The sequence below is a fragment of the Magnolia sinica genome, chromosome 10 (assembly GCF_029962835.1).
Source record: "Magnolia sinica isolate HGM2019 chromosome 10, MsV1, whole genome shotgun sequence".
NCBI lineage: Eukaryota > Viridiplantae > Streptophyta > Magnoliopsida > Magnoliales > Magnoliaceae > Magnolia > Magnolia sinica.
The window spans coordinates 17,834,161-17,946,670 of NC_080582.1; the positions used below are offsets into that span (position 1 = coordinate 17,834,161).

A 112,510-nucleotide genomic window follows, 5' to 3' on the forward strand; every position below is an offset into this window, starting at 1 on the left:
TATGTAAAAAAATATAATAAAATATTTAATATAGTTTAAAGTAGGGTATTGTGACAACTATCCAAAAATCACTTGTTGGACAGCTGCTGCTTCTAGAATTTTTAGAATTTTTCTACATCACGAAATCTCATGAAATTTGGTGGAGACTGGGTAAACTTGATGATGAACTACAAAAAAAATAATTAAAATAATATAATAACTAAAAGTTCCAAAATGGGGCATAGAATGGCCCTAGGATCGTATTTTACCATAATTAGGGTAGAATTTGGTTAAGTACTAAACTGAATACTCAGTAGAATTAGCTTGAACCACTTTAAATATGAACTACAAGACCCAAAATGAGTAGGACCACTAATGCCACGTTACCTAGAAACCTATGATTCAACTCTAAACCCAGTTGCTCTCGGAGTACTTTGAAACTTCGTATTGGATCTGGACCGCACGTCGAAAGTCCGATAGCGATGATCTTAGACATTTATGGTCACCTTGTTGGGCTTGGCTATCACCTCAAAAATCAAGTTCAGATGATGTCCTGGGTCGATTTATTTGAGTACGGAGTGAAGAGTGTGAGAACGGTGAGAAATTAAATATGATTTTATGAAATCTGAGTCGTGTCGCTTGCGCGACAATTTTAAGCAATCTGACCGTTGGATTCTGACCCAATTTCACCCTCGGATCAGGGAAGATGGCCCAGGCATGTCATAATGCTTGTGGACCTGATCGAGTTTCGGTGACCGTTGAATTTAGATTGGTCCGTCATGGCTGATCTGTAAATTCGATCGGTACAAAAACTCAGTCTGACCTAGATCCATGGTCAGTGAGCTTAAGTCCGACCGCACGTGGAAAAAAGACCACCGGAAGCGCTCCGTTGGATCGAGAGAGACCCGATTTGGTTATAACCTAAGTATACCTTGGCTTGGGGCTATTTTCATCAGTGTTAGGCCTATATAAAGACCTTAAAACCCTCACTCTCTATTCTATACGAATTTCCTAAACCCTAGCTAAGAGAGAGAGAAGAAAAGAGAGAGTAAGTGAGAGAGAAGTTGGTGAATCATTTGGGATTCTTTCTTATTACTCTGCATCCTTAAACCGTCACTTCTGAATCGTTATTCCGGCAATTCTAAGTTCATCCTTGGGTAAGTTAATCAAACCCTAATCTATTTTAGAGCTTAGAAGAGTCTATGTGTTGATGTAGCTCATTTTCTATTCATGCCTTAGGTTACCTACTCGCCGTTGACGAAGACATATCGTCTAAATCAGTTCGGTGCGTTCTTTCTGATTTAAGGTGCGGACTATATTCGTATAGGTTATGATTTTTAAGGCTTTCAATGTCAGATAATGGTTTATTCTTGTTGTGGGTGCAATTTCACATGCCAAACGCTATGTTTATATTGCGTTCCTGATATATATGAGTTAGATTGAGATTTGTGTATTCCTTGTGTATGTAGAAAGTATCGTATACGTCTGAAATACGAGCATGTGTTTGCCATGATTAATTGTCGTGTATTTGTGTTAGTTGTATGTGTAGCAACTCCTTGATGAAAGGAATTGTCCAAATGTGTGTTACCACCAACATACGTCATGTATGTTGGAATATGTAGTCTAAGTATTTGTAGAAATGTCTGAATGATCAAGTGTGTTATATATGGTACTTTTTGTGGGTGTTGAGAAGAGATTCTCAACTATCTTGTTGGTGTGAATGATTTTCTACATGCAATTTACATTCCTTGTTGTTTAAATTCAGGCACTACTTATGTGTATATCCATGTTAAGTTGATATTCATCAAATGCTCATATACTGTATGATTAGAATTGTTGATCCATTATTGTTCTAAATTGATGGTATGAATATCTGTTATACTTGAATGTATTTGGGACTATGAAATAGTCCAGGGAATCGGTAACAGACCTTGAGTTCGTGGTCGAAGTTGTTTTCGCCACGTAGGACGTATTTGACGAACCCGAGTTGTATTAGGGTTGTCGGCAGTGGTTTGGCCACACAGAGTGTTTGCGCACTCTAAGTCATTTAACTTTTACTGTATAGTTCCACTGAGTTGATCACTCACTCCCACGTTCCGGGACGGTGTTGTACACACCAACCAGACTCTGTCTTAGCTGCAGGTAATGGCGATGATTCTGAGGCAGAGCCGGACTATTACGATGATGAGGAGGCGTTCTCCTTTATGCAGTTCTCAGGCGGGTTCATGTGAGCCGTGTCCTGATCGACGAGGATTCTGGGTTTTCTTTTGGGAATAGATGAATTTCATTTTGATACTTGTATTTTGAGACAAACACTTGTATTATGACCTAGCAGAGCATACATATCACAGGGACTTACACATGTACACATATATTTCTTTAAGTCTTCCGCTTGCGTTTTTCACTTATCCCTGGATTATGTTTGCAGTTTGGCTTAATCTATTCCATGTTTTATGCACTTATACAGACAACATACATTCATCATTACATATGTTGCATAAGTGATATTTTGAAACTCGGGAGCTAAGTTATGCTCGACCCCCAAATTTCAGGGTGTTACAACAATAGACTTGACAGACTGGATGTATTCAAACATAGGTGTAGCACCCATTTTAACAGTGTACAACTATACTTGAGTTGTTGTACGCGAGCTCGGAAGGACGATGCAAAGATCCTCTCCAGAGCATACTACACATCACGAGATGTGGTGAGGCCGACAACATGGGCCATGATCGGTTCAGTGAGGGAGGAGATGAGCCAGCAGAGGAGCATTTGGTCCATTTTGATCCATCTGGTGTAGTTAGGATTGAGGATAGGCAAGGTATCCTTCTCTATTGGAGGGAGGAAATGGTCTAGACATGAAGAGGTGCCATCGATAAGGCCTTCAAGATCATAGAGTTTTAGTATGAGAAGGAACTGGGAATGTCATACCAATAAATTTCCTTTGTCAAGTTTGATGTTGAGGAAGTGAGTGATGTTAGAAACAGATGGCGACAAGGAGGAAGATGAAATGCTTGACATGGTGGATGAACTCGTAATAGCTCTGATACTAAGATAGATTGAGATGTAATCCGATGCACCTCATGGAGGTGCACGGTTTCTATTAATAACTTGAGAGGAGAACAATCAGCCACTGATTACAAGATATACACGGTAGCTAAATATTGTGAGGCTAATTATAACTATGTACAATTGGAGCACGATTATCTAAGGACACCAGGATATCTCATGGATCACGAGTTGCCTTACGAAGTGGATTCATAAGATATTTTCCAGACACCAGGATATCTCATGGATCATGAGTTGCCTTACGGGGTGGATCCATGAGATATTTTTCAGGCATGCCATCTACTCTAACACACCCCACTGTCAGTTCAATCTTCACTGTTAGCTACCCTCACTACGAATCTATACCAAGATCTAAGTGTTGAAACTAGGTATCTTTCACTTAGTCTACCACTTGAGCTATGGATCAGGGTGTAACCGCCCCAGACCTGATCAGTCATATTTACGCAGCCTACTTTGATGGTAAAAAGATGTGATGCCTAACAGCATTAGGAAGGCAAAATGAATATGTTGGTAGAAGACGCATGGTATAAAGGTTAAAGAAAATAAAATAAAAGCAAACAGCGGTGATGCCTGACAACATTCGTAAGACAAAAAGAAAATGCGTGTAGAAGAAGCGTGGCATAAAGAAAAGCAAAGAAAAAAAAGAAAAGCGAACGGTAGGACGCTTGGTATAAAGATCGAGGGATTTTCACAAATTAGTACCTCATTAGTACAGTATTTACATCTCAGTGTCTTTTTTTAAATTACCTCATTAATCAAGTTACCGTGAAAGTTACCTCCTGTTAGTTTTTGTTAACTTTCCTGATCATTTTTCTTAAATTGACAAAAATACCCATCGATTAATAATCTGCATAAGAAAATTCAAAATGTAACTAGATGTAATTATCATTAATGAAGTGTAATTATCATTAATGAAGTATAATTATCAAGAAAATTCTGATTTTTCCAGCCCAATTGCATTGGGACGTGCCAACCAGTTAGTTTTCGAGATCATTTTAAGGCATGAGCCAAAAAATATGACAGATCCAAATCTCTGTACCACACTGTTGGAAATAGTGGTGATTGAACCCCCACCATTAAAAACTTCCCAGGGCCCACCGTGATGTTTATTTTTCATCTAATCTATGAATTAAGTTTTATAGACTTAGGTACATCTTCTTCCAAAACTTTTGTAGCCTGATAAGCTTTTAATAGTGGTAGTAGAATCAGCACTATTTCTTATAGTATGATCTACTTAAGATTTAAATCTGCATCATATACATCTCATGCCATAAGATGATGGGCAAAATAGATGGGTGGGGTGGATAAAACACATACATCTTAGACAGGTGCACAAAGCACACCACATTTAAGTTCAAGGCTTTGCTGCAACAGCATATTAAGAGAGACGATTGCATGTGACCCTGGTCACAGAGATATCTCCGTGACCGGGGCTGTGTGGGCCCATAGAAATGTTCGTTCTAAATTCACTCGGTACATCTGTTTTCAAAAGACCACAGCAGGGGAGGATTCTTAAAATCATGGAGATATAAGACTCAGGTGGGCCATACAACAGTGAAACAGAAGTTTTGTATCAGGATGATATTTATTTGGATGGCATATAAGCATCATAGTCAGCTCCAAGAAGCTTTTAACGTGGGTGTTGCTGTTCCCACTGTTTTGCTGGTGTGGCGGACCTTTTGTTTTTATTTCTAATTTATTATTAATTTTTTATCTACATGATTTTTAGAATCCTATCTTATCATCGTCTTTCAAAATAGTGGATATGACATACATTTCTGTGGATCCCACACAGCCCTGTCACAGATATATCTCTATGACGGGGTCGCAGCAATCTGCTCCTGCACGTTAGAGGCAATCCACTTGTGAGAAATCCACCCCATTCATTCATTCATCCATTCATTTTGCGAGCTCATTTTTTGACATTAGACTAAAGTGAGGTAGAGGCAATCCACTGCAGTGGTATATGAGTTTTATCCATGTTGTCTATCTATTTTGCTGGACCATTTTAAGATATAAGCTCAAAATGAGTAAGTTAAAAGGCTTATGTAGACCAGACATTAGGAATTAAACATTTATCATTGAAACTCATTTATTTATTTTATTATTTTGTGGTGAAATTTGTTATATTATTATTATTATTATTGTTTTCCTTCGTTCATGGCTACCTGACCTTGTGAACAAGTGGGATGAAAAATAAACATCACAGCGGTACATAAAAACTTTTTCAACAGTGAGTGTTGTTATCACCATTGCCTCATGTTGTGTGGTCCACTTAGCTTTGGATCTTTCCTCATTTCGGGGCACATGTCCTGAAACAACCTGTAAAAATGGATGGATAACATGGATAAAACCCATATATCATGGGCTCCACACAGTGGACGAATTATCATTCAGTGAGGACGCAATTCGTTGAAGGTACCTCTCTACATATATATATATATATATATAAAACTAATGAAGGTACCTCTCTGCATTAACTTAATTAAGGAAGTATGCTAATGAAAATTTAATTTAAAAGGCACTGGGATGTAAAAACTTTATTACGGAGGTACTAATTTGTTAAAACTCCAAAGATAAGCAAAGCAAAGGGGACGCGGATTGGGCAATGCCCCCACCCAAATGTAGATTTTATCCATTTACTTTTCCACTCATTTTAGGGCAGATACAGGATCAACTCGAACACACCACTGAAAGAAGAGGTGCCAATGAAACTTCCCCAGGCCTACCATGGTGTTTATTTGACATCCAAGATTTTCTCAAGTTTATATATAACTGGATAAAAGTAAAATAAAAATATCAGCTTGATCTAAAACTTCTTATGCCTAAAGAAGCTTTCAACGGTATCCGTTTAAAACCCACTCCGTGGTCCACATTTTTAGTGATCATGATCAACAATAATATGGAAAAATAGATGGACTGCCTGGATGGAAGTAATACATCACGGTGGCCCCTCATAGATTCAGCCTTTCCGGAGCTCGCGCGGTACGGGCTAAGTAGCGCCCAAACCTGGTACAAGAAGAAGAGGGACGCGGATTTCCTGGAAAGCCTTGAACACGTAGTTCTATCTCTAGCAAGCAAGGTTAGGCCCACCGTGATGTTAGTGTGAAATCCACCCGTTCATCCGTTTTTTGAGCTGATTATAACATTTGCAACCGAAAATTACCTGGATCCAAGGTTAATGTAGGCCACACAAGAGGGAAAACTGGGAAAGAAATGCCTAACGTTGAAACTTTCCTGCGCTACACCTTTATTTTTATATGCCATCCGTACTGATTATAAGGTCTTCCCACTGAAAATACAAATAACTTAGCCTTAAACAAAACTATTGCGGTCATTTGGATGTTTCAACGGTGGACTTTCAATTCCCACCGTTTACTCTCCATGTGGCCGACTTAATATCTGGTTTGTTTTTCCGTGGCATGTCCTAAAAATGAGTTTAGGAAATGGATGGATGGAGTGAATTTTTCAAAAACATCAAGGTGTGTGCCTCGGGAAAGGGTTGGCTACTCCCCCTGCCATCAGCCCCATGGCTGGTGGTCGGTGTTCTGGGGGCCCCACCATGATGTATGTGCTTCATCCATTCCGTTCATCCATTTTTACAGATTATTTTAGGGCTTTATATAAAACATTATAGGAATATAAATCTCAGGTGGAACACACCACAGGAAAAAAAAAAAAAAGTGATTGGATATCCACCATTAAAATCCTCCTAAGGCCCACTGTACTGTTTATTTGACATCCAATCTGTTAATTAGGTCATAAAAACACAGATGAAGGGAAGAAAACAAATATCAGCTTGATCCAAAACTTTTAACGCCCCCAAAATGTTTTTAATGGTCGATGTTTATTTAACATTGTTTCCTGTAGTGTGGTCCACTTGAGAATGGGATATACCTCATTTTTTGTTTCATAAAATAAAATGAACTCGAAAAATGGTTGGACGGCATGGATGAAACACATAATTATGGTGGGACCCACAGAGCACTGACCATCAGCCATTGGCCGGTGGCAGGGGGAGTAGCCAATCCGTTCCCGTGTGCCTCACCCTGCTTTCCAGTGCAAGAACTTCCTGGAAAGCCAGTAAATCCCCGTCCAAGAATAAGGACGGTTGATATTTCATTTGATTTACCATCTGTTTAGAGGCCACAGATAGACGGTTGGGATAGTGCTTACGGTGGCTTAAAAAAAAATAAAATAATAATAATTAAATAATTAAATCTGTGGTCGAGATTCATCAGATGAACAACAACGTATAGCATTAACTGGCAACAAACCATGACTTGTTTGTCGCGTGACAGGTCAAGTTGGCGTCTATAAATAGAATGAAAGGCAACGAGGACACAAGACAAAGAAAGCTGTCATCTGAATTTCCCTTTCTTTGCTGTGAGAGAAAAGAGTGAGGAAATATGGCCTTTGTTGAGTTCGTCGTCGAGAACCTTCTCAAAAATCTTGGTGACGCCCTCATTAAAGAAGCCCGTTTCTTAATCGGGGTTCGCGATGAAGTCGAATGGCTGGAGGCAGAATTTAGGCGGATGCGATGCTTCTTGAAAGATGCAGACACCAAACAAGAAGAAGGAGATGAGAGAGTGAAGAACTGGGTGCAAGAAGTGAGAGATGTTGCATATGATGCTGAGGACGTCATCGACACCTTTGTCTTCAAGATAGCACGCTTGAGGCAAACAGGATTTGTGGGTCGCATTAAAAGGTACGCTTTCATCTTCAGTGAGTGGAATGCTCTCCATAAGGTGGGCTCCGAGATCAAACGGATAAAGAATAAAATCCGTGAGATCTCCGAAAGTAGGTTGGCTTATGGAATTGCAAATATAGGCCAGGAAGCAGGTACGAGCTCTGCCGGTCGAAGCCTCCAAGAATGGAGGTTCACTTCTCCTAATGTTCCAGAACCAGATTTCGTTGGTTTTGAAAATGACTTGGAGGAATTGGTCGAGCGGTTGACAAAGGGAGAGCAGCGACGTTGTGTTGTTTCTGTAGTAGGAATGGGTGGTCTCGGTAAGACCACTCTTACTAAGAAACTTTATAACACTGGGAGTGTTAAGAAGCATTTTGATTCCCATGCATGGATCTCTGTATCACAAGAGTATGCTGTGGCAGATCTTTTGCATAAAGTCGCAGAATCCTGTAATGTTATGATCCAGGGTGTGGAGAAAATGAAGGTTGATGAGTTAAGAGACAATATTTCCAAGTATCTTAATGACAAGAGATACTTGGTTGTATTGGATGATTTATGGACCGACGAAGCATGGGATAATCTCAAGCATGCTTTCCCAGAAAATAATAAGGGAAGCAGGGTCGTGATCACCACACGAAACAAAGACGTAGCATTATATGCAGATGTACAAAGCAAGCCTCATGAACTGCGATTTCTAAATAATGAAGAGAGCTGGGATTTGTTCTGCAAGAAAGCATTCCCAGGACTAGGTGGCATTTGCCCTCCGGAATTGGAGGAGTTAGGAAGACAGATTGTGGAAAAATGCAGTTGTCTCCCTCTTGCGATCGTTGTTATCGCAGGGCTCTTATCAAGAAAAGAGCCAAGCGAGTGGGAGAATGTACGAAAAAGCATCACCTGGCAGTTTGTCCAGGGAGGAGAGAAAATCTCCAGCATAATATCTCTAAGCTATAAAAATCTTCCCTATCACTTGAAACCATGTTTTCTCTACCTGGGCATTTTTCCAGAGGACTATGAATTCCGGGCTAAGAAACTGATTCAATTGTGGACCGCAGAAGGGTTACTGCAACAAAGAGGGGATGAAACGCTAGAAGAAGTGGGATTAGATTGTCTAAAAGAGTTGATTCAGCGAAATATGATTCAAGTGGCTAACAAAAGTTCAAGTGAGGGTATTAAAAGTTGCCGTATTCATGATCTTTTGCGGGATCTTTGCATATCAGAAGCAAAGAAAGAAAACTTTGTCCAAATTCTTCATGAGAATGTGGATGCTGATCTATCCACATCCACAGCCCGTCGATTTGCAATTCACTATATTAGTGCCTCAAATGAGTACCCTCCCTTAAAATCTTCTACTCCTCACCTTCGATCTGTGTTGATCCACCCCAGATATGGTGAGTGGCTCGATAGGAAACAAGGGAAGTTTCTTTATGGAGGCAGTAAATTGCTCAGGGTGCTAGATCTAAACGGTTTAGTAATAACAAAGCTACCGAGTGAGATAGGTGCACTGATCCACTTGAGATACATCGGCTGTACCATCCATTCTTTTAATGGGTTCGCATCATCAATGGGCAATCTTCAAAATTTACAAACATTAATTGTAACAACTTTTGAGAACGTCTTCAACATACCCAGCGTAATGTTGAAGATGCAACAGTTGAGACATTTCCAAGTGAAGAGCAGTTGGGGTTCGATTAAAGGGCATCCACGACTCGACCGGACTGGCAACCTCCAAACTCTATCAGGCATAAATGCAGGTGAATGGATGCATGGTTGCTTGAGAAAGTTCACCAATCTTAGAAAACTAGGAATACGTCTAGATGATGAAGGAGCATATGCTGATGTATTGTGTGAATCCATTCTCAAATTGGAATGCCTCCAGTCCTTGTTTGTGGAGGGAGTCCAAATACCATCGAATTTGCGTTTCACACGTCTTCTCAAGTTAAGTAAACTGCATTTGGTTGGAAAGTTAGAGAAGCTACCCGAGTCTACTGAATTCCCAACAAACCTCACCAAGCTCACCTTGAAAGACACCCATTTAAATCAAGATCCACTGGTGACGTTGGAGAAGCTGAAAAACCTTCGCATTCTCAGATTGCTCTTTGATTCATATGATGGAGCGGAAATGGCTTGCTCTGCACAAGGGTTTCCTCGACTCGAATTCTTACATCTTGAAAGTTTAAATCAATTAGAGGAGTGGAGAGTAGAGAAAGAATCTATGCCAAATCTTTTACATTTACGGATCGAATGCTGCTCGGAATTGAAGAAGCTTCCGGAAGGACTGCAACACGTGAGTACCCTCAAGAAATTGGAGCTGTGGGGAATGAATCCAGAATTAAAAGCAAGGCTCCAAGAAAACGAGGGAGAGGATTGGCATAAGATTCGGCACATACCATCCATCCACATAAGCTAACGTGGTTAGCGAGGTATTGGGAGCAGCACTGGCACTTCCTCTTCAAGCGAGAGCTAAATTGGTGAGACTTTTTTCCCCTCTTTTATTTATTTACCTTTCAATCCATACTAAATCATTTTTCTTTTTCCTTTTTGTGTGCAATTACTTAGACCAAAAAAAAAAAAACATATAGTCTCGTGAATTTGAATTTTAAATTCCAATTATATTCTTAAAGTAATTTATTCTTTTAAATGCTTTAAATTGTTACTATGAAAATCTGATGCTAGCTTCTCCTTTCCTTTTATAGTCTGTAGTGCCAATAGTATGTGATGAAGGCATGGCAAAATTCAGTGCCATAGCTTCTCATTTGTCCACGTCATTGCCGGTGATTCCAGCAAACAAGATACGCCGGATTTCACTCTCCCAAATAGATTCGTGCTACCCAACATGACTTTTAATGTGATCCACACCGTCCATCAATTTTTACATATTATACTTAAAGAATGAGCCCAAAAATAGCACATCCAAAGCTCAAATATACAACAGCATAAAAAGCACTGAGGTTTATTTGCCATCTAAACTCCCCGTAATGCCACTGTATGAAGGAAAACACAAATATTAGCTTGATCAGAGCCCACTGAATGATGGGGCGGGGAAGTTCCACGTGTTAATGCTTCCTGTTTGCTTCTTTCAACCTTGAATTTCTGTACCACACGGAAGTGCGGCCCTTACGGTGTTGCCATGCTTGACGTGTGTACGCATTATCCTCTCCGTTTTTCCATATCATTTTAAGGCATTATCCACGAAAAAAAAACAAGAAGAGGCAGATCCAATTATTAGGTGGACCATACCATTAGAAATAGTGGTGATTGCCATTAATGGGCCACAAAAGTTTTGGAACAAGCTGATATTTGTTTTTCTTCTTCATTCAGGATTACATGAACTTATCAACAGATTGGATGACAAATAAAAACTACGGAAATATTAAGGTGACCCCTAACAAATTTTTAACGGTAGGGTGTTCAATCACCACTGTTTCCTAGAGTATGGTCCACCTGATAATTGGATCTTCTTAACTTTTGGTATCATGCTCTAAAATAATATGAAAAAACTGGATGGATGCAGTGGATATAGAATACACACATCAAGGTAGGCCCCATGGTAAGGTTTGCACAGTCCTGAGTCAGGCCGGGTCTTACCTAATCCGCCCCCTGCACCACACAGTAAGGATTTCTTGAGGTGTGAGATTTACTCGGGCCCACGATGATGTGCTTCTTAGATCCACACCGTCCATCCATTTTTGCAGATCTTTGTAGGATACGAACTCATAAAAAATACAGATCCAAAGCTAAAATAGACAACACCACTGAAGACACTAGGATTTGAAGCTACGGCTGAGAACTTCTTGGGGTCACATAAGGCTCTAATCAATCTGATAGTTGTATCTTAACTTTATCCAAGTATGTGTGATGTTATGAACATGTAAGATGGAAAATAAGCCTCATGGTTGGCCTTAGTTAAGTTTCAATCCCCACTGGTTACAGGTAAATAAAAGGGGTTTTACAAACCATACTAGAAAGAAGGTCTCAATCGACCAATTTGCAGTAACTGTAGCAAAACCGGTTATACTGTTGATCAATGTTGGGTTCTTCAATCTAGTTGATAAAGTTACTAGCATTTATAATGATAATGATATCCACCGTTGAAACCTTTTAAAGGGCCACCATGATATTTTGCTTACCATCCAACCTATTCATAAGGTCATGTAAACGTGGATGAAGTGAAAAAACAAATATCAGCTTGATCCGAAACTTCTCCAGCTCCCAAGAAGTTTTAACGGTGGAAGTTCAATTAACCCATGTACCTTCCTCATTTTTTAGCTCATACCTTAAAAATATCTGATAAAAACTATGAACAGAGTGGATAAAACACTTACATCACTGTGGGCCCCACAGAGCCCTGCCCGGACGGAGTAGGACGCAATCCGCGTCCACATAGACTATCTCCACTCGCATCCATCCAATATTTTAAATTGAGTGCCGATCGTATTTGTGCACACGGAAATCCTGTGCCTTTCTTTATTATTGGTCCACCTGTAAAAAACAAACAGAGAAATACATGCGTGGAAATATATGTATTTTCTCTTTGGCGTACGCCGAATTTTTCTCTTCCAACGGAAAGGAAATCTTTCGAGGCATGGATCTTCGGTGGGCCCCACCATGATGTATGTGTTAGATCCACATCGTTTATCCATTTCTCCGTATCGGTCTAGGGGTTGACCCGACATGATACCCGATTGGGTTCGGAAAGAAGAAAGGATGTACGTGTTTGGAGGTGTGGAACTTCTGTGGCCCCACCATGATGTATGTATTAGATCTACACCGTCTATATTTTGAGATCATTTTATGGCCTAATAAAAAAAAAAGAGCAGATCCAAAGCTTAAGTGGACCACACAACAGGAAACAGTGGTAATTGTACACTCACCGTTGAAAATTTCTTAGGGCTACAGAAGGCTCAGATCAACCTTCTATTTGTGTTTTTTCCTTCATCCAGGTCTGTTTGACCTGATGAACAGTCTGGATGGTAAATAAACTTCGTGTTGGGCCCCAGGAAGGTTTCATAGTTAGGAGTTCAATCCTCATTTCTTTCTGTGGTGTGGTCCAGTTGAGATCTCGATCTGTCTGGTTTTTGAACTCATGCCCTAGACCGATCTGTGAAAAGGATAGACGGTGTGGATCTAAAACATACATCACTGTGGGGCCCATAGAAAATCCACGCCTAAAAAGATTTCCTTAGAAAAAAATTCGGTGTACACCAAACAGGAAATACGTATATTTCTACGTATGTCTTTTTCTTTTTTCTTTTTCTCAGCTGGCGTCAGAACTGGTGACGTGGAACAATAATAAAGAAAGGCAATGGATCCCCTGTGGACGATCCTCACTATTTTAAATTTTCTAGTATTTAATTATTTTTTTATATGAAGTCTGTATGTTAATTGTCTGAAGAAATGCTTCTACCATGAACTTTTGGATGAAACCATTCTAGCGATCCTCAGCTTGAATGCACGCAGATGGTTGTATGGGTTGTAAAAGAACAATTGAATCATCCATCTAGTTGACCTGACCTTTCTTTGATGAACTATAGTATAAATTCACTTTTTTTTACTCATTCAATCAGTGACTTTTCCTTGCTAAATGTGGACTGTGGACTAATTTTTGTTTAAAGGCCGTTGATCAAATGGTCAGCATCATCTTATCAGTTTGGAATGGCTTGCCAAAAGGATTGTTTGGATGATCCGAATATGCAAGCATGTGGGGCTCATTCATCAAATAAATAGTCTGGATTACCACCTTGGCTGCTTGTACGCAACTGATCAAAGATAGTTTTCATGGCCAATTACTTTTGTTCTGCTCATGAGTTGTTTTAACATAAATAGTAGCACATTATTTTTAAGTTTTAATAACCGATTTTTTTGATATATAAGCTCTTGCTTTTATAGGAGAAGCTGCGTTTTAATTAGAGATTTTTTAAAAAATTATTTTTTTAATATATAATCTCTTGCTTTTATAGGAGACGAGCTTTGACAGGGCAGAGGTGACTGGACGGGACGTTGAGAATGGTCCTGAATGAAAAATTATTTCCCTTTTACGGTTTCTTTGTTGGGTTCCTCATGCATAAATGTTGGAGATATTTGTATGATGTTTTGAAACTATACCATGATGATGTGTGTGTGTGGATGTGTGTGTTTTTTTTTTTGGTTTGGTTATTAATCTTCAATACTTCAATATACTAAGTTGTTTGTGTAATGCTTGAGATGTATTACTTTATCTGGATTTGAATGTAATAAGCTTATTCAAAGTAGTAGTAGTTATTTCAAGTGTCGGCTCAGGAGGAGATCCACAATGCTTTGCCAGAGAGTTTACATGGGTGCATGGTCAAAGCAGCTCATCAGGTGCAGGCTACAATCTAGCATTCGCTGCGCAAATTTTAGGTCAGTATAACTCCGATCAAATGCTGATAACCATCCATTTCTTGAGCATATGTTTGGCTCATGTGGTTTGTGACCAACCTGTTTCTTGGACCTAGGTATAAGTTCTGAGTGAGGCTTGCTAAGCCTACATGTGGGTGAAGCCTTGCAAAACAACCCGCAGTCACATATGCCAATATAGCATAATTTGCAAGAACAGAGATTTCCATTGTGGACCATGTTGTTTAAAACTTCTGGTCTTGAAGTAAAGTTTGTTTCACACCTCAGGCGGACTTGTTTTAAAAACGAGTGGATGGCTAGAAAAATCCCCATTACCCTATTGTGTGCCATTGAGGAGCAGAACAACCTATCTTTTGTGTGAGAAGATGTAATCAGTATTGCCCTTAGTATGGAAAGCTCGGCTAAAACAGTTTTTGCAGACATCCATTTGTTTTATAGACATGTTTAACTGAGGTATGAAATAACTTCAACTTTTTGGTTAGAAGTTCTAAACAATGTTGCCTATTTGATGGAAAGCTGTTATCTCTCACCCTTATACTATATTGGCACATGTGGATGGGCAAGCTTCCACATGTAGAGGTCTATTTCTTATGACCTTAATTTCTATTTTTTTATTATTATTGATAGTTGCCTTTAAATTTGAGTGGGAGTAGCAAACCTTAATTTATATTATCAAACATTTGAATTTGTTTGAAGTTGGCCTATCCTTTGAAGCTGACATTGGATGAAAATATTAATTCCATATCCCAAGCTTAAATTTTGGTTTATGTTAGTAATATTTCAACCAAATGTAATCCAAAATTTACGCCATTATTTTCATAGAAAATTTATGTAGTTTTTTCCTAAATGTCATTTGTAGGACATTGATCAATGGATTAGGATATGTAGTAGACCCTCTCAAATATTAGTCTGGATCTCCGAACTACAACCCCACTTGCACGGAATGTTTGCAGAAGGGCGCTTCAATCAAATAGATAGGAACTTATAATTCCTCCTATTTTAATCTCGTCTGGTTTTAAAGTAAGTAGATGCTTCAACTAATTTTATACTTTTTAAGCAAACAAATTCTACCATGTAACTTACATTTTTTTTTTTTTTTCTCACAGGAGATGCTATGATGACCCACACTTGCGAAGTGACATGAGAGATGTGGAGAATAGTGGCACGGGAGTCCATTTTCCTTTAACGGTTTCTTTTGCTACGATCATTTTGTCATAAAATGGTGGTAAGATGTTTCGATGATATAATTTTCAAATTGCAGTACGAGGACGTCTATAGCTTTTGCTACCTGTCTTTCGACATGCTATGATGTGCTATTATTCATTATTTTACCAACTTACACAAACAATTTTTGTACCATCTGATTTATTTTCCTGTGTGCATGTATGCATGTTGCTTGTTGAAAGCTAAAACAAGAAGAAATTTCTTTACAGAGTAGGCCTAGCAAGGCTTCCTCCAATCTTTTCCTTTTTTGAGGTGTTGGACGTTGTATGACCGAGAGTTTGGACATTGTGCTCGGATTTTCAATCTACACAATTAGTGCACATGGTACAAAAATATGTGTGGATGATACGATGTTCCTAGTGTTGATGGCAAATGCTCCACTCACACTGTGACCATTCTTGTGGCCTTTTATCCAGTGAATGTGTAGACTGTTGGCATTTGGCATCAATAATTCGATATGATAAGTTGTTGATGTAATGCTTGAGCTGTATTACCTTGTCTATGTTTGGATGTAATATGATTATTCAAAGTAGAAGAAGTTATTTTAGTGTGTAGGCTTTTGAGGAGGTCCACAATGCTTCGCTGGGGAGTTCACATGGGTGCATGATCAAAGCTGTCTACCAGATGCAAGCCACAATCTAGCTTCTACTGCACATAAAATTCAGGTAAGTCTAACTCTGATCATCAGACAGGCAATAAATATAGATTAAATGCTCACCGTCCCATTTCTTTGACATATGTTTGGCTCACCTTGTCTGTGACCAACCTGATTCTTAGACCTGGGCATAAGTGCTGTATGAGGTTTGTTAAGCCCACAAATGGGTGGAGCCTTACACAACAATGCAGCCACGTGCACTAATATAGTGTAATGCGCAAGAACAGAGCTTTAACTTCCATTAAGTAGCCTACGTTGTTTAAAACTTCTGGCCTAAAAATGAAGTTGTTTCACACCTCAAGTGGGCCTGTTTCAAAACAAATGGATATCTACAAACTTGTATTACCTTGTTGTGCCCGATTGAGGAGTGAAACAACTTGTTTTTTGAGCAAGAAGATCTAATCACTGCTGCCCTCTGTTCGTAGTGGGAACGTCAATGCTCTGCCTACATTTACGGCCCATCAAATTGCGTTTCAGCACAATACCAAAAGCAAGTACACGTCCTTAAATTGCTCCACTTGGCACCTTCGTTTAGCTCCATTCATCCCTGAAGATGAAGGTTTGAAAATGAGTAATAGAAGTTTCTTTATAGAGGCTTCAAATTGCTTAGGATTTAAGTTACCAAGTGAGATAGGTGAACTAATCCATCTAAGATACGTTGGTTGTACAAATGCTGGATTACAAAGCCTCTCATCATCAATGGGCAATCTTCACAATTTACAAACTCTATATTTAGCATCTGTTTGTCACATCAAAATACTCAGTGCAATTGGAAGCAACAACAGTTAAGACATTTCCATGTGAAGCACGCCTGGGCTTGTATGGGAGGGTTATCTCATCTAAGGGTATCCACAACTCGACCAGATAAGTTACCTCAAGACTACAAGATATGTAAGGACTGGCAATTGGATGTACAGTTGCTTATCACATCTGACCAATCTTCGAAAATTAGGAATATATTTAAAGTGATCAGAAGCATATGTTGAGGTGTTTTATGTATCAATTACCAAATTAGACTACCTCCAGTCCCAGCTGTTGAATTGACTGACAAAGAATTCCCACATTAGTGACTCTTCCACATCTTCTTAATTTATGTAAGTTTTATTTGGAACTCGGCCAATCACTTTTCAGGTTGTAGTGTGAACAGTATCACATCACTTTTTGGGTTTCAATAACAGATTTCATTTATAGGAGAAACTATATTGGCACCTGTGAGATGACTTGATATATATAATATTTGATTTCTATTAATGTATTTCTGTTTGGATTTAATATAACTTTTCAAAGTAGAAGCGATTTTCCCAAGTCCAGGCTCAGGGACCGATCAATGCTTGACCAGAGAGTTTCTGTTCATATCAATGATCAAAGCTGCTCATTAGTTAGAGCCAAGAGTATAACTACCCTGGCACAAAGAATCGGCTACTCTGATAATGTGATGGACCATCCATGCACATTGAATGTAGAACATCAATTTCTATTGTCTATCTCTAGGCCACCTGAAATTTGCAGTCGGCTCAATTTCTGGATCAAGGTATTATAAGTTTTAGGTGAGCTTTACTAGCTTCCCTAGACAATTGATGTATATTTTTAACCTTCTATTTGTAGGATATTGATTGAGGGATTAGGAGCTTCAATCTGTAAGAATTTTGGAGCATCTTCCATCCAAGGGAGGGCCTATAAGACCAATAGTTTGGATCTTCCAACCGCGGTCCCAGCTGTACGGACTGTGGCACTTGGACACTTACACCCTCTTGTTTTATTCTTAATGTAAGTTTATGCTTCAAATGCTTTTGGAGATTTAAGCAAGCAAATTCAAGCATGTAATTATCAAAGTTTTTAATCACAGATTGATTTCCTGGCTCTTTCTTTCATATGATAGACTGTGACAACACACACATATGAAGCGAGAGAATGGATACGGAGAATGGTAGCATGGGGATCGATTACCTTTCGAAGGTTTCTTTACTCACTTCCTTTTGTAATGAAGGGTGGCTCAAGAAAAATTGACAGTCTGGTCTGGTGGATGTGGGAAGCATTAAGCATAATTTTATCCTCTCAGCGATCAACCACAAAGCTTTCAAAGGCCTTTCCTTCGTATCTCGGTGGCACATGGAGTGTAATTTCGTGGTCCAAGCCAATGTCTCTTTGAGATGTTCCTAGACGGCCTGATAGAGAAGCTGGCCACTGGGTCTGCAAATTCTTCGGTGATTGGTACATGCAGATTTGGATGACATTCCAAATTGTAGCATGAGGATGTATCTATGTATGTTTTCCTATCAAAATTCTGATTTGTTACCTTGTGCCATTTTTAAAATAGATGGATGGAATGGATTCAGTTAGAAACCTCTCAGTGGACCCCACAAGGTTCAAGAGGCACATTTCTCTATATGACGCAGACTACCAAATGATTTTAACCATTTTCTTACCCCAAAAGCCCAAAAACCCTCGTTTCGCAGAAATCGCCGTCTCCGTCTCCCTCTCTCAATCTCCCTCTCCCTCTTTCAATCTCCCTCTCTTTCAATCTCCTTCGCCCGATCTCAACCCTCTCTCGATCTCCCTCTCACTCTCCCTCCCTCTCTCTCGATCTCCCTCTCCCTCTTCCGATCTCGACCCTCTCTCTCTCTCTCTTGATCTCCCTCTCCCTGCAGGTATCTGATATTTTAGAAGCAACAACAGCAGCAGCTCGTTATCTGACTTATCAAAGCAGCGTAGCATGTGTGGTGAGTGATCTATGGTTAGATCTTGTTATGGGCCTTTGGGCCTTCTGATTTGGTTATTGGGTTATGTTTGAATAAGTCTGCATAGTATTGTTAGCAGTCCGAGTCTTAGGCAATATTGTTAGTAGTTAAAGTCTGTTGGGATGAGTAGGAGATGTGCTGAGGTATGGGGTTGTTAGTTGCTTAAAGTTAGCAAGTATTACGGGTGTTGTTAGTCGTCAGAGTCTATTTATATTCTCTTTTTTAATGCAAAGCATCAGAGTATTTTTCCAGAAACTTATGTGTTGGAGGATTTAGCCCCCTTGAAGTGGCTGATTATCTATTTCACTTTATCACACGCCTTACAAGTAGTATCAGAGCCGCGGTCCATATGGCTGACGGATAGGGCCATAACACACGCTTTTCCCAACTGGCTGACTTAGTGGCATCATTGCGTACCACCCAGGAGACTCAAAATCAGAATTAACAACTACTGCAGCAAGCAGTGGATGGTCTAGCCCAACAACTCCAACTTGTTGTGGCTAATATGGAGACGTTGGTCCATGCACAACAGAAGTCCAAAGAAGATTCAAACTCAGCTTCAACTTCACATGCGAACCCACTGTTTGAGGAGCACGGAGGCATTCAAACTAGGGCGATTCGTCTGGAATTTCTAAAGTTTAATGGAGACAATCCTCATGGCTGGATCTATCGCGCACAACAATTTTTTACATACCATCAGACCAATCCTCACCATAGGGTCCTTTTGGCCTCTTTCCATATGGAGGGGAAGGCACTTATTTGGTTTCAGGATTTGGAGGCATCTAGAGGGATTACTAGCTGGGAAGGATTCACTAAAACTCTCCTCACACGGTTTGGCCCTACTATGTTCGATGATCCTATGGAAGCCATAACTCGGTTGCAGCAGACTACAACTGTGGAGGCCTATAAAACAGAATTTGAAATCCTATCTAACCAACTCAAAGGATTAGCTGAGCCTTACAAGCTCAGTTGCTTCTTAAGTGGGTTACGTGAGGATATCCGTTTTATGGTACGTATGCTTAATCCCTCGAATCTTACAATGGCTTTCGGTATGGCTAAGATGTAGGAGGAAAACGTTGCTGCTTTTCGCCAAAATAACCGTTTTGGTTCTGCTCCTACTCGGCCTATTGTTACTTTACCTTCACACCAGGAGGAAAAGGCTATTCTTCCAGTTCAGCGATTAACACCAATACAGATGAAGGAAAGACGAGAGTGAGGACTTTGTTATAACTGTGATGAAAAATGGGGGCCAGGTCATAAGTACAAATCTGCTCGCCTCTTTATTATGGAATGCACTGAGCCTAGTGATGATGAGGAGTTTCAGCCCAGCACGGAACTTCTTAATGAGAATGATATCACTAATTTTGGAACCCCTGACACCGACACTGCTGTGCCCGTACCAGGTATTTCCATTCATGCATTATCTGGATCTCCTAGCTCTAAAACCATGCGCATTGTGGGCAAAGTCTGTGGCTATCCAGTGGTGATTTTGTTGGATACGGGCAGTATTCACTGCTTTATGGATTCATCAATTCAACAACGAGCTCAATTACATTTAGAACCAACAGACGGACTTCAAGTTAAGGTGGCTAACGGTGACATTTTATTAAGTGAAGGCAGGTGCTCAAATATTCCATTTGTTATGCAGGGTAACACTTATCACACTGATTTTTATCTCTTAACGCTGGGGGGTTGTGATATTGTGTTAGGTGTCCAATGGTTGAGTACATTAGGACCTATCTTATGGGATTTTGACAAATTACGAATGGAATTTACTTGGTTTGGGCATAAGAATGTTTTGCAGGGCATCACACCTACCGAGGTGTCTCTAATGGAGGGAGAGGAGTTTGGTCTGGCTTTGAAACGGGACAGGAAGGGTTTGGTTTTACAGCTTCTTGAATCTCACGACCATACTACTTCTTGGTTGGATACAAACCCCCTCATTCTTCCCTTATTGGATCAATTTCAGCAGGTATTTCTGGAACCCCTTGGCTTACCTCCTAAGCGTGACCATGACCACCATATCACTTTTAACCAAATGCTAAGCCAATTTGTGTTGGTCCTTATCGTTACCCATATTTTCAAAATTCTGAAATTGAAAAACTAGTCAATGACATGCTTAAATCTGAAATTATTTGACCTAGTCAAAGCCCTTTTTCCTCACCGATGATCCTCGTGCGTAAACAAGATGGCAGTTGGCGTCTTTGTGTGGATTATCGAGCTCTCAATAAGGAAACAGTCAAAGCTAAATTCCCAATTCCTATTGTAGACGAACTTCTAGATGAAATTCATGGTGCGATTGTTTTTAGTAAATTGGATCTCCGATCCGGTTACCATCAAATTAGGGTGTACCCTGAAGATATTCCAAAAACCGCCTTCCGAACTCATGAAGGTCATTACGAATTTCTAGTAATGCCCTTTGGTCTCACAAATGCCCCCGCAACCTTCCAATCTCTCATGAACCACATTTTTAAACCTTACTTGCGTAAATTCATATTAGTCTTTTTTTATGATATTCTTATTTATAGCAAGAGTTTCAATGATCATCTTGAGCATTTACAGGTTGTTTTAGAGATTCTGCAATATCACCAGCTTTTTGCCAAAAAATCCAAGTGTTCATTTGGAAATCCTGAAATTGAATACCTTGGCCATATTATTTCCAAAGATGGTGTTCAGGCAGACCCTAAAAAAATTGAATCCATGTTATCCTGGCCATTTCCTATAACCATTAAATTCTTACGGGGTTTCCTTGGTCTTACGGGCTATTATAGGAAATTTATTAAGGGGTATGGTTCTATTGCTGCTCCTTTGACCTCTTTACTTAAAAAAAATTCGTTTGAGTAAACCCAGCCAGCGAAGGAAGCCTTCACTGCCCTTAAAGAAGATTTAGCCCCCTCGAAGTGGCTGATTTTACTAACTCTTTCACCATTCTGGTTGTGGTGTAGGTGCTGTGTTAATGCAGAAAGATAGACCCATTGCTTTTATGAGTCAAGCTCTCCGTGGCAAGGCTCTCCATCTATCTACTTATGAGAAGGAGCTGATGGCTTTGGTTATGACTGTTAAGAAGTGACGTTCCTATTTGCTGGGCCAGACTTTTCGCATACAAACTGATCATCAAAGTCTTAAGTATTTACTGGAGCAAAAATTTGGTACACCTATGCAGCAAAAATGGCTCACTAAATTGCTGGGATTTGATTTTTTAGTTGAATACAGGAAGGGGAAAGACAATTTGGTGGCAGATGCCTTATCCAGGAAGTGGGAGGAGGAACCACAATTGGCTACACTATCTTTTCTAGCAGTAGGTTGGCTCACTGATCTACAGGCATCCTACTTAGAAGATGCTATGTTGCAAAAGTTGTTGGCTGACTATGACAACCAGTTGTTAGACGAGACAAAATATAAGAAAAAAGATGGGCTACTATTTTACAAAGACAGGTTATTGATTGGCACATCAGAAAATCTTAAGAATCAATTACTACATTTGGTTCATGGCAGCCCTCAAGCTGGGCACTCCGATCTGCACAAAACTTTACATCGCGCTCGAGCAAATTTCTATTGGACTGGTATGAAGCGTGATGTCCGCAATTTTATTAAGGAGTGTGAAGTTTGTCAAAGGAATAAAGTTGATACTCTACATCCAGCAGGTTTACTTCAGCCTTTGCCTATTCCTGAGAAGGTTTGGTCTGATATCTCCCTAGATTTCATTGAAGGGTTGCCCCTTTCCCATGGGTTTAGTGTGATTTTTGTGGTTGTGGATCGTTTGAGTAAATATGCCCATTTTATTCCAGTATCTCGTCCTTATACAGCTCTCAAAATAGCTCAGTTATTTACTGCGAATATTTTCAAACTGCATGAGATGCCTAATTCGATTGTAAGTGACAGAGACCCTACCTTTACTAGTCAATTTTGGCACGAATTATTTAAGTTACAGGGTACGACGCTTAAATTTAGCTCTGCCTACCATCATCAGACGGATGGTCAAACGGAGGTAGTGAATAAAAGTGTGGAACATTATTTGAGGTGTTTTTCACGTGACAAACCGCGGGAGTGGTCTACATGGTTGCCTACGGCGGAATGGTGGTATAATACGAATATGCATGCCTCAACAAAGCTTACTCCGTTTGAAGTGGTTTACGGGTACTCACCGCCAGCCTTGTTGGCACATACCCCAGGAATAGCTTCAGTGCAGTCAGTTGAAGAAGCACTTCGATCTCGGGATTTAGTATTGCGACGCTTGCGGGAAAATCTGCACATTGCCCAGGAAAGGATGGAAAAATTTGCAGATCTTAAGCGAACTGAGCGAAGTTTTGAAGTGGGTGATATGGTTTACCTGTGCCTTCAGCCATATAAACAGCAATCAGTTGTTCAACGCCGATATTTGAAACTTTCTGCCAGATTTTTCGGACCCTTTAAGATTTTGGAGCGGATTGGCAGTGTAGCTTATCGTTTGGATCTTCCTCCTGATTCTCTCGTGCATCCCGTGTTCCATGTGTCTTGTTTGAAAAAGAAACTAGGGCATAAAAATGTGTTGTGCCCTACACTTCCTCCATGCGACACCAGTAGCGCTTTCAAAGCAGAACCTGAAGCAATTTTACAGCGCCGAATGCGCAAGAAGGGCAGTACGGCAGTGAGCGAGTTACTGGTCCAGTGGAAGGGGCTTGGAGTTGAAGATGCTTCGTGGGTGGAGTACGAGAAGCTGTCCAAAGAATTTCCAGACCTTGAGGGCAAGGTCTTCTAATGGGGGAGGGTTTGTTATGGGCCTCTAGGCCTTCTGATTTGGTTATTGGGTTATGTTTGAATAAGTCTGCATAGTATTGTTAGCAGTCCGAGTCTTAGGCAATATTGTTAGTAGTCAAAGTCTGTTGGGATGAGTAGGAGACGTGCTGAGGTATGGGATTGTTAGTTGCTTAAAGTTAGCAAGTATTACGGGTGTTGTTAGTCGTCAGAGTCTATTTATATTCTCTTTTTTAATGCAAAGCATCAGAGTATTTTTCCAGAAACTTTTGTGTTGGAGGATTTAGCCCCCTCGAAGTGGCTGATTATCTATTTCACTTTATCACACGCCTTACAGATCTGATGTTGTACTATCATTTAAAAAAAAAAAAACAAAATCCCTCTCTCTGGTTCAGATAGGTACATCAGCGTGCAGACAGGTACTATTGGTCATCTCTTTCAACCGTACATTTTTTTGTTGGAGTAGTGATTGATACATCTGCTGTACCATATGTTATGATACAACCATTTTCTTGCCAACGTTTCATGTATGTAGAATATCCCATCCGTACAAAAGGTGGGCCAGAGTATGATGTTCACGTCATACGAACATCAGGCCAATCCACTCGTTGGTGGGCCACACCAGAACCCTATTTCATGCTATCGGCTGTCCTCCGATATTGACGTTGTGGATCGGCTTGATTTTCGTATCAGGTGGTCATCATGGTACGGATACCATATTCTACATATGAGAGACGTTGTCAGGGAAAGTGATTGTATCATCAAGTATGATACAGCTGCACACGTTTGTTGATTATAGACTATTGGTCATCTCTTTCAATTTTTGAGTTTGGGGGATTGGTACATATCTTTTCGGAATTATAAATGTCCCGAACCTCATCAAATGTTAGTTTGCAGTGGCTCAGGATTCTGTACATGGGTTCCATGCTTATTAATCTAGACCTTTGATCTGATGGCTGCAACTGTTGATTGATGGTACCTAAAGGTTTCCCAGATTAGAAGTTCTGAATGCTTCAGTCGTTGGCCTATTTTCAGAATTCAGATGAATATGGGTGGTTCCCATATTCTGTCTTACCTGTCTATTTATAGGCCACTGATCTAGGGTTAGGATATTCCAATTTTGAGGATTTTTCAGGCATTCCCATCCAGGTGGGGCTCATCATATAAAAGGTCTGGATTATTCAACCATGGGTGCCCATGTATGAAGTCCTGCAATGGAGAAAACTATTTGTTTCCCTAGGTCCTGAATTCTCTAATTTCCTTATTCGTTGAGTTCTCATCATTGGAAATAGGCACGGCATGCAGCATTTACTCGTGTTTGTGCATGATCAGCAATGGTTCTCATAGGAATGCAGCATTTGCTTTATAGGAATGAAGACAGGCTTCAGTGATAGCAGAATGTCATGTAGGTTGTTTATGCCTACCATATTACTCGTGTTTGTGCATGATCAGCAATGGTTCTCATAGGAATGCAGCATTTGCTTTATAGGAATGAAGACAGGCTTCAGTGATAGCAGAATGTCATGTAGGTTGTTTATGCTTACCGTAACCTAATGGTCCAGTTTTTCATGAGCCATAGAAGCACCCATCAGAGTTAGTTCCAGTTTTTTTAATGAATCCCCTTCAACAGGTACAATTCAATCTCCAGCTATCAGAGAAGGAACGGGTTGATAGGGCAAATGTTATCCTTCCATTTGAACACCAAGGTATGCATACTGTAATTGCTGAACTTTGATTGTTAAAAAATACTGATTGGCGTTCATTAAATTAGAAATATTGTCTTTATTCCTAATTTTATTATCAATTTTTATTTTTGCTTTAACAACAGTTTAGCCTTTTTCTGTTTATTCGATATTTTCATTCTTATCACTTCACATGAAAAAGTTTATAAATGATATCAAGGCCTTGGTGTTACTACACTAGTTGATGCATTACTCCAGCTATTGGGGCATTCCCAATTGTTACTTGGGACAAAATCCTTGATAATATATTAAAAGTAATGATCTGTTTTCGAGCCAATATCATGACATAAATCCCAATAACTGATGCTAGGGTGTGAAGTGCAAAACATTTTCTTTGGAGGTTTGACACCTGCAGTTTCTGACAAATAGTTTTGCACAAAGGGCAGATATTTTTCAGTGGCAGTGACTTCACTAGTCTGTTACTGAATATGCACTCACATGCAATTTGGGGACCAACCACGGTTCCAAAAAATCTTGGAGTCATTTCAAAAATTGGTGGCCGAGTCTACTTGACTTGGTTGAATTTCGAGTTAAATCTCCATGCTGATTCAGTTCAACCAATTTAAATTGGAACAGAGGGATATTTTGGATTTCTTTTTCTTTTGTTTGATGGGCAACCGACATTCTATAAAAACTAAAAAAGGGAAAAGTATCATTGCATGATTAGGAGTCATAACTCAAAGTACGTAAATAACTATTGTTGCGTTTGGCGCATGGAGTTTGTAGATAACTGTGGCATGGAAAATAAATTGTGTTGTTGAAAATTATATATTTTGCAGTGACTTCCCTAAATCTGGAATTCAGGCTCGTGTTTCATTTGAAAGAAAGAGCTCTTCAAATTGACATGAGTATCGTTTCCCGGTTTTGGGAAATTTCCTACAAGTAGAAATCCCAACAATCACTTATTCTTTCTCGTGGCTGAGTCCAAAAACACCTGAAGGGAGACTTTTTTGGAGATTATGCTTGCCACGTTATGATCGATTTGGACCAAGCGCAATGAGAGATGTTTCTAGAATTGCAAATAATCTCATGATGAGGTGTTCCGGAAAGCACAAGACATACATACATACCATGATGTAAGATACTTCAGAATGGATGCCTCATCCATGTCATACCCGTACGTGTTCCATACTCACAAATTAAGCATAGAATTACAAGATATACATACATACCATTTCTATGCATTCATCCATACTAATAATCTAATACAACCATGATATAAGATACTGTAAAATATGCCTCATCCATGACATGCCCATGTTCAGTAAACAGACATTACGATAGAATCACAATATATATACATACACACATACATACATTCCTCATCCATGACATTCCCATGTTACTTAGATATTAACTTGAAGAACATCAAATTTGCTGTTTTGTGTGTCTATTCAGCTGGGAAGTCTGTCGCGTGTTTTGTATGATGCAGTTGAATTGAACTCTTTTTGTTGGAGAATTTTCTTGGCTGGCCTAAATTCTTCTAAAGGGACCAAAATGAGCTAGATAAGTTGCAGAGTCTGCTCTAGTCTGCTCTTCAGAATTTTCTTGCTCTAAATCACTTCTTTTGAATTTCCCAATCTCTTATAATTTTGGTCTGCTCTTCAGATCTGATAAACTGCCTTTTGTAACCCTTCTATGTCAGAGATGCCATGCTTTTTTGGTATTACAGTGGATTTAAACTTGAGATCTGGAACTCTGGTAAATCATTTTGAAGGGTCCTTGTGAAAATCTTCATTTCGTTTTTATTAGTCATTTTACATTTAGTTTTGCCCCATTGTCATGAATATTGTCAGCACATCCTTTCAATCGATCTGCTCTGGTGTAGAAAGCTAAGGATAAGGGATTTCTTTTTGGGAAAAAGCTATGACTGGAGTCTTGACATCCCTTGATGGGTGCTTTTTCATTACTCCTATGTGGATTGCAAACAAATGTTCCACAGAAACAATTGAGACCTAAACTTTAGCTGTCAATTGCTTTTTCCTTCCCGCTTGGCAGCTGTAAGTCATATACCAAAAACTACAAGGAGACCATTTTCCCACTTGATTCCCTTCCCTTTCAGTTATGTTCTTTACAACTTCTGTTATCACGTCTCTATGAAACCTTTGCACAAGTTCTTGGATGTAAATTTTTACATGTGTTATTCCACACCATCATATATTATTACTTAATCAGTGATATCGTAAAGATCGCAAAATTTTTTGATTTTTTTTTATACGCTTCCCTCTCAATTTGGTTTTATTCTGAATATAGGGCACACGGGATGGTAAGGCAAGCTAAATGTGAGAAGAGTAAAAAGGTCAATCGTACATCATACCAAACGTTCTCCATTCTGAATTAATCCATCTGATTTCGGACTGTACCCATTCGAATGGCCCACTCTCATTAACCTTGTTGATTCTACATAAGCCAAGAGGTCCACTTGGTGTAAAAAATAAATGCGAGTAGAGAATTATAGGTGATGTTTGCTTGGCACAGTTGTTTGAAATGGCAAACAGGCTTAGCATGCATTGCATGGTATTACATAACTCTAGTTTGGATATAAAACATAGCTGGGCTGGGAGTGATGCTCTGAGAAACCGTTTCCATATGCTCATGATTAGCTTGAAGATAACAATTTTGACATATTGCATGCAGGAGCTAATCAATGAGGCAATCAATTTTAAGGTGCAAGTATGGCAGTGGGTGTGGGTGGCATGTTTTAAGACTCAGATTTCAATGGCTACTGTTTACCGAAGATCAGTGTCCGACCCTCTGAATTTCAGGGTAAATGGATACCACAAGATGTTGTGAGGTTGGATTGATATCAAATGTTGGTCATATGGTTCTAATGCTCAGTTATTCTCATTGGCAGATTGACCCACGCCACCGTTACGGACATAATCTCCATTTCTATTACGATAGCTGGCTCCATTGCGAGAGTAGGCAACCGTTCTTCTACTGGTAAGTTGAACATCCTTCCCTTGTGATGAATTTATCTACACGTGTGTGTGTGTGTGTGTGTGTGTGTCTATATATATATATAGACACACACACATATGTATATGTATATGTATATATATGTATATGCCAGTACCGATTAGAACTTAGAAACACAGATTCATGGAACAGAACTTTGAAATTGCAGGTTGGATGTGGGAGAGGGGAAGGAGGTCAATCTGGTGGATCAATGCCCACGATCAAAGCTTCAACAACAGTGCATCAAATATCTTGGCCCGGTGAGCATTTCTCTTCTTGAAGTCCAACCTGTTAGTGTAACTCACGTGTAAGGTGGCCCACACATATGTTTGTGTTTCACGATCACAGTAGAGGAATCATTACTGTTCATTGGATTCCTTGGAAGTTAACACAACCTACTCATGATGTAAGAGGAAACAATTTTTCTTGGATAGAATGTACTATTGAATCGGATCTGAGTTTCTCAATATGTTAAGGTTTTGGCACTGTCAGGGGCTAAAACTTACTAGCTTTTGATTCCCGTTGCAGAAAGAAAGGGAGATTTATGAAGTTGAAGTGGAGGATGGGAAATTCTTCTACAAGCAGAGTGGGAAGCTCCTCGATACATCTGAAGGACCAAAAAATTCTAAGTGGATCTTTGTTCTAAGCACATCCAAGAGCTTATATGTTGGGCAGGTGAATTTCCTTTCATGCAACCCAAGCAAATTACATTTGCATATGTCAGCTCGTCATAAACTCACTTCATTTGTTTTGCTTCCCACTTCTTGCAGAAGAAAAAAGGCACATTTCAGCATTCAAGTTTTTTGGCGGGAGGTGCTACGTCTGCTGCTGGCAGATTAGTCATAGAAAATGGCATCCTAAAGGTAAAATTCCAATTCCATTTTCAGATTTCCAATAGCTTTATAGGTTGGATATATCATATGATCAAAAGAACACTTTTTTCCTGATCCATCTACAAAGGGATCCACCTTCCAGCAAAATATACAATTGATCTGATGGGTGCCATCATCAGATGGGCCATATCCAAGAATCATCCACATCAAATGATATTTCCTATCCAATTGAAATGGAAAGTTCCTGCGAATGTTTAGGATCATCCAATGGGGAAGATTTTTGGCATGTCTCATCTACTGCAGGGCTAATCCTTTGAACGAGCTGGAACACCCAAAGGTGGGCCATGCATTTTTCGTTTGTTGGGTTAAGCAGATCCTCAGTAGAACATTGAAATTTCCTCAACAGGTAGAGGATGGTTATTAACAAGAATGCGTATTTCACTTGTTTGGTGCAGGCTGTCTGGCCACACAGCGGGCATTATCGACCAACTGAAGAAAATTTTCAGGAATTGGTGACCTTTCTCAAGGAACACGATGTGGATCTCACTGATGTCAAGGTTATAATCTTAACTTAGCCATCTACATTCTTACAGTTGTGCTGCGTATAAGGGTAGCTTTGTCGGTCATGTGCAAGTGATATGTACGCAGGGGCATTTTAGTTATTAATATTTAAAATGGTATATGTAGACCCGCAAACTAATCTGATTTTCTGCTTCCATGAAATACAGAATAGCCCAACAGACGAAGACGATGAATCTTGGAGCAAGCATGGGAGCCACATTGAGACCACGGGGTTTGGAAGTGCCGAACAAGGGTACAAAGCAACGATCACATAGGAAGTTCACAGCCATTGGGCAGTATGGTGCTTTTTCAAGAGACCAGGATGGTCAAGTCTTCGGTAATTTCTTCCCTCAGTTTTATTTAGAACCGCCTCATTACTTTCTACTTTGGTAGTTTATAATCTTTCTATATTTGCTTTCATGGTACCAGGCAGAAAGTTAAATGGGTTTGCTGCTATGGGAGATGAGAAGGCTTTAGTTGCTGTCCAGAGCCATGAATCTTTGGAAGTTTCCCCTCGCCTTCAATTGTCTTCAAGAAAAATGTGTATCTGATAATTAAAGATGACTGCTTAAATGCTTAATTATAATGTATTAGAAAAACATACGGTTGTAACCCGACATGATATAAAGGTTTGGAACATCGATCAAGTGCTTGATACACTATATCGTTGAAATAAACAAAAGAAATCCACTTATTCATTAAGACGGCCGTGTGAAATTAATGGGAGAATCATAAAATATCTCAGCCGAATGTGTGGAAAATCGTGCTCTATACGCATTCTTTGAAAGCGGCAGTTGTACGCATGGAACACATGAAAATCCTAGACTTTCCAATACAGTCACCACTGACAGTGAGATGTAGAATGCAGGGTTCAATTGAATTTTATGTAGTGATTGTTGAAAATAAGACACGGTATGTACGTTCAGTTGATATTTTCAATTCCCATTATTGACAGAAACATGGATGTATCAAGAGACAGCTGTATTGATTTCGACGTCCATTGTTGACAATGGAATAGAGCAAGAAACAGTAAAAATGGCTAGTTTGAAGGTTGAAGATTCCTCCTTAACATGATCAAGGAGAAGGAGAGAAATCAATAAGCAAGTATCTATTGCAGGCTTCATTTCAGGGTGCAAACTACACATAAAATTTCGTTCTACAAGTGGTGCCCAAAACGGTTCTAAACTGTTCCTAATTATCTGTGATGCCTCATTTAGGAACGGTTTAAAACCGTTCCTAAATGAGGATTTTGGTATTCAAGGAAAATTTACTCGAAGACAACTAAACAATGCAATGCGCAGAGATTCAACTAGTCTTCCAGATGTGGACTTCCTAGTGCAATTACTGACAATAAAAAGGGCAGTTACTAACGGAACTGCGGCAGCAGTCCATGTTTAACCAAGGCCAAAGTTAGAATGGCTACGGTCATTCTATAAAGGAAAGTGCAGCATTTGTCATGCGTCGTATAATACATTTGAAGAAAGAGTGGTCTGTACCAAAAAAAAAAAAAAGTAGAAAGATTGCTTCTATTTCAACTCGTAAGAGTATTACATGAAAACATGCATACACGATCACAAATCAAACATTACACAAAATGCTAGTGAAAACTACCGAAGGTAGAATGTCCCAAAATGGCACAAGGTAACAAATCAGAATTTTGTTAGGAAAACATACATAGATACATCCTCATGCTACAATTTGGAATGTCATCCAAATCTGCATGTACCAATCACCGAAGAATTTGCAGACCCAGTGGCCAGCTTCTCTATCAGGCCATCTAGGAACGTTAAATCAACAGTTTGGATTGCAAAACTAGAGGACCCACGTGCACAAGTTGAAGTTGAAAGACTTGTGTTTTATTGAAACTCTCTGTTCCAAGTTGTACACTAAAACTTCTTTTTAGGCACAATATATATAATGCTCGATTGAAAGAAGTGGGGATTTTTGTCATTGGCCCAGCAATGTTACAGGTAGGACCCACTGTTCATATAGCTACGATCACCTGACCACTGATTTTTAAGTAATGACCCCACAATTTAGATGGTATGGATTGATATGCATCTAGGTTATCTGTACATGGATGTGTGGAAATTTTAAATGATACATTTAAGAAAGTGCATGGCTCTACTCTGCAGAGACTGCCCATGAAGAAACTCAAGAAAGGGTAAAATGTGGCAATACCGAGTGTCCAGTCAGGATGGATTTGGCCCATCCATGGTGACATGAGCAGTTCTGGATTGCCACACACATAGAGATTGATTGGGTGAATGGTTGAAGTCTCATACTGTAAGTGCCGATATTTCGAGTTCATTCATCAGGCATACATTTACCTCAATCCAGACAGACCCAGTTAATTTGTAGGAACCCCTGTAGATGAAGCACAGGTGGAAATCATTAGTAAAAAATCAATGTCCAGATTATTTGGAATTATTTATAGATTGTCCAATCAGTACTGATTTTGGGCTACGATGTTCCAGTGGGACCATGATTCATCCATATTGCCATAAATTAGATAAACGATTTCCCAAACTATCCTTTTAATAGCACATAAAGCTTTCAAGATATTGTAGCTAACTTGTTGAGTGTATTTCTCCCTCAGGGGAGACCCGAATTTTCTGAAAAGAGAAATGTGTATATACAGGCTTTTGTGAAACCCTAAACAAGTAAGACGAGTAAAGGCCCACCCACCAGGGGTTGCATGATGTAGGCCCCAAACTCGCCCATGTCCAACAAATAGGAGGTAGCCCAAAAATGAGACTTGTTGAATGAAACTAAAATTTAATTCTTATACCACATTCATTGAATTAGGATGATTGTCTATTTCCCATACCATAGTTTGTTTAAGTCCATTGATGAAGTAAGTTATTACGATTATTTTTTATATATCAAGATTTGGGGGCATAATTTGGACAGTTCAATCAAAGTTACATGTGTGCCACGATGGTATTTTTAATGCCTGTGCATCAACCATTCCACTCAAGCAGAGTATCAAAATTTGCTCCTCAGAGACGAGTCAACTCAGTTGTACTGATGGTTAGATTAGCTTGGATCAGATAGCTCACTGGAACGGGTCTGCTTTTCTTTTTTTCTTTTTTTTTTTTTAGGAAAAAGAAAAAAGGCTTCATTGATAAGAGAACCGCACTGTAAGATATATGGGTGGGCACCTAAAAAAAAACTAAAAATACCAGATCTCACCTATCGAATCGATTCTGAAAACGAAAAGAGGAGTAAAAAAAGAAGGGGCAACAAAAACAGGAGAATCCATGAACGCCCTGTCGGAGCAGCAGCCCTGTAGCCAGTCAGCATACACCCGCATTAATAACCCAACAGCCATCATCCATATTATAGAAGAAATAACAAGCAGATGATACTCTCATCCAGTCTGAAATCTGTAAAACAGAAGATGCTTGCTGCGACCTAAGGAGTGCAGCAACGCTGGATAGACAGGTTGGCCCAGAAGACTCTAGATCACAAGTGGGCAGTGGGATTAGAAGGGATTAGGTGGGTTGGGATTAATATGTGCCAATTCCACTCCATGTCTGGGAAGGATGGAAAAGCTTGGAATTAGATTAGATGGAATTGCATTGGGTCCCGTGCTAATTTCACTCAATGTTAGCAAGTTATGTAGGTCCCACCATGATGTGTGGGCTATATCCACTGTCCACCCATTTTTCAAGATTATTTTAGAGCACGAGCCAAAAAATCAGGTAAATCTAAAGCTCATGTGGATCCCACCATAGAAAGCAACGGGGATTGAATACTTATCATTGAAAAATTCTTTGGGGCCACATAAGTTTTGGATCTACCTCATTTTTAGGCCCATGTTATAAAATGAGGTTACAAAACAAATGAACAGTTTAGATATAACACGTGTGTTATTCTCTGTAATTTGAAATGATGGTAGGTATTTCTATTCAATGTACCACCGTGTTACCAACAAAGACGGGCATTAATCTTATTCCATGGCAACAGGGGACAATCCCTGCTATGGGTAATAATTACGTTTTTTGAATCCCATCCCACCTAATCCCTTCTAATCCCACCGCCCAAACACGCCCTGAAAGTAAAAAATGAAACTTACCAAAAAGAATAATCCTTGATTGGTTGTCCAAGGCATGTAGCCATACGCATGTGAAATGGATAACAGGATACGCATGTGAAATGATCGTTGGAAGCTATCATGTACGTTTAAGCTATCATGCACGTTTAGCGATCGGGCTGAACTTGTGTGATTTTTGTCCTCCATTGAATCATCATTCATCTGCCTTACATCAGTGTATGTGCTGCTCAACAAGAGAGTATAGACGCCATGATGGAAGAGGCCAAGCCACCATTCACCGATGACGTCATGATCTCAGCCCTCCCTCTAAGGTTCCGGATGCCACTCGTCACCTCATACTCAGGCTCTGAGGACCCCACTAAGCATTTGGAATCTTTCATAGCGTGGATGGAGCTGCAGTCGGCATCTAGGCCAATTATGTACCACCCTTTTGCCCTAGCTTTAACAGGGGTGCGCGGAGCTGGTACAGGCAGCTGAAGCCAAAGTCAATTAGTTCATCTTCCGACCTTAGCAAGGCGTTCATGACGTAGTTCATTGTTGGGAAGGAATAGAGGAAATCATCCACCCACTTGCTCATTATTAAGCAGAAAGAATGAGAAGCATTAAAGGATTACATTGTGCGGTTCAATGGAGAGACAATATAGGAGGACGACTGCTAAGGGCCTGTTTGTTAAGTCTGAAAATTAACACTTACAGTGGACTTAAGAAAATGCTCCCTATCAAGAGTTGTTTGTTAACCCGAATTCAAAAAGCGCTAAGTGATTTTCTGCGATATTTCATTGGATTCTTTCCGTGATAGTAATCTGGCAACTTAATGGTGAATGCAGAATGCGCTCCATAAATTTTCTATTAAAATAATTTTTGCTTCTAAAATTACCCCGTTACTACTAAAATTTTTTCTCTTTTAGATTGTTTGCATGATAGAAAACTAAATTTTAACATGCTAAACTTATTTATGCCCCATTATGATTTATGTGCTTGATCCACACCGTCCATCAACTTTTTTAGATCATTCTAGAGCATGAACCCAAAAATGAGGTACATGTAAAACTCAAGTGGGCCACACCATAAAAACCAATGGAAATTGAATAAAACTCAAGTCGACCATTAAAAACCTTACGGGGCTATAAAAGTTTTGGATCAAATTTTTTTTTCCCTTCATCTACCCCGTATATCAATAGATTGGATGTCAAATAAACAGTACAGTGGGCCTTAGGAGAATTTTAACGGTGGATATCCAATCACTATTGTTTTCTTATGGTGTGGGCCACTTGAGATTTACATCCCTCTCATTTTTGCTATAAAGCCCTAAAATGATCAATAAAAATGGATGAACGGAATGGATGGGCCCACGGGCACTGACTACCAGCCACAGGTTTGGTGGCAAGGGGAGTAGGTAAATGTCGTGGGAAGAGACCGCCTACTCTCCTCGAGCTCAAAGTTGTGCGAACGGTTCAAAGGAGATCAAAGTCACATGGGCCCACAATGATGTATTTATTATATCCACACTGTTCATCCATTTTTCGAGATCATTTTAGAGCATTAGCCAAAAAATAATCATATCCAAAGCTCAAATGGACCTCACCAAAATAACAGCTGGATAATGATTTTTACCGTTAAAAAATTTGTAAGGCCCACCATAATGTTTATTTTCCATCCAATCTGTTTATAAGGTCATAAATACCTACATGAATAGGAAAAAAAAATTTCATATTGATTCGAAACTTCTGTGACCCCAAAAGGATTTCAATGGTAGACGTTCAATCTCCCACTGATTTTTGTAGTGTTGTACCTTGATGTTTAGATCTGCCCTATTTTTTTTGCTCAAACCTTAAGACGAGCTCAAAAAATGGATGGACGGTTTGGATATAAACATACCTCATGGTGTGACCCACAGAACTTGCTGACGTCCAGCCAATCCGCTTCCATCCAGATCCGACGCGGATTAGCTACTGACAGAATCGCTACAGAAGTGATGTCGCTAAGTTATGTGGGACCCACCATGATGTATGTGTTGTATCCACCCCATCCATCTATTTGGTGATATAAATTTAGGGTATCAGCCAAATAACGAGTCAGATCCAAAGCTCGAGTGGACCCCACAACAGAAAATAGTGGAGAGTGCCGTCCACCATTAGAAATTTCTAAGGGCCACAAAAGTTTTTGATCAAGCTAAATTGGCGTTTTACCTTCTTTCGTATCTGTCTTAACTTTTGAACACGTTGGATCTCAGATAAACATCATAGTAGACCTTTTTAAGGTTTCAAAAGAGGGCAACACTCTTCCCACTGTTTTATGTGGTGGGGTCCACTCCAGATTTGGATCTGACTCATTCTTTGTCTCGTAACCTAAAATAATATCTCAAAATGGATGGATGGTTTGGATACTGTACATACATCATGATGAATCCCACATAACTTGGTGACGTCACTTGAGTAGCCAGTCTCGCTTTCGGTATCTAATCCACCGCCTCCTGTGAAAGAACTTACTGCAAAAGATTCGATTTGAGCCACTGCGAAGTTTGTGAGAAAGCCCGTCCGTCCATCCATTTTTCAGGCTCATTTTAGGACATGTGACCAAAAATAAGATGTATCCAACACTTAAATGAGCCATACAATAAGAAATAGTGGGGATTTTGTGACCACTCCTTGAAACATTTATATGGCCACAAAAGTTTTTTATCGGTTTAAGTTTACCCTGTCACTTCATCTCAGTGGCATCTCAGTCAAAATGACCTTATAAAATGTTTGGATGGAATATAAACATTAAGGTGGAGTCTAAGAAGGTTTCAACAGTAGGCATTTCTTTCCTGTTTTCATCTTTTCATCTTGTATGGCCTATTTGAGTTTTTGATACTCTTCAATTTGGTCGAATGTCCTAAAATGAGCTCGAAAAATGGATAGACATGTTGGATTTCTCACAAACATCACAGTGGGGCCCACCCAGAATCCTTGTGCTGGAGCTTCATGTGAGAAATCCACCCTCCCATCGGTTTTGTGAGTTTATTTCAGGACATGGGACCAAAATTGAGGTGGATCCAATAATCAAGTGGGCCGAAAAAGTGAAGATTGAATGTCCTGATTTGAAATATTTGTGGGGCAACAATCAACATAAAGAATTTATCTGTTTTTTTTTTTTTAATGAATAATGATATTTTAATTTTGTATTAAGTGCTTTAGTTTATTTGAATTAAATAGAATAATTTTATTTTCATTTAATAAAAAATAATTTCTTTATAATGTAAAACATTTCCAAACAGGAAACAAGGTTTAACATATTTCAGACATTTCATGTGTTTATTAACAAACAGGTTGTTTCAAATTCAGTAATTAATTTTTAGACTTCAACGATAATTACTAAACAAGTTTTTTGACTTCAGATTTTAGATTCAGCCTTCAAATTTCAGATTCGGGATTCAGATTTCAGATTCAGGGTTTAGACTTCAGATTTAACAGACGAGGCCTCAAACCCCATCTCCTTCATATTATCATCTGTACCATCGGTACCATTGCGCCGCTCATCAAGGCCACGCCTTCTGTAGATAAGCACTTAATCCACACCAATAAATCTTAACTAATAGTTATGTTTCTTTTCTTTTTCTTTCCCATATTTTTCTTAATTAGCAGTTTGTGAATTGAAACATTACTTTGTCACCAGGGGCGGAGACCGACGTCGCGCGATGACCAAACCCTCCGCCCCCTCCGACTGTCCTGCGGCCTCTAATGATGCATCCGCCCCGTTGGATCATCATACAGCCTCCAATAACACATCCCTAGCGTAATCCATGTTGTGATCACCAAAGCCTTTTGGTTGTATGCAAAATTCAATTCATCGTATGTAATCTTTCCATGATCCATTTCTTTCTATCAAACCTTACCTTTCCTTTTAAGTTTGGGATTCTTACTATAGCTATTGCATCAATGGCCATGAAGCTCTCTTGATCCTGACCATTCGTGGTGGAGACCAAGAAATCCTCACAATGGTTTGGTAAATAAGATGTTTAAAATAAATTTTAATATTATCCGTATTTTTTTTAAAAAAAGTATTTATTTTCTAAAGTTAATTTTCAACAATACAAATGGAAGGATTGATGTGGATTAAGGCCTGTTTGGGGGCCTAGATTTGGAATACTTATGTTGTGTTTGGTACCTGGATTTAGAATTCCTATAATCCAAAAGTAGTTGTGCATGGTATATTTATACAAGGATTTGAATTTAATTATTAAATTAACTTTCCTATCTTTAATTAGTATACATATGTAATATTTGACACAATAGTTATAATAAGCTTGTTGAAATACATACTTTGCCCAAAAATGATGAAATTCCAAGTCTTAGGTGGACCACAAGCACAGGATCACATCCGAGTAACTAACCAACAAATTTTAAGTGTTGATTTACATGGACAATGTTTGGATGGCGCATATTATCTTATTAAAGTAATTATAGTAATGTAATTGATAATCTAATTGTTTTGGGATATTATCAGTGGGTAGAGCTACGCATTGGACCGAGCCGGATCAGATTGGGTCCAACTCGACTCGGTTCGAAATCTACATGGCCTAACCTGAACTCAATTCGATTTGAGACCGAGTCCTAGTCATCACCGATCCGAACCACTATTGGCCTGGTCCGATCCGAGTCTGACTCGGTTAGGGAAACCGAGTCGGATCGGGTTAGGTACGGTTCAGATCGAATCCTCTGTTTTAATGGTAGACATTCAACCCCACTACTTTTTTGCATCGTGGTCCACTTGATCTTTAGATTTGTCTTATTTTTCGACTAAGCCTTAAGACAAGCCCGCCAAATGGATGGACGGTTTGGATATAACATATACATCATGATGGGACCCACAAAACTTGCTAACGTCAAATCATTGCTGCCTATGCATTGGTACACCTGCTAACCATTGCCTGATAGAGTGTGTAAGCCCTGTATCCTAGACCGTACCGTTTCGTAGACTTCCGCGGTCTTCCCGGTCGAATTCCGGCAATATTCACAAATTAATCCAGACCATTCATTATGTGTGTCCCACTTGGATGAGGGGTCAAACCAAGTTTCAGATGCATCCAAATTTTAGGTGGGCCCTACCAAGTGCTTTTATATGTTTTAGGAATGTCTTCACATGATTTTAGATGGTATGGCCCACCTGAGTTCCACATACGGATGATTTTTGCGATCTCCCATAATTTAAAGGGGACCCATCAAATGCATGGTGTTGATGTTCGACATGCATCATGATGGGGCCCACACAGCTCGACCTCATGGGAAGTTCCCATGAGTTCGACTGCATAGAACTCTCTCTCTCTCTCTCTCTCTCTCTCTCTCTCTCTCTCTCTGTGTGTGTGTGTGTGCGCGCGCGCGTGTGTGTGTGTCAGAGCTCAGTGCTCAATGTGCACCTTGAGCCATGAGCTAAGAGAGGGATTGACTACTCCCTTGGCACCGGCCCATGGTTGATGGTTGGTGCTCTGTGGACCCACCATGATGTATTTATTTCATCAATGTCATCCATCTATTTTCTTGGATCATTTTATGGTATTATACCAAAAATGAGGTATATCCCGATCTCAAGTGGACAACATTACAGGAAATAATGTTGAATGAACATTGTGCAGATCGGGTTTCGGATCGGATCGGTCCGGATTGACTACAATCCGATTTCGATGCAAAAAACTATTGGATCTAAATGGCCCTACTCGATTGCACCGATCCAGGCAGTCAGTTCGGTTTGGATCAGGTGGGATCTGGTCAGATCCACCGGATTGGATCAGACATGCGTAGCTCTATCGGTGGGCCATGTGCCGAATATATTAATAGTCTAGTGACATACATGTTACACATGCAACTCTTAAAATGATTTTAGATGTAATCCTAAGTACCACTTTGGATTTCAAACCCCTTTGAGGTGAAATTCCCAATTACTTTATGGTGCCAAACATATATATAAAGGGATTTAAAATCCCATCAAATCCCTCTAAATCTATGGTCCCAACCGTTCCCTTTATTGTTTTAAAATTAAAGATCGACAATTAGAGTGATGGCTCCAAGTATACAAAATGGGATTGGCATCTAGGGAAAAATGCACGAGGAAATACTAGAAAAGCTCAAGAAGATTCCACAGCCTTGAAGAGCATACAACCAAAGCAATTCCCAATCCACCTGATAATTAAATCTACTTTAATTTTTCATTAATGCCCTAAAATTATTTAGAAAAACAAATGGACAGCGTGGATACAGAACACACAAGTTAAGGTGGGCACCATAGTAAGTGTCGCACTATCTTGGGTGAAGCCGGGGTCGCTCCTGTTGTGCAGCACATTACATGTTAGGGGAAGAAAAATCTGAAGTGTTGACATGTTGAACTTATGTATGCTTCTTTACAATGCATATATATTAGATCCTTCCGTACCATTTTATGAAATGAGACAAAAAAATTCCAGGGTAGATCCAATGCTTAAGTGAGCCACACTATAGAAATAGTGGGAATTGGACACGTATGCTTACTTTTGAAATTTCTTTGAGGCCACGGGATGCTTTGATGAAGCTGATATATATGTTTTCCCTTTATATATATATATATGTTCGTGTGTCCTTACGAAGAGGTTAGGTGGCAATTTAACCTAACAGTGGGCCTTAGGAAGGTTTCAATAGTAGTGATTAAATATCCGCTACTTTCTTTGATATAATCCACTTGAGCTTTAGATGTGCCTTACTTTTGAGCACCTGATCTCTAAATTTTAAGATGGTAGGTGTGGATCTAGAACATAAATCAGGAGGCGGATTTCCTGAGAAAGCCAAGTTCCTGCCTTGATGCAAGGTGGGTTCACCATGATGTTTATTAGAAATTCAACCAGTCCATCCGTTTTTGAGCCCATTTTGGTACATGCGGCCAAAAATGAGGCGGATCCCAAACTCATATGGGTCATAAACAGTGGGGAAAGGAATGACTACTGTTGAAACCTTTCTAGGCTCCACCTTGATGTTTATATTCCATCCAAACCGTTTATTAGGTCATTTTCACTGGGATGAACTGAAAATACCAAAAATTAAACCAATACAAAACTTTGGTGGCCATATAAATGTTTCAACAGTGGTCACTAAATCCTGACCGTTTCCTCTCGTGTGGCCCATTTGAGTTTTGGATACACCTTATTTTTCGCAGCATGTCCTAAAATGAGCTCTAAAAACGTATGGAAGGAATGGCTTTCTAAAATATCACAGTGGGCCTCACCCAGATTCCTTGCGCAGGAAATTCCTAAATCCGCGTCCAGCTGGAGAGCCTTTCGCAGAAAATCTGCGTCCTTTTATTGTTAGCTGAAGAGAGGAAATCTGCGTCCTTATCTTGTTGGCTGGAGTCACTGGCCGATGACGCGGACCAATGAGAAGCGACGGCAATGAATTTTGCTGTGCATTCACCACGGACGACCTGCAATCAAAAGTTTGCCTTGTATGAGCGTCATAACCGGTCCACCCTCAGGGCACGTTTTGCCGTATTAGGGTGGATGGCATGGATTTCAAGGTAATGATGGTGTTGTCCGTGGATTGTCTTAAGATCCATGGAATTGCTATATCCCGGGATTGCTATATCGAGTTTGTTAGGCATGCCAGGCCAATCCCGGGATTAAACCTTCTCATCCCTTCCAATGCCTCGAACCAAACACGTCCCAGGCAAATTTGAACGGATTAGGGTGGATTGGATGGGATTTAAAGGTAAAGATGGTGTTGTCAGTGATTGTCTTAAGATCCATGGGATTGCTATATCCCGGGATCAGGTCACCCAGTCTGTTTGGCACGTAGGCCAATCCCAGGATTTAACTTCCAATCGCTTCCAATACCATCCAATCCCTTCCAATCCGCCCAGCCAAACGTTTGATCTCAAATAAACATCATGGTAGACCTTAGGAAAGTTTTAAGGGTGGATGTCACTCTCCCCACTGTTTTCTATGGTGGGGTCCACTCTAGCCTTGGATCTGACTCATTCTTTGGATCATGACCTAGAATGATCTCTCCAAATATATGAATGGTATGGATACAACACATACATCATGATAGGCCCACAGAACTTGGTGACGTCACTTCAGTAGTGAGTCTCGCTACTCAACCTGCCAGTAGCTAATCCGCGTCCGGTTGCAACCAAAGGATCAAATCAAATGGGCCCATGTAATCCAATCGGCCCACCGTGATGTATGTGTTTCATTCATGCCGTCCATTTATTTTTCTAGATCATTTTATTGCATGAGAAAAAAAAAGTGAGTTATATCACAATGTCAAGTGGACCACATTACAGGAAACAGTGTTGAATAAACGTTGACCATTAAAAATGTTTTGGGGGCATAAAATTTTTGGATCAAGCTGATATTTATTGTTTTGCTTCATCTGGGTCTTTATGACCTAATCAAAAGATTGGATGTCAAACAAACAGTACAGTGGGCCTTAGGAGGATTTTAGTGGTGGATATCCAATCATTATTGTTTTTCTGTGGTGTGATCCACCTGAGATTTATATCCCTCTAATTTTTGGTAGCAAGCCCTAAAATCATGTTTAAAAATGGATGAACGAAATGGATGAAACACATACATCATGGTGGGCCCACAGAGCACCGACCACCAGCCCTGGGGTTGTGCCAGTAGCTAATCCGCGTCCGGTTGAAACCAAAGGTTCAAATCAAGTGGGCCCATGTAATCCAATCGAGTAGATATGCGTCTGATCACCACAGCTGGACTTGATCCGCACCCTTCTGGGTCTAGTCACATCATATACGGTGGAAAATGAAAATTCATACATGACATTTCAACAAAAAAACATAAATGCCATTGACTTGACAGGAAAACTGACGCAAGGATGAACGTGGTGAGGTTGAACACCGTCTTTCTCAAAGTTAGCTACTCCGAATCCACGGAGCTTCTCTGGACTCCTCACAGACACTTCTCGAATCATGAGGAAAGAAAAGCAGAAAATAGAAATAAATTCTAATAAATTAGAAATTTATTAATTGATGAATAAAAACGAGTTCACAACTCTTTAAATATGTCTACCAAGCAATGGGAAATAAATTAGAAGCAAACTACAACTCAAACTCTTAGAATCCGCGACTTACTATAAATAGTAAACTTACTATTTATAGACGGTCGTGATGTCTACTAGTGCGCAAGGTTTTCGGCCAAAATAGTAAGTGTCCTATTTGGCTTCACCAAACCGTTCCCCTAATTATTCTAAGCTCTTTTCATGTTGGACGCAACTCCTAGAGCCTGACGGATGAAGAGTTATAATCAAATTAAAACTTACTATTTATAGTAAAAACGAAATTAAAACAAGGAAATTACCGTCAATCCAGAGGTTTTTCGCAATTTCAGGTTGCGCAACCCAGCGTAGCTGGGTTGGTTCGAGTAGATATGCGTCTGATCACCACAGCTGGATTTGATCCGCACCCTACTGGGTCTAACATAGCCACATCATATAAGGTGTAAATGAAACTTCATACACGATATTTCAACAAAAAAACATAAATGCCATTGACTTGACCGAGGACACCAAGAGCCCAACGCACAGAAAAATTGTCCCGATGCAACCAAATGTTCAAATCACGTGGGCCATGTAATCAAATCAAGTAAACCTACGTCTGATCACCACCATTCATCCCTGATCCCCCATGCTATAAAAGCACAAAGCCTGGCCATTCCCGAACGCGGATTGCGTCCTACCCCCGCCCGGACAGTAATCCGTCCGGGCAGGGCTATTTGGGGCCAGCCGTGATGTAAGTGTTTTTATCCATGATGTTCATCGCTTTTCTCGTGTCATTTTAAGGTATCATCCTAAAAACGAAGCAGATCCACACCTCCAGTGGACCACACCAAAGGAACCTGCATTAACAATGACACCCACCGTTGAAACCTTTCTAAGGGCAACTGTTATGTTTTTTAACCATAAAAGCTATTCATAAGGTCATGTAGGCTTGGATGAAGTGAAAACACAAATATCGGTTTGATCCGAAACTTCTACAGCTCCCAAGAAAATTTTAATGGTGAAAGTTCAATCCCTACTTTGTGGTCCACTTAAGCCCTTTACTTAGCTCATGTTTTGGCTCATATCTTAAAATGATCCGAGAAAAACAATGAACGGCGTGGATAAAACACTTACATAACGTTGGGCCCGGATGGATGGGACACAATCCGCGTCCGTCATTCCCATAGCTCCATAAGGTATGATTTCGCCATGCAGTACTCATTCTCTCTAGCCCGTCTGGGAAACGGATTGGCTACTGCCCGTGATACCAGCCAATGGCTGATGGTAGGTGCTCTGTGGGCCCCACCATGATGTGTATTTTTCATCCATGTCGTCCATCTATTTTTATAAATCATTTTATGGTACGAGACCAAAAATGGGGTATATCCCAATCTCAAGTGGGCCACATTACAGGAAACAGTGTTGAATGAACGTCGACCATTAAAAAATTTTTCGGGCCATAAAAGTTTTGGATCAATCTGATCTTTGTTTTTTTTTTTTTTTCCCTTCATCTAGGCCTGTATGACCTAATCAACAGATTGGATGTCAAATAAAAAGTATGGTGGGCCTTAGGAGGATTTAAATGGTGGATATCCAATCATTATTGTTTTCCTGTGGTGTGGTCCACCTGAGATTTATATCCCTCTAATTTTGGTATAAAGGCCTGAAATGATCTATAAAAATGGATGAACGGAATGGATGAAACACATACATCATGGTGAGGCCCATAGAGCACCGACCACCAGCCCCGGGGCTGGTGGCTTGGAGTAGCCAATCCGTTTCCGCTTCTAAACATTCGTGTGGTCCACTGCAGCCTTGCATCTCCATCTGTATGTGGATGAGCGGGCACCTGTGAGGGCTTAATCTCCGTCTGTAGGTCGATGAGCGGGACGAAGAAAATGCAAATGGAATCCCTCGTCTTAACAACAGACAGGGACATGGAGGAAGAAGGAATGAGACTTCGCCTGTTTCCCAGGCGTCTTGCTGAATACCGCCTTATAACCATGGTTATGGCGGTTCGTTGCAAATCGACTGTCTAAACATGCGCGTGGGTTACGGGGATGGGATCGCGTGATCCCATCCCTCCTAATCCCGTTCAATCCGGCCGGCCAAACAGGCCCTTAGAGCATCTTCCCGAAAGACCAATAGTTTGGATCTTCCAACCACGGCCCCAGCTGTATGGACTGAGGCACCTGGACACTTACACCCTCTTGTTTTATTCTTAATGTAAGTTATGCTTCGAATGCCTTTGGAGATTTAAGCAAGCAAATTCAAGCATGTAATTATCAAAGTTTTTAATCACGGATTGATTTCCAGGCTCTTTCTTTCATATGATAGACTGTGACAACACACACATATGAAGCAACTGGACGGATACGGAGAATGGTAACATGGGATTCGATCACCTTTCGATGGTTTCTTTCCTCACTTCCTTTTGTAATGAAGGTTGGCTCAAGAAAAATTGACGGTCTGGTCAGGTGGATGTGGGAAGCATTAAACATAATTTAATCCTCTCAGCGATCAACCACAAAGCTTTCAAAGGCCTTTCCCTGGCATCTCTGTGGCACATGGAGTGAAATTTCGTGGTCCAAGCCAATGTCTCTTGGAGATGTTCCTAGACGGCCTGGTAGAGAAGCTGGCCACTAGTGGATGACATTCCAATTTGTAGCATGAGGATGTATCTATGTATGTTTTCCTATCAAAATGAATTTTGATTTGTAATTACCTTGTGCCATATTTTAGGACATGCATGCTAGATTCAGTAGTTTTCACTAGCATTTTGTGTAATGTTTGATTTGTGATAGTGTTTGCATGTTTTCATGTAAAGGAAAAGGTTCTATACGGTCGAGCTCATGGGAACTCCCCATGAGGTCGAGCTGTGTGGCCCTACCATGATGAGTGCGGAACATCTACCTGATCAGTCAGATGAACCATTCCATGGTGGCCCAGGGCTTAAAAATCAAGTCAATGCGTGACTTGTGTGGCCGCACCACATACAAAAGTTTAGAGGGGTTACCCTCCATTAAAACATTCATAAGCATTTTTTTTGGGCCCACCGAGATGTGGTTCACAAATCCAGCCCATCCATTATGTGTTTCCCACTTGGATGAGAGGTCAGACCAAGTTTAAGATGCATCCAAATTTCCGGTGGGCCCCACCAAGTACTTTTATATCTTTAAGGCATGTTTTCACATGATTTTAGATGGTATGGCCCACCGTAGTTCTTTATACGGCTAATTTTTGGGATATCCCATAATTTAAAGGGGACCCATCAAATGCACGGTGTTGATGTTCGATGTACATCATGGTGGGGCCCACACAGCTCAACCTCATGTGGAGTTCCCATGAGCTCGACCGTGTAGAACTTTTTCCCTTCATGTAATACTCTTGAGAGTTGAAATAGAAGCAATCTTTCATTTTTTTTTTAGAGACCACTCTTTTCTCTAATGTATTATACAATGCCTGATAAAGAGTTTCTACAGTGTATTTTAGGTTTTTAGTTTGGACAAGTGGAGCCCAATCCCACCGTTGATGACAAATGTTGCCTTGTCCCATATAGAAAGATCATAGCCGTTCTAAATTTAGCCATTCTAATTGTACTAGGTAGTTCACATTTGGAAGACTATTTGAATAGGAGGTGCATTGCATGGACCTTTCAGACTATTGCCCATTAAATCAACAGTTTGGATTGCAGAACTAGAGGACCCACGTGCACAAGTTGAAAGACGTGTTTTGTTGAAACTCTCTGTTCCAAGTTGTACACGAACACTGCTTTTTAGGCACATAATATATAATGCTTAATGCTTGATTGAAAGAAGTTGGGATTTTTGTGATTGGCCCAGCAATGTTACAGGTAGGACCCACCGGTTGTCTGTACAGGGTGTGTGGAAATAATTAAATGATACATTTCATGACCCGTCTTCCTTCTAGACAGTGACGGTAAGGATACATTACTTGGAGCAGCTGAACGTGCATACACGTCACATGGGCCCGCAGTTCATAGACTCTCAGACTTCTTTTGAGAAAAAAAAAAAACAACAAATTCGATAAATGGGTATGTCGCTAAAAGTATTGGCGGCACTAGGTAACTTCTAACGGCGCCTTTTTGAGCGCCGATAGCTGTCTGTTTTTTCGACGCGAAAAAGCACCGGTAAAAATGGTTTGTGGACACTTTTTCTTGCGAAAAAGCGCCGAAAGATTTCTACACAAGCGCCGATAGAAGCCTTTGTATGGATTTGTGAGGCCCTAGCATGCCAGTAATTTTTTATTATTATATATAATTCAATCAAAACCTATATTTTTTAAATATTTGAAACATAAAAATGATGCAATACAAATAAAATTGAATATTAAACAAAATTTATATTACCACACAATAAAAAAAAATATTACAATAAATGGTCTTCAATGTAAATAAATAAATAAAAACAAATCCTCTATATGGTCTTACTCCTAGCACGAGTGGCGTCAAAAGGCTGAAGTGATTTGAACTCTGGATTGCTCCACTTGTATGCAACGAGAAGAGTGGATCACCCACCATTAGCCCTTTGAAAATTACTCCTATGATAGCCAGAACCAGGCTAGTCCTTAGCTGCTCCATGGAAGTTGGGTTTTCGGCGCTTTACGTGGCTTCCCATCAATGGCATAACCATGGTTACAATGTTACTCTACTTATAGTATGGGGTCTATAAAAGAAAAAAAAATTCATTAAAAATTGTCTTGGGAAAAGAGAACAAGATAAATACAGATCTACATAATTTTCAAAAGACCCAAAAAGAAAAAATAAAAAAAAGAAAGATTACCTTGGATTGTGAAAAAGACCCACTTTGTTTGCATACAAAGGGCTTATACTTGTGATTTGATCCATCTGCTTCCACTTTTGTACCAGAAAAGATGAACAAAACCATCAAAGCAGCTCCCACCAATTTCACTAAAGGGCTAAAAGCTTTCCACCAAAGAACCAAATGGTTCTAAGTCATTCAAATAGTATTAGAATTACATGATGTTAGGCTGGTCGAAAAATAAATTTATTAGACTTTCAACTGGAGCCAATTTAATGATGTTCTTACATTGTTTTACACCCCCAAAAGCATAGGGCTGACACCATTTTCCCTCACAAAGATTTAATCTACCGAGCATGTATTGAAGTTAGGTTGACACTTCTCATTTACGAAAATAAAAACAGATGGAAGGAAAAGGAAACATATTCAACATCACTGCATCAATCAATACATGGTAAACAAGGATTTCAAGTGATTAATGTCAAACAGTAAGCCCCAAGCTCATGTTCCAACTGCTGCATGGCGGCAAGGTTCTACCTGATCCTTGCATCAAGTCTACAAATCTGCAGGAATTTCAATTTACTACAACTGAATATCAAAAAAATGAAATGAAGAATGTAGAGAAAGTTTCTTCTTCTTCTTCCTTTTCTTTTGCGTTGTCTTGAATACACTAAGTAATGTTGTCTTGGAGTAGCTAACTATTCTGTTTGTTGTCGTTAAATACCTAAAATGGGGAATGAGTAAAACTCAATTGGGGCACATGTGACATATGTGGGAAACTTCAGCAAAGCTTGGAAATTTGTGCGCATTTATTGCTTTCACTAGTTAAGACCAATCATTGTTTCTGCTAAGACCTGTCCTCGTACAAAAGATCATTATACATTAGGCAATAAGAAATTCTGAAAAGCAAGAACAATGTTAAAAAATTTGAATGAATTTACTATCTTGACATAGGGGAAGTCACTGTCAATACCAATTGTAGTTGCCAACACCACAGACTGTGTTTAGGTCATGGAAGAAGCCAGTTGTAGCTACACAAAGTAACTGAGGACTAGACTAAAAGTAGCTCTGGTCTCGTGACTATTTGAAAAGCCAAAACCTGTAAAAGGCCTATACCTAAACAGAGGACAGATATATAGCTAAACTCACTTGGCCACTCAGAACAGTGGTAACCGCTGCACAAGAGCCAGAACCGCGACTAAAGATTTGCAGCAACTTCAGCGGATTGGAAATTAAAAACAGAGTAAAAAGCTTGTGCAAAGGAATGGCGAAAACACCAAGTTCTTTGATCAGCAGTTACTCCCCTATACAGAGTAAAAACAGAAAATATCAGATTCTCACCCTGCACAAAAAGAAAAGAAAATATCAGATTCTTGCCCTGCACAAAAAGATGAGACCTGGATATGTGGAGCCACAGGAAACTATGTAAAGAACAAAACAGTGAAATTCAAGTAAGCTAACATGTTCAAGGTCTGTAAGATCTGGAAATCTACCTAACGAAAGCGGAATAAAAAATACTCGAGCATAATATTACTTCTCTGAAGATTAATAGGATCAGAACGAATATTTGCTATTTCAATAATTCTAGCATTTTGGCATACGGAGCTGAATAAACTGTGAAATCTTTCTATCTAGCCGCCTTATCTTTCTTGTTTGCATTTCAAGTAAAAAGTTTGGATGGGCCAACAGCGCAAGCAGTGAGTATGATACTACTTAGTAAAGCAGTAGCAGCAACACTGCACAAAAACCTCAACTACAGAGTAACTCATCAATACTCTGCTTTATGATTGATAATATCACCACTTTCCGTCATCTAGTGCTGCTCCCACTTTGTCAAAGCTTGAAATCTCATGCAGTGGAGGGCTAGATTCAGGTGGTGACTCATCCACCATAAAAATCATATGCGTACATGAAAATCCAGACTTTCCAATCCATCGGCCCCAATGTGTATGGAGCATAGCCAGAAAATTGACTATCTTAACTAAGCAATTTAGACTGCTGAATTGGGATAGTTCACCATTTTATTTTTAACCATCCACTTGATAGTCACTAATCGGATGGTTAGGGATGGTTTGATCAGTATAACTTTTGTGGAATGCTCAATCCACAGTGGGGCCAAGATTTTAATACAATGGGATGCTGCACATGTACAACTCTTGTGAATTACTGACCACCATTTCGAAAATGTGGTCAACTATAACTGCAGTCCTGTCCTTTTTATAATGTACGAACTAAAACATTCATATCACATGGAGGAGCAGAGAGTTATGGAACTAACGCCCACCTCCAAATCTATTCCTTCATCAACTGAACCATCAGATAAATAATTTATTCCACAAAATTGCTGGTTATTCCACATCAGTAAAGGCCTGGAATATGTGTATATGGAACAGACAAATGTTGCACCACATGCACAATAAGGAGGTGACTTTACCAAGCTAAACACTCTGAAGGAAGATGAACTAGCTGTTTCATCAATCTGGAATAATGTCTAATTTATGCCTATATAGTTGGTACTAGTCCAAGTCATATATATAGAAAATAATCTAAGGACCAAATTGACTGCACACACATAAAAGATGGGTCAATCCAACCAACCTGAACTCCATGCTTGATTTCACCAATCCAATCATAGGATAAATAATTAATTCCAAAATAATTGACAATTACTAAAATCATGCACATACGTAGTTCAAGGCCAAACCTGTACTTCCACCATCATTAACATCGGCAAAAGCCCATCCTCAACTAGTCCAGTACTGGATACCAAGATCCAACATTGCACGTGCTTCAGCTGCAGGTCCACCTGTAACATTTACATAAAAGTGAATTCTACTACAGATTCAATATTCAACATTAATACATACATGCTTTCTTAAGTGTAGCAACTAGAAGAAAACTCGATGCACTTGTAGCTAGCTAATTGTTGATGGGTCCTGAATCCCAGTAAGGCTAGCAATTTAATATGCACAATGCAATGTAAGTGCAAAGTATAAATTTCCATTTTGAACATTCTTTTAAACTAAATAAATATATTACCCAAACAGCCAAGGTTCTCTCCTTCTGGTGTCATGATGGGCATGGCCTCTAAAGAAAGGATAGTAAGCACCTAGCTGATACCAGTGAACTAACAATTCAGGCTCAGGGTTGCCAAAAAATCCACCAACATCAGCACCTGTATAAAATACATCCATCAAAATAATTTACCTAAAAAAAGGAGAATGACGATCAAATAGAAACACCTTGAGCCAATCAATTCATGAGCTTTACTCACCAGAGAATGACATCCCAGTAAGGCCAAGAGTCAAGATCATTGGAACTGAGACTCAAAGGTGATCCCAGTCTGCTGAATTATCTCCTGTCCAAAAGTCTCCGATTCCAGCAAATGCCATGGCTCCAAATACACAGCAAATGCACCTACAAGAAGCATAAAGCAATTAGAGATTACACTGTCAACAGAATTTTGGATCAACCCACTTCTCAACCTGTAAAAATGCTGAAAATTTCAACATATAAGCATACCAAATTCAATATCAAATCCATTAAATTAAGTGTCTTCATAGGTATAAGCATAAAATAAGACTACCAAACAAAAACAAACAGATGGAGAGAAACATGCTGACTTAATCTAATTGTCTTCTCCTATGAAGTCGAACAAGCCATCTTACTCTTGAACACTAACCAGCAAAAAAATCTCTAACCTGTAAAAACATATGTAGCTGTAAGTGTCTAACCTGCAAATCAGAACTCTTGGCATATCTAACAAGGTGAACAAGACAGAAACAAGTAACAGATGAGCTCTACAGAACCAACATGCCAAGCACAAAGGAATCCAAACATATGAGAAACTGTTAAGCACAACGCATTAACTCAACAGAAAAATTTAGAAACCACAAACATTACCTAACTAGGAAACCAACATAATCAGAAACCTCAGATACTCAGATCTATAACAACATACCGTCCTTAAGACAGATTTGTTGTCATTATCATAGCTTTGTCCCAGCTATTTGGGTCTGGCATTTCGGATTGTGTTTACCAATAATCCCTCTCTAAAGGTCCTATATCCACCTGTAGCTTGAATAAGATTCTGAACAAGCATCCTTGTGATTGGTTGGCAAAGTTTCTATGACCAGCTACCTGCCTAAAATTGACCCTCTTTTGTCAAATTTATTTACAAAAATTCAAACTAAAATGGCTGAACATAAGGTTAATATTTTTCCCCAAGAACAATGAAATCATAGAGAAGACGCTTTTAACTAGAGAGTGGCAAGTTCTCGTCCACATAGAGAAAACATAGGCCTAGACAAACTCGGGTCTCTTGTTATTTTCCTCATTTTAGTCAAATGTATAAACAGGAAAGGTTGGCCTGACAGACTTTTCAGCCCTGGCATGCTTCTAGTTGAGCTGGTGCTTTGCCTACTGGCTTAGACACTCAGGTTGGGCATGTGCCTAACTTTGGTTAAAGGCCGGTGCATGATGCACCCTAAGTGCCGTTTTTACACCATTTTGTTGTAGTGGCTGAACAGAATCAAATAGCTTTATTCTAACAAATGGCCTTCTACCACCAACCGAACCGTCTGATCACAGCCTCTGACTGCACAAAATATCATAGGCCCCACTCGTACAAACTGAACCCAAGGAGAAACCATTTACATCTTATAATCCACAAAATGGAATGGGTTAAACAGAGGCAATCAAGCTGATTCAACTAGAAAGAAAAATGATCCTAGTAAATCAGACATACCAACAGAATTATTCTACTTCAGAACTTAAAATTCCTCCAAAAATCTCATCTTTAAAACAAGCCACGCATTCTATAAGAAGAAAAACCCATACTAAAATCAGACCATAGAATTTTGAGTGGACCTTTATCACCAACTTGAGCAGAGTCAGCTGGTGTCACTGAGCCCATAAAAGTCCAAATTCAAATCAAAGTAAAAACAATGCCTGAAACCAATTTTCATTGGAAGGTGACCTAAATTACCTTCAAACCGACACGAAACAAAAACATAACATATCAACGGAAAAAAAGGTCCCATGATATGCTGTCCCAAACACCATTTTGCATGTTCCAATTCAAGATGCAAGAAATGAAGTTGGAAAACTGTGATAGCCATTAAAAATCCAAACTGATAATTAAAAATAAAAATAAATAAATAAATAAAGCAGCTAGGAATGTAATTCAACCAAACCTCCCCATATGAGAATCTAACCATAACGACATTGAATCAAAATTCCACTAGAACTCAGTCATACCGAATTCGGTCAACCACCAATTCACACTCTACAAAACATCAGATAGAAACCCAAAATTTAAATCTTCTCTTAAAGAAAATCCAAATCTTACAATTCACAGTTTTGATTAGAACACCACACAAATGAAAATCAACATATCAACCCATAATTACAACAAATGACATGCACCCTATCCAAAAAGGGGTGTATCTTTCAAAAAACAAGGGTATAAACATCAACTACTGTAACACAGAAGAATTGAATTCCACACACACCAACAACAAAAATCCACCTCAGAAAATCCTCATTCATATAAAAGAAACAAAGGAATTCACAAATAATTAGAATTTCGACCCTACATTCTGATGCAGACGAATTGCCATGACATGCACGGTAAGGGGGTGTACATATTGAAAACAAGGGTGCAAATATTCATTCCCAGAACAGAGAAAAATTCAATTTCATTATAGAGAGACCAAGAACAAGTAAGACCAACCTAAAACAAAAAATCCGTATTCTCAAGCAATGAGACTGATTCGGAAGAGAAGCGTCCCTGTTTTATACTATTCCTGGTAAGAAATAAGTCAGAATAGCAAAATCCTAAAACAGTTTCAACAGAAACGATGGACAAGATACAGACAGGAACAATCTATGAAGGTTTTAGCTAATACCTTCGAACTTGTGAATCAGATCAACACCATCAACAACCCTGATTCGAGAATCTGCAGATGTAATAAGCACTTCTAAATTAGGGATTCGACCATGCAAAATCCCTAAGAATGGATTCGACAATGCAAATCCCTAAAAATGGATTCGACAACGCAAATCCCTAATTAGGGATTTGTATAAAACAAAGCATATTCCTAATCAAGTATTTTAAATTTCAGAAAGCAATAACAAGAAGAGAAAAGCATTACATCATACCTGAGAATCTGAGATTCACCAGCAGCAGAAGACCGAACTGCAGCAGAGTGCAGAAAATAGATCCAAAACCCTAGGAAACAAGAGAGTAGCAGATCTAGATACTACGGTGAGATCCCAAAGCAGGTTGTTGCAGCTGGAGAGATCGCAAAGCAGCCGTGAGAGAGAAAGAGGAGAGAGAGAAGGAGAGAGTCGTGGAGTTGCACAGAGAGAGAGAGAGAGAGAGAGAGAGAGAGAGAGAGAGAGAGAGAGAGAGAGAGAGAGAGAGAGAGAGAGAGAGAGAGAGAGAGAGAGAGAGAGAGACGGGAAGGAAATAGGAGAGTCGTGGAGTTTCAGGGAGAAAGAGAGAGAGAGTGAGAGACGGGTAGGAAGAGAGTCGTGGAGTTGCAGAGAGAGAGAGAGCGACCATTGAAGAAGGGTTCTCCTTCTTCTTCCTCCGATCTGAAAAAATCATGGAGGAGATTCAATTTGATTGAAGAGATGGAGAGAGAGAGAGAGAGAGAGAGAGAGAGAGAGAGAGAGAGAGAGAGAGAGGATAGACTCAATGTTCATGAGGAAGTTTTCCGAATAAATCTAAAAACAAATTTCAAATCATGGCTTTCAAGTCCATGCACCAGATGGTAGGAAGTTGTGTTTGATAGAGGTGGCTTGACTTTCGCAGCAATAAACTGAGTCTGCCGCCCTTATTTACACCGGGCGTAGCTACTGACTGGTTGAATAGCGAGACTAGCTACTGAAGTAACGTCAGTAAGTTTTTTGTATCCACACCTTCCATCTATTTGGAGAGTTCATTTTAGGGCAATATGCAAAGAACTAGTTAAATCCAAAGCTCAAGAGGAACCCAGCATAGAAAACAGTAGGACAGTGACTCCCACCATTAAAACCTCTTAAGGCCACAAAAGTTTTAGATCAAGCTGATATTTGTGTTTTTCCTTATTTCATTATTTCATGTCTTTTTTAACTTTTGAACAGGTTGGATTTCAAATAAACATTATGATGGGCCTTAGGATAGTTTCAATGGTGGGAATCACTCTCCCCACTGTTTTCTTTGGTGGGGTCCACCACAAATTTTTACTTGCCTCATTCTTTGGGTCATATACTAAAACGATATCTAAAAATGGATGGACAGTGTGGATATAACACATACATCATAGAGGAGCCCACAAACTTGGTGACGTCACTTCAGTGGCCGCTACTCAACCTTTCAGTATCTAATCCGCGTCCATTTACACCTCATGGGCGGGCCAACCGATTATGACCGTCCACCAACTATTAAGTTCTGTCACATGTTGGTTGCTTTCAAAAGTATTAGTAAAGATGGGATTTTTACCAAAGTTATACCGTGGTAATGCCAAACGTGCCCAAAAATCGGGATCCTTGAAAAATTTTCAAGGATAGTCACCGACAATTTTTTCAAGATTTTTGGAACAAAATTGTCCTGAAATACCCTTTGCATTGAACCCAAATACCTAATGGTGGGGCAAATTCAGATGAAATAAACATTGAGGAGCCCACTATGGTGTTTGTGAGAAATACACGGCATTCACATGTTTTGCCAAATTATTTTATGACATGAGCCAAAAAAGAAGGTAGATCCAAAGCTCTAGTGAGCCACGCAACAGTAAACAATGGAAATTGGACCCTCATGGTTGAAACAATAATGAGGCTGCAAAAGCTCTTAATCATACCAATATTTTTATTCTTTCATTTCATCCCTATGGTAATGATCTTATGAGCATTTAGGCCACTTTATGAATAGTTTGGATTGTATATAAATATCACAATGGAACCTAAAAAAGTTTGAACGGTAGCCAACTCCTTTCCACTGTTTTGTAGTTATATGGTCCACTTGATTTTCAAATCTAATTTTTAATCTCATGTCATAACATGATCTTCCAAAATAGATGAATTGAGTGGATTTCCTACAATAATTATGTTAGGCCCAACAGAGCTTTTGGTGGCTGTAGGAACTTGCTGCAAAAGGCTTCTACTGAAGAAAATTCAGCAAACTCTGATCATCTGATAGGCAATAAATATAGATTAAATGCGCACCGTCCCATTTCTTTGAAATAAGTTTGGCTCACCTGGTTTCCGACCAACCTGATTCTTAGACCTAAGCATAAGTTCTGGGTGAGATTTGTTAAGCCCACACATGAGTGGAACCTTGCACAACAACACGTGTTCCAATATAGCATAATGTGCAAGAACAGAGGCTTCCATTAAGTAGCCTACGTTGTTTAAAACATCTGACCTAAAAGTGAGGTTGTTTTACACCTCAAGTGTGCCTGTTTCAAAACAAATGGATATCTAGAAATTTGTATTACCCTGCTGTGCCCTATCGAGGAGCGTGAACAACTTGTTTTTTGTGTGAGAAGATCTAATCACTGTTGCCCTCCTCTGTTCCCAGAAAATAATCTCAAGAATAAGGACGGTTGATATTTCATTTGATTTCCCATCCGTTTGGAGGCTACAGATAGACGGTTGGGATAGTGCTTACAATGGCTTTTAAAAAATATATATATATATCTGTGGTCGAGATTCATCAAATGAACAACAACGTATAGCATTAAGTGGCAACAAACCATGAGTGGTTTGTCGCGTTACCGGTCAAGTTGGCGTCTATAAATAAAAAGAAATGCCACATGAACACAAGACAAAGCTGTTATCTGAATTTCTTTGCTGTAAGAGAAAAGAGTGAGGAAATATGGCCTTTGTTGAGTTCGTTGTCGAGAACCTTCTCAAAAATCTTGGTGACGCCCTCATTAAAGAAGCCCGTTTCTTAAGCGGGGTTCGCGATGAAGTGGAATGGCTGGAGGCAGAATTTGAGCGGATGGAAGCCTTCTTGCAAGACGCAGACGCCAAGCAAGAAGAAGGAGATAGAAGAGTGAAGAGATGGGTGCGACAAGTGAGAGATGCTGCATACGATACTGAGGGCGTCATCGACACCTTCGTCTTCAAGATGGCACACTTGAGGCAAACAGGATTTGTGGGTCGCATTAAAAGGTACGCTTTCATCTTCAGTGAGTGGAATACTCTCCATAAGGTGGGCTCCGATATCAAACGGATAAAGAATAAAATCCGTGCGATCTCCGAAAGTAGGTTGGCTTATGGAATTCAAAATATAGGCCAGGGAGCAGGTACCAGCTCTGCCGGTCGAAGCCTCCAAGAATGGAGGTTCACTTCTCCTAATGTTCCAGAACCAGATTTTGTTGGTTTTGAAAAGGACTTGGAGGAATTGGTCGAGCGGTTGACAACGGGAGATCTGCGACGTTGTGTTGTTTCTGTAGTTGGAATGGGTGGTCTCGGTAAGACCACTCTTACTAAGAAACTTTATAACACCGAGAGTGTTAAGAAACATTTTGATTCTCTTGCATGGATCTCTGTATCACAAGAGTATGCTGTGGCGGATCTTTTGCATGCTGTCGCAAAATCCTGTAATGTGATTATGCTGGTGGGTGTGGAGAAAATGAAGGTTGATGAGTTAAGAGACAATATTTCCAAGTATCTTAATGACAAGAGATACTTGGTGGTATTGGATGATTTATGGACCGACGAAGCATGGGATAATCTCAAGCATGCTTTCCCAGAAAATAATAAGGGAAGCAGGGTCGTGCTCACCACACGAAACAAAGACGTAGCATTACATGCAGATGTACAAAGCAAGCCTCATGAACTGCGATTTCTAAATAATGAAGAGAGCTGGGTTTTGTTCTGCAAGAAAGCATTCCCAGGACTAGGTGGCATTTGGCGTCCGGAATTGAAGGAGTTAGGAGGACAGATTGTTGAAAAATGCAGTTGTCTCCCTCTTTCGATCGTTGTCATCGCAGGGCTCTTATCAAGAAAAGAACCAAGCGAGTGGGAGAATGTACGAAAGAGCATCACCTGGCAGTTTGTCCAGGGAGAAGTGAAAATCTCCAGCATATTATCTTTAAGCTATAAAAATCTGCCCTATCACTTGAAACCATGTTTTCTCTACCTGGGCATCTTTCCAGAAGACTATGAATTCGGGGCTAGGAAACTGATTCAATTGTGGGCTGGAGAAGGGTTTCTGCAACGAAGAGGGGATGAAACGCTGGAAGAAGTAGGATACGATTATCTAAAAGAGTTGATTCAGCGAAATATGATTCAACTGGCTAACAAAAGTTCAAGTGGGGGTATTAAAAGTTGCCGTATTCATGATCTTATGCGGGATCTTTATTATTATATGAAATGACTAATTTATCCCTGTCTAGATTCATCCTAGGGGCAACTAAAGAAAGAAAAGAATCCAGAAAATATCTACTGTTTATCTTCACCCAGCTAGCAAACTAAACTTAGAAAAATCTCACAGCTAGCATACACGGCATGTACAGCTAGCTCAAAAGATACTTATACAGTTTTAGATTTGTTAAAATCCTCCACTGTATCCAACACAAACTTCATTAGCATTAAGCCTTTCAAATGTTTAAGTTTTATCCACAAAAAGCAACTGATTCTTTCGATTTGATCCGCCACCTGTTCCGTAGTATGACAATAGTCTAATTTCATCGTTTTCTACTTCACATGATCTCTCAGAAAATGGTATCAGGTATCAATGTGTTTGCTTCTTCCATGCTGCAACGAATTTTTGGCTAGCTCGATTGCCGACTTGTTATCCACATATATGACTGTGGATTCTTCCTGCGGATGCTTCAACTCCTTTAGTAGGTTTCTCAACTAAATTCCCTCACAGACGGTGGACGATGCTGCCATGTACCCTGCTTCACATGTGGACAAGGCGACCACACTCTGCTTCTTCGAATTCCATGTGAAAGCAGTCGTTCTGAGATAAAAGACATATCCAGTGGTGCTCTTTCTCTCATCTTGGTCACCTCCCCAATCACTGTCTGAGTATCCATACAACATTGCTTCATCATCATATGGATAAAAGAGACCGAATTCAGTAGTCCCTTTGATATACCTCAGTACTTGTTTTGCAGCTAGCCAGTGTGACTCTTTTGGGGCTTCCATATACCGGCTTAGAAGCCTAATACTATAGACTATATCTGGCCTAGTGATTGTAAGATACCTTAAGCTTCTGATTAGGCTCTTGAATAGGGTTAAGTCGACGTTTCTTCCTTCTCCATCTTTTATGAGCTTCGGGCCTGTTGTAACAGGTGTATTTACAGCTTTACAGTCGACCATTTGAAACTTCTCAAGAAGTTTCTTTGTGTACTTCTTTTGGGATATGTAAATGCCATCGACTTGTTGCTTCACTTCAATGCCCAAGAAAAAGGACATCAATCCACCATCAGTCATCTCGAATTCTTTAAACATAGCCTGCTTGAATTCTTCAAACATCGTCTGGCTGTTCCCAGTGAATAGCAGATCATCAACATATAAACAAGCAATAAGCATATCACCACAGGTATTCTTCTTTGTGTAGACGGCATGCTCATATGGACATTTGACGAAACCATTCTCTTGAAGATAACCGTCGATCCGTGCATTCCAAGCACGAGGAGCTTACTTCAACCCATACAGGGCTTTCTTCAACCAATACACCTTGTGTTCCTCCCCTTGCATGACAAAGCCTTTAGGCTGGTCAACATATACTTCTTCTTCGAGTGCCCCATTTAGGAATGCAGATTTCACATCCAGTTGGTAGATCATCCAACTGTGATGAACTACAAGGGAGATAATCATTCTTACAGTGTCAAGGCAAGCAACTGGGGCGAAAACTTCTTCATAGTCTATCCCATGTTTCTATTTGTAGCATTTTGCTACGAGCCTTGCCTTATATCATTTAATCTTACCATCGGCATTCCGCTTGATTTTGTACACCTATTTGAGACCAATGGTCTTCTGGCTTTTGGGGAGTGAGGTCAACTCCCATGTTCGATTCTTTTCGATGGCATGAATCTCTTCTTCCATAGCCTTTCTCCAACATTCTTCATTCGCAGCCTCCTCAAATGTGAGAGGCTCGTGGTCCGCATATAGGTAGAGTAAATTCACTTTCTCAGTTTCTACATAGATGTCGTTAAGGCTTCTCATTTTAATAGGAGCCAAGGGTGAAGGAGAATTGGATGAAGATGTGCTGGATGAATTCTGATTTGATGAAGTACTTTCAGGAGAGATGGAGCGTACTTCTGGACTTTTGCGATCTGAAGGGGGTGATGTGGGTGTCTGTTCTTGCTTCTCATGTATCTCTTCTTCGTATTCTTCTACCTCAACTTGCTTTTCTTTGGCTGAGTTTCTCTCGTTTCATTTCTATGCTTCTTCCTCACAAAATACCACATCTCTACTCACCACCAGCTTAATGGTTAGTGGGTTGTAGAGCTTGTATGCCTTTGACTCTTCGCTGTAGCCGATGAAGATGCACTTCTCGCCACGATCATCAAGCTTTTTCCTTCTTGCTTCTGGAACTTGAGCGTAGGCGACACACCCATAGATCTTAAGGTGTGCCACGCTCGGCTTGTATCCACTCCATGCTTCTTGCGGTGTCTGGAATCTGACACTCTTAGTCGGACACCTATTGAGCAGATAGGCAGTACATGCAACTGCCTCTGCTCAGAAATTCTTTGGCAGACTTTTCTCCTTTAGCATGGTCCTTGTCATGTCGAGGATGGTGTGGTTCTTTCATTCCGTAATTTCATTTTGTTGTGGTGTATACACTACAGTATGTTGTTGCTTAATGCCATGTTCCCTGCAATATTCTCGAAAAATATTTGAGGTGTACTCCCCACCTCTGTCAGATTGAAGAGTTTTGATTTTAAGACCACTTTCTTTTTCAACAAGGGCCTTAAAATTTTTTTAAAAAGTAAAAGCAGCAGACTTCTCTTTGATTACATACACCCATAATTTTCTACTGAAATAGTCAATAAAGGTAATAAAGTATTTATTACCTCCAAGAGAGATTAGATCTAATGGTCCACAGATGTCAGTGTGAACCAACTGCAACGGTTCTCTTGATCTTCGGGATACTCCACTCGGAAAGGATTTCCTTTGTTGTTTTCCAAGTGTGCACGCCTCACACACATGTTCTGGAGCTTCAATAGTAGGCAAGCCATGCACCATGCTTGATGAGGACAGAAGTTTTAGGCCACTGAAATTTAGATGGCCAAAGCGAAGATGTCACATCCAGGAATCATTCTTTGTTGTTCCATAAAAACACTTCTCAAGCATTGTGTTTATATAGAGAGGAAACATACGATTCTTTGCCATCTGGAGTTTTTAAAATCAAACGTCCATGCATATCTCTTATGGAAAGAGAAGAGTTCTCCATATGTATGACATACTCCTTTTCGAGGAGTTGTCCAAGATTTAGTATGTTACTTTTCATGTTGGGCACGTAGTACATATTAGAGATATAGTTTGGAACACCATTCTTCTAAAAGATTTTAATTTTACCTTTACCTTTCACTGGCGTTTTTGATGAGTCTCCAAACGCTACATCGCCATGAACTCCTTCTATGAGTTCCACAAAGAGTTTCTTGTAGCCACACATATGATTACTTGCACCCGTGTCGAGATACCATACATCCTGCTGATTACTACCTTTCTCTTGTGCAAGGAGAAGTATGGAGCTTTCTTGTTCATGGCCTGATGCTTCAACATAGTTGGATAGCTCGTCTTGAGTCACTGGCTTGCTCCAGCAATCAGATGCATAGTGGTCAAGCTTGTTGCAGTTATAGCATTGGATGTTCTTTATACTTCCTCGTCCACACATAGATCTACCTCTATCATTTCCTCTTCCACGAAAATTGATATTTTTCTACTGGTTTTGTCCATGGCTTTGTTGGTATCCGCGCCCTCTGCCTCTTGCACGATTGTTAGCAAAACGCCCACCACGTTGTGAACTTCCATGTCCACCATTGTTATTATTCAGAGTCAATCTTGATTCTAAAGCTTGTTCCATCAGCATGGAACTGGCATTCTTTTGCATTCGTTGCTCATGAACTTGCAGCGATCCTATCAACTCCTCAATGGAGAGTTTCTCAATATCTTTTGATTCTTCGATCGCCATAACCACATGTTCAAACTTGGTTGTGAGGGATCGAAGTATCTTTTCAATAACTCGGACATCTTCAATCTTCTCACAATTTTTTTTCAAATTATTGACAGTTACAAGCAATCGCGAAAAATAATCAGTAATATTCTCACCTTCCTTCATGTGAGTCGCTTCGATCTTGGCTCTTAATGTTTGAAGGCGAACCTGCTTCACTCGATCTACACCCTTGAAGATGGTCCCAAGGGTATCCCATGCTTGCTTACTTGATGTTGCTTTGGCAATCTTTTCAAAGGTTGATTCATCAAACCCTTGATAGAGAAGGAACAAAGCCTTGTTGTCTCTCTTCCTCTGATTTTTTAGAGCGATCTTTTCTTCATTGGTGAAGGCGGCTTCTTCTTCCATAGCGGGTTCTTCATACCCATCGGTGATGATCTCCCATAGTTCTTGCGACTCGAACAATGCCTTCATTTGAATGTACCATTTTTCATAGTTGTCCTTTGACAACTTAGGAACCTGCGGCTGGATTGTGCTAGCCATCTTTTTCTATTTTTTAAAAGAGAGGAATGGACTAGAAGAACAGATTTTGTTTTTTTTTTTTGAAAAACAAAAGAAAAAAAATCTTCTCAAATTTGACTTTTTTTGCTTAAACTCTATTTTTTTTTTTTTTTTTTAAAAGAAAACAATCCGTTGGCTTGGCAAGCTGATTTTTTAAAAACAGATGTTTTTGTTTTTTTTTTTTTTGTTGCAATCTGATTTTTTTCAAAACAGATTTTTTTTTGAAAAAATATTCTGTTGTGGCCGAAAACTTGCTGGAAAACTTTTTGCTGGAACTTTTCTGCTGGTTTTGTTGTTGGGTATTTGCAGACACCCAAAACAGGTAGAGGTGCAGGACCTTCTCACGGATCAGCAGCTCCTTCTCACGTCTGATGAGGCTCTCACGGCTGATGAGGCCCAAGGATTAGCAGCTCCTTCTCACGGCTGATGAGGCCCAAGGATCAAGGGCTCTGATACCACTTTGTTGGGTCTAAAACCCAGCTTCCTGCTGACGTGTGGCTGCAGCCACCATGAAACAAAAACTGAAACTTTTGGAAGAAGAAGAAGAGAGAACTGCTGCTATATTGGAATGAATTAAAAACGTATTACACTGCTGCCTTTTATAGGCTTTCTTATTCTATGAAATGACTAATTTATCCCTGTCTAGATTCATCCTAGGGGCAACTAAAGAAAGAAAAGAATCCAGAAAATATCTACTGTTTATCTTCACCCAGCTAGCAAACTAAACTTAGAAAAATCTCACAGCTGGAGAAGGGTTTCTGCAACGAAGAGGGGATGAAACGCTGGAAGAAGTAGGATACGATTATCTAAAAGAGTTGATTCAGCGAAATATGATTCAACTGGCTAACAAAAGTTCAAGTGGGGGTATTAAAAGTTGCCGTATTCATGATCTTATGCGGGATCTTTCCATATCAGAAGCAAAGGAAGAAAAGTTTCTCCAAATTCATCATGAGAATGTGGATGCTCTATCCACATCCACAGCCCGTCGATTTGCTATTCACTATAATGCCTTAAGTGAGTGCACTTCCTTAAAATCTTCTACTCCACACCTTCGATCTGTGTTGATCTATCACAGAGAACGTGAATGGATACCTAAGAAGTTTCCTTTTGGAGGCCTTGCATTGCTCAGGGTGTTAGATCTACACAATGTAACAATAAAAAAGGTACCTAGTGAGATAGGTGCACTGATCCACTTGAGATACATCAGCTGTACCACCACTTTTAATACTGCAAGTTTCATCTTGAAACGGTACTTCGGCTGTACAATGACTTCAGAGGTCCCATCATCGATGGGCAATCTTCACAATTTACAAACATTAAATATTGAAACATCTTTTGGCGACATCCTCAACATACCCAGCGTAATGTTGAAGATGCAACAGTTGAGACATTTCCAAGTGAAGAGAGGTTGGGGTTCGATAAAAGGGCATCCACGACTCGACTGGATTAGCAACCTCCAAACTCTATCAGGCATATATGCAGGTGAATGGATGCATGGTTGCTTGCGAAAGTTCACCAATCTTAGAAAACTACGAATACGTTTAGATGATGAAGGAGCATATGCTGATGTATTGTGTGAATCCATTCTCAAATTGGAATGCCTCCAGTCCTTGTTTGTGGAGGGAAACCAAATACCATCGAATTTGCGTTTTACACTTCTTCTCAAGTTAAGTAAGCTGCATTTGGTTGGAAAGTTAGAGAAGTTACCTGAGTCTACTGAATTCCCAACAAACCTCACCAAGCTTACCTTCAAAGCATCCCATTTAAAGCAAGATCCACTGGCGACGTTGGAGAAGCTGAAAAACCTTCGCATTCTCAGATTGCTCGATGCTTCGTATGATGGAGCGGAAATGGCTTGCTCTGCACGAGGGTTTCCTCGACTCGAATCCTTACATTTTGGATATTTATATTATTTAAAGGAGTGGAGAGTGGAGGAAAGATCTATGTCTAATCTTTTACATTTAAGGATCGAATACTGCCCGGAATTGAAGGAGCTTCCGGAAGGACTGCGACACGTGAGTACCCTCAAGAAATTGGAGCTGTGGTTCATGAATCGAGAATTAAAAACAAGGCTCCAAGAAAACGAGGGAGAGGATTGGCAAAATATTCGGCACATACCATCCATCGACATAAGCTACCGTGGTCAGCGAGCTATTGGGAGCAGCACTGGCACTTCCTTTCCAAGCGAGAGCTACATTGGTGAGACTTGTTTCCCCTCTTTTATTTATTTACCTCTTAATCCATATCATTTTTCTTTTTCCTTTCTGTGTGTTACTTTGACCCTAAAAAAAAGAGAAGAAGCATAGTCTCGTGAGAGGATTGGCATAAGATTCCGTACTCCCAAGTTAGTATAATCATATCGTTTTTCTTTTTCATTTTTGTATAACTTGGAAAAAAAAAAAAAACATATAGTCTCATGAATTTTAAATTCCAGTTATATTCTTAAAGTAATTTATTCCTTTTAATTGTTAATATGATAATCTGATGTAGCTATAGTCCGTATTTACATGTCTAAAGGAAGATGAGAGACTATTTTAAACTGAGTGAGGATCGTCTTTGTGCACAGTTACATCCTGTGCTTTTGTTTATTATTAGTCCACGTCACTGGCGCTGCCGTTACTAGAGAAAAATTAAAAATAGACCGAGAACGAGAAATATGGAAATATATGCATTTTCTTTTAGGTGTGAACCGATTCTCTCTATCCAACAAAAAGGGTATCTTTTGACGCATGGATATTCTGTGGGCCCCACCGTGATGTATGTGTTAGATCCACACTGTCTATCCATTTTTCAAGATCAGTCTAGGGACGATGTTACGGACGTTCCGAGAACGAAGAAAGGACATACATGTTTCGAGTCATGGAATTTCTGTTGGCCCCACCATGATATATGTATTACATCTACACCGTTCATCCATATTTCTAGATCGTTTTATGGCATTAAAAAAATAGAACCAGATTCAAAGCTCGAGTGGACCACAAAACAAGAAACAGTCGATACACTCACCGTTGAAAACTTCTTAGGGCTACATAAGGCACGGATCAACCTGATATTCGTGTTTTTTTTTTTTTGTTTTTTCCCTTCATCGAGGTCTGTGTGACCTCATGAACAAGCTGGATGGCAAATAAACGTCATGTTGGCCCTACGAAGGTTTCTCTCTATGATGTGGTCCACTTGAGCTATGGATAATCTTAGTTTTTGGGTTCATTCACTAAACCAATCTGTAAAAACGGATGGATGGTGTAGATCTACAACATACATCATTGTGGGCCCCATAGAAGATCCACGCCTAAAAAGATTTCCTTGCTTGGAAAAAAATTCGGTGTACACGAAACAGGAAAAACGTATATTTTACGTATGTATGTCTGTTTTCCCTCTGCCGGCGTCAGAACTGGTGACGGGAATAATAATAAAGAGAGTCCGGATACTCTGTTATCTGGTCAACAGAGATTTCCTGATACCCTAATCCTCATTGGTCCACGTCACCACTCACTAAAAAAATAAAAAATAAAAAATAAAAAGCTTCGGACGCCAAACCATTAGGGTAACAGGAAATCCCTCTTGACCAGAGGATCCCGACTCTAATAAAGAAAGGCAATGGATCCCCATTGCCTTAACCAGACAATCGGCAGTGTTTTAAATATTTTAGTGTTTAATTATTTTTTTATATGGAAATCTGTATGTTAATTGTTTGAAGAAATACTTCTGCCATAAACTTTTGGATGAAACCATGCCAGCAGTCATCCATCTAGTTGACCTGACCTTTCTTTGGTGAAGTATCGTATAAATTAACAATTATTTATTTATTTATTTTAACTCATTTGATCAGTGACTTTTCCTTGCTCAATGTGGACTGTGGACCATTTTTAGTTTAAAAGCCATTAATCAAATGGTCAGCATCATCTTATCAGTTTGGAAGGGCTTGCCAAAAGAATTGTTTGGATGATCCGAATATGTAATCATGTGGGGCTCATTCATCAAATAAATAGTCTGGATTACCACCTTGGCTGCTTGTGCGCAACTGATGGAAGACAGTTTTCACGGCCCATTACTTTTGTTCTACTAATGAGTTGTCTTAGCATAAATAGTAGCACTTCATTTTTAAGTTTTAATTACAGATTTTTTAGATATATAGGAGAAGCTACGGTTTAATTAGAATTTTTATATATATATACAATCTCTTACTTTTATAGGAGGCGACAGGGTGGAGGCAACTGAACAGGATGTCGAGATCTCGTGAATGAAAAGTTATTTTCCTTTTGTGATTTCTCTGTTGGCTTCCTCATGTATGAGTGTTGGAGATATTTGGATAATGTTTTGAACTTGTAGCATGACAATGTGCGTGCGTGTGTGTGTGTGTGTGTGTGTGTGTGTGTTTTTTTTTTACTTTCTTGGTTTAGTTATTAATCTTTAATATTCTAATGTAATAAGTTGTTTTTGTAATGCCTGAGATGTATTACTTTATCTGTATTTGAATGTAATATGCTTATTCAAAGAGGAAGTAGTTATTTAGAGTGTTGGCTCAAGAGGATGTCCGCAATGCTTTACCGGAGAGTTTACATGGGTGCATGGTCAAAGCAGCTCATCGGGTGCAGGCTACAATCCAGCTTTCACTGTTTGAAATTTAGGTCAGTCTAATTCCGATCACCTGATAGGCCATACATATAGATTAAATGCTGAGCATCCATTTCTTTAGCATACGTTTGGCAGCTTGGCAGCTCACGTGGTTTGAGAACCTGATTCTTGGAAGTAGACATAAGTTCTGGGTGAGGTTTGCTATAACCCATACATAGGTGAAGCCTCGCACAACAACATACAGCCACATGTGCCAATATAGCATAATTTGCAAGAAAAGAGGTTTCCATTAAGTGGACCATGTTGTTTAAAACTTCTTGCCGTAAAGTGAAGTTTGTTTGTCACCTTAGGTGGACTTGTTTTCAAAACAAATGGATGGCTAGAGAAATCTGCATTACTCTATTGTGCCCCATTGAGGAGCGGAATGACCTATCTTTTGCGTAAGAAGATGTAATGCCCTGATAGTGGAAAGCTCAACTAAAATAGTTCTTGCGGACATCCATTTGTTTTGTAAACACGTACGTTTAATTGAGGCATGAAATGACGTACCTTTTAGGCTAGAAGTTCTAAACAATGTTGCCTACTTGATGGAAAGTTGTTATCTCTCACCCTTATGCTTTATTAGCACTTGTGGATGGGCAAGCTTTCACATGTGAGTGGGAGTAGCAAACATCTATGTTGGGTCTATTTCTTATGACTTTAATTTGTTTCGTTATTTCTATTGATAGCCTCCTTTACATGCGAGTGGAAGTAGCAAACCTTTAAACATTTGAATTTGTTTGAAGATGGCCTATCCTGTGAATCTGATATTGGATGAAAATATTAATTTCATATCCCAAGCTTAAAATTTGGTTTATGTTAGTAATATTTCAACCAAATCTAATCAAGAGTTCCTTGCCATCCAATATTTATGCCATTATTTTCATAGAAAATTAATGTATTTGTTCCTAAATGTCATTTGAGGGACATTGATCAACGGATTAGGATATGTAGTAGACCTTATCAAATATTAGTCCGGATCTCCGAACTAGAACCCCACTTGCACGGAATGCTTGTAGAAGGACGCTTCAATATAGATGGGAACTTACAATTCCTCCTGTTTTACTCTGGTCTAATTTTAAAGTAAGTAGATGCTTCAACTAATTTATAGTTTTTAAGTAAATGAATTCTAGCATGTAACTTACAGTTTTTCTTTTCCTTACAGGAGAGGCTGTGATGACCCACATTTGAGAAGTGACAAGAAGGATGTGGAGAATAGTGGCGTGGGATTCCATTTTCCTTTAACGGTTTCTTTTGTTATGATATTTTTTCATAAATGGTGGTAAGATTTTTTGATGACATAAGTTTCAAATTGCAGCACGAGGACGTATATAGCTTTTGCTACCTATTTTTGACATGCTATAAGGTGCTATTATTCATTATTATACCAACTTACACAAACAATTTAAGTAACATCTGATTTATTTTCCTGTGAGCATGTATGCATGTAATATGCTTGTTGAAAGCTAAAACTAGAAGCAATTTCTTTACAGTGTTAGCCTAGCTTCCTCCAATCTTTTCCTTTTTTGAGATGTTGGACGTTGTATGACTGAGAGTTTTGACATTGTGCTCGCATTTTCAATCTACACAATTGGTGCACATGGTACAAAAATATGTGTGGATGATACGATGTCCTAGTGTTGATGGAAAATGCTCCACTCACATTGTGACCATTCTTCTTGTGGCCTTTTCTCCACTGAATGTGTAGACTGTTGGCATTTGGCATCAATACTTCAATATGATAAGTTGTTCATGATGTAATGCTTGAGCTGTATTACCTTGTCTATGTTTGGATGTAATATGCTTATTCAAAGTGGAAGAAGTTATTTTAATGTGTAGGCTTAAGAGGAGGTCTGCAATGCTTCACTGGGAGTTCACATGGGTGCATGATCAAAGCTGTCCAGCAGGTGCAAGCCACAATCTAGCTTCTACTGCACAAAAAATTCAGGTTAGTCTATGTCTGATCATCAGATAGGCAATAAATATAGAGTAAATGCTCACCGTCCCATTTCGTTGACATACGTTTGGCTCACTTGGTTTGCAACCAACCTGATTCTTAGACATAGGCATAAGTTCTGGGTGAGGTTTGTTAGGCCCCCACATGGGTGGAGCCTTGCACAACAACATGCAGCAATGTGTGCTAATATAGTGTAATGTGCAAGAACAGAGCTTTAATTTCCATTAAGTAGCCTACGTTGTTTAAAACTTCTGGCCTAAAAATGAAGTTGTTTCACACCTCAAGTGGACCTGTTTCAAAACAAATGGATATCTAGACATTTGTATTACCCTATTGTGCCCCTTTGAGAAGCAAAAAAACTTGTTTTTTGCACAAGAAGATCTAATCACTGTTGCCCTCTGTTCGTAGTGGGAACATCAATGCTCTGCCTACATCTAGGGCCCATCAAATTGCATTTAATCACAATACCAAAAACAAGTACACTTCCTTAAATTGCTCCACTTGGCACCTTCATTTAGTTCCGTTCACCCCTGAAGATGAAGGCTTGAAAATGAGTAATAGAAGTTTCTTTATAGAGGCTTCAAATTGCTTAGGATTTAATATCTAAACAATTTGCCAGTAGAAAAGTTACCAAGTGAGATAGGTGAACTAATCCACCTAAGATACGTTGGTTGTACAAACACTGGATTACAAAGCCTCCCATCGGCAATGGGCAATCTTCACAATTTACAAACTCTATATTTATCATCTGTTTGTCACATCAAAATACTCAGTGCAATTGGAAGTGACAACAGTTAAGACATTTCCATGTGAAGCACACCTGGGCTTGTTTGGGAGAATCTCTCATCTAAGGGTATCTGCAACTGGACCCGATAAGTTGCCTCAAGACTATAAGATATGTTAGGGCTGGCAATTGGATTTACATTTTCTTAGAAAATCTGACCAATCAAAAAAATTAGGAATTTATTTAGAGTCAGAAGCATACGTTGAGGTGTTGTATGAATCAATTACTAAATTGGACTGCCTCCAGTCTGTGTTGTTGAATCGACTGACAAAGAATTCCCACATCAGTGACTCTTCCACATCTTCTCAATTTATGTAAGTTGTATTTGCGTGGATAGTTAGAGAAGCTAACCGAGTGTTGTGAATTTCCAACAAACCTATCCAAGCCTACCTTGTAATTGTCCCATTCGGAACTCGGCCCATCACTTTTCAGGTTGCAGCATCAATGGTAGCACATCACTCACTACAAGAACATGGGCTTTTACCGGCGGTCAAAGCAATTAGGGCCTTTCTCTTATACCAGCGACTTTTGTTGGCGCCCTATGTTTTGGCCGCCAGAAAAACTACATTTAAAATGTTTCGGCAATGCCTTTTATTGTTGTAGTGACTTTTGGGTTTCAATAAAAGATTTCATTTATAGTAGAAACTATGTTGGCACCTGTGAGGTAACTTGATATATATAATATTTGATTTGTATTAATGTATTTCTGTTTGGATTTAATAAACCTTTTCAAAGTAGAAGCAGTTTTCCCAAGTCCAAGCTCAAGGATCAATCAGTACTGCTTGACCAGAGAATTTCTCTACATGTCAATGATCAAACTGCTCCTTAGGTAGAGCCCGGAGTATAATGTTCACTCCCCAAGTATAGGGTTGTGATGTAGTAATAAACTCGGTAAGACCGAGGTCGAATCCACAGGGACTGATACTTGTACGTTATCTGAAACCAAGTAGAACTTAGAACTAGACTAAGATGTGATCTAAACCAAATAGAATTTAAAGAGTAATTGTGGAATAATTATCTAATAACTTAAGGAATTCAGAGGAAAGAAACTAGGGATTCAGAGGATCCACTTGTAGGGATCAGGGAGGTCTTTTGCCTGCATCAAGAATCACAGAAATCAAACTGAACCTACTTGATCTAGTATTCACAAGATGAAAGGTATATGAATTAGAATGGATTCCATCATCTAACCATGCCGACGAGACAAAGCAAACAATAGGATTAAACTAATTACCAACCAATCAACAATGTATAAAGATCAGGAAGGGTACTGTCATCCTACCATGCCCATGTAGCAATGATGAACAACAGGGCTTCCTGACTTCATAAACATAAAAAGGGGAAAGAAATATTCAAAGCCATTGCAAACCCATTGTAATTTCAGTCACAACAGACCATAAAAGACTAAGAAAAAATATTCCTTTAATAGTCAACTAAATCAAATTCAGTTTATGAATTAAAGGCACAAGGTAAAATCTCCCATCTCGCTACAGGCTTCACCTCTTAGCCCTAGCTAAGAGGTTTAGCCACACATAGGCATGATGCGGCTGAATTTAAAAATAAAAAGAGAAAGAATAGAAGAAGAACCCGTCTAAAGTCTTTCCGCTTCCCGTTCCAGCCCTTTCTTCTTTTCTTTTCCTCCCCACGTTCAAGCCTCCACCCCTTCAAAAGAGTCTCCACGCTGCCAGATTCTCACATCTCGGGCAGCTCTCTCCAGCCACGTCCACTCCAGCAAAAAAACGTCTTCACGTTTCTTCCTTTCCCCCTTCAATCCTCCCAAACGAGCAAAAACCAAAACCGAGCACCCCCTCCCTGTCTCCTCCTCTTCTGTTTTTAAAGATGAAAAAGCCTCCTCCGAGAGCTGCTGTCGAGTCCCAATAGGTTGCGGAAATGGTCTTTCCGCAGCCAGGAACGCACGTCCTCTGCTGCGACAATGCCTCACGCAGTCATGAATGCGGCGTCTCCGCGCTTCTTCTTCTTTGTTTTTTTTCAAAAGGACAACGTCCTCTGGGAGTTTTCGGGCAGTCCTACATGATAAACGGTTCAGATCGTCCGTCTGATCGCTCCCACGAGTGCACAATCCGCCGCAAAAATCGGACGGCGTCCGGTTGCGAAACAGAGTGCATTACGCACTCTCGCTGTCTGATGGTGGGGCCCATAAAGCTTTGTTTTGGGAAATCCACTCCGTCCACTGTATTCTGCTCGAAAAACCAAGCGGGAATCACTGTTTTTGGATCCAAATCGGTGTGGTCCATGGATGCTTTCATTCAGCCGTCCGTCCCAAGTTTCGCCAGTATTCTCCTGTGTATGCATTCATCCACCTAGGCCTGAGTGATAGGGGGCATGTGCGTCTTATAGACGATCCGGATCTGACCTTTGATGCGTGGTGGGGCCCACAAAGGTTCGTCCGCACGTCCGTGTCTAAAACGCTGAACAAAAAATCACGGGACCGGAACGAGTTTCGGTCAGAGACGGAGTTGGATTTTGTTTTTAATGCCGTGCACGGCTAGTGCACTTATGTATTATGCACCTTTGTCTCATATGGGATCCACATATGATGTTCGCGAGAAATCTCCACCGTCCATCTTCTTCCCCTTTTAATTTAAGCCGTTGAGTCCAAGGATGAGGTGTATCCAGCGATCAAGTGGGCCCCAGATCAGTAAATTATGGGCTGATCTGTCCGTTGGGCCACTTCCACAGCGATCCAATGGATGAAATTTTACGTGTACGGTTAATTTATGGCCCTCAAGCGATGTATGAATTCTCGAGCTGAACGGATGGTGGAAACCCTGTGTTCTTGCATTCTGGATGTCTTTCGGGCCACTTGAGCTTTAGTTTCTCGATTTTCTTGAAATCCCTGGCGTGCACATCCGTCGATCTTGGTCTCCTGGGGTCCGTCTCTTACCTTGGTGATTTCAGACCACTAAATCCCTGCTTTTAGTACCTTTTTCCCAGTCCAGGCTCGTAAATACGCCCTGCAACACAAACACGTTTTAAATCGGGCCGTTAAACAGTATCATGTTTGAAAACCCAGGTAATAATAGGGTCTGATATGCAATATTTGACCCTCAACACAACCCCCAACTAGCATCTTGCTAGTCCTGAGCAAGGTATGCGAAAAATAAATTGAGAATTACAGGACAATTTCTACAAACTCAAGAGATTTATGAAAACTATTCAGATACTCGAATTCTAAGATTCATGAATGTTGGCATTACTTTCTCCTGAAATCAAGCTCATGGTAAACTTCATAATCAAGCTCAAATATTAATCCATTAATTAGAACGATTCTAAATATTGAATTCCATGAGTGTATCGTGTAATCTCGGCTTATCATTAAGGTTCACTTCTTAATTTCAGGATATCATTGGTAACCACAAGAGAATTCATGATAACCAACACCTAAACCAAAGCTTGATTCATTCTTCCAGCTTTTGATGATTTTCACACTATGTCAACTTGTTTAAAAGTACAGCCAAGGAGGAGAATCGAATCTACACCTATAGGGAGCAAACCTATGGTAAAGACCGGTCGCCAAAAAGTTTATGAATGTCAACCTTGGGGAATCAAACCTTCACCTGTAGGGAGCAGACCTATGGTGAGAACCATTCGCCCAATCTTTTCAATTTCTCAAGTTGGTTCCTTTCAAGCTTAGTGATCACCAAATTAATCCTTCAATATCGAATGAAACCTTAATGTGTAAGCGAGATGTGACATGTAAAATTATGATTCAATCAATGTTTAAAACTTCTAATCATGGATTAATAGTTCTAACTTAACTGTGAAATCTAACAGATACTGAATCCAAGCGTCTTAATTTTCCTACATCATGTATCTTGAAATTCTAAATGCCTTAGATGGCTGTCAAAATTCCTTCGAGTTCACAAGAAAGTCCAGAAAATTTTAAAAATTTTCACAATTTCTGCTCAAGACTAAGAAAATACAGATTAGGAGACCTAATCTCCCACCCCCAACCTAAAATCTAGATTGTCCTCAATGTAAAAGAAATAAGCATGCGATGCACATGGGACAAAATAAGTAAATGAGAAGTGATGGAAAGATAATACCTGGATGAAAGCATCAAGAGGCTTTCCAAAGATATCTATGTAAGAGCGGGTCAGCACAAGAGAGAAACCAACAGAAGTAAAATAAAATAACAAAAATAAAATCCTACCTATACCACTTTCGTAGGTGCTCTCGATTACATTTAGCATATGCAACAAGCCTTTAAACCCCTAGGTTGCCCCTAGTGGACGAGTTGTAGTCTCGTGAGGGTTTGCAGTAATGTTACCCACAAACATTGAACTAACTAACTAGGAAAATGAAATAGAAAGAAAAACTGGATTGGCTCCCAGGAGCGCTAAGTTTACCGTCTTCAGCCAGACAAATAAAGTAACTACCCTAGTCCTAAGAAAACAGGAAACCTACTTATACCTCCATCAGATTAGGAGATCAATCCTGGTAAACAGGATCAGTCAGAGGTATGGACATGTCCTCTGAATCAAATTTCTCGACAAATGGTTTCAATCGATGTCCATTGACTTTAAACTCCTTACCATTGTCGGGATCTCTTATCTCAACGGCCCCATGCGGAAAAACAGTGACAACAATGTAAGGGCCGGTCCAACGAGATCGAAGCTTACCCGGAAAGAGATGTAATCGAAAATTGTACATAAGGACCTTCTGACCAGGCGTGAATGATTTTCGCAAAATGTGTTGGTCATGAAATGCTTTCATCTTGTCCTTGTAAATTCTTGAATTATCGTATGCATCATTCCGGATTTCCTCCAGTTCATTCAATTGAAGTTTGCGTAGCGAGCCCGCGTTGTCCAGATTGAAATTAAGATTTTTGATCGCCCAGTACGCTTTATGTTCCAGCTCCACAGGCAAGTGACAAGCCTTCCCATAGACAAGTCTGAAGGGAGACATCCCAATAGGGGTTTTAAATGCAGTACAGTATGCCCATAAGGCATCGGTCAATCGAATTGACCAATCCTTACGATCAGGGTTGACCGTCTTCTCCAAGATGTGTTTAATTTCCCTATTAGAAATCTCGGCTTGCCCACTTGTTTGTGGGTACTACGGGGTGCTCACCTTATGAGAGATACCGTATTTCTTCATTAAGCTCTCGAATGGTCTATTACAAAAGTGTGAGCCCCCATCACTAATGATGGCTCGAGCCGTTCCGAATCGAGAAAGGATGTTTTCTTTTAGGAATTTAATGACCGTGCGATGGTCATTAGTTCGACACGGAATCGCTTCAACCCATTTAGTGACATAGTCCACGGCGAGCAAAATATACAGATTTCCAAATGATTGGGGGAATGGTCCCATGAAATTGATGCCCCAGCAATCAAATGCTTCAATGATAAGGATGGGATTCAAAGGCATCATATTTCGACGGGACAATGCTCCTAATTTCTGACAACGCTCACAAGCTTTGCAAAACTCATGAGTGTCCCTAAACATAGTGGGCCAGTAAAAGCCACACTGCAGAATCTTGGCCGTGGTCTTTTTAGCAGAAAAGTGACCACCACAGGCCTGTGAGTGACAGAAGGAGATGACGCTCTGATGCTCATCGTCAGTACACATCTCCTTAGATTTGGTCGGGCAATATTTAAATAAATAAGAATCATCCCAGAAAAAGTTGCGCACCTCGGTGAAAAATTTCTTCTTATCTTGCGCAGTCCACTGTGGCGGTATGGCACCTGTAGCAAGATAATTAGCAATATCAGCGAACCAAGGTGAATGGGAGACTCGGAACAGTTGTTCATCAGGGAACATGTCGTTGATATGGGTCGTCTCAAGGGGATCAGAGGTATTAAGGCGAGAAAGGTAATCGGCCACAACGTTTTCTACTCCCTTTTTATCTTTAATTTCCAAATCAAATTCTTGGAGTAGAAGAATCCATCGTATCAAGCGGGGCTTAGAATCATTCTTAAAAAGAAGATACTTCAGTGCCGCATGATCTGTATAGATAATGATCTTGGATCCGATTAGGTAGGACCTAAATTTATCCAAGGCGAACACTACGGCTAAGAGTTCCTTTTCTGTAGTCGAGTAGTTCACTTGGGCAGGATTTAGAGTCTTACTTGTGTAGTAAATGACGTAGGGCTTCTTATCTTTTCTCTGGCCTAGGACCGCCCCAGGAGCATAGTCAGAAGCATCACACATAAGTTCAAAAGTAAGGCTCTAATCAGGTGGTTGTATGATAGGTGAAGTGGTTAACATGCCTAAGCTTGGTGAAAGCTTCCTGGCATTGCTCAGTCCACTCGTATGGAGCATCCTTTTGAAGAAGATTACATAAAGGACGAGAGAGGAGACTAAAGTCCTTTATGAATCGCTTGTAAAATCCTGCGTGTCCTAAGAAGGATCGCACTTCTCTGATGTTCTTGGGTGGAGGTAGGTTAGAGATAAGATCGATTTTTGCCTTATCTACCTCGATTCCCTTGGACGAGATGATATGCCCAAGGACAATTCCCTTCTAAACCATGAAATGACACTTCTCCCAATTAAGTACCAAGTTCTTTTCTTCACATCTTTTCAGCACACATTTAAGACTTTCCAAGCACTTGCTGAAAGATGGACCGTAAACAGAGAAATCGTCCATGAAGACCTCTAGATATTGCCCCACCATATCAGAAAAGATACTAAGCATACATTACTGAAAGGTGGCAGGGGCATTACATAGTCCGAATGGCATCCTTCGATAGGCAAAGGTGCCGTAGGGACATGTAAATATAGTCTTTTCCTGGTCTTCAGGAGCTATCTCTATCTGGTTGTAGCCCGAATACCCGTCAAGGAAACTGTAATAGGAATAACCAGCTAACCTTTCCAGGATCTGATCAATGAATGGTAAGGGAAAGTGGTCTTTCCTCGTGACGGTATTCAACTTCCTGTAGTCAGTGCACATTCTCCAACCAGTAGTGACTCTAGTTGGCACGAGTTCATTATTGGCATTGGCTACGATGGTGATTCCGGACTTCTTAGGGACCACTTGAGTTGGACTCACCCATTGACTATCAGATATAGGGTATATAATACCCACGTCCAATAGTTTAAGAACCTCGGCCTTAACCACTTCCTTCATGTTTGGATTTAGTCTATGTTGTGGTTGCCGAGCGGTTTTTGCATTATCCTCAAGATATATGCGGTGAGTACAAATCGAGGGATCGATTCCCTTGAGGTCCGCTATCGTCCATCCCAGGGCTCCTTTATGCTCAATGAGAGTAGATATGAGCATACTCTCCTGTTCTTTCTCCAGGTGGGCAGAGATCACCACCGGGTATGTCTCATCTTGACCTAAATAGGCATATTTCAAATTAGAGGGCAAAGGTTTTAGGTCAAGCTTCGGCGGCTTGAGGTTAGACGGTAGAGGCACTACATCGGTTTGTGGCAATTCTTCAAATTGTGGCCTCCACCGGTTAACTTCAAGTACCGGTACAGTATCAAGCAAGGCGCACGTCTCCCTAATCATGTCATCATTAAAATCATAGGAGTGGGCCAGGCACGTCTCTAGATGGTCAGAGGATAAGGTCAGCGGTGTCGTATCTTCCACGAAAGAGTCAATCATGTTAATGTCGTGGAAATCGTCATAATCCTCTGAGTTGCTGCCGTTATTTAAAAAAAATGTTTGACTCTAATGTCAAATTTCTAAAAGACATAGTCATGACACCATTCCTGCAATTGATAATTGCATTTGACGTGGTAAGGAATGGGCGACTAAGAATGACGAGAATCTGAGTGCTCATGTTATTGATGGGTTCGGTGTCCAGGATGATAAAATCTACAGGGTAGTAAAATCTATTGACCTGGACTAACACATCCTCAATTATCCCTCTTGGTACACGAACAGAGCGATCAGCAAGTTGTAGTGTGGTTAGGGTGGGTTTTAATTCACCCAAACCTAACTGTTTGTATACCGAGTAGGGAATCAGATTGACGCTCGCTCCTAAGTCAAGAAGTGCGTGATCAATTCGATGGTTCCCGATTACACATGATATGGTTGGGCTACCGGGATCCTTGAATTTCTGCGGCACGTCTTGCTACAGGATGGCACTCACTTTCTCAGTCAAGAAGATTTTCTTTTGAATAATTTTCCGTCTTTTGGTCGTGCATAAGTCTTTCAGAAATTTGGCATATGAAGGAATCTGTTTCACGACATCAAGTAGAGGAATGTTGACTTTCACTTGTTTCAACACCTCTAGGATATCCTGAGAGTTAGAGAGAGGTTTTGGTGAGACCAACCGTTGGGCGGATGGAGCAACTGGCTTCTGTAAAAGTTTCGGTTCTAATTTTTGTGGGGCATCACTAGCTCCATCATTGTTGTCCTCTTCTGGTTCTTGAGGTTTTTCGGGTCTAATCGGAAGAGTTTTATCAATGATCTTCCCACTCCTAAGAGTGGTGATGGATTTAGCATGCCCCATCTGATTTGAAGAGCTGGGATCATTAATCTCGTACTGCGGTTTAGGATTGGGGAGAGGTTGTGCAGGAAGCATCCCCTTTTCTATAACCGTCATACGAGAATCTATCTTTTGCATAAAATCTGTAATTCCCCGCATTGCCTGAGCCAGCTCTTGTATGGGATTTTGAACCGGTTCCTCTTGAGGTTTCACTTGATTTGGATTTTGATTGAAGAAACCTGGAGGAGTCGCCGTTTGTCCATTCCTCCAACTAAAGTTTGGATGATTTTTCCAGCCAGGATTATATGTATTGGAGTTAGGTCCAGTGAAAGGTCTTTGATAGTTGTTTACGGCATTGGCTTGTTCATTCAACACTCCTCGAAAGGCAGGTATTGTAGGACAGTTTTCAGTTGTGTGAATGTTGCAATCACAGATGCCGCAAACAATTTCATTGACCTTATCCTTCTTTCCTTCCATGGCCTCAACTTTCCTTATGAGCGTAGTCACTTTACACTTGAGATCATCCTCTTCTTTCAAGAGATATAATCACCTTTCTCCTTTAATTGAGTCGGCCTAGACGTGGTGTTTGACTTTAGGTAATAGTCCCAAGATTGTGTTTTTTCAGCCAGACTGTCGAGGTAGTCCCATACCTCGTCGACATCTTTATTAATGAACTCTCCATTACACATTATCTCGACCATTTGGCGTATGGAAGATGTCAGTCCATCGTAGAAAAAATTTATAATGCGCCACGTTTCAAATCCGTGTTGTGGGCATGAACTGACCAAATCTTTGAACCTTTCCCAATATTGGAAGAATGTTTCATTCATGATTGCTTTTCTGAGGGTAATCGTTTTATGATGTGGAAAGAATTTTTTTATGAATTCCCTCTGCATGTCGTTCCATGTGCCAATGGATCTAGGACGCAGTGAATGTAACCACATCTTAGCTTTCTCTTTTAAGGAAAAAGGAAAGAGTTTCAGCCTAATTGTATCCTCAGATACATTAGGAAAATATAATGTAGTTATAATCTCATCGAACTCTTTCAAATGTAAATATGGGCTTTCTGATTCAAGTCCATGGAATTTGGGAAGGAGTTGGATAACTCCTGGCTTGATGTCCATTTGTCCTGTGTTTTCAGGAAAAATCATGCATGAGGGCGTACTCACTCCCGCCGGTTGTAGATAATCTCGTAAAGTACGAGGCGGGGGTGCCTGTTGCACCTCATTCTCATCTTGGGTATCCTCCACCCTGGGTGGAAGTAGAGGAGGTTGGTCTTCAGCCATAACTTCACTTAACTCAGGGGATTTCGAGTGGTGTCTAGTCCTGCGATGAATAGTCAACCCCTCAACCAATCCTCCTTCAGTCAAGAGACGTCGAGTGTTGTCACGGGCCCACTTGGGCATGAAACACTCACAGCCCTCAATTAAATTCAAAACCTAATCCTAAGAAACGAAAAAAAAATCTAGAAAGAAGGAGAGAGAGAGTTGGAAAGAAATTACCAAATTGAAGCCCCTAAGTTAAGGACCTGCAAAAGAAAACAAACAAGTCAGATTCTAAAAAAGAGAAGAACAATCTGTTAAAAGAAAGATAGTAGTAAACTGATTTCTAAAAGAAAGTGGAAATTTCTAAAATAAATTAGGAAAGTCCTAAACTAGAAAGTAAATTACAAAAAGAGAACTGAAAAATAGAAAGTAGAGAAGGAGCTTACCGAATTAGAAATTTCTATCTTAAAGGCCTACAAAATAGGAAGGTTAGTTTCTAAACAAAAATTCTAAAAATAAATTAGGAAAACAAAATTAGATTCTAAAAGAGTTAAAATTAGAAAGTGAAAAACAAAAGAGTAAAGTTTCTAAAATTAGAGGATTTATCTAGAAAGGGAAATAACTAACCTAGTTTCTAAAAATAAACTACTTCCTAAAAATAGAAAAATACTAGAATTAAAAATTTTCAAAATTTAAACCCTAATTCTAAAAGGTAGAAAAAGTAGAGAAATTAAGAAGGAATTACCAATTTAAGAACTTATGTCAGGATCCTACAAAACAGGAAAACAAGTTAGTTCTAGAAATCAAATAAAAGTCTACAACTAAAGTTAGTCAAATTCTAATCTTAAATTAATTCTAAACCTAATTAATTTCAGAAAATTGCAACCGTCAGTCCTCGGCAACGGCGCCAAAAACTTATTCACTCCCCAAGTATAGGGTTGTGATATAGTAATAAACTCGGTAAGACCGAGGTCGAATCCACAGGGACTGATACCTGTACGTTATCTGAAACCAAGTAGAACTAGAACTAGACTAAGATGTGATCTAAACCAATAGAGTTTAAGGAATAATTGTGGAATAATTATCTAAAACTTTAAGGAATTCAGAGGAAGAAAACTAGGGATTCAGAGGATCCACTTGTAGAGATCAGGGAGAACTTATGCCTGCTTCAGAAATCATGGAAATTAACTAGACTTCCTTTGATATAGTTTTCAAAAGGTGAAAGGTATATGAACTAGAATGGATTCCATCACCAAGCCATGCCCAGGAGATAAAGTAAACAACAGAATTAAACTAATTACCAACCATCCAACAATGTATGAGGATCAGGAAGGGTACTGTCATCCTACCATGCCCATGGGACAATGATGAACAACAGGGGTTCCTGACTTCATAAACATAAAAAGGGGAAAGAAATACTCAAAGCCATTGCAAACCCATTGTAATTTCAATCACAACAGACCATAAAAGACTAAGAAAAAATATTCCTTTAATAGTCAACTAAATCAAATTCAGTTTATGAATTAAAGGCACAAGGTAAAATCTCCCATCTCGCTACAGGCTTCACCTCTTAGCCCTAGCTAAGAGGTTTGGCCACACATAGGCATGATGCGGCTGAATTTAAAAATAAAAAGAGAAAGAATAGAAGAAGAACCCGTCTAAAGTCTTTCCGCTTCCCGTTCCAGCCCTTTCTTCTTTTCTTTTCCTCCCCACGTTCAAGCCTCCACCCCTTCAAAAGAGTCTCCACGCTGCCAGCTTCTCACATCTCGGGCAGCTCTCTCCAGCCACGTCCACTCCAGCAAAAAAACGTCTTCACGTTTCTTCCTTTCCCCCTTCAATCCTCCCAAACGAGCAAAAACCAAAACCGAGCACCCCCTCCCTGTCTCCTCCTCTTCTGTTTTTAAAGATGAAAAAGCCTCCTCTGAGAGCTGCTGTCGAGTCCCAATAGGTTGCGGAAACGGTCTTTCCGCAGCCAGGAACGCACGTCCTCTGCTGCGACAATGCCTCACGCAGTCATGAATGCGGCGTCTCCGCGCTTCTTCTTCTTTGTTTTTTTTCAAAAGGACAACGTCCTCTGGGAGTTTTCGGGCAGTCCCACATGATGAACGGTTCAGATCGTCCGTCCAATCGCTCCCACGAGTGCACAATCCGCCGCAAAAATCGGACGGCGTCCGGTTGCCAAACAGAGTGCATTACGCACTCTCGCTGTCTGATGGTGGGGCCCACAAAGCTTTTGTTTTGGGAAATCCACTCCGTCCATTGTATTCTGCTCGAAAAACCAGGCGGGAATCACTGTTTTTGGATCCAAATCGGTGTGGTCCATGGATGCTTTCATTCAGCCGTCCGTCGTCCGTTTTAACGCTCGAGAACCGATCTCCGGTGTCGTTTGACATTCATCCACCTAGGCCTGAGTGATAGGGGGCATGTGCGTCTTATAGACGGTCCGAATCTGACCTTCGATGCGTGGTGGGGCCCACAAAGGTTCGTCCGCACGTCCATGTCTAAGACGCTGAACGAAAAATCACGGGACCGGAACAAGTTTCGGTCAGAGACGGAGTTGGATTTTGTTTTTAATGCCGTGCACGGCTAGTGCACTTATGTATTATGCACCTCTGTCTCATATGGGATCCACATATGATGTTCGCGAGAAATCTCCACCGTCCATCTTCTTCCCCTTTTAATTTAAGCCGTTGAGTCCAAGGATGAGGTGTATCCAGCGATCAGGTGGGCCCCAGATCAGTAAATTGTGGGCTGATCTATCCGTTGGGCCACTTCCACAGCGATCGAATGGATGAAATTTTACGTGTACGGTTAATTTATGGCCCTCAAGCGATGTATGAATTCTCGAGCTGAATGGATGGTGGAAACCCTGTGATCTTGCATTCTGGATGTCTTTCGGGCCACTTGATCTTTAGTTTCTCGATTTTCTTGAAATCCCTGGCGTGCACATCCGTCGATCTTGGTTTCCTGGGGTCCGTCTCTTACCTTGGTGATTTCAGACCGCTAAATCCCTGCTTTTAGTACCTTTTTCCCAGTCCAGGCTCGTAAACACGCCCTGCAACACAAACACGTTTTAAATCGGGCCGTTATACAGTATCATGTTTGAAAACCCAGGTAATAATAGGGTCTGATATGCAATATTTGACCCTCAACAATGATAGACTGTGATTACACACACATATGAAGCCACTGGACGGATATAGAGAATGGTAGCATGGGAATTGATTACCTTTCGATGGTTTCTTTCCTCACTTCCTTTTGTAATGAAGGGTGGCTCAAGAAAAATTGAAAGTCTGGTCACGTGGATGTGGGAAGCATTAAGGATAATTTTGTCCTCTCAGCGATCAACCACAAAGCTTTCAAAGGCCTTTCCCTGGCCTCTCTGTGGCACATGGAGTGAAATTTCGTGGTCCAAGCCAATGTCTCTTTGAGATGATCCTTGACGGCCTGATAGAGAAGCTGGCCAGTGGGTCTTCAAAATCTTCGGTGATTGGTGCATGCAGACTTGGATGACATTCCAAATTGTAGCATGAGGATGTATCTATGTATGTTTTCCTAACAAAATTTTGATTTGTTACCTTGTGGCATTTTAGGACATTCTACATTCAGTAGTTTTCACTAGCATTTTGGGTAATGTTTGATTTGTGATAGTGTATGCATGTTTTCATGTAATACTCTTGAGAGTCGAAATAGAAGCAATCTTTCAGTTTTTTTTAGAGACCACTCTTTTCTCTAATGCAGTGTATTTTGGTTTTTAGTTTGCACAAGTGGAGCCCAATCCCACCGTTGATGGCAAATGTTGCGTTGTCCCATATAGAAAGATCATAGCCGTTCTAAATTTAGCCATTCTAATTGTACTAGGTAGTTCACATTTGGACGACTATTTGAATAGTAGGTGCATTGCATGGACCTTTCAGACTATTGCCCATTAAATCAACAGTTTGGATTGCAGAACTAAGACGACCCACGTGCACAAGTTGAAAGACGTGTTTTGTTGAAACTCTCTGTTCCAAGTTGTACACGAACACTGCTTTTTAGTCACATTATATATAATGCTCGATTGAAAGAAGTTGGGATTTTTGTGATTGGCCCAGCAATGTTACAGGTAGGACCCACCTGTTGTCTGTACATGGATGGATTTGGGTCATCCCTGGTGGTGCCTGCCACACGAACAGTTCGGGATTGCCACGTGTATAGAGATTGATTGAGTGAACGGTTGAAGTCTCATGTTGTAAGTGTCAAACACAGATGGTCCGCTCCACGAAAAGATATTTCAAGTTCATTCATCAGGCATACATTCACATCAATCCAGACAGACCAGTTTGTAGGACCCCTTGTAGACGAAGCACACGCGGAAATCATTAGTGCAAATATCAGTGATCAGATTATTTGGAATTATTTATAGATTGTCCGAACAATACTGATTTTGGGCTACGTTGTTCCAGTGGGACCTATGATTCATCCATATTGCCATAAATGAGATAAATGATTTCCCAAACTATCCTTTAGTAGCCTTCAAGATCTTGTAGCTAACTATTTATATATTTATTTATTTATTTTTGTGTTGCTCCTTCAAGGGACACCCCAATTTCCTGAAAGGAGAAATGTGTATAGCCTTTTGTGAAACCCTAAACAAGTAAGACCGTTATAGGCCCACCCAACAGGGTTTGCATGACGTATGCCCCAAAGTCGCCCATGTCCAATAGGCGGTAGCCCAAATTAAAATGAGACTTGTTGAATGAAACTAAAATTTAATTCTTGGACCTCATTCATTGAATTGGGATGATTGGCTATTTTTCATGCCATAGTTTGTTAAAGCTCATTGATGAAGTTATTACTATTATTTTTTATTTTGGACAGTTCAATCTAAGTTACATGTTTGCCACAATGCCATTTTTAATGCCCGTGTGCCAAACATTCCACTCAAATTTTCTCCTCAGAGACGAGTCAACTCAGTTGTACTGATAGTTAGATTAGCTTGGACCAGACAGCTCACTGGAACGGGTCTGCTTACTGTCACAGTTTTAAATTAGTTGTCCATATATCAAGGGAACATTTGAGCAATACAAAAGCTGCAAGTTATATGGCAGTATTTCTACTTTTGGTTTTAAATAAATGGTATTTATACTAATTGTATACCAAAAGATGGGTGTATTTACTGCGGAAGGGGTGAAAATGAAAAGTGCAAGTGCCATTGAGAAAATGAAGAGTTGATCTACTGCACACACACAGCCAACATGGTGTGGAAAGACCACCACGAACAAGGCATGGAAAGAAATCAAGATGGTTTATTCATCAAGTAGGTGACATTTGTAGAAGTAGAAGCTAGAACAGAAAAGTGTGAATGTTATACGTTCAGCATGACAAAGTGGGACATGGAGAAAGAGGGAATCCAAAATCTCTTTTAAAAAATAGCCATTAAATCCAAAAGGAATGAGAAATTTTCTGAAATGAGAAATAAAATTAACATTATTGAATTGAATGTTGAGTACAACGTATTTGATATGCTTATTTAAACAAAAGAAATCTTATGTTCCTAATTTAACATGAAATGGGACACTTTTCATAAATAATAAAAATTACTAAAAACAATAATAGATTGTCAATCCTAGTAAAACTCATAAACAAATTTTAGATGATTAAAACAAAAACTCTAGATGATAAGTGGACTCTTAAAACTCTAAAACTAGAAAATTAAAACTTACCAAAAAGGTACGAGGGATCCATTTGGCGTAATACTAACTCTTAAAACTGGCATGATATGCTTATATAAAACGTTTGCTCAAATGTTGCCAGCCTCTCTCAGGTGTAATACTAACTGTTAGGTCCCTAAAATGGTTAACGGTGGCAATCGTAGAGACCTGCCTAGCCTAAATGGATTTCAGTCGGGCTTGGACCTTTAGCTTAGCATGTGTGCCCGGCTTGGGCCTCACAGTTTTGGCCTGATCAATTTTCAGTCCAGACAAGGACCCAAGCCAGCTTAACGTTGACTGGCACATTTGGTATTTGCATGTTTCATATCCCACAAGTATGCCATTCTAATTCTTATCAAACAATCCATTCATCTTGAATATAGACCATGATAATTTGGTTCCTCACGATATATATGTGTGTGTGTGTGAATGAGTGGCCTACTTAATTATCCATTAAGAACATTGTAGTGAGAAATATGGAATATGGAAGCAGAGCGCCTTCCCTTGGGCCATGTGGTACTAGTGGATTAGAATCAAAGCCCTTATGGCCATTATGGAAGTCTCTATCTCCTACTGCCCTAGAGAGGCTAACGCGGTTGCTGATGGGCTTGCTTGCAGGGGTAGCAGCAGTCAAATCCACGTGTCTTCCATTCCATGTCTGAGCTACCCACCTTCATTGGATGCCTTCTTTTCCTTGATAAAGTATGTTTATGCTATTTGCATATATAGAGGGCTTTTGTCGCCTCCTCTTTATTTATCTCCTTTTTCCTTTCCTTTGGTCAATTCTTGTCTTATTGTCTTTGCATATATATATATATATATATATATATATATATATATTTTAATTATATATATATATATATGACGGTTCTTTTTGAAATTTAAAATTAAAAAAAAAAAAAAAGAAAAAGAAAAAAAGTGAGAAATATGGATTTTATTAAAATTTGGGCCAAATTGGGTAGGTTTGGACCCTGAGGTGGGCATCGAGTCAAGTTAGACCGGATTGGGTCCAACTCGACTCGGTCTGAAATTTTCAATGAATGGACTGAACTAGATCCGATTCGGGACTGAGTTCGGGTCATCCAACTCGATCCGATCCGTTGTACTGCTGGCCTGACCCGAACCGAGTCCGACTCAGTCAGAAAAACCAAGTCAGATCAGGTTGGGTATAATTCCGATAGTGTTTCCTTTTTCTTTTTCTTTTTAAAATAAAAAAAAAAAATTAAATTTGATTTTCATTATTAAAAAATTCATAGGGCCCATCATAACATTTATTTTCCATCCATTCTATTAATAAGGTCACAACTACATGGATGAAGAGGAAAAACAAATTTCATATTGATCCAAAACTTCCGTGACCCCTAAAAGAGTTTCAATGGTAAAGGTTAAACCCCGCTGCTTTTTACAGTGTGGTCCACTTGATCTTTAGATCTGTCTTATTTTTCTGCTCAAGCCTTAAGAGGAGCCCGCCAAATGGATGAACGGTTTGGATATAATACATACCTCATGACGGGACCCACAAAACTTAGTGACGTCACTACAGTGCTATTGCATGGTACACCTGCCGATCCGCTTCAGGACGGCTCACGTCAGATGCGTATTTCCTACTAAAGCCATTCACAGTAAGTTTCTGCGCAAGGATTTTGTGTGGGGCCACTGCAATGTTTTTGAGAAAGCCACTCCGTCCATCCGTTTTCCGATTTCATTTAAGGGCATGCGACCAAAAACAAGGTGCACCCAAAACTTAACTGGGCCACACGAGAGAAAACAGTGGAGATTTATTGACCACCGTTGATACAATTATATGGTCACAAAAGTTTTGTATCGGTTTAAATTCCTGTTGTTTTCACTTCATCTCAGTGAAAATGACCTTATAAAGGATTTGGATGGTATATAAACATCAAAGTGAAGTCTAAGAAGGTTTCAATGGTGGACATTTCTTTCCGCACTGTTTCATCTCGGATGGCCCACTTGAGTTTGGATTCTCTTAATTTTTGGTCTCATATCCTAAAATGAGCTCGAAAAAATGGATAGATGGCTTGGATTTCTCACACACATAACAGTGGGCCCTACACAGAATCGTTGCAGAGGAAACTCCCGCGAAAGGCTCTTCGCAGTAAATCCGCGTCCCGTCAATGCACCCTGAGCTCGGTGTGCTCAAGGCGCCTCGAGCCATGGTTGAGAGGAGACAGCGGTCCCTGCTAGGTGGACCTCACCGTGATGTATTTATGTCATCCATGCCGTTTATCTATCTTATGGTATTAAAAAAATATATATAAAAAAAAATAAGTGGTATATCCTAATTTCAAGTGGACAACGTAACATTACGTGAAACAATGTTGACTGAATACTGTGCGGATCGGATTGGGATCCAATCGGATAGGTCCGGATTGGTCACTAATCCAAACTTGACTCAATGTACGGTCGAATCTGAGTGGGCCTACTTGATCTGACCTGATCCTAGCCTTTGTCTTTGGTTTGGATTAGATCAGGTTGGAATCTGTCCAGCTCTATTTGGAACTATGGGATTGGGCTTGGGCCTATTTGGATAGGCACATGTTGGGCTTGAGCGCCGATCCTTAAGTGCTGTGCTGGCCCTGTCTTAACCTAGCGCAGCCCAAACCAGTTCATTGCCACCTCTTACGATAGTTGACTACCATTTTAGAAGTGGTTGTGTAGCCGTGTAGGTACACATTCAAAGTTGCAAGTGTATTTGGCGTCTTTTGCCTCGGTTCTCATGCCTGGAAAAGGTATGAGGGATCCAAGCCGTTATCTGAGCTTAGAAAAACAGGCAATTCGTTTATTATATTGGCCAAAAATGGACATTTATAGACTATTAATCAGTTTCTCTTAACCATCAATTTCATTTATACATATGCAAATGCAACCTATCTGTTCATTGGGTCGGTTTGATTTGTAGCCAAGGTGTTTAACCAGTGGGACCCTCTGTTTGAGATCCGAACTGCTCCCACTTTAATTTGTGGCCCGCTAGCCTTTGGGCTTGGCTGGTCCTCTGGTTTCAGTCTTGACCCATCTTGTGCTGGTACTAAATCTGCTACGGGTATTATAGAACCTGACCTGAAACCCAATCAGTTGACAGCCTTATGTCTCATCCATCAGCCTTAAATTGCTTAAAATTTTAAGACCGCTTGGAGAGGACTAGGTCTATTTTATGTTCGGATTGTGCACCCTATCTTCCTTATTTCTGTCATCTCCGGCCTTAAAACAACTGGCGAAAGGTCAATGGGCCAGATTTGAATATCAAAACTCCATTGGTCGGATGGTTGGAGTTATTCCATTAGTCTCTTTCATTAGGAAAGGCACCTAGCACAATTAACTTATTGCAAAGCTTTTTGAAAAAGGCATATTAATACAAATTCGTTATTAAGTCCGTACTTTTTTTTCCTCTTTCTAATAAGACCTTTCCCAGACGCAGTATGTCAAGGTCATGTAGATGCCACCACGTGCCAACATAGCACATGGATACAAGATCTAATCCATCCATACTAAGGTAACTAATATCGTAGCCAAGAATCTGCAGGTCGGTCCACTTTTTGGTTGGTTGCAATCTACAAAATAAATATACAGTTAGTAAAAATTGAAGTTTTGTAAGCCGTTCTACCATTTTTAACAAAGTGATTTCTCTAATGAGTGGACCAACCTGATTTTTAAGTGAGACCATTGGTATCAGTAAGACTTGCATAATGGATGGCTTGATTGCTGGTAACACATGTGACTTGATACCTACACCTAATACAATCTAATTAGAAGTAATCATAGATGCTAATACAATCTAGAGATTCCTATGTAATCTAATCATTTGTCTTTGTGGGCCTCACTTTGTATATCTTTACATAATTTTCATCATTGTTCTTAGAAAGTAGGGCTAACCACCAGAATTGACTGAATAAGAAATAGAAATAAACAAGGGGTACAAAACATGTCATCGAGGGTGTATCAAACCAAATCAAGTACTGTGTTGGGGTCACTTCCAATCGAAATATTATCAACTCAAGAGGACTGCAGTACCGGACATTAAATAATTGATCAACAGTCTAGTGGGTTTTGCATGAAAGCATTGTCATGCACATAGTTATATTTCGACTTTCTAGGCATCCACATTGTTGATGCAAAAATCTGGTCCACTCTCTTTTGACCTTCGAGTACCTGCACAGGAAGAAGACAAAGGAGACCCTGGCTAGAGCAGGGACCCTCCGATGCCAAAGTCAGGCTAGGAATCTAGGTCTTATTATATTAAGAGGATTTGGGAGAGAGTTTTTGCATACCTTTTACCCTTTAAGTGTCTCTCATTTAGAGGAGAGGGAGGATCCTGCCGTATAGGGATTCTCTCCCTAATTTCTAGGAGATTTGATTTAGTCGTAATCTGCTTACGGATGCTTCCCAATCCCAAGATCCTCAGGATCGAGAATCCTTTCACAAGATTTTCGAAACGGTATTTAAGCTTATACCGTTTCTTCCTAGCTCAGCTCGGCTCGGCCTTAACCGACTCAAGTGACAGACGAGTCTCGGTTGGCTGAAAGGATAAAACTTTCTGCCTACTGTCAGACAGAGCAGGATCGGCTTATGGCCGACGTTCTTCCTTAATCTGATAACCAACTCTGTAACCGACCTTGTATGGGTCGGTTTTATGGTCGGTCAGGTTACTTTTAGCTTTAGAGCCTTAATCAGCCTCTTTAGACATTGCTACCTTGTTAACCGAGCCTTATGTGTCTTACTTTGCCTATAGCTCCTGACTCTTAAGGTCTCGGTTGGGATTCGTTTCCTAAGAATCCGAGCTAAGTCTCTCCTCTAGGCTTTGTCTCGTCTCGGTTCAACACGTTGCCTCGGACTCTCGGGCGGTGCTGATAGAGTTGGTCCATTCCATAACCGGGTCTCTCGACTTGGTGTTTTTTTCCCAACACACATCATCTGTCTAAACCGTCCATTAGAAGTTGGGTCCAGTCCCCTTTTGTTCCCCTACTCGCCAAAGCACACAACCATCAGATGGTTATAAGCAACCGTGAGTGAGTTTATTTGCTGCAAGTAAACCTCCACATCCGTAGGAGTAGGAGTCGGGCCTGCCATGTTCGTATAGGGATATGATAGGCTGCCTCTGGTGTTTCTCTTTTCCGGAGGCAACCCGAGGAGTGTGTCTTTTGAGTCCCGTATAGTTTTATCAAATAAATATCAAAATTTTATTTGAAAAAAAAAAAATCAAAAAAGTTTGGATCATCTAATCAGTATAAACTTTTCAAGGCAGTCTATGAAGAGCAGACCAGAGTTAAAGGTGGGGCTGGGGACCATTAGAGAATTCAGGGTTAGGTAGGAGTCAGGCCTACCATGTTTGTCCATATTAAGTCGGTACCTAACTAATTCTTGGGCCATAATATAAAGCTAGAGTTACATTCAAGATGGATGGATTAGGTCTCTTTAAATTAAATAAATAACTAAATAAACTTTTTCTTCTACACCCACATACACTGTTGCACTCACACTCTGGTAGAATTCACCATCTATTGGAACTCGTACCCAAGACCTTGTGTCGAAACTCCTAAAGTAGGTGCTTCCTTGAAGGAAGGTCTTATTAGAAAGAGAACTATACATTATAAAAAAAATTTTAAAAAAAATACTTCATATATAATTGTAGACACTCCACTTCAGGCCGATAAGTCGATTGAGTTTGAACTAATGGAACCTCAATTCTAAACCTTAATCCTATAAGCCTAAACCCTATGAACCCTAATCATAAACCCTAAAGTCAATCCATTCAACTCAGTCAACCTAACCCTAAACCCTAGGAAGCTAAAACCTTGAAGTTTTGAGTCGGCTCGGCAAGTCAGATCACCTAGTCAGCCTAACCAACCGTACAACCCAGTCAACTCACCTAGTTAAGCTCAAAAGCAAGCCTAAACTCAAGCCCAAAAGCAAGCTCAATCAAAGAAATGAGTGAAATCTCAAAGTAACAACCTTCACAAAAGAGCTTGCACACACTTAGAGGATGCTGCTTGCTAAAGTAGGTAGTCCAAGTGGGGACCGACGGTAGCCAGGTTGCCACCGGCCATGTGGCACTCCTCCTCTTTGGGGCAACGTCCCTCAAGCATATGAAACTCTCATTTTTTTAACCCCATGTAGTACTTTTATCACCTCATCCAACCCATGAGATTACGTCATGTGACACTCTAATTTCAGCCCTTCAGCCACCATTTCCCTAGGATAAATGGTATTTTGGTGTGCATCATGTGTGAGAGAAAGGGAGAAAAAATGGGGGGGGGGGGGGGGGGGGTGGGGGAGAATTAGGTTTAGAAAAAGACTTATTAGGCCGGCCGGGTTTATTAGTTTTTTGGGTGCTAAGCCTGAGTCCAACCGTATTTACAATTGGGCTCTTGATTGAAGCCCAAGCCCGAGCTCGACTATTTGGCCTGATACACCACCCTTAACTCGGCCCAATACGAGCAAAGCATGAAGGCCCGTCAGGACCTACCCGGCCCATTGACAACCCTACTCATATAAGGTCAAACGTGTGCAATAAGAATTAGTGTCAGGTGAGAACAGGTGTAAAAACCAGGCGTGCTAGAGTTGTATTCAAATCAAACTTAATTGAACACATGCAACTCTCAACACTTAACTAAATAGATTAGAATTAAATCTGAGTTGGTTGATTTGACTGTTCAACTACCAATGTCATGGCGATCAAATGATTTGTGAAGGAGAGGGTTAGTCCTTCAATAGGATCATTTTGCCTTATGCTAAGGGAATTTTCTTTCAACGGTGACTGTGATTCTTAGGTGTCTCAGTAATGTGATGATGGAAGAGTAAAATTAAAAATTAAAAAAAAATTTAAAAAAAAAAAGAAAAGAAAAAAGACTGAATTGCTAATTTTATTGATTTGTATATAAGAATAGTGCAATTGGGCAAGAGAAAAATAAATCGAGTAGAGAAAAATAAATAAAATTAACTATAATTGCCTGCATGAACAGAGTAACCATGGCAAGCAGTTTACAAGACATGACTTGTGTCACTACAACAAAAATGTCCTATAGCGACGGATTTTTCCATCAGTATATATATGAAAACTCACCATCATACCCTACTTGATTACTGGTACAAATTACACTAAGGAATGTAAAAGCTTGTTACACTATGGAATGTAATTGACAGGTAATGCTAAGGAGCATAAGATAATTGAAAGATAAGTTATATTTGATTTGTTTGGTTGGTACCAAACATTTTTTTCTATAGAATTCCATTACTATTTATAGCCTTAAGCTGAGTATCTGGATATTTTCAACATTCTAACGATCATTGTGATGATTTTAACACTACATGACTTTATGGAGACTTTTTTCTAAAATTGCCACCTATCCCGTAATTGCTCCAGGCTTCCTTATCGAGTCGATCGCACTCCACTCGGCCGCTCGATCAACATCTGGATGACTCTCGGCCATTTGATTTGCTTTTTGTAGTCCTTTCAACCACTCCCTATCTCATCATCCTATCTACTGTGATTTGATAAAAATGCACTCCAAGTATCATTGAAGATCTTTAGTGTTATGGGGAAATCTAACTCGACAAGTCAAGCCAGCTACAGACCTCAGAGCTCGGAGGGGAGACCTCAGGAATGTATGAACAATAAGCAGGGCCGAGTCCTCTCTCGTCACATCTCGGCTCCAAGCCGCCATCTTCGTTTAATAACTCGACGACAATACAATCAATCTACGCACTAGTCTTGGTCCGAGGCTTGGAGCTGAGGCCATCTTGGTCCGAGGTCCATAGCCGAAGCAAAGGGGATTCGCCCAGTCCCGACTATTAGTGCTCAGCCTCGGGTCGGTGAGGCCGAGGCTGAGGCCAGATGTGGATACTGTGAGTGCCGAACCAAGAAACCACCCAAACGCGAACGTGACCGAATATTTCAAGCGGTTACCCAAACTAATGTCTCATTAACTGTCACGCCCCAAACTCGGAATCCGGGCTCACAAAATTTCCGATCGCCGAATCCGGCGCCAACAGCCTCCGTAGAACCCCATTCTCGGCTCCCGGCACCCATTCACCAGGTTCCGATCCTGCGATACTATAAGGAGGATTTATAATCATCAGTCTGATTCATAATGAGCATAACCAAAAGCATAACCCACGAACAATAATCACAAGAACACCACCACAAAATCCACTATGATCAAATACTTTTGAGTACAATGCGCCTGAAAGGGGAAATACAACGTAACGAAAGAAACAAAACTCCAGAAGCTCGGCTGCACACTCCAACTACAGCGAAACTATGGCTGCGACTGCGTTCTGGCGTCACTTGCACACATCAATCGTGCATAAGCTTATAAAAAGCTTAGAGGGTGGTGTAAGTATGTGCACAATATAAGCGTGCTCAAAATGCAAGGTCAGAGTAATGCGGAATCATGGTGATGAGTACATGAATGCAATCAGCCATACCAAGGCTATGCGGTGCAAGATATGAATGCCATCAGCCATAACATGGCCATACGATGCGAGATGCAACTCAAGCATGCCAATCCTCAAAATGTATCAGTACAGTTCTCATTCTGGATAATCACCGGGGTTCAATACACTCCAAATGACACTGTCGCTCTCCTAGCCACACAGTCCAAGTGAGCGTAAGAAATCTCACTATCCGCCTGGCCAATAGTCTGCCAATACCTATTCGGCACGTCGATAGCGGACCCATTCGCGAGCTGGTTAAACTCAGCCTAGTATTGCCCCCTGCCCTCGGGCGAGTAAGGCCACACTCCTTTCCAACCGACCACGACACAGTGGGAGACGCGGCCTCCTAGTATTCGGCCCTCATGCGCTTATATATCTACTCAGTCTCGACGTTGGAGTCATCTTCTGGTACCATCGGGTTTAGGAATTTTCACCCAGGGATATCTATGGCGCCCGTATGCTAGAACCAAATATTTTCGGTATCCAATCCTGCCATCCACGATGTGTCTATGGAGGCTATGGCCCTGATGTGGCTAGGGCATACAGTAACTACAATCACACAAATGCAAGTGCATGAATCACACTATCAGTCATGCAACAGTCCTGTGTGTACCATGCACTTATATGGGGCAACTCCGCCTATCAGGGAGCCCATAAGCAGTCCGCCCGAAGGCATATGATATGATCAGTCACTCTTCACATCAGGCATACATATGATGCGAATGATCATGAATCATGGATCTATACTAAACATGTATAAAGAGATGAGCTCTGTGTATAACGGAGATGGGCCTAGACGGCCTACTTACCACAAGTATGGGCCTATCAGTGGGCCTTGGGGAGAGTTATAATGCGGACATTTAACCAACATTATCAATGTGGACGTCAAACCAGCATTGCTCCCAAGGCGTGGCCCGTTATAAGTGTCATTACATATGCTATGGTGGAGTCACACTACAAGGGACATTATGTTCATCCTATTGGGCCTCGACCCATGGGCCTCTAATACATCAAATGGCCTCATACATGGGTCTCACATATACATATGAAGGTGGGCCTTAAATTATCTCCAAAGTAGTTGAACAGTTGGATGAAACACATGCATCATGATGGAGCCCACTCTAATGGAGGGTATGGTTTACAATACATACATAAGTGGGTCCCATGTGGGGCCTACCATAATGTTTATTTCTCATACCCATTAATAAGGACATTCAAACCGGGGCCCACAGTAATGTTTATTTTCCAAGCAATCTAGGGCCCAACATAATGTTTATTTTCCAACCAACTGTTCATGAGGTCACGTGGACCGAGAGTAGGGCCCACTGTAATATTTATTTATTATCCAATCTATTCATAAGGTCACGTGGACCTGGATAGGGCCCACTGTAATATTTATTTTCCGTCCAAAATGGGCCCACTGAAATGTTTATTTTCCATACAACCAGTTGATAGGGTGGTGTGGACCAAGGGCCCACTGGAATGTTTACGTGCACCTAACCCGTTCACAGGGCCATGCGGTCAGGGAGGGGCCCACCGTAATGTTTATTTTTCATCTAACCTATTGATGAGGTCACGTGGGCAGGGAGCCCACCGTGATGCTCATTTGACGTCCAACCTGTTTATAAGGTCACCTGGACCTGGGGGTGGATGTGGGGCCCATCGAAATGTGGTTCACAAATCCAACCCATTCATTGTGTGAGTCCCACCTGACTGACGGTCCATACCAAGTTTTAGCGACATCCAAAACTCAGGTACGCCCCACCAAATGATTTTATATGTTTAAGGCATGTCTTCACATGATTTTAAATGGTATGGCCCGCCTGAGTTCCGTTTATGGCTGATTTTTGGGGTGGACGGCTGGTCCGAGGGGACCCATCAAATGCATGGTGCTGATGGCCGAAAAGCATCGAGGTGGGGCCCACAGTTGGGCCGTGAGGGCCTGTTCGGTCCGTCCGCCCGCCCTCTGACAGCTGTTGCTGCCTCTGATTCTATTTTTTTTTGAAAAATCAGTGATCTGGTGGTTTTTGATAGAGGGGGCCCACCACAGACGAATCCATCCCAGCCATTGGTCCCTGTAGCTTGATATAATCCCATCGAGTCCAATATTGGGTGGTTTTTTGATATACAGGAGCATCAGGGAGGTATTTTAATGGAAATACCGCTATTTCCTTTGGTATGGCCCGCTTGATTATCAGATTAGTCCAAATTTTTGGTTCAACGGTTGAAATGAACTGGGTAACGGAATAGACGGTGTGGATCAGTCTCGTACATCAAAGTGGGGCCTGCATGGGCAGCCTACTCCAAAAAGGCCCCCTTTTTGGAGTTTTGCTAGCTTGTGAGTACACACCACTGTCAGTATACACACTCCATGTTGGCCACGCCCGTCCAGCATCCAGTGACGCTGGACGGTGTGGATAAACACATGCATTGTGGTGGGTCCCACATGGACGTGGCCCACCAAATATATACATATAATATATATATTATATTATATATATAATACATATTATATTATATATATTATATATATATTATATAAAATATAACATATATATATATATATATATATATATAAAGCATTTGGCCCATCTAAACAGTGGATGGTGTGGATCATCACCTACAATAGGATGGGCCACACCGTCTGATGTAGATGGACGGGTAGATATAACACATATTGGTGGGATCCACACCATTACAAAGGAAGAGAGAGAGAGAGATATACGGTGAGATAGAGGAACCCCGCCACTATGGGCCCTCTTGATTAAATCACATATATCCAAATGGGTCCCACCAACAAGTGGGCCCTAAAATTTAAAATAATGACAAATCACCCACCTTATCTTCCTTCTTCTTGGTCCCTTAGACTCCAATGCTCCTTAGCTTGCCTTTTGATGGAGGTTGATGGACTTTTGATGGTTGAGATGGAAGATGAGAAGGTGTACCTCACTTGGGAGGGAGAGGAAAGCTTGGACGTGAGAGGGGTTCTTAGTTGCTTGGAGAAATGAGGGAGAGAGAGAAGATATGGATGGGTGAGGTAAGGTGATGGAGTGATGGTTATAATTAATGAAGCATGGGTTAGTTTGAAAAGTGAGTAAAAGAGGGATGGGTGAAGAGAGAGAGAGAGTTGACTTTGTGGAGAAAGAGGGATGGGTTGTTGTACTTGAGGTGAGGCTTGCATTAATGGTTGATTGATGTGACTAATTGTAGAGATTCCTTCGAAATCCGCAACGTGCGGTGTTTCTTCGGAATAAACGCAGATCGACATCTTCTAGCCTGGGTATCGGTTCGGTGCGCAAGTCACGGCGTTGGAACCGCGGCGACGACGCGGTCGCCAAGACATAGGTTTCGGATCGAGCCGACGTCGGTGTGCGAGACCTGGCTTACGATCGCACGCAAACGTCGGATACGGTGCGAAGGTTGCCGAAATTTGACTGGAAGGACCGCGGAAGCCAACGGAATGGTACGGACTAAGACACGGGTCTTACATTAACTAAAGATTGAACAACAAATTAATGAAAGTAGTTTAGAAATTAAAGCCGCATACCCATCGATCTCTCCATGCGACGCACTAGAGTCAACTCATACCTCATCCACATATCCTACATACCGAATACGATTTGATAGCGTCAATGACTATCCCAGTGAGGTATAACCCCCAAGATTTATCATATCATCAAAATAATTAAGCATAGTTATTAGAGACAGTGTATAATAAGTATTACACAATGATTATCATGGAAATCAGATAAGGTTCATCAGATACGCATTCATTAAATAAATTACATAAGATAATCTTGTTTATATGCATGGATGCATGCACATGCTCACAGACCTAAGGATGCACATCCAGCTGGTAAAAAGTCACCTAATGAGAACTAGTCACCCGAAAAAGTACTCAAAGGTACGCTAAAGGAGAACTAGTTACCCGAAAAAGACTATACAACGAGGTCACCCAAGGAGAACTAGCCACCCGGAAAAGTACTCGAAGGTATGCCCAAGGAGAATTAGTCATCTAGAAAAGACTATGCAACGAGGACACCCAAGGTAGACTAGTCTCCCGGAAAAGTACTCAAAGGTATGCCCAAGAAAAACTAGGCACCCAGAAAAGTCCATGCAACCAGGACGCCCATAGTGGTACGAATGCACAAAATAATAATTTACGATTACCCGGTAAAATACTCTATGCTACAGCCCATAGTGATCCAAGAAAACCCCTGTGTCTTACATTGACCGCCCGGTAAAGTCTGTATGCTATAAAAATGCATGATTAACCTAACCATTATTATTCCAATTTCAAACAATCATTTTAAAAAAGCTTAAAGGTCACTATGGGGGGTTTGTCACCCAACATAGGCCGACAGATCAGGCATAGTGTCCCATTCCACCATCCCTAGCTCATGAGACTATCAAATATAATGTTTTAAGGGTAACCTCTTCAACTAGTGGCCAATCGTAGTTGAACAAGTTGAACTTACTACCGTAAAATTATATAAAATAATCCATTAAAGCCACGTGGGGCAATTGTTCCATAAAAGCCACAAGGGCCAAATATTCCACCTAAAAGTGTGATAAAAATGGATTATTCCACAAAAGCCATATAGGCACAAATGATCCACAAGGTGGTAAGTATATAATGTAAATTTATTTAATCCATTACACAGATGGCCACTAGTTCGAGGATTTCCTAAAAACACTATCAAGTAAGCATAAGTGATAGAATGAGCCATGTACAATGTCATTAACACTCACAAATGTAAAATACGCATCAGAGTAGGGATATTAGTGATTCATAGCATGTTAAATTACTTGAATTTAAATCTAAACATGTCGCATTTATAAAGGATTACTCAAATGGAACTAACATTCATCATCATTTTCACATTTTACTATATTAAGTAATCAACAAACCCAATGAACTAAGTTAAATATCATGACGTAGAAAAGCTTGAAGGGTGATCCTCACCTTTCAAAAGTCAAATTGGCTTCCTATATTGTTGGAATTGTTTGCACCTGTCCACGAATCTAATTCCAACCGCACTTTAAACCGTTTGGTCATTTAGATCGCAACACCAATCCCTAAGATTATTCTAATATTCTTAGGGATTAAATAATGTAGGATTTGAGTATGAATCTATGATTAAGAGGAGGTGGTTCGAATTCTAATATAAGAATAATATAATTAAATATTTGTTGTATTGAAATTTAAACTAAAATTCTAAAAATCAATTTCTATGAATCGCGATGCGACTCGACTCAATTCGAATAAACTCATATGATTCGAATTGATGTGAATTCACCTCTCTACCAAATTTCATCACACTACCTTGTTAGGGTCAACTAATTGTGATGAAATTAAACTTAGTCAAACAAGTCCAATTTAGCGAGACGACTCAATGAGTTGACTCAATGAGTCGGCACGTTTATTAAAGAAATGACATAACCCTATCTTCCTTGGAATTAGGCTTGTGAAAAGTACTGAAATTGGGAAAAGTTACTAACCTGGCTAGGCTTGACCTGGCTTGCTGCGGGGTTAACGAGTTGACTCAGTGAGTCAACTCAGTAGAGTACAAATCCATTCTTCTCTCTCTCTCTCTCTCTCTCTCTCTCCATTTTCAGCTTGGATAGGTTTGGACGTGGCCCAAATGCAGCCCAGACCTGGCCCAAACTCGGACCAAGTCATCCTGACTCTATGTGACACCAACATGCTCTCTCCCTCTCTGATCTTCTCCTTTCTACTTTAATTTCTTCCTTCACCTCTCTTATTCTTCTTCTTCTTTGTTTCTTTCATCTTCACCTGGATGAGAGTGGGCCTGAACTCGCCCAAACATGCAGCGATTCGAGCCGAGTCATCTCCACTCGACACTACAGTCAAGGCAACGCGGCTTCTCCCTCTTCTTCCTCTTTCTTTCTTATCTCTTCTATCCTCTCCCCTTCTCTTCTCCTTTTCTTTGCTTCTTGAAAGTCCAGGAGCATCTGGACTCAACCCAGACACAACCCAAACTCGACAGACTCGAGTCGAGTCTCAGTGCGGCACGACGGCAGCCGCCAGCAGCTCATCCCCCACGCCTCTATTCCTTTCTCTCTTTCTTTTCTTCTTCTCCTGCTTCTTCTCTCCTTCCTTTCTTCTTCTGTTCATCCTTCCTGCATCCAGATGGAACCTGGCTCTGCCACGACTCGGCCACGACTCGAACGGGTGGGTGCGACACAACTCAGAGCCGCTCCATGCTCTCTCTCTCTCTCTCTCTCTCTCTCTCTCTCTCTCTCTCTTTCCGAATTTTTAGGCCGACTACCCAAAATAGAAAGAGAGCTTTTATAGCTCTTGAAAGCCTTTCCAGAACTTTCGATAGCAACTAATCAGATGATTCGTTGCGGTATCTTTTTCCTTTAACCGATCCATAATCGAGGTGGTGGACCTCAGATATGCTTGCATGGATGAAATCCAAAGATGCAATGGAACTTCTAACATCGTGGCCCACAAAATGAACGAATCTGATCAGTCAGTGGGGTCCACATAAGGGGAAATGGGTTTTCCCGACATAAGAGGAAGATGATCCACGTTCATGGTGGATTTTGATCGAGTGGGCCATCCTTCGTGCTGAGGCACATTGACGGTCTGGATAGGTCTAGGGAGCATTATGGGGTCCACCATTTCGATGGCTGACCACCATTTCTCGGTGGGTTCGAAGTTTAAGTTGTGGTGGCGTTTTGTGAGAGAAAACCCTAGAGAAAACGGAGGGAATGGATGGCTAGGATCATCCCACATAAATGGCTGAGATTTAAGAATGAGAAGGCACGCGTGATACGTAGAAAACGGTTTCCGTTTTCAAAAATATTCGCATGCACAGCTCTTCTTAAGCCCGTGCTTGTGTGTAAACACGTGGTCAACTACATGTGGGACTCATGGGATTTTGGTCAGATCTGTGTCGTGAACATGATAGATGGTTTGGATTGGTGCAATGGCCCATGATGGTGGCCATGATCAAGCCCAAACAGTAGTCTTCCATTTAAACTGCAGTCGTGCGGGAGAGAGGAGAATTCCTCCTCTCTTTTTTTTTTTTTTTTTTAATTTTTATTTTAAAGTCCATCGGGTCAGCGCGGTCAAACCCGAAGAACGGTTCTGGTGTAAGGTGGGTGCACGCACAGATGGTGCACACACCTCTTTGGTGGGGTCCATAGGGATGTACTTAGTATATCCGCTCTGTCCATTCCGTTTGAAGGGCTCAATCAGAGCCTTTGACCAAGTATCAAGCAGAATCAAAGTTCAGGTGGGTCAAAATTCTCTGATTTGAGCATCTATGGACGTTTTTTTATAACACAACGATCAGATCTATTCCAAGTTCGATCCACCTTGAGACACAGGGTTTCTGAACTTGTTTGAGACTAGTTAGTGGTGGATTTAGTGATTAGATCATTTAATCTAGATGGTCAGTGTTGGATCATTATATTGAGTGATGTTAGCCTAACCATAAGTAAGCCTAATGATCTAGGCCACAAATTCTATGATGAACGTTTAATTACCTTCATTCAAGGGTCCTTATCATACAGAAATTGGGTTTTTAAGTACTGATGCTATGCGATCCAATTGTTGGACTGCTTTACAATTCGATTATCAACAATGGAGTTTTCTAGATTAATCTAGATTGGGTTTTGCAGTTGATTTCTAAGATATATGGTCACGATCTCTAAATTTATGGTTAATCCACAATCTATAAAAATCTGATGGTCAATTCATTCCATAAAATGAATTTCTCGATGATTTTGGGTTATAAGACTAATTGCATGGAATTTAATAGCTAATACGGGGTTGAATAGCCAATCTGTTACATTAGGGTGGGGGTTTTATCTGATTAGATATTAATGACTAATGTGTAGGCTGGATGGCTCAATCTATGGATGAAGATGGTTCCTACTGGTCCAATTTATGTCAGAGTGAAGTGAACCCTCAAATGAGTTAGGTTTGTGTAAGCACTAAGTTAGGTCTTCATGGTGACACCCGAGTATAGAAAGTACGAGGTGTTACAATCTATCCCCCTTAAAGAGAATTTCGTCCCCGAAATTCTACACTCCTATTATCCCCACTAACAGGAATATCTGTTTTAATATTTCTACTCATTCACTACTTTCCTTTTAGAGTATATTTGTGTGTATTAATTATCAAAGTTTGGATTTGTTATAATCTACCCCCCTTAAAGAAGAATCTCACCCTCGAGATTCGATAGCGTACATCCCAATTATTATGGTACAAGTGGTAAGGTTATCCTAAAGGTACAATACGATTTTCTATTTTTCAGTGTTCGAGCTAACACGAATGGATGGTTGTAATGAGTTTGAGCCCAATATGTCGATCCTCTGCTTGCGCAGAACAATGGAATCGCCGGTATCGTCTTCCAATCCTAGTAATTCTGGATCTTCTTCTTCATCAAGGCATTGAGATCGTTGAGGTCTGCTAGGATTAAAATTTGGATCAAACTGCATATACTTTGCTTAAATGCGTTTCCGTCAGTTCATGATCCTGATTAATTCGGACTCCTGGAAAAATGTCATATAATCGTTGCTTTTCACAATGGGAGTGCTTGAAATCTATGTGAATAGACACCATGACTATTACGTTTCCCCAACATATTCTGATCGCCTAATGCACCACCTGGAAATTTCAGGACTAGAATTTATGAAGTTTGAATTTGAAATCTGCTAAACTCATCCAAATTATTAAATCTAGTCTTAATGTGCTCAGTCTAGGGCCGGAAATTTACCAAAATTTTATAACTTCACCTTTAGTTAACCTAAATGTTGAAACTTGAGAGAATCATCGCCTCTAACTAACGAGATATATTAGAAAATTTTAATTACAATTCCTTAAGTCAAGGGATCACTTATATTCAATCTGATGCATAACATGGTGGGTAAGGAGTTCCCTAACATGCCTAAGTCCGTTTCATTTGTTGAATTTTGTAATAGTGTTATTTCTAACTACTGAATTTATTTATTTTATTATTATTTTAAAAAAAAAATTCAAATCCTAGATTTCTAAAGATTGTTCCTTGAGAGTCAAGTCTAAGGAATGTTCTAACTTAATCTTAATTGCATCATAGTAGGTATTTGTTCTCCCCACGGTACACAGGTTTAGTTTCTAAGTTCAAATGACTAAAACTGAATTATTCAAAGGGCCTAAAGTTTTAAGTTTCTACGTTCTCAATTGTCCTTAGTTCCAAAGGGAATTTCTCATAAGTTCGAATGGTATTCCTAAAAAATTTCTAAGGGGGCCTAGGTTTGGATTTTAAGTCTAGACAAATAAGCAGCGCAGCGATCAAGCTCTCAATTGACCATTGTATATTGTTCCCCAAGTTATTGGAGTTCTGAAAGAACTCCTAGTATTTTTTGAGGAGGCTGACGGCCTATGGGAAGCCTAGCAACGTCCTGGAAGAAAGAAGAAAGGTTATATTTGGGGGAGCGGGAGAAGGAATCTATTCCTTTTGTAAGAGTCTCCTCCATTATCCTGATCGATAGAGAAAGAGGATCCATTGGAGGTTAAAGCAATGGCAGCGAAGGCCCTGGCTCGAGTTAGCTTTTGGTACAGTTTAGAATCCAAGCCTCGTTTTTATAGATAGGATGTAACAATAGATGCATGCAAGGGGTGATGTGATGATTCAATTCTCAAGACTGAACGAACCATTCCTACTAGTGAAGCTTTGATGAGACAGACATGACTGACGACTGCTAAAGGACTAAACATGTATGTTATATTGTACAAACGAAGCCAACTGTTAAAGTGTTGCCTAAATCACGACCGGTCTAAAGCTACCCCTTGACTGTTCGAATTTTATTCATAATGAAAGTCACATAAATGAGAGCCTCAGAGCGGCCGATTACATAGACTGGGCTATTTACAAGATGATGTAGATAAATAAGAACAAGAACAAGATGGGAGCTATAAGTGAGCCAACTTGAGTGCTTCGAATCTTTTAGTAGCTTCAACTTTCACTTCTCTTGCCACTCTGCGCCTTTCAATCCATGAAATTTGTTAGTTTTCCATCTCCGCGGAGGTACGCTCGATGTAGGCCAGGCACCGATTGATCTCCACCCACTCCATTTCGGCTGCTCTCTTTTCAGTTCCAATGGATTCAACACGAGCCTGATAGAGACAACCTGAGCTTCAACGAACACATTCAGTTTAGCGTTCTCTGGCCAATCATGATTCGGGTATAGCCGATTGGTCTTGCCCAGGTCAGCAGTAAGATTGTTGCGGGCACGTCTCAACGTTCGCAACATCTATTCGTTGAACTCGTGCTCGCGAGTCCGTTGTAACACTTTCTTCCAAGCTGCTTAATAACGAGCTGGCAGAGCCCTGCTCTTAGCACTAAGGGCTAAAAGGCATGATAGAGCAGCCAAACACCGCTCAATTTCCCTTTCCACATCGAAGAAGTCATCTCTGAGTTGCCAGAGCTCAAAGATAATTTTCAAAATCTCATGAGGAGGTTGCTGGTCTTCAGGAAGATCATCGTTGTCCCTAAGGAAAAGAAAAGGATCGCTCGTGAAAGAGGAACGCGAAAGAGATTCAATGCCTTCTTTAAAGATTTCCTCCATAATCCCAATTGCTATGGCAAGGAAATCCATTATTGATGAAATTGGTACAACAGAAATAACAATTCAAGCAAGCTTATGAAAGGAAATTTGAAGCCTAACCACCATTTTTATGGAGTGAAAATACGACAGTTATAGGCATGTAGGGTGCGGAGTGACGATGTGTTATACGAGATAAGGAGAATCGTTCTCTGGGATTACGGGGATGTGGCGAAATAAACACAAATTTTGATAAAGCATGACGTCATTGTTATGGATAGGGAATGACATGAATGTACGAGGAGAAGGCTCACTGTTCATCAATGCTTCAAGTATACAAATCAAGTCAACTACTAAAGCTATTATTGAAATTGAGCGACATGTTTAAATGAGAAAGCAGTTGATTACATAAAATTTATTTAAGGATATGAATTTATTCATCATCATGTTGGTCATTGACTGCATGATTACAAAAGGGAAAAACATAAAGAAAAATTCTGAAAGCAAGCATACAAGTTAGATCTTCATATTCTCAAATTCCATCCGACGCCTCGATTCGATGCGACCAATGGTAAAACAACTGGTCGAACACGGTTCATATTGGGCGACATGTGCAAATGTTTAAGGACAACATTAATGAAGCTTCAAACATCGCTCTCTTTCCTTGAAAGGATAATGATGAGGGGGCAATGTTTATACCCTATCCGACCGAGTCCCATTTTCAGCCGGTCAGACTTGATTACGTGTGATTTGTAAGGATGCGCATGCAACGGTCACAGGATTTTCTGCAAATAAGTACGATCACATTTCAAAAACAGAGCAACAACGTATCAGTTGAATTAAAGTAGACAATATGTGTGCGACCGAGTCCAGATGACCAAGTGACAGGTAGCTAACGGTTCAATTCACATAATCGCTGGACAGGTGGCTAAAGAAGGATTCAAAGGAACAAGAATGTGGAAAATATTTAGAAGTAGAGTAATGGAGAAACTGTTGTTGTAATTGCCTGAACGTGGGAAGGATCCAGAAAGATGAATCAAAACTATAAATAGCAAGACAAATCAAGAAGAAAACTCATCTCATACCAAAACAAACAAACCAAATCTATTTTTCAATTACCCTTATCAATTTACATTCCTTAGTATAATCAGTTATTTTTATTGCTTTTCTTAGCATAACAAATTACTTTTCGCACCCATCATTTGCATTTCGTAGCATAATCCGTAGCATTAACTCAGTAGTTGATAATTGTAGCTGTAAACGAAGTCTAAACTTGCACGCCGAATCTCATTCTATCACAGGAGGAGTGTCCTTCAGGAGCTAGTAACGACTGACTGTAAGGAATTCTCTCTCATTCCATTTGATCTGGATTGAAAAGTCCTTTTGTACTGAAGGTAAAGGAGTAACTCATTATCAGAGGACAAACCCTACCTTCCGACTATCGCCTAATCTGTTTATACATTGAGCAAGCGGCTGAATAGGCGAGCCGCAATTCCAATTTTGGCACGCTCGCAAGCCACCCGTGTGGTGAAAAATGAGCCAACACATAATCTTAATTAGAAACATGTGCACAAATTTCGAAATCTTGGCCAAGCTTTACAATCCTAGATGAATTTTTGTAAACTGTCGCCCACCTAATAAGTACTCAGGCTCATGACATCAGTGGTAGCATTTGGATTAAGTATACGTGGAAAGTGGATAATCCACAGATTTACTCATAACAATTAACAATGCTTACCAGATAGACGGCCCAGGTTGATCTACATACCTATAGTTCTACCATATTCAGATGCTCATGGCTCCACCTTTGGTTTTTTTTTTTTTTTTTTTTCCACGCACACAGACCCCACACACTCACGCTAGTGGAATTTCACCACCGCACTCGAACCCTTGACCGGGAGTTGAAACTCCTGAGAGTCTACCACCCGAGCAAGAGTAAGAACCCAGATGCTCATGGCTCTACCTTGCTATCTCGTCAGTTTTAGGAAAGGTTGAACCATGGCTGGGTAAGTCCGCAAGACGCTCCAAGGAAGCAAACGAAGAGCCCCCATCTTTCACAGAATTCCTACTCGCCTCTCCCATCTCCTTCATCCTCTTCCTCACTTTCATCCCTTCCTCGGAGTCTTCCATCAAACACCTTACTCCCCTTTCCAACTCTTCCGCGCTAACCAACCCATCTCCGTCAAAATCCAGCCTCAGTTCCACGGCCAGACCATAATCCTTCACCAGCTGGAAAGCATTGAGCCTCTGCTCGGCGTACAGCGGCCATGCCAATATAGGCACTCCAAACCATAAGCTCTCCAAGATCGAATTCCAGCCACAGTGCGAAACAAAGCCTCCAACCGCCGGATGGGCGAGGATTGCTATTTGCGGCACCCAAGACGGCCACACCAATCCCCACCCTTTGGTCCTATCCAAGAAACCATCCGGCAAGACCTGGTCCAAATGCGCATCAACCGGCATGGTAGGATTCTCTGATGAAGGGCACCGCAGCGACCAAAGGAACCGGTGCCCACTCTTCTCCAGCCCCAGTGCCATCTCCTTCACCTGCGGTGGGGCAAAGGCGCCCATGCTTCCGAAGCAGAGGAAGACGACCGATGCGTGTGGTTGCTGATCTAGCCACTCAATCAAGCCGCTTGATTTGGATTGGGATTTGTCGTCGAGACGAATCAATGGTCCCACTGGGTAGATAGGTGGAGTGGCGTGGTCGGGCAAACATCGTCCGTCGGCCACCGCTTCAAGTGCAGTCGGCTGTAGCTTGGCAAATGTGTTGATGATGATTCCTTGTGTTTCTCGGAATCTTCGGCCGTGGTGGACAAACCATGTATACATCTCCTTTTTCTTGTTCATAACTGCCGTTGGCATGATGTTGGGAGGCAACGGCTGCATCCCGGGAATCTCTATTTCTCCTTGGTATTCATGGAACTCGCAGGGGATCTGGGTATGGAGGATCGGGAGATAGAGCATGAGCGCTAGCAAGTCTGTGCCGGATGGGAAGTATATGTATGCAGGGATGCCAAGCTCCATTGTCACGTCGATCATGGTGGTCACGAAGAAGTCGATGATCAATGCGGCCACACGGGTTTTCGTCGAGGCGCGGATTTTCGTAATGGCGTCCTTGACGAGGGGCTTGTGGCTTTCAATGAATAAGGGCAAGAATGTCAGTGGGCCCTGACTCTCCAGGGAGGGTGGGATCTGGATCGTAGGGAGGTCGACGAATCGGATATTGAGGCCAGAGGCGGCAACGGATTTGATGTAGGCGATGTAGGCGTCGGTGTCTGGTTCAGGAAAGCGCATCATGAGGATTGTGATAGAGAAGGGCTTCTGCTTCACAAGGCGCTTTGCTAATTCTACGGCAGAGGTCAAGTGCCCCTTTCCTGGGAGTGGCAAGAACGCTAGAGTCACTTCCTCCATATCTCTCTCTCCCTCTCTCTCTCTCTCTCGACTCTCTTTGCGTAGAGCGTAGATAGGGAGTCGCGGACATCACTCTCCAGCCACAGCGCCCTGCTCTTTAACAAGAGGCGCGTTCCCACCGTAAGCTTACAGTGGTGCGAAATCGGATTGCGTACTGAGTTACTCAGTACGCTCTTATCTTACTGAGTAAACTCAGTTGGGCCCACCATGAATGTATTTAGTCTATCTACGCCGTCCATCCGCCTTTCCATATAATTTAAGAGGTTGAGCCCAAAATTGAAGCATATCCAGAGATCAAGCAGATCATACCACAGGAAACAGTGGGAATAACGATTTCCACCGTTGAAACCTTGCTAGCCCCACAGTGATGTTTATTTGTCATCCAATATGTTCATGAGATTATACAGACATGGCTGAAGGGAAAACATTAAAATAAGCTTGATCCAAAACTTCTGTGGCCCCAAGAAATTTTCGGCGGTAGATGCTCAATTCACACTTTTTCCTATGGTGTGGTCTATTTGAGCGTTTGAAAATGAAATTATCCATTAAAATGGATGGACGGAGTGGATAAAATACATAAATCATGGTGAATCTCGCAGAGTTTACTCAATTCGCTAAGCGTACAGAGTTACTGACACGCAATCTGCTTCCCGGTGGTGCGTATTAGGAAGGCGTGGAGCCCACGCAGGGGCTCAATGGTCCGCCGTGATGTATGGTTTTCTCAACGCCATCCATCGATCTTGCCGTGTCATTCTAAGGTATAATCCAAAAAATGAGCCAGATCCAAGGATCAGTGGACCACACCACAGGAATGTAACGGTGATAATGGCACCCACCATCGAAACCTTCTTTGGGCCCACTGTGATGGTTAATTGCCATCCAATCTATTATAGGGTCACATGGACCTGGATAAAGGCAAAACACAAATATTAGCTTGATTCATTAACTTCAGTGGCCCTAATAAGTTATCAACGGTAAGTAATTAATCTCTACTGTGTGGTCTAATTGAGCCTGGGATCTGCCTCATTTTGGAAATATACCTAAAATGATACGACAAAATTCGACGGATGGTGTGGATAAAACCATAAATAACGGTGGCCCCTCGTAGGCCCTGCCAATGCCGAGCTTGGGCGGGATACTACCCAATCCGCGTCCCCATCCATCCCCGGATAAGAAACGTCACCCCATACCTCAGCATCAAAATATCATCTCAATTATACAACAGTGGGGAGGCCACAGCAGAGGGAGCGGTGTCAGAAAGAACATCTTATCTTTGATCTGCAAAGGTGATCTCTTTTGTCAAAGACCAACCTGCCAGAACAGTCGATATTTCATGGAGGTCGATTCCCTGTCGGCCGCCAGGTCTGCACGGAATAGTAATGTGGCCATCGAGATGTCTGTGATAAATCCACTCAGTGGATCTGCTGAGGTCGAGTCACCCTCAACTGAGCCCTAAGTGCTCCGAGCGAACCCTAGGCCCGCGTAAAGAAAAGACAAAAGAGACCCTAGCTCAAGCAGGACCCTCCGATGCCTAAGTCAGACTAAGGAAACAGGGTCTATATATTGTAAAGTAGAGTGAGGATGCGAGATATTGTGTACGCGTGATTGTAGAAATTATCCCTATTTATACCTGAGGGTTGCGATGGACGTGCCCGATAATCTTGACACGGTTATCGCCACCACGCGAAGGTATGCGTGCGTAGTTGTCGGCAATTACCCGGAGATCATGCACCGCGTGTCACTCCAGCCGTGCGTTACTGGGACTACACATTAATGTTGTTGTTGACTAGATCCTCGTCAGAGCCTATCTCGCGGCTCGGACCTTACTCGTCGACCCGAGCCCATAGGCACACGGATGACCGTCCCACGCCTCTGGAGATATGGACCTCAGTTGGGCTTGGCACCCAGTGAATCCGGGCTGTGTCAATAGAGTTGGACCATTCGATAGCTGACTTGTCGACTTGTCAGATTCTTCCAATAGTCGACACGCTGAGTCGAGGGGATCGGGTCGGCGCTTTATGAGGACCTCCGGGTCGGACGATTGGACACTCACCTTGGCTCGATTGCTTACCTCGACTCGGTTGCTTACTTCGGCTCGACCGTGTTAGTAGAGTTGGTCCATTCGATAGCCGACTTGTCGACTTGTCAGATTCTTCCAACAGTCGACACGTTGAGTCGAGGGGATCAGGTCGGCGCTCTATGAGGACCTCCGGGTTAGACAGTCAGACGCTCACCTCGGCTTAGTTGCTTACCTCGGCTCGGTTGCTTACTTCGGCTTGGCCGTTTTAGTAGAGTTGGTCCATTCGATGGCCGACTTGTCGGCTTGTCAGATTCTTCCAACGGCTGGCACGCTGAGTTGAGAAGATCGAGTCGACACCCTACAAGGACCCTCGAATCGGGCATTCGCCTCGGCCTAAGCATTGCCCATCCGAGGCTTCGTCCATTGACATGGAAGTTAACCTGATATGACTCGGTTCGGATTTTACCCATAACACCGTCCATTTTGGTGGCTCATTCTGGTACATGAGACAAAAACGAAGCAGATTTGAAAATAAAGATGCCACACGAGGGAAAAGTGGCAAAGTAATGCTGAAAGTTGAAACCTTCGTGTTTGCACACCATTGTTGCTATTATTTCAATCTCGGTAATAACTCAAAAATAATCGCATACCAAACATAGAAACATCTGCAGATAGTACTATCACCACATACTTGATTGCACTATACCCCTGAATATCACCATCTCATATTTTGATCAATATACCTATGAGACTTAGGATCTACAAGGGCTGACTCTCATAGACCAGATACTAGTAATTCACCTTGCTACCCACTAGTGGGGTTACAAACCTCCACCGTGTATACTAGTAACGAACCTCGTTCGCGCTTCTCCTCTCTGGTGGGTCAAACCGGTCCTTGTTTGCCACCTCAGCCCTATGGCGGGTCGGACCTACCTCTTATCAACCTGGCTCGTCAGTGGGAGCCAAATCCATAACCTGTGTGTCCACCAAACCCAATCGATGAGGCATCCTTAGGTAGCTTCAGAGTTTAGGGACTTTCAACCAAGGGACACATAATCCCCTGCTACTTTCTACACTTCCAATGTTCCATGAGTCCATGACACCATCTATTTTATAGTTCGTTTGTTGGCTATGTGCTACAATTGAGTTGTGGTGTAGAAGACAATCAAGATACTTCTTCTCGCTATATGCATCATGCCGTGGTGCGAATGGAAATGTTGTATGAACAATAAGGTAAGAGATAATTAAGAACTCAAGGGATGCCACGGTACACGATGTAGATGTTGAGGGTCGAATATTGCATATCAGACCCCAGTCGTTGCCAGGATTTACAAACATAGAACTGTTTAATGACCTGATTTAATCGTATTTGTGATGCAGAGTATATTTACGAGCATGGACTGGAAAGGATGCTAAAAGCATGGATTTAAAGCTCAGGCATCACCAAGGCATTGGACGGGGCCCCATGGGACCATGATCGAGGATTTACACGTCAGAGATCGGAGAAATTCTAGTCACTCACTTCAAACAGGCCTGAAAGACATCCATAATATAGGATCATGGGGCTCCCACCATCTGATTGGCTCTAAACTTTATATGAGGCCTGATGATCATGGATTAACCGTACGCATCAAAAATCATCCATTGGATCGCTGTAGAAGTGACCCAACGGACAGATCAACCCACAATTTACTGATCTGGGGCCCACCTGATCTCTGGATATACCTCATCTTCGGTCTCAACACATTAAATTATATGAAGAACCAGACGGACGGAGGAGATTCTGTACATACATTATGATGGACCCCCGTGTGCATTGCATGTGCACCAGCCGTGCACCCATGCACTCAAAGTCGGTCAGCGGGCGCTGACCGACAAAAACTCAAATTCTTCAAAAAAAATGCAATAGCGTTAACCGTCCGGCATTGGGTTTGCTTTGTGGGCCCCACTCATCATGTATTTAGAAGATCCGGACCGTCCATTAGGATTTCAAAGGCCTCAGTACCTAAGCCTAGGTGACGGAATTTTAAGAGATAACATATATCATATTTCAACCGTCAAAACGGAGGATGGACGGCAGTGAGAAAACTCTTATGGGCCACGCATAAAACAATTCAAAACCATCCATTCCCTAATGGATTTTTGAGAGGATCATAATGGACGGAGTGGATTTCTCAAAAAGATGTCTAATTGGGGCCCACCATCATCTCAGCGCACGAAGAGCGAAAGCTCTGTTCGCACGTGACCGGAAGATCGGCGCTGTTTTGCATTCGTGGCAAGGATCGGTTCGATGATCTGAACCGTTCAGAAGTCTCCAATGACCCAGCTAATGTAGACCTAGGAGAGCGAATTTGAAGAAATCTGCATGATCAGTTTTTCAACGTTAAAACGCAACTCGGACGGCGGTTTAAAAAGCTCAGGTGGGCCACACCAAAATAGACGAAAAACGGTCATGTACGACCGGTTTTCCGTGTATAGTCCAATGAACGGACGCGATCTCGCGAGAAGATCCAAGAAATGGGCCCACCATCATCCCAGCGCAGGCCGTGCGTCCACGCAGAGCCTGGGCGCTGCTATTTTCGTGGCAACGTAAATGGATTTGCGCAAGGAGTTTTCAGAGGGGGTCGCGGAGCATACAAACCGACTCCAGCCAGGCCTCTCCGACTGCTAGCAGACTATATAAGCAAGGAAAGAAGGAGAAGAAAAGATATATTTTTTTTTGGCAAGGGACCAGGTAGACGATTGCAAGAGAGAGTGAAGGTTTTTGGTTTCTTCTTTCTTTTCCTTTTATTTATTTCTTTCCTTCTTGTTCTTTTCTTTCTCTGTTTATTTTTATTTGCTTTGTTCAGCCCATTCATGTGTGGCTAAACCTCTTAGCTAGGGCTAAGAGGTGAAGCCTGTAGCGAGATGGGAGATTATATTTTGTGCCTATAATTTAAAATTCATAAACTGAATGTGATTTTAGTTGATTATTAAAGGAATATTTTTCTTAGTCTTTAATGGTCTGTTGTGACTGAAATTACAATGGATTTGCAATGGCTTTGAGTATTTCTTTCCCATTTTTTTATGTTATGAAGTCAAGAAGCCCTGTTGTTCATCATTGTTCCATGGGCATGGTAGGATGACAGTACCCTTCCTGCTTTCCATACATTGTTGGTTGGTTGGTAATTAGTTTAATTCTGTTGTTTACTTTGTCTCCTGGGCATGGTTTGGTGATGGAATCCATTCTAATTCATATACCTTTCATCCCTTTAAAATTATAT

General features: G+C 40.7%; 3 protein-coding genes across 9 annotated transcripts; 2 read left to right on the forward strand and 1 right to left on the reverse strand.

Moving 5' to 3' along the window:
- The first annotated feature begins 7,364 nt into the window (after nucleotides 1-7,364).
- LOC131258102 (putative disease resistance protein At1g50180) lies at nucleotides 7,365-82,829 on the forward strand. Of its 5 annotated transcripts, XM_058259167.1 has the most exons (6): nucleotides 7,365-10,206; nucleotides 13,696-14,116; nucleotides 14,973-15,133; nucleotides 15,220-16,002; nucleotides 17,598-17,759; nucleotides 82,268-82,829. In XM_058259167.1, the coding sequence occupies exon 1, from the start codon at nucleotides 7,458-7,460 to the stop codon at nucleotides 10,143-10,145; it is 2,688 nt and encodes an 895-aa protein (XP_058115150.1). In that variant the 5' UTR covers nucleotides 7,365-7,457; the 3' UTR covers nucleotides 10,146-10,206; nucleotides 13,696-14,116; nucleotides 14,973-15,133; nucleotides 15,220-16,002; nucleotides 17,598-17,759; nucleotides 82,268-82,829. The 5 variants fall into 5 exon arrangements, 2 of the variants coding, with proteins under 2 accessions (XP_058115150.1, XP_058115149.1); XR_009177878.1 differs by lacking the exons at nucleotides 7,365-10,206; nucleotides 13,696-14,116; nucleotides 14,973-15,133; ... (1 more) ...; nucleotides 17,598-17,759; nucleotides 82,268-82,829 and adding exons at nucleotides 56,441-56,563; nucleotides 66,278-66,712; nucleotides 66,795-67,781; nucleotides 67,864-69,166; XR_009177880.1 differs by lacking the exons at nucleotides 7,365-10,206; nucleotides 13,696-14,116; nucleotides 14,973-15,133; ... (1 more) ...; nucleotides 17,598-17,759; nucleotides 82,268-82,829 and adding exons at nucleotides 65,242-65,439; nucleotides 66,278-66,712; nucleotides 66,795-67,781; nucleotides 67,864-69,166.
- LOC131217407 (IQ domain-containing protein IQM2-like) lies at nucleotides 27,977-30,094 on the forward strand. The gene is made up of 7 exons (XM_058212326.1): nucleotides 27,977-28,149; nucleotides 28,334-28,424; nucleotides 28,693-28,839; nucleotides 28,935-29,027; nucleotides 29,453-29,554; nucleotides 29,726-29,895; nucleotides 29,988-30,094. The coding sequence occupies exons 1-6, from the start codon at nucleotides 27,977-27,979 to the stop codon at nucleotides 29,831-29,833; spliced, it is 714 nt and encodes a 237-aa protein (XP_058068309.1). The 3' UTR covers nucleotides 29,834-29,895; nucleotides 29,988-30,094.
- Nucleotides 82,830-104,217: 21,388 nt separating the features above from the next.
- On the reverse strand, nucleotides 104,218-107,567 carry LOC131258103 (anthocyanidin 3-O-glucosyltransferase 2-like). 3 transcript variants are annotated; one of them, XM_058259168.1, is made up of 2 exons: nucleotides 105,777-107,567; nucleotides 104,218-104,598 (listed from the first exon to the last, which is right to left on the reverse strand). In XM_058259168.1, the coding sequence occupies exons 1-2, from the start codon at nucleotides 107,225-107,227 to the stop codon at nucleotides 104,553-104,555; spliced, it is 1,497 nt and encodes a 498-aa protein (XP_058115151.1). In that variant the 5' UTR covers nucleotides 107,228-107,567; the 3' UTR covers nucleotides 104,218-104,552. The 3 variants fall into 3 exon arrangements, with proteins under 3 accessions (XP_058115151.1, XP_058115154.1, XP_058115152.1); XM_058259171.1 differs by lacking the exon at nucleotides 104,218-104,598 and adding an exon at nucleotides 105,370-105,612; XM_058259169.1 differs by lacking the exon at nucleotides 104,218-104,598 and adding an exon at nucleotides 105,370-105,618.
- Nucleotides 107,568-112,510: the final 4,943 nt, after the last annotated feature.

What these genes read in the sequence shown, in the direction of transcription:
- LOC131258102 (XM_058259167.1), top strand. Translation starts at nt 7,458, where the DNA reads ATGGCCTTTGTTGAGTTCGTCGTCGAGAACCTTCTCAAAAATCTTGGT.
- LOC131217407 (XM_058212326.1), top strand. Translation starts at nt 27,977, where the DNA reads ATGGATACCACAAGATGTTGTGAGGTTGGATTGATATCAAATGTTGGT. An exon ending in GCATCAAATATCTTGGCCCG is followed by an intron (nt 28,425 to 28,692) that starts GTGAGCATTTCT and finishes TTCCCGTTGCAG; the next exon opens with AAAGAAAGGGAGATTTATGA. An exon ending in AGAGCTTATATGTTGGGCAG is followed by an intron (nt 28,840 to 28,934) that starts GTGAATTTCCTT and finishes CACTTCTTGCAG; the next exon opens with AAGAAAAAAGGCACATTTCA.
- LOC131258103 (XM_058259168.1), bottom strand. Translation starts at nt 107,227, where the DNA reads ATGGAGGAAGTGACTCTAGCGTTCTTGCCACTCCCAGGAAAGGGGCAC. An exon ending in AAAACTGACGAGATAGCAAG is followed by an intron (nt 104,599 to 105,776) that starts GTAGAGCCATGA and finishes ACTTATTTGCAG; the next exon opens with AAAATCCTGTGACCGTTGCA.